The following is a 144,179-nucleotide window of genomic DNA, read 5'->3' as shown; positions in this document are numbered from 1 at the left end:
GATAAATGCAGTTTTTAAACATCATTTGGAAAGATATAACAAACAAGACAGCTTTATATGGTTTGTTGTTGGCCTGCCAGTTCCAGAGAGCTAATCCATTTAACTGACATTTAATAGTGGACACTGGTATAAAAAAGACAGACTTTGGAAAAATTAATGGGATGGGGAAGCTGCAGCTCTCAAAACTCCTATGGCTATGCTGTCTGGGAGCTGTGAGAGTAATGATCTTCCCACCCACACGCCAATATTTTCCAAGGTCTGCTAAAACAGTGTTACATCTTTCTTCTCTTCAATCCTTAGTACTCTGACTATAAAAGTAGTTATTTTATTGAAACTGATATTACTTCCTTGGAAGATAACCTTGTGCTCTAACACTTAAATCCTGAAGATGTCAATGGATCTTATTTAGAAGTAAACAGCAATTAAAGTCAGGGGTCATTTTATCAGTTGTTATTCTATCTGTTCTGCATATACAGATTTAGAGGTATATTCCATTAAAATCTAAGGGCTTTACCTCAGTGGACATTTATTTATAACACTGGGACAGGGGACACAGTATGATTTAGAGAGAACAAGAGAGAGGGATTTATCTCTCTGTGGAAGAAAATTCATATATGAAGGAAAAAGTGATGCAATTTCATATTTTTATAGCTCTATATAGGAGTGGAACTAGAGAAATTGTGTTCTGGAAATTGTGCATTCACACTCTTCCTTCTCTTTTCCATTCAGCTGACAAATACATGTGTTTGTAGAAATATGATCTTCCCTGCAATTTGTGATTTTTGAAAATCCAATGACCCAACAGTCCAGATATTTCCAGTTTGATTTACTATTTACAATAAAACTGGAGTCAGAACAAAATAAGTATTTTTTTCACAGAATAGCAAAGAAATAAAGATCCATATGTAATGTTTTTGCTTACTGCTGTTATACAGTACTAATGTATCCCTTATGTGCCATGAATTCCAAAATATTGTATGTAACTGTTTTGAAATTATCTTTTCCATATGATGTAATAAGAGATATGATACAGTGGTACAATAATTTTAAGCAAAATTTAGACTAAAAAGGGAAAATGTTGAGCAGATGATTAATGCATAATATTTTGGTTCATCCTGTACTGTATATACACAGCTGACAGCAAGTCTTATTGAAATGAGAGGGACTTACTTCTGAGTAAGCATGCATGCATGAGACTGTAGTATAAATTAGGTTTCTCAGTTGAAATATGCAGCTGTATTGATCCTATAAAGCACTGCAACCACGTCTCTGCAGCTCTCATTTATTTCAATAGTGCTTCAGTTTTATTCTTTGGGAACACATTTATTTCAGCTTGTACTATATGTATAGGCACTTGACCTCAGAAGTTAGTGTGTAGACATAACACCATGTCAAAGCATGTCACAAAGCATGTCACACGTGCTTAGCAAAACGATGGTGCTTATATAGAAATTATCCAGATATATACCTATGAAGATTTTAAAGTTTTTTTTCTGCTATAGCAGCCGTCTCTATTATAAGACAACCACTTGTCATGTGAAAACTGACTTACTGCTTATCTGTTCAATAACAAAAGCTGTTGTGGCAAAAGCAATAGTATCAAATTCTGATATATACATAGATATCAGTTCTTGCATCATGGCCACATACGAATAACTTTTTTCAAGACCGAGGGCTTTGGATCAGAGTTAAGAACTACAATTTTTTAAATCTGCATTGCTTCTTAGCCCAGGAATAGATATTTGAGAACAGAGCATTCTGCTGGTTGCCGTTGAAAGCTAGACTTTCAAAGTGACTTCTATCTTCTCATCGCAAAGGGTTAAGACAATGCCAGCTGCTGGCAAAGTGCCTGTATTGGAAAAGAAGACTATTGTATATGAGTATTTCCCCCTGTGAGTCAATGTTGCCTCTTCTGTTGCCACTGTGAGAATGTGCATTGCTAACCCACACGGCAAGAATTTAAGCAATGTTTACAATCCACAGTGAACACTGAAAAAGGAGAAAGATAAGAGTAAGCTTTGTATGCTTGTTCTTGGCTGGCCGATTATGCTTGTGGGATAGAGGGAATGGAGAACATAAATGTGAAGGAGAAGTAAGGAAGTTAGTATAAAAATAGTATAGACAGAAATTGCTACCTGGGTGGGTGAGCACATTTTCTATATTAAACTAGTGATATGAAAGCTGGTTGCTTCCCACTGTTATGGACAACAACCCCTGTAACCCCTGACAATAGTCACTGCTGGCTGGGGTTTATTGGAATTGTAGTCCAAAATACATGGGGGCATCAGGTTGCCTACCCCTGTGTTACACTCTGGGGAACTAGTGGCCATTCAGCTGTTATTGAATTCCAACTTCCATAAACTCAAGGCAGTTATCAAGAAGTATGAGAGTTGTAATCTTACAGTCTGTGGGCTCCACAAGCTTCCAGTCCCACTCAAAAAAATGCAGATAGTAGGGAGTAGGATTTGCAGGAGTGGTCATCTAAGAACATGTGGATGGCCACAGGTCTCCATCTTCTGCTCTACAGGATGCAGAATAAGGGCAGGTTAATAAGGCAATGCTGGCAATGATATATTTGCATTGTGGATCTGAGCTAGGAGATAATATATACCCAAATGATCTGCTTGCCAGTATTGGGTCTTGTTATAGTGTTTGTTTATTTATTTGCCACTTTTCTCCTCAAGAGGACCGAAGGCAGCTTCGTGTTAACATAGCAGAGGTGGGGATAGGCATCTGGGTCTATCATAGGTCCTTGCATATGCATCTCTGATAAATGATTTGTTGTTTCTTATGAAGCTCATAGGGACTATAAACAAGCACAGGCCCACCACTCAACACCTGTGGGAGGGAAGTGCGCTTGTCTGAGATAAGCCATAGTTCACTGATGATATGTTTGAATGGCTTTTAAGCTGAGCAGTATAGGTTATGAAAGCAGGGTTCTGGCATTTTCCTTTCTAGGTTTTTTCTATAGTAAATTAGTTTTTGAACTATGCTAGCCTACCTGTTTTTTCACTTCAATGGATGGATATTTTAGTTTGGCAAATTGCTGTTGTGAATCTGAAAAGTGTTGGTTATATTTTAGGGGTTGCCTGTAGCTGATAGATATGGTCTGTGATGTATATACATTTTTTCCATGATAGTATTTGTATATTCATTTCAAAAGATGCTGATAGATTTCACATTGCAGATTATTCACACGGAACGCAGAATGGTCCTTGTTTATGTTTTTTTATCCTGTGTACATTGAATTAATTTTTGTAGTCTAATTCTGTTGAAATTGCTATAACTTTCTGTTTATAAAAGAAAAGTATAAAAATGTAAACTATTTCAAAGCAAGTTTAGATTTAGCAATTTTTAATTTTTAAGTCACAATATTTTCAATATTCTTACTTCATAACCATCCTGAGTTTAAGTCTTCTAACTGAATACTATATGCACAATATGGTAAAAAAAAATCCTGCCTTAACTGCTCCACTGCTCTCTGGAACCTAGGACAGCTGCTAGTAGTTATTGCAAGCAATGTGAGCCCAAAGTACCAGAGACCTAACTCAGTGTAAGGCAACTTTCTGCATTCCAAAGCACATGGCATTGATAAGTTGGTTGTTAGTTGAAATCCATCTGCAGACTTTTCTGTGGTGTGAAGAAGTGGTGCCAATATTGCGGCTGGTGATGCCACTCTATATAGTGTATCATTCACTTCATCTATAACTTCTGAGATAGTCGTGTTCTGATGTAGTCATGAATTTTTCAATAGCAATGAGCTAAACTCTTGGAAAAACATGCAAGACTTTGATGGATGAGGCTTTTAGGAGTCTGGCTAACAATCTTTGCAACACTGCAGTCTATTTTGATCTGAAATGGATTGGCCGATCGTAAAAAAAAAGATGTTAAATGGACTGTGCATAGTACACTAAATGGACTTGAGGCATCCACTCAGCATTATTAAGATCTTTGTGTTTTAATTATCATCTGTGCTGTTCATCTTTAGGCTCTGAAAAAATGTGTAATTCTTTCTTTGAATGTAAACAGGCATTATATGGAGTGGTTGCTTTCAGCAGGGTTTTCCAGATGTTGTTGGACTACAACTCTTGTGAGCCTCAGCCAATTTAACTAATTATGAAGGATAATGAAAATCTCAGTCCGGCAATACATTCCTCATCTCTGCTTTACAGCAGGTACTGATTATCTACAGGATAGAGGCGTGATGTCATGTTTGTGACGTGTAAGGGGCAGAATGAATCCAAGCAACTTCCACTGATTTGAATGGGACTTCCTTTTAAATTAGTATGCTTTAAAATGTAGGCCAAGAAATAGTTGCATTTGATACCCTAGATATCATTTTAATTTCCCGTTCTCATGCATATATATCCATATGGGCCCTCAGATAACAAGTCCTTAATGGGGGCCCCACCTTCCTCTTCACTACTGCTTGTTTGCTCACTTTATTGGTACTGTTTCCTCACAAACGGGATGACACTGTCACAGTCCTAGTTCTTGTTCCTCTTATTTCTTACTTAGAGCTGGAAAGTAACTGCATAGCCCCGGCATGGGGACTGATTGTTACATAACAGCACTGATGTTACCTGTCTGTCATGGGTTTGGAGGGAAAGTTCCATCCTATGGGGAGTGGAAGGCGGGACATCAGGAGGAGGGGCTGTACTGTATAAATATGTGATGCCTGTGTGGTGAGAGTTAGATGCTGAGACAGACTGTGAGACACTGGGTTGGGACGAAGCAGCAGCTGGGGAAGAAGAAGCTGTTGTGGGAGTCTGGGTGTCTGACAGGGTACTACTGTGTGTCAGAGTACCAGCCTGAAAGGTTCAGGGGTCTGTGGGTTAGCCAGAACTGATGGGTTCAGGGTCTGTGCTTTAAGTTAAAGGTTCTAGGTGAACCAAACTGTATGCTTGTGTGTGTGAGAATAAGCCACGTTACTTTATTTTATTCACCTGATTGTTTTATTTACCCTGTTTGTATTTAAAATAAACCTTATTCTTTTACTGTTTAAAAATCCATCCCTGGTCTGTGTGACTTTTTATAGGGAATGGTTGGTGGCAGCTTAGTGTAACTGTGTGGCAGATCCCAGTAGGTCTGGGTTTGTCACATTGATTGGTGTCCAGCGTGTGGGATACGACTGGTCCAGTTGTCCAGCGGTCCAGCAAAGCCTTGGCAAGTGTGCCCAGAGCAAGGGGGGTCTAGTCAGGGACAGTCTGAGGCGCGTAGGTAATCTTCTAGGTGTACCTCACGGGGAGGTGCACTAGTAGAAGAACGTGCCAACTGGGGAGACTTAGATTTAGGTGCTCTGAGGCAGCCTAGTTTTGGCGGGAAAAGCTGAGGCAAATCTGCGTAGCAACAGTGAGCTAGCTTGCCAGCTGAGAGGCCCAGCAGAGGGGGGTAGGCTCTGACTCGATACTGTTGCAACTTTAGTGCTGAAGAACAGCAGCAATCTCTAGGGAGAGCTGGTTCTGAGGTAAAAGGAAAAAAAAGTGGTCGTTTTATTTTGAGGCTTGACTTTTTAAAGCAGCCTGTTCTGAGGGGGGGTATGCCCTTGACTCGAAGCCAAGTAGCAGACATGAGTGAGGTGAAAGACCCCCAGATTGACCAAGGTTCTGAGGATGAATTTGGCTCAGTGCAAGGTGACAGCACAGGAGAGCAGGACCCAGAACTCAGAAAAATACTCCTAGCCCAACAGCATGAACTGAGGGTGAGGGAAATGGAGGAAAGATTAGAGAGAGAAAGAAGAGAGGAAAGGGAGAAACAAAGGCAATTTGAATTAGAGAGAGAGAGAGAGAGAATGGAGAGGGAAGAAAGAATGGAGAGAGAGAAAATTGCTCTGGAAAAAGAAAGGATGGCGTATGAGTTAAGAAAACTGGAAATGATGAACCAGAACAATAATAATAATAGGGATTCTGAGGGAGGCCAACTGTCTAAGGCTGACCTGAAGAAATTCCCTGTGTACCACAAGGGAGATTGTCCTGAGGTGTTCTTTTCCTTAGTGGAAAGAGCGTTTGTGGACTTCTCAGTGAGGGAAACTGAGAAGATGACCATCATGCGTTCTTTAATCAGTGGTAGCCTGGCTGAGGTTTATGCCGAGATGCCTGAGGAACGGATGAAAGATTTTGCAGAGTTTAAAAAACTGGTGTTCGCAAGACATGGGATAAATGCAGAGCAGCTGAGACAAAGGTTCAGGTCCCTCACCAAGAAGCCAGAACAGACTTTTACCCAAGTGGGGGCCCAATTGGTGAGGCTGCTTGAGAAATGGCTGTCGCAGGAGGGAACAGAGACCTATGAACAGCTTAAAGACTTGATAGCCCTGGAACAGTTCTATTCAGTCCTACATGGGGAATTGAAATTCCAGGTGAGGGAAAGGAAACCGAAATCTGTGGCAGCAGCCGCAGAGATCGCGGATTTTATCTCCCAAATAAGAAAGCCCTTGGGTGAGGGGAAATCTGTAGGTAAACCCAAAGAAACCTACAGCAAGTACTCTCAGGGACCAGGGAAAAGCCAGCAAGGGGGAGGGGCCCATGGTGAAGGGAAGCCCTCAGACATGAAACCAAGACCTCAGACTTTGGAGGGAAAGCCAAAACAAGATGAGAGAGAATCAAAATACGCCAGAAAATGTTATTTCTGTCAGGGAAAGGGTCATCTAATCTCAGAGTGTGAGAAATTGAAGCAGCTAAAAGGAATGGTGCCTCAGAATGCTAGTGGGACCAAGCCAAAAGCTGTGTTCTGTGTCCAGAAGGAGCAAAGCTCATTGTCACAGAGGGAGCCTGTTGCCATGACTACTCAGTCTGGAACAGCTACCTCTGCTGATCAGGCTGAGGAAAATGGTCCTCTTATGGAGGTGAAGCGCTGCTTGCTGATAAAAACAGATTCTCAGTTGTTTGAGACAGCAGGGGTGGACGTAGGAATACTTGACCGTCAGTATAGGGGACTGCGGGACACTTGTTCCCAGGTAACCCTGTGCCATCCAGATATCATCCCTAGGGAGTTTATAATCCCAAATGAGAGCATGAAGGTAGCAGGTATTGAGGGGCAGGTAATCTCTCTGCCAGTAGCAGAGGTACCTGTCAACTTTCAAGACTGGAGGGGAGTTTGGCGGCTAGCGATTTCATCGACTCTGCCAGCAGCCGTGCTCGTGGGAAATGACCTGGCTGAACATGTGAAACGGGTGCTAGTGATTACACGCTCACAAGCCACCACAGGGACAGTTCAGGGGGGTAATGATGAGCCAGAGACGGAAGCAGGTGGGGGAAGTTCAGAAGCTGTGGTGGAAACCTTAACCACAGACAGCAGATTTGGACAGGAGCAAAAGGCAGACGCCACTCTCCAAAAGTGTTTTGAACAGGTGACTGACGCCCAGCTAACACCTGAGACCCCAGTGAGATTTCTGGAGAAAAAGGGGATTTTATATAGAGAAACCCTGAGGAATATCTCAAAAGGGGGAGATGGGATCAGAAGTCAACTGGTGGTACCTGAAAAGTATCGCCCCATGATCTTACAAAGGGGTCACTCTGACATGTTTGCTGCACACTTAGGGGTGAAAGGGCCCCTTGATTTGATCAAACAAAATTGGGAGCAGATCACCCAGGATGACCCACAAGACGTTGTGACATACATAGACACCTTGATGAATGACCTAAGGAGAAATCTAGAGCTGGCAGCAGAAAACCTGCAAGCTCAGAAGGTCAGACAGAAAACATGGTATGACCACAAAGCTAGAGAGAGGCACTTTGACCCAGGGGAGGAAGTGCTTTGGCTTAGGCCCTGCAGAGAGAATAAGCTGCAGCTCAAATGGGCAGGACCATATAGGGTCATTTCCAAGATGTCAGATCTGAACTACCTTATAGAGCAGGAGGAGAACCAAGCAAGGAGGGTGGTTCATGTGAATGCCCTAAAACCCTACTACAGAGGGGAACAGAGGGTTTTATTCGCGATAAAAGCAGCTGAGAGTGAGGAAGCGGAATTACCCTTCTGGGAGGGTAGAGGGGAAGTAAAATACAACCCAGAGGAGGTAAAGATCAGTCCTGCACTCACCCAAGACCAGCAGCAAGAACTAAAAATGCTGCTTAGTAAATATCAACAGGTGTTTTCCAACAAGCCGGGGATAGTGAAGGGAGTGATGCATCAGATCCACACAGGGGATGCACCCCCGCAGGCAGTATCCCCATACCGAGTAACGGGACCCTATAGGGACAAGGTGCGGAAGGAGCTGGACGAAATGCTGAGGGAGAACATAATCGTCCCCTCTTCTAGTCCTTGGTCCTCTCCGATAGTCCTTGTGGACAAGCCTGATGGGAGCATTAGGTTTTGTGTCGATTACAGGAAATTAAACCGTGTAACCACTCCTGATGCCTACCCAATGCCCAGGCTAGACAACCTGATTGAAACCATAGGGGGTTGTCGGTTCATCTCATCATTGGACCTGGTAAAGGGATATTGGCAATTAAGAATTGATCCCAGGGATCAAGAAAAAACTGCCTTTTGCAGCCCTTTTGGTCTCTATGAGTTTCGAGTCCTGAGCTTTGGTCTCAGAAATGCACCAGCCACATTCCAAAGGCTGATGGACCAGACCTTGGCAGGGCTCAATGACTTTACAGTGGCCTACATTGACGACATAGGGATCTTCAGTAATACCTGGGAAGATCACCTGATACACCTGGAGTTAGTGCTGCAGAGGTTAAGTGCAGCAGGGCTAACAGTAAAGGCCAGCAAGTGTCAGCTGGGTAGCCCAGAAATAAAATACTTGGGTCACATGGTAGGGGGAGGAATGATAAAACCCCTGGAGGCCAAAATAGAAGCTGTTCGTGATTGGCCTAGACCCAACACCAAGAAAAAAGTCAAATCATTTCTTGGGTTGGTGGGCTACTACAGAAGGTTCATCCCGAGGTTTAGCGAGATTGCGGCTCCGCTGACCGATCTGACGAGGAAGAAGGCTGATGACCGCATCCCGTGGACCAGCGACTGTGAGGCGGCGTTCCAGAGGTTGAAGGAGGCGTTAATCAACTATCCAGTCCTGCGTGCTCCAGACTTCGACCGGGAGTTCATCATCTACACCGATGCGTCTAACAGCGGGGTAGGAGCAGTGCTGTGCCAGGAGGATGAGAATGGTGACCAGCATCCAGTGTCCTACCTGAGTAGGAAACTTCAAAAAGGTGAGAGACATTTGGCAACCGTGGAGAAGGAGTGTTTGGCCATAGTCTACGCGATCCAGAAGGCCAAGCCTTACATCTGGGGAAGACATTTTGTTCTGTGTACTGACCATTCACCATTGCAATGGTTAAAGACAATGAAAACCCACAATAGCAAACTTATGAGGTGGGCTTTGAACTTACAGGACTATGACTTTGAAGTGAAGGTGGTCAGAGGGTCAGTGAACTGTGTTGCTGACGCCTTATCAAGAAGACCTGAAGACTGAAGACGGCGAAAGAACATGGACTATATGTATATAATAAAAACAAAAAGTTAAAATGTACCTGGTTTTAAATTGGTTTGTATTAATAAAGGTAAATTGATGTAATGTATATGGTAAATGTTTAAATGCCTATTTGAAATGTTTAACTTAGAATGTAAGTAAGTATAATATGGTAGGTATAATTGGTGTTGTGTGTTTTATACAGGTTGTTTTTTTGGGAAAAAGCACCTTAGCTTTCCCCCTACAAAACAACTTTTAAAGAGGGGAGGTGTTACATAACAGCACTGATGTTACCTGTCTGTCATGGGTTTGGAGGGAAAGTTCCATCCTATGGGGAGTGGAAGGCGGGACATCAGGAGGAGGGGCTGTACTGTATAAATATGTGATGCCTGTGTGGTGAGAGTTAGATGCTGAGACAGACTGTGAGACACTGGGTTGGGACGAAGCAGCAGCTGGGGAAGAAGAAGCTGTTGTGGGAGTCTGGGTGTCTGACAGGGTACTACTGTGTGTCAGAGTACCAGCCTGAAAGGTTCAGGGGTCTGTGGGTTAGCCAGAACTGATGGGTTCAGGGTCTGTGCTTTAAGTTAAAGGTTCTAGGTGAACCAAACTGTATGCTTGTGTGTGTGAGAATAAGCCACGTTACTTTATTTTATTCACCTGATTGTTTTATTTACCCTGTTTGTATTTAAAATAAACCTTATTCTTTTACTGTTTAAAAATCCATCCCTGGTCTGTGTGACTTTTTATAGGGAATGGTTGGTGGCAGCTTAGTGTAACTGTGTGGCAGATCCCAGTAGGTCTGGGTTTGTCACACTGATGTTCAAACTACACAAGAAGTTTAGCATGTTGTCAGAAGTGGTGCTTCCTCTATTATAACAACATATTTTCATTACCTCTATATCTAGCATTTAGCATGAATTGTTTTTGATCTGTTGGTGGAAGGTAAGCACAGGCTTAATCTGTAAGTCTGCTTCATTGAGCCATGTATCTCTGAAGAAACTCCACTGTGGGAGATAAGATGGGTTAATTGGAGCACATAAGCATTCCCCTTAAACCTGAGCTTCATAGCCAGAAAGATTTAGTTCTGTTAATGGGTCTCTGACTAGGCGTTAGGACTTTCATCCTTCTGAAACGGTTTAGATTCACACAGATTCCCTAATGTTTTAAAAGTATAAATGAGGGGGAGTCTGCTTACATCAAGTCCACCTTTCTTTGCCCCACTGCCATTGTCCTCTAATTCTACCAGCGTCTGGTGGAACTGCTTCTCACCCACCCATTTGGTCAGCATGGCAAAAGGTTTTCCACATGTACTGATGTATGCATGTACAGCTCCTATGCCCCAAGGGAGTCTATAGACCACAGTCTTTTCATATGCAGAGGAACACAACACATGTACATCAGTATGTGTGCAAAGCCTTTTTCCATTCCAAACAAGTGCACAGATAGAGGAAGGGGGAGAACATTTTCACTGTGACCACTGGCAGTAGACTGTGTGCAGGCATGGGATGAGATGGAGAAAGCTACTTCCTGAAGCTCCCCATCCACATTCTTCCAAAGACTAGTTGATTTTATGTGACCCACCTAATGTATCATTATTACAAGGATTAGGATTATTACAGGAGCCTTGTGGCGCAGTGATTGAACTGCAATGCTGCAGCCAAGACTTTGTTCACAATTTGAGTTCAATCCCAGGCAGCTGTTTCAAGGTTGACTCAGCTTTCCATCCTTCCAAGCTCAGTTAATTGAATACCTCACTTACTGGGGGTGGGTGACTATGTGTAGCCTGCATAATTAATTGTAAACTATCCAGAGAGCGCTATGGGGCCATATATAAGCAGCATACTTTGCTTTTAGTATCAATAGAACTGCTTTTCCCAGAAGAAATGGAAAGAAAGCTTCTGTGAGTAGTTTGCTTTCAAGCCTTAGAGAATACAGTTTACTTTAGTGTGAGGGCTTATTTTTTATTTTAGTTGCCTGCTCAAATATTTAAACCTTGGTTTCCTTTGGACAACTGAAGTATTCCAGTAAGAGTACTAAATATTACTTTCTAGACTACAGCCCTGCGTATCCCCCAGATAACATGGGTAGTAAGGATTTTTGGTAGTTTTTCCAAGCAATAGGTAACAATAGATGGGTTATAAAATACAAATGGGTAAGTCAGTTGAGAGTAACTATACAGGTTCAAACTGCTACTATTCAGGGCAAAACACAGGAGGGCTGGAACTAGGAAAAATTAGCCCCCACTCTTGTATAGTGTTTGAGGGAAGAGAGACCACTCCATGCACATAACTCCACCAATCTTGACTGTCCAGGTAGCTGCTTTTCCTCTTTGTACCTAAGTACAAAATGTGAAATTACAAGCAGACCTCCAACCATTGCCCTGTGGGAGATGTCTTCTGGAAGTGAAGTGCCCAGTAAGGCCGTTTAAGTCTTGCTCTTTGTTTTGTTTGTTTGCCCTAGTTTGTGTGAAAAATAAGAAGACAGTTGTTGTAGGTTTTTCAGGCTGTTTTACCATGTTCTGGAGGCTTTTCTTCCTAACGTTTCGCCAGTCTCTGTGGCCGGCATCTTCAGAGGACAGGAGTCAGAACTCTGTCTGTGTTCTGGTGTAGTGTGTGGGATAGCGAAACATTAGAAAGAAAAACCTCCAGAACATGGCCAAACAGCCCGAAAAACCTGCAACAACTATCAGATCCCAGCCATGAAAGCCTTCAAGAAAATAAGAAGATAGCTTATACCATTAGTTTATCAATGAACATCCTTCTCCTTCCTGTGTTTAATTCATGGGGATTCTTGCAGTTGGCAGTAGACAAGAGTTTTGCTGATGCCAGTACGGCCACACAGGAGCGAGGCTGCCCAGCTGAGATCTTCTGAATGAGTTGCCTGTACCTCTGTTTTGATCTGGCCAATAGCTAGGGAAAGGAGGGAACAGCCGTTCATGTCCCACTTGCCCATTCACAAGCTCAGTATGAGGCAACAGAGGCTGGACTTGCCAAATACTGTAGCATTTGAAAGAGCTGCCTTGGCATAATGGATGACGCATTAAAAGGGATAAAAGGGTTGGACCCATTAGAAGTGTCCTTTTTCCTTTGTCAAATGATGGAAGGATGTGTGCATGGCAGTATTCACAGAAAGCTTTCCAACAATCCCTTCAGATACGGATCTGACAGACAGGACCTGGCTGGTCAATTCAGGACTCAATGTTGCAAAGAACCACCATCCTTGTAGTCAGTCTACACTTGAGCTTTCACTATAAATGGACTCCTGGTGAGGCTTGTTTATCTTGTGCAGTTCTCTTGAACAAGTCTAGCCACAGGCTCCAAATAGTGAAAGACTTCAGAATAGAACCCCTCTGCTTCCCATTAATTGAAGGGAGCAGCAGTTGTTTCTGCTGACTCTAAGTTATGAATTTAACTAAGTATTTGTTAAGCAGAGACCTGGGAGTTATCTATGAGATGCAAATTAAGTCTGATGTATTCCATATTGTTCATTATGTATACAGTACTGAGAACAGAATGACACCTTGGCAATAATATACCATTAAAACTGGTTTCTAAGCCTCATGATTATTATGGAGAACAAATGTTGAAGATGTGAAATAAAAAAGGCCTAGGGGGTGTTCTTAGCAATATTTTTGCAGAGATCTTCTCCAGAATGTTTACTTCCTGATTGGTATATACACTGGTTGGCAGTACATAGAAAGTACAATCATTGAGGGGAAAGTATTTGAAGTGGAGTTCGGGTGGGGAACAGAATATTGAGGTATAAATAGTATCTGGAGGACAAACGGCTTCTGAGTGCACAGTCTTCCACACTGAGGAGGCAGATACTAAAGTACCAGGATGAAACATTGCTGTATAATTCCCCTAACATTTACACTAATACTTTCCTACCATCTTTTCTTCCACCCCATAAACTAATTTTTTAAAAATGTTTCAACCTTTAAAAAAACATTTTGTGGAAAATGAAGCATAGAGATTGCAACCAAAATAAATAATGCATATTTAATAGCCACATGCTTTTAAACTGGTTTGAGTTCTTTTGGTTATGAGACTTGGCAAGAGGCAGTTTGGCTCTGCCTGCTTTCCCTAGAAATTCAAAGAGCATGAAATCTAGAAATGACAAGTAGCAGTTGGGGACTGAAAGGGTAATATTCTGTGAGCTGTTAATGTCTCCTCAAAGCTCAGGGCCTGTGTGAAGCAATCCACATACCAGTACAACACCCTTTATCAAAGGGTAGCAGCTAGATCCCATAGCTATTTATATCCTGCAATGCTTGCCAGTATGGACACACTTTAATAGCACCTCTGCAGTTTTAAATGCCACCTGGAATGATGACCTTCCTTATCTGTCTAGTCCACACCATTTAAAGAAAACTAAACAAACAAAATGTACCTAAATCGATGAAGCAGTTTAAAAAAGAAAGAATAAAGCCGGTTTTAGAACTGAATAGTGTAATTGTTAGTAAATAATGCTTAGATACTGGAATAGGAATTTTCAGGATCAGAGCGACAGTCAAGATGCTTGGGAACTCATTCAAGTGACTGCATAGCTAATATTCTCTAGGGAATACAGTACTGGGTTGCTTTGTCCGGGGAAACTTTTGGTTCCAAGCAATTTGAAACCTACACTGTCACAGATTTAGGACCAAATTCTTCATTGCCCTGAGGGAGTGCTACATCTACATCCGCAGCTCCTCTAGGCATGCTGCCTTTAAACCATGTTGCCAGCTGGCACACAGGTATCCCAAGAGTAAACTGCTTCACCTGCTGACTCTCATCCTGATCTAGTGGACAGCGGGTGGTATTGGAGGAGAAGTGCAAACAGTTCAGGTGGCACAACTCTGCTTTCAGAGAGTTGCTTCCTTCCCTTAAAAAAAAAAAAAAACCCTGTGACAGAAGAAGCTGCATTTGCCAAGTCTTTCCTGAGAAGATTATCTTAACAGTAAGAGTACAGAAGTGCCCTTCGGGCAGGAACTGCCAATTCTGAGGTTCATGTTTATTTACTGTAATAGAATAAAACATTATGCCTATTAAAAAAACAATCAGCTGTCTTAAGATTCAGCTTTTTCACCCCAGGGAAGTTTGATCAGCAGGCACCATCTTGTGAGGCATTTTAGTTAGTCCCAGTAAAGGTATTTAACCAATTTATGTACCTCTTACCATATCTAAAAGGATAGCTCAGTAATTGCCCAACTGTGGATTTTTATTTCCCTAACCTGGGATGCCTCATGTCTCAGAAGTCTTCTTGCTGTGAAGTGTGTCCAGTAAGATGCTTGTTTTACTTGTATCCTTCTTATTTCTTGAATACTAGTTTAGGGGGCAACCAACATGAATTTGACACAACTCCAGGAGACAGTGGAAGATAGGAGGGCCTGGCGTGCTCTGGTCCATGGGGTCACAAAGAGTCGGACACAACTAAACAACTAAACACACAGTTTAGGGGGTGCAGATGAAGCAGCTTGGAACATACTGTCCCCCTTAATGGAAGGGAATGATTTTTGTAGGTCTGCAAAGACAGGAATGGCACCCAAGCTCCAGTTTAGAAAAACATACTTTCCTATGAATATTTGATTTTCTTCATCAACTTTTCATCATGTTCATTTCCAGGGAGCTGTAGTATCTGGTAAAGATAGAGAGTTGGATTCAGACTTAGTCATACTTGAGGTAGACCTATTGAAATCAATGGAAATTAAGTTGGGACCTTGATTTCAATAGGTCTGCTGTAAGCATGACTGAGAGGGCAACTACACTAACAATGCAGGAAATGCTCCAGGATTGGGAAGGTCAGGTTCACATTCTTTTTCATTGACTACATGACATGCAAGTCAATGTGAATCAGCTTGGAGTTTTCTCCCCCAATCCCTATTTTTTCCCTCCACCTCTAGGGCTTCTTTTTTTTCCCCCTCCACCTCTAGGGTTTCTATTTTTTTTTTTTGACAGTAAGTGCATGCATTTGCTTTGTTTTGGAAGATACGGTGGCTTGAGCCAATGTGCAGGAGTTTGTAGCCATTGTGTCTGAAGCCATTCCATCCTGCTACAGCAGCAGTGTGAGAGGCAGGGCAGCAGGAAACTGGTGGCTGTTTGAATCCTTTCCTCCCCAAACCTGGTGACTAGTTTTGCTTGTTTGCTTCTTCCATTTTTTAATTTTTATTTTAAAGTGAGCAAAGGAAAAAAGTGGTGAGGAGTCATCAGAGAGAAAGAAAGGAAGTTATCAATTGGCCTTGTTTCCAACATGTTAAGGCAACCATGTCTTCTGCAAATCTAGATGGCCAGAGTAGAGGTACCTTAACAAGCTACAAACAAGGCTGAGTGCCAAAAAATTTCTGCACTCGCTACTGACTCCTGTATGGTTGGCTGAAGTTAATTAACCTGAGAAAACTCTACTTTACAGCAGATCCATTCACATTTTTCTCCTTGTGTAGTCACACCCTGAATATGGATCCAACTCAAGAATTTGGAGTCTGAATGAAACCTGTTACAATGAACTAACTTTCATGTAAACACTAGGGGGAAAGTTATATATCCTCATTAAATGTAACACAGCTAAATATTTTCTAGGTTACCTAACCAAACTTCTGCAAAACCACACTGTCTATGCCTGCGATGGTGATCGTTTGAATCTGCAGTGTCCTCGGCATTCAACAATAAGTGTCCAATCTGCATATTATGGGCAAGCTTACCAGTTGTGTAGTGCACAGCAGCCTGAAGCCATGATGAGAGAGCCCCTAAAGTGTGTGACATCTACTACTTTTCAGGTATTGCCTATTGCAGTATTGGGGGAAACAATAGCTTCAAAATGATTATAGATAATAATTATTCAGCTGTAACTTTTATTTATTGGAATGCAAAATAAGGATGAAGTTGACTAACTATTTTAGGTTGCTAGTATCTATAATATAGACAGCCTCAATGTGGGTGGGAGGCTATTTAGTTGGCTTGTAGATGAGTAGCTTTTAATATTTCTCAAGGACTTGTAACTGTATAAATCAGTCAAGACTCCAACTCACTATTATCTAACCATTGGCCATGATAGGCAGTCCTGATCCTAGTTACAGTTCAGAACAGGAAGGGCATCAGACTGAAAGACAAAGACTGACCAGACAGATTCATCTAGTTCTGCATCTCTAAGTGATTTGGGGTCATAGTGCAGGGACAGTTGACATTTTTGAATGGAACACTCCTCTGCAACTGAAAAGGTATGTTTCATTGTAGTTTCATAACTTTTGAACAAAACACATTTCCCCCTATTTCCTTTCTTTTCTTTTCTTCTGGCCAACATGTTGGGACTAATGTGGCTGCTTCTTTGGGAAGAACTTTTAAATAAGCCTCTGGCTTTTTAAATAAGACTCTTTATTATTTTGTCTGTAATTGGATACAAAAGTACAAATGTTCCCAAACGAAATTCAATGATAGTGTGGCTAGTCTGCATTTGAATCTGTGGTGCCAGCTTTGCAAACAAACTAATCAAGCTTGGCAAGGTAGGGGGGGAGGGAGGGGCTGGCCACAGACTCAGTAGCTTCATGAGCTATCAGAGTTCTATCCCTGCCAAGGAGAAGGGGGTCAAAGGAATCCCAAACAATGAGAATGCCCATTAAGATTCATGCCTGACCGTCAAACCTTAATTTGCGCCAAATCTAATAGTTTTGATGTAATTGTTTTGGCACTGAGTTTAGACAGAGTTTCCTGAAAGACTTAAATCCAGATTCTGAAAAGTGTTGGTTCCAACTTCCAAGCAGCAGCAGCAGCAGCAGAACTGATTTTGATAAAGATTGCGAAAGGTTAGCAATACAGTGTGTTCCGAAAGCCTAACCAACTATTATGCAGAGTATTCTGCTCAGTGCTAGATGAAAGGTACAAAGAGTCTGGTGGTGAATGGCATTTTCAGACTCCTGGCCCATCCTAGAGTCCTATGCTAGATTCACTATTCCACCTATGTTCCCACAGTTTCCTAAATCGCTTAGCATTGTATCCTGTAATCAAATTACTGAAAACAAAAGATAACATATAAGGTTTAAACTGAAGCCTATTAAAATCACATTGTCTTTAGAAAGCTCAATGGTTTAAGATCAACGGCCTTAGAAATCCTTCACTGGCATTCAATATACAAAATGAACAAAGAGCATGTTCTTCATTGAGGTAAAAGGGAATTCTCCTGCTCTATATTTAGTTTAGGGAGATTTTGATGGTTGCCAAAGCAGGGAAGATGTGGGAAGTAGGATTAAACTTTGGAAACATTGGTGATTTACCCAACTTGCATTCTCTATCCTGAGATTTAATGTAACCCTGGGCCTCATCTAGCCAATTTTTTGGACTTACCTTACACCTGACAAAGTGTTCTGGATAACTGGAAAGCTTGCACACTTTTACAGGTGGGCATAATAAAGGCATTGCCCACCTGTGATTTTTGGATGTTCTGACCTCCCAGTAGAGCACTCTAGGAGATAAGTTTTTTAAAAAAACCCAACATCTGAGCAAGGCTATGGAATAATTAAATTACAGTCCGGTGATTTATTTATTTTCAAAACATTTTTTTAACATGAAGCTGCTGGATCTAGTGTGAGGTACAGAATTATTCCAGATGATTTGTTGTTGTTGTTTTATTTACTTCTATTTTATATGATATGATTCTTAATTTTTTTAAATGAATGCATTAGGCATACAGTATATTTAAGGTGCCAGAAAAGTGGTATATTCTTATAATTCCCCTAGTTGACTAATTTACAACCAGAGGGTTTCTTCATTGTGAAGTGGCATACAACAGACATCTAGTGCAGCTCTCTCTCTCTATAGCTGTACTATACATCTGTATAGTATATACTTTTATGTTCCTTGGAAGTAAAGTTCACTCTATTCAGTGAGGCATACACCTAGGTAAGTGTGTACATGATGTCTGCCTTAGGACAGATCTGATGAATCTTGTTTATAGGTCATCTCAGAGAAGAAAGATTAAATTAAATGAAACAAACAAAATTCACTAACTTTTGTATTCATAAATATCACAGAATCAAACATCAGCTTTCCAAGTGATGTAACTTTTTGTTTCACAGGTAACAAAACATTCAGAAAATGAGTTGTGTATCTGAAGCATTGCAGAATTCAAACTACACAGTATGCATAGAACATGTCTCATGAGTGGTGGAATACATCTGTTTGTTGCAACACATATTCTGTATCTTGCATTTAGTGTGCTGTATTTTCTGATAAGTCACAGTCACTGAAAAGATTAAACATACACTTAATTTGGAAGTCTGATTGCCAACATTTGTATATCTGAGGGAATTTTCTTGTAGGAGGAAAAATGAGCTAACTGCAGGGCAAATGGGCTAACTTCTGGAAATTAGTGTTTCATTATCCTAATTTCCCATGAAATTTTGGTGCTTGTAGAACAATCTAGGAATGCATTCTTTGAGGCAGATAGAGGGGCAATAGAATTCACCCTGGCAATGTTAGAGAAGAAAGAACTGAAAGTAGTTGTTGTTATTCAAGCCAGAAGCAGACATTAGCGATAATTTATGAGTGGAAGAGGGAAATTTTTAACTAATGTGAGCATTTGTGTATTGCAGGACAAGGTTTTCTTACCTCTAGGACTCTGCAAATTAGCTTGGTTGCTTTGGTGTGCTTTTCAGGAGTTCAGTGCTAGATTCCATTGAAGTCTGGTTTTACATAGAGGCCCATTGTGGGATCATCTTTTTTGAGTGGGAAATCCTCTCCACCCCCACTCCCCAGCTGCCAGGGGTGGTTTAAATTGTTTGCAGTCAGTTTGACATTGCTTTTGTCCACTTACTGCCTGTGGGCTCTCTGATCCAAAGCAAAAGGGCACTCACAAGCATGTCAGTTTTCCTGGTCTCCCAAGGAATTGTTTACAGTACAAGGTTTCACTTCAGCCCTGGAACAGGCTTTTGCTAGAACACTTAGGAGATCAGTTTTTAAAAAAGAAAGAGAAGTGGAAATTGCCAATCGGCACTTGTTACCATCTTGTTAAGGCAGCTTATGCTCTTGGAACTCCGTGTAAACTGAACTCTCTGCCTGTGCCCCTGCTGCCTCTGCAAATCTGAATGTCTACAGTGAATTTACCCATGGAAATCAAATTTCCACAGGTGCGAGTCACACCAGATCAACCTATATTTTTCCTGATGCATAGTCACACCTTCAGTCTCGCATTTGCAACTAATATGCATTCTAAGTGTGGGCTATCTTTAACCTGATCTCTGTTTTGGGCCCAAGACAACTATTTTTGTAGGCAGAAGTGCTATGCTAGCCTTCCTCAAGGGTGTGATCTTCTATATATTGTCAGAGAGCAGTTCCCATAAACTCGTTTCAGCCTAGCTAACAGTGAAGGATCCATGGGAGTTGCAGTCCAACATCCCTGGAAGATCAGGTGTTCCCGTCTAGTCTAACTGCTGGGCTGAGCTGGGCTGGAGACTTCTGGTAGTTGCAGTTTAACATACAGTGGACCCTTGACTTACAGACAGCTTGACTTACAGACTTTTTGAGTTACAGACTTCTCTGGCCGCAAAATTTAGGTTTGACTTGCAGACTGAGATTTGACTTACAGACCAGAAAAAACCCAAAATGGAACAAAAACGGCCTGTTACGGGATTAATCGGTTTTCAGTGCACTGTAGGTCAATGGAGACTTGACTTACAGACTTTTTGACTTGAGAACCACCTTCCAATACGGATTAAGTTCTCAAGTCAAGACCCCACTGTATCTGGAGTGTGCCAGTTTGGAGAAGGCTGCGACATGCCTTTAATAGTGCTGGCTGGATAGCTCAATGGGTTAGGTATGGTACGGAGTTTGATTCCCCACTGTAAGTCTTAGAAAAGGAGCCTTGGCTAAACTGCAGAGTTCCACGAGGCCCCTCAGAAGAAGGGAATGGTAGACCATTTCTGAGTACCCTCTACCTAGAAAACCCTGGAAAGGAATGAACTTGATGCCATATAATTACTATTATTAATGTTATGAACAATTTGGAGAACTGTCATCTCAATGGAGCAAAAACATTTCACTGCTTTTTTTCAGTCTAGTATGGAGGGGATAACTGTTTTTTAACTGTTAGAAGCTCTTCATCATTATCAGAAAAAAAGGTTAAATGCTGTGTCCTGGTAGTTTAATATAATATTCTATTATTTTTATGTGCAACAGTGTTTTTTAAAATACTGGTTTCATAAGTGTGGCTTGTATGTACTGCTCTGCAGCCAAAATGTGACCTTTGGGCCATGTGAAAGTACAGCTGTCCTCATAGAAATGAGACTATCACATCTGTTCCAAGTGTCCTTACTAGCTCAACATCAGGACTGAATCTGGCATGCTCAATCTTGAGGAATTTAGCAAGGCCTGTGCAGAAAAAAAATATTTGATGCCACTGTATGTTTCAATTGACAAACCTGTTTGTCATTTATATTGCTGTTTGTCTGGATTTATATATAAACCCAGATGAACAGCAATATGGCATTTTGCAGATCTTTCACACAGCTCAACTGAAATTTGTATACTTGGCTTCATCAGCTTAAACATTTCTAATGTTCTCAAATGTGAGACACATACAGTATACAGTATATACTAAGCTGCTGGCTGGCTGGGGAACTCTGATGATCTCATTCTATCCACTTGCTCTGGAATAGATTAATAGCCCAAAACATATTGTTACTTTAAAGGGGAAAAAATTATACAGGTGTCTTTTCCTGAAGGGGCAAGGAGAAAACCTTACATCTGTGTGTTTGGAATATAGTAGTGGTCAAATCTTGTTCTATCCTTTCCCCCCTAATTTCTGCTCAGGAGGTTCAGCTCATTATTTCTAATGTGTCTTCAATGGGGATCCAGCTGTCTACCTTTCTATTACCCTGCTACCTCTATTGACCAAAATAAGTCAATTAGTCACTATCACTGCTGGTATTGCTATAAAGTATTTTGTGGTTTCATACCAGAGACTCCTTGTAAGAAAGAGGAGTTGGTTATCATCCGCCCCTGCCCCACTTTCATTCTGTTAATATATATTGCTGCTTTTTGTGCAAATTAAGCCAGAAAATACCAGGACAAGCTGTGAGCACCCTTCTGTAATGTTCTGCAGTGAAAGCAAGCAACGGAGAGTTGGTCTACATTGCCCAGCATTTCGAAATTTCTGCTTGGGATGTTACTCCTGTAGTAAAAAGAAAAGAACAACCTAGATGGATGATGGTAGAATTACTTAAAATTGTAAAGGATAAAGATTGCAAAGCAAAAGGTGACAGAAATAGGGTCAGAACCCTGAATGCAGTTTTTCAGCAGCTGTCACACTGAGGCAAAACAACAACAACCCTACAACAACCAGTGCAAAGAAATACAGAGCAACAACAAAAGGGTAAGAACAAGATATCTCTTCCAGAAGACTGAAGAACTCAAAGGGAAATTTAGGCCAAGATTAGGAATACCGAATGACTAGCAGGGAAGCATACTCTCTGATCTGGAGAATACAAAAAGATGGAAACAGTATATTGAAGGCCTAAACAGAATAGATAAAAGGCTGACAGACTCCTTTAAAGAGGAATCCTATGATGAAGAACCTGCAGTTCTAGAAAGTGAAAGCTGCTCTCAAAGCACTTGGAAAATATAAATCACTAGGGATAGATGAAATACCAATAGAACTATTTCAAGTTAAAGAGACTCAATCTGGAAATGTTCCTTATACATTTCAGTCTCCAAAGAAGGAGATGGCAAGAAGTGCAGTAACTACAGGGCCATTAATTTCCAATGCAAGCAAAGTGATGTTCAAGGTGTCACAACAAAGGCCTTTACCTTATAAGGAGCAAGAAATGCCTGATTTTCAAGGTGGATTCCAAAAAGGAAGAAGCACTAAAGATCATATCACGAATATCTGCTGACTACTGGAGCATACCACAGAATTTCAAAGGAAGATCAATCTACTGTATGCTTTATAGACTACAACAAAGCTTTGCTATGTGGATCATGAGGAACTATAGGTTGTTCCGAAAGAAACAGATGTGCCTCAGCACTTGATTGTCTTGATGTGTAACTTGTATTGAGGACAAGAAGATACCATGAGGACAGAATATGGAGATACAGAATGGTTTTCTATAGGCAGACAAGGGTCCATTTTATCCCTTAATTTGTTCAATCTGTATTTACAGAAAGCCAAACTAGATTCATATGGAGGACTGAAAATGGTAGAAGAAACATTGACAATTTAAGATTTGCAGATGAAACCATCTATTCTGGTTCCTTGGTCAAGCCCCCTTTCTTAAGGTCCCTCACCACACTGCTCTCACTCATCCAGGGGTCAGAGTGCCATGGAGAGTAAAAATGATGGAAAATGTGAAAGACTGATTAGAACCATCTCATTCCCTAACCACCTGCTTAGTATCCCAAACTTCAAAGTGCTCCAGGGAGTTTGACACAAAAATGAAATTCCCCGTCTAGGAACAGGGAACCGAGAATGAGGGTACTGACCTGGCAAGGTAGTTGCCACCACTTCCACAAACTAAATGCTGAAAAGAAAATCCCAGTGGCTGGACAAAGCTATAGATGGTTTGTCTCAGTCAAAATGAACAAACTTGCTTGACATTTTTTGTAGTTTATTTGGAAAAAAACAAAAAAATTCAAAAGCCCAGAAACTCAATTTCATATTTTGTACACCTTAAATTCTTGATCATTTCACACCATCCTACTGGCAGATAGCACCAATGACTTGAAACAACTTTTATTGAAAGTGAAAGAAGAAAGTCCCAAAGCAGAACTGCAGTTGAGCATTAAGAAGACAAACCTCGTGGCTACAGAAGAACTACACAGCTTTAATGCTGACAATGAAGAAACTGAAATTGGGAAAGATTTCAGTCGTCTATCCAAATGGAGACGGCAGCCAAGAAATCAGAAGAAAACTGAGACTCTGAAGGGAAGCAATGAGGAAATTAGAAAAGATTGTCAAATGTAAGGAGGTGTCACTGGAGACAAAGACAAAGACCACCCACACTCTTGTATTTCTGATCACCATGTATGGGTATGAAAGCTGGACAATAAAGAGAGCTGACAGGGGAAAAAAGAGATTTATTTGAAGTGTGGTGATGGAAGAGAACTTTGTGGATACCCTGGACTGCCAGAAAGACAAACAAGTGGGTTCGAGTCCAAATCAAGCATAAACTACAGTTGTAATCAAAATTACTCAACTCCCATTGCAAATCAGGTTTATTGTCAAAATTTACAGACTTTCAGCTGTTTGCAGTTAACAAATCAAACAAAAGCAATTGATTGTTGTTGTGGGTTTTTCAGGCTCTTTGGCCGTGTTCTGAAGGTTGTTCTTCCTAACGTTTCGCCAGTCTCCTCTTCAGAGGAAAGGAGCAGCAATTGAAATAGCTCAACATAACAAATGCTTCAAGTGGTTTCCCCAAATTCAACTGAAAATGCAACTTTTAAGGAATTCTGCTGTCTCGAAATTATTCAACCCCTTCACAGCAAGCATCTTTAGTACTTGGTAGAGCCCCCTTTTACTGTTATGACCTGCTGCAAATGAAATGCACGGCCAGATACCAGCTTTTGGCAGCATTTCTGAGGAATCCTAGCCCATTCCTCATGACCAATGGCCTCCAGTTCAGTAATATTCTTGGGTTTGCATGCTGCAACCATCTTCTTCAAATCCCACCAGAGATTTTCTGTGGGGTTCAAGTCTGGTGTCTTTGATGGCCACTGTAGAATCTTCCAGGACTTCTGCAACCAGAAGGTGGAATTTGAGGAATTCCTGGGATCATTGACCTGTTGGAAGGTCCAATGACACCCAAGCTTCAGCTTCATCACAGATGGCATTACATTTTCTCCTAGAATTTTCTGATACTTCAGTTAATCCATCTTGCCTTCCACACGCTGCATGTCTCCAGTGCCAGAGGATGCAAAGCAGCCCCAGTTTATCACCGAACCACCCCCAAGCTTAGCTGTAGGCAGAGTGTTCTTTTCAGTATATATTTCATTCCTCTTTCTCCAGACATACCGCTGATCCATCGGGCCAAAAAGGTCCAGTTTTATTTCACCACTCCACAAAACTGAATCCCAAAACTTCTGTGGCTTATTTACATGATTTTGAGCATATTGGAGCTGACTTTTCTTGTGCTTTTGGATCACTAGTGGTGTATGTCTTGGAGTTGTGGCATGTAAACATTTTGTGTTTAGTATGTTTCTTACTGTGCAAACTGAAATCTCACTGCCTGTTGCGACGAAGTCCATTAAGGTTGGCTCTGTAAATGCCAACATTTACAACTAATGGCGACACTAACCCTGGAATTTTTCAATACATTTGCTTTTGTATCTTATTCCAAAACCATTAAAAAAGACTTTCATATCGTATGAATAAAAGTTACATTTTCTATTGAACTTGGAGAAACCACCTGAAGCATTTGTTGTATTGAGCTATTTCAATTGCTTCTGTTTGATTTGTTCATTTCAAAGAGCAGAAAGTCTATAAATTTTCACAATAAGCCTGATTTACAATGGGAGTTGAATAGTTTTCATTGTAACTGTATTTCTGGAGGCAAAAAGTATGAATCCGAGGCTGTCCTACTTTGGACACATCATGAGAAGGCAAGATTCTCTGGAAAAGACAATAATGCTGGGAAAGTTTGAAGGCAGCAGGAAAAGAGGAAGACCAAACATGAGATGGAGTGACTCTCTAAAGGAGCCATAGGCTTGAGTTTACAAGAGCTGAGCAGGGCTGTTGAGGACAGTACATTTTGGAGATCTTTCATTTATGGGGTCACCGTAAGGCAGCTTGATGAATTCTATTCATATTAACTGTAGCAGCAGCTCTGCAATATACGTATAATACTTGAATTCTAAGTAACTACTCAAATTCATTTGCTCTTTCATAAATACAGCAGGAATGTTATGCTTTATATAAATGTCAGTAATAAATATCTTTCAGCAACAGTTATATTTAAGGTAATTGGGTTTTAATTCACTTGAAGGTTGGGCAGGATTACAGTTGATTATCTAAGTAACAGCCACTATCACAGTTATGATAGTGGCTTTTACTTTTGCATTTACGCCCATCTACTAGTTCCAAACATATGTCTTAGGGCTGTTCCACTTATCGGCAAATTCTAGAATGTTAGCCTGGTATTCCAATATTTTTTCAATGTATTTTCTCCCTTAAAATCCATGAAACATCCTCAGTAGATTTGAATCTGAGATTTTCGTGTTTAAACCTGCATAGTAAAAAGAAGGCAGTGTTTTTACTATGCACAAACAGAGTTTGCCTTTGAAATTCACTGTATTAGTACTTTGAAAGGCAATTTTACCGATCATTCTGGTAACCAGAAGATGAGAGCAATCATGCATAGATCTTAAAATGTCAGGGTTTGACTTGTATGGTTTCATAATCTGTTTTTTAAGACTATGCTTTTTTGCTTGTTTTAGAAAGTACTGGATGAATGCCAGGATCTGAGAGCCTGCCAACTCCTTGTCAATAGTTGGGTTTTTGGACCTGACCTATGCCCAGGAATCACTAAATACCTTCTAGTCTCCTTTAAATGCAAACCTAGTAAGTAATCTGTGGAACGGGCAAGTGTCATTTTTGCATGGATTTCACTTTTTCTTTCGATTGTAGGGTCAGACAGGGAAGCTGTTGCACACATCTATGCAAACTACCATCTCTTCACATTCTCACTTACAGCAAAGCTTCAGGCTTTTCTCAGGCACATTATTCTCCAATCTTCATACAAGGGAAAGTGGGTCATAACTGACAATATGCATGAGGGGGTCTTATGAACCAAAACAACTGCCCACAGCTACATTTCAAATGGGACATTGTATCCTTAGAGATGTTATTAGAAATGATTGTAAGTCACCCCTTCCATACAAACACATATTTTTAAAAGAATACAACCCCAATTCTAGGAAAAAGAGAGTAAAGAATACATACTACAGTGTAGTACAAAGAAATGTGAATCCACCCTAAGACCTAAAATCAAGAAATTTATATATATATAACCGATTGGACTGCAAGGTTTCCCTGCAGACTGAAACCAATGATCCTGGCATCTGTTACTTGACAAACTCCACGCAGCTGAGTACTCGTGGTGCAGTGGTTAAAACGCTGTACTGCAGCTAAAACTGTGCTCACGACCTGGGGTTCAAATCCCAGGTAGCCGGCTCAAGGTTGACTCAGCCTTCCATCCTTCCGAGGTCGGTAAAATGAGTACCCAGCTTGCTGGGGGGGCAATGTGTAGCCTGTATAATTAAATTGTAAACCGCCCGGAGAGTGCTTGTAGCGCTATGGGGCGGTATATAAGTCCAATAAATAAATAAATAAATAAATACTCATGCCAGTGTAAGGGCAGACAGGTGCGAAACAAAGCCTCACATGCAATCAAAGCCTCACATGCAATGATTTTAAAAGTCCATGTAGCCCTCTCAACTGACACACAATACAGATTAAAAACATTAAAAGTTGTCCCAAGAGAATGCACACATCAACTGAAAAACCATGTGACTACCACATGACTTTAAACCAACTTCAAAAACTCTGATTCATCAACCAATTTATTTCAAAAGCAGAACTGTGCCCTTAGCTGCAGAGTATAGCTCTGCCTATAATTTCCACCCCAAGAACAGTCATTTTGCTGGCCGAGGCAGAAAAGCAAATTATGCTGCTCCTAGGCCAATCAAGATTCATCATGCCTGTAACCAAACTATTATTTTGGTTCACAGGTCAAAAAAAACATTCCCCACAAGCACCTCTCAGCATATCTGGCAATAAAATAAAGACTTGAATGACTATTTTCTGTTCTGTCATCACATCCAAAATCTGTTGCTTGTGGCAGCCACATCATTTTGCCGTAAGGGTAGGCCTGACCTTGTTCATAACATTACTTCTTTTAATCCCTTTATGGATGAGAGGTGAAGGAGGAATTTATTCACTTTCCTAAACTACATCGAATATCATGTAACATATGTGTCCATTATTTTCTTTTTTTTCATGTGTGGACCATGCTAAGAATGAGGTGGCTGGGTCACAACAAATACCATCTATGTTGTGGCAACATCTGGAAGTTGACTGAAAGGGGAGTTTGAAGAGTGGACCATTCCCCTGTTCAGCACAACCATGACATGCTCAGTTTTTTCTGTAATATTAATAGTTCGTCTCCTTAAAGAGGATATTTTGAAGGTGAAAAAAGGGATGCAGGGGGATAGCCCTCCCTCCCATTCTACTGAGAAAAGTTACTTTGTCAGTGGAAAAACTGCACTGAATTTCACCCCGAGTAGTCATTGTTCTCAACTTGTCTTACATTTTATTATCCTTATCCTTTTATAGCGACTTTTAATACTAGAACATGCATTAACTTGTTTGCCCACTGGACAGCGTGTGGAGGCTTTGGCACCAATAATAGGCGGTCTTTAAGAAACATGCCAAGGTCTTTTGAATGATGTTGTTTCCTAGAGCTGATAAAAATATGCGTCAGACTATTCTCAAGGAAAACAGAGCCTAGATTGTTATATTTCAATTAAAGATTTTTTTTGTCCATGGAGCATTGTTCCTAAGCACAGTAACTGAAGTTTCATTTTGATTTCAGTAGGATAGGCTTTCAGATGGGTGTGTTTCTTATTGCAGCCTTAATCAAAACAAGCTGTTCTGTCACCAAAACTACCAAAGAGCCTTGTGGCACTTTAAAGATTAATACATTTATTATGGCAAATATTTCTGTGGACTAAAGTCCCTCTCACCATATTGAAGACTTGAGAGAAACAAGACATTTATAATCATAATCTTAGAACTGCAGAGCCAGAAGGGACCCTATAGATCATCAAGTCTAGCCTCTGTCAGGGAGAAATAGTGGAGAATAGACGAGGGTATTCATATATGAATGTGAATATCCCTGCACAGATGGTGTTAATGAGAGTCTAGCCTCATGGGGTTGGACGGTCCACTCAACGGTCCACCACGGATGCAGATGGTGCAATTCGACGAATGGCTCTGCAGCGCGCAATCTGCTCGCCACTCTGACTTTGTAATGAGGCTTGTCCTCCCACCTCCTGCCAGGAGTGGCGAGCAGATTGCATGCTGCAGGCCATTCATGGAATCACACCATCTGCGGTGGATTGGTAAGTGGACCCTCGTTAACACCACCTGTGCAGGGATATTCATATACTAATACCCCCATCTCTAGTGGGGAATCAGACTCCCAACCAGAGATCTAAACCACTGGCTGAGCTATCCAGCCTTTCATGGCATAATGTATTAGGATTGGATAGAGGCTACCTAGTGGGTTTGGGGCTGGGTGGGATGTGTGTGTGTGTGTTTGTGTGTGTTTGTGTGTATGTGTAATTATTAGATTATTTTACAAAGTGTGCCTCTAAGAAATAAACATAATAAAATTATTTAGAGAGACTCGCATGATCAATTGTTTCTTTCCCCGAGTGTGTTTTCCATCTTTCCTTACAAATAGGAAATTTACCAGTACAGTAACAGGTATTATTTAGTTTTAACAGCAACATTGCTAACACTTATTAACCAAACAATATGCCATGAAACAATAGGTAAAAGCACATAATCCACAGCAATTACAAAAACAGGAGCATTATAGTAATTTTTTAAAAAAACCTCTCAGATGATTATCCAGAAGCATTTTACATCTTTCTTTTTTTTAAATGGGGTTTTCTACTTAATAAACAGGCTGTCCTGTGTTCGAAGGTGTTTTGCAGCAACCACATCACAACTGGAAAGTCCCTCTCTTGCGACTAAAGTCTCCTCACTTTTCATTGGATTCTTTAGGACCTTTGTAAAGAGAGTTCAGCAGTAGAGTGGAATGTTTGTACTACATTTTCAGTATTGGAGTTTTGTGCTAATGAGCCAGAGATTGAAACTGAGTAGAAAGTCTGAATGATGAGGTGAAGATCATGAATACTGTATAAAAGTTGTAATTCCAAAATCAGGACTTGGAACTGGACTGCAAAAAAATCAGTGAGGCTTACATTGGAGAGAGCAAATTAATAGCTGCAGAGAATTCATTTTATTCTTACCCACAGCACCTGGAGTAAGGTGTAATGATATCAGCAAGCCTGCCATAGTCTCTCGAGCCTGAAGGATGCCTACTTCCTCACAGTAGTCATATGCCTAGGGAATAGCTGTCTGCCTGTTCTGCTTGAACCCTTCTTGAAAAACTAGTATTTTGAGGTCAAACTAGATAAAGCTAAGGATATGTTTAGAAGCACTGTTCCCATGAAGAGGTCTCTTTGTCATAGCAGTTGTTTTTCCCTCACCTCCATTCTTTGAATTCCTACATGCTTTTCTTGTTATTCCTCATTGGAAAAGCTTAATTTGCAGGCCTCTGCAGTGATATCCCTGAAGAAATTGCACTGTGGGCTCAAAAACTGGCTAATTCCTCAGAATATGCATTTGCTTTAACATGTAAATTGATCCCTCATTTTACCTTTTATTAAATATGTGACCAGTCCGTTATGAGCTATCCCACACGTATTTGTAACAACACAGCATGTGCTATTCCTTTCCTTTGTTGTCGTACAAACATCTATTTCCCATTCATAAACATAGTTTTCTTTTTCTTCCTTTTCTAGCTGAATATAAAACCCGATCAGTGTGTGAAAATGAAGAACTGAAACTCCACTGTAAAGAATCTAAACTCCTTAACATCTATTCTGCCTCATATGGGAGGTCAGCTCATGAGAAGGACATCTGTTCTACAGAAATGGGGCGTCTTCCCCAGTTTGGTAGGTTGGCAAAATGCTTAATCAGATTAATCAGATCCCATAATCAAGACTTGCCCAGAAAAATAAAACATTTATTTGCTATATAATCAGCTACATTCCAAAGAAGCATCTGTGTGGACTCAATCTCCATCAACATAGGAGTTGCTGGTGTGTTTGCTTCCTGGCTACTACAGAAACATGGGAGTAGGGGAACCATGTATGGGATTTCATGAAAAGAATCATGATAGTGCTCTCCCTTACAGAATCTGGCCTTCATGTTGGGTTGATACTTTCCATGTGATCCTATCAGTCTGCTCTATGTATTTCCTCTGTTGCTAAATAACATGAGAAAAGGGCACAGGAAAGTAGTTAACAGGCTACTGCTTGTGCGTATGAATTAGGCATTACTTTACAATCTTACTGTAGATATACCCTGCTTATCATAATGAATGTATCTTACCCTCCTGGGTGAGCCCTCCAGGCATTAAAGCTTTACCAGTGAAGCAAGTCTTCGGATTCTGTCTTCTGTAGAAGCTGTTGTGCCGGCCACAAGGCAGAGATGCTTTCCTGCTGCAGCTCTAGTGCTTTGGGTTGTCTTCTCTTCATAGTGTTTTGGTTGGTATTAATGAAAATGTTTTCCAACTGTGGAGTTTAGCTCCCCTCCCTCAATCTGCAGGAAATTTGTTTAGATCTTCTCATTACTATTTTTCAAAGGCAAGCCAAAGTCTTCATTTTCTAAGAATGCTTTCAGATTGAAACTCCCTTTTGGAGGTGTGAGGGGGAAAAAACAGAAAAAACAATTTTATAGATTTCTCCCCACCCCCAGCACTGATTTCAGAAGCCAGAAGTGTTTTTCACTGCAGTTTTCTGCACTCATAAAAAATGCACCGAGGAGTCTCAAGATCAATATTCCATTAATTGCCAGCAGGAACAATGTGCAGGCCACTCTGCATACCCAAATTACTTTGTATAGGTCTTTTTAAAATCCCAAGCATACCATATCTTAAATCCCCAAGCAAAGTATCAGGAGTATTGTGAACTCTACCGTTTATTTTAAAATACACCAGAATCTAGATATGGAGAATAAACAATTGTAATGTCATGTCAACTAAAGTACTAAACTCTTTGTTTAGTGATGCCAAGCCATCAACTTGGAATACTATTGTAAAGAATTACAGAATCCAGCTCTTAGTTAAACATTAACTCCACAGTTAAACAGGATTCAGGGTTTCAGCCAGATCCGTCTTCCTTACCCCTTAGTTCTAAGACTGCAGCTTGGATGAATTTCCTCACTGACATTCAAAGATTCTGGCATATGCGATTCTTGTTCAAAAACATCTATGGCCTCATCCAGATGGAGCGTTTGTGATACTTTCTGTGCACTGATAATACTGGTATTTTTGCTGCCATCCAGATTATGTGGTACCATCAGTGGCAAAGTGTGACAAACTTCCGCACTTTTTGTTTCGAAACAGCCCCCCCACATCCAGGAGGTGTGTGTCGTTCCCCCCCCGCCACTTCCACTTTATAGAGGTAGGTCATGGAGTTCAGGTGGCAAGACCTTCTCCAGTCAGAAGCTTATAAGTAAACAAACTTATAGAAATCCAGTAGAACATCATTTCTGGAATATCCTCCAGATTATAGAAAATGTATATATATTTAAAATAGCTGATTTCTAAGGTAGATTAGCAGCCGACATCCCCTGTCATCAATACTTTTCAATTTACCACTAACCTACTAAAATAAAAGTGAGAAAAAGTTCCATCAGACAAGATGGCTTAAAAAACCTTCTTCGAGGACTTTTTCAAACTGTTTTTGAAGGGTTTTGATCCATTTCTTGAAGAAATGCTGGTTTCTTAGAGACAAGAGAGTGTGAATAGTAATCCCAGTAAATTCTGAGCTTAAAGCAGCATCAGCCGGAATAAAGCAAGGGTGAATATCCTGTCTAGTTGAGCTCCAGGCTTTAAGAACAGCCAAATCCCAGCAGGAATGATTGGTGGCACAGGCGTATTTCCCAAAAGCTAATTAGTCAAGACAATAGAGATCCTGGATAAGATTTCTTCTTTATGTTTCAGTTAAAAGCACATGGAAATTGTTTGTATTCAGTGAAAAAGCCAGATGTTAGATTAAAAGGTCCATCTAGTCCAGCGTTCTGTTCATATAACATACAATGTAGAATCTATGGTGGTAGCAGTACTAAGACAACTGCTACTAACAATAACAATGCTAATTGATTTCTGAATGGAAAAAATGGGGTAAAAAGTGTACTGTATGTGGAATTGACTGGGAATTTAATCTTGAAGGTTTGGAGTGATAATCCCACAAAAAGGAGGGGAATTATTCTCTAACATCTGGGCCAGTTGGTCAAAACTGTCTACTCTCTAAATGATTAAACGTTTTTCAATGTAACTATGATGTTGAGATTCCCAGTGTGGTGTAGTGGATAGAGTGATTAGGACTCTGGAGAACAGGATTCAAACTGACTGGGGGATTGGAACTGGTAAAACCACTCCTTATATATCTCGCTTACCTTGAAAGCCCTAATATGGTAGTAGGGTTGCTATAAGTTGGTTCTGAGTTGATAGCACAGAACACACACACACACACACACACACAGAGAGAGAGAGAGAGAGAGAGAGAGAGAGAGAGAGAGAGAGGATGTTAACATTTTCTAGTACCGTATTCCAGGAGTATAAATCAGCCATAGAATGGCTTCAGTTATGTTGATTCCAAGGATTGCAATGTACGAATCAATGTGTTTCAAATTTCTATGCATTAGGGCTGACTTGCCTTAGATATTTTGGCAGCAAAGATTGAAACATAGCTACCTGTCTGATTATTAGCATCTCTTGATCCTTGCATAGATGTATTTGTGTTACTTTTCCATATTTCTTTTTTAAATTCACTCCAGAGTCTCAATAAGATGTGAGTAAAGAAATGACAGCCATCAGAATTTGTCTATCAGCTTCACTATTCTTGCTTGCCATAGACTTATTCTAAAGCTTATACACTACGTGGACAAGAAAACACAGCCAAACCTGCCTGTCAGGGGTTCTCTTTTTTTTTGCTGCCCCAGCTCAACATTGCCCTAAGTAGATCTCAAGATATGCCCACTGGCTGGGCTCGTGCAGATGTTCAGTGCATTATTTTCTTTCTGTGAAGATAAAACTTATTTAGCCAACAGAAGGATTGTAAGGCTAGAGTGGTATACTTTGATGAATCAGACAAGTTCACACAAGTGCATATTAATGTATCCAAATTAAAAGGGTGCAAAAATAATAAAGGAAATCCATGTTATTACAGAACAGAGTAATTAAAATTAAGTCTTCGTTACCTGGGACTTAATGATCCACACAAATTACCTCTTGTCTGCTCCGAACTGTGTATAGCTTGCCAAAGGTTCTTAACTTGACTGCCAAGCTACTGAGCTCCTTTCTGCTGTGTTCTTTGCCCCATTTTTCTTCAACTAATCATTTTCTTTTCAGTTTTTCCAAATAACATACAAAGAGGCACAAGATTTAAAAGTGAATATTTTAGCTAATGGCCAGTAATGTACCAAGCTAAATGTACCTTAGAAAGGCTGGTAGAAGTTTTAGGTTAACAAACATTTCCAAAACTATAAATTAATGTAGCTAACATGAACATACTTGGAAAACAGCCCAAAAAACCTATAACAACCATCATACTTGGAAAAGTTTGGGTAACAGACAATAATCCATGGAAAAATTTGCATTCAAGTTAAACTAAAATTAAAAAGAATCCATGCATGTTGAAGGAAGTTATGCATTTAACTTTGCATTAGTTTTAGCCCTCAGATACTAAGAGGTGCTTTTATTCAAACTAGATCAAGGTTTATCATTTGTATCAATTTCACACACTTTAAAAATATGAGTTATATTGGTGACAGTTCAGTTCTGTCAAAGGTGGTGCAAAATATTCCACCACCCAAGATGGAAGGAGACACACTGCCCCTTTCCTCTCTGTCACCTGAGAAAAGGGAACTACCTTCTTAATATAAGGGCTGGCCCTTAATTCTGTTCACATTGTTGTGACTCATACACATTGTGTATAGTAAGTTGCAGTTAGAGTAGGCCTATTTGAATAATGAGAACATATAGAGGAGTCGACTCACCAAGTCCTCAATGATTCAATAGCGTACAATTTCTGGTTCAATACACTCTGGTACAATTTACTATGCTAACCAACAGTATTCCGGCTGTTGTGTATACTTCTTGTTCTGAAGTGCCTGGACACTGTTATAAATTGCTTCTTGAAGTCTTGGTACAGCTTGAGAATATGTCCATCCTGGGAAGTTGGTGCAGATATCATGCAGTCTCTCTTGTCTACTTTGACAGAAATCCCTAACTAGAACATTGTTTTATAGAGAATTCCTCTTATAGTTGTTTGAGTGGAGAACAGCTGTTACAGACTATGAACTATATCTATCTAATATCCCAGTGTTCAGCACTGAAATGTGAAAGAAACCAGAAATAATTTCTACCAAGATGTAAAACATTGGAATATCATGGTTGTTGTGGATTTTTCGGGCTATTTGGCGGTGTTCTGAAGGTTGCTCTTCCTGATGTTTCGCCAGTCTCTGTGGCCGGCATCTTCAGAGGACTGGAATACATTGGCATATCAAGCAAATATGGTCTTATTTGTCCAGACCATATCAGACAAAGTGAGCACAACAACTTATTTCCTTGCAATTACTTTTCTTCCAGGAATTTCAAGGTTAAGTACACGGTATTCTTCGGCTTTGAGGATTTTATGCCTACAAATAAGCCTATGAGGTCAGTTAGCCTGAGATAATGAGCCATTAAACTTTTGTGGCTGATTAAGGATTTCCATCTCCCAAGTTCTTGTCTGAAGGTCTAGCCACTAGAGTAGGGGATGCCAACATTTTGGGCATGGGGGCCAAATTTTCCCCCAGGACCAATGGTAGGGCGTACCAAGCTTTGAAATGTTAATAAATAAATAAATAAACAAACCCAGAAATGCTCAGCTATCCACTTCTGGATTTGATTTTGGAGCTTGGTGCAGGTTGTGGAGAATCTCCCCACTTCTATTTTGTTTGAAAACCTCTCCTCAAAGACCCCTGGAACAAAAGAAAAGCTAGTTTTGTCAGTTGGTTTCCAAATAATTTTTGACTCTGCAATTTTATGGGCCTTTGACGGCTTCTAAATGTCCTGGAGGGCCAAATGGAATCTCTGGACTACACTTTGCGCCCCTCTGCCTTAACATTAGTTCTCAGTAACTGGAATGGACTCCAGGATGGGCTGAATCTCAGGGCCAGAAAATAGATGCACACCAGAGTGTAAGGCGAACCAGGTACAGGAGCTCTGGAGCCAGAGTACAAAACAGTCCAAGTAAAGCCAGCCCCAGAGTCATGCAACTAAACAGGGTGAGCACAAAATCATAGCCAGGCAGATGAAAATTTCTATACAGCAAAAAGTCAGCTGCAAAGATAGATTCAAGGCAATCAAGAACCAAACTAGATATTGTCTCCCATCAAAACTGAGGTTTATATAGCTGGGCTGCATGACCCCATTCCCACCCTGGGCACAGATGCAATTATCTAACTAGCTATTAGGACAGCTCAGCTGCCAGATCTGGCTTGCTGGTCTTTCTGGGAGGAAGAGCTTTTCTACTGGAGACCCCCTGTCCTTGAGGAAGCCCATTCTCCTGAGAAGACTTTTGCTCCACCTGAGCACTTTGTCTCATCAGGGGGTTTGGGCATCTGGCTCCTTGAAGGTCCACTATCATCTGGCAATTTGGCCTTCTGGATCCCAGCAGGCCTGGAGTCTGCTATATCTGGCAATTTTTCACACATGTTCAGTTTGAGAGGTTCTGACTCATCTCTGCTGAACAATGCATCTGGTAAAAGGCATGACACACACACAAACATGAGAAGAAAGGAGAAGGCAAAGCAATAAATATACTGAGAAGAATCAGTGCTTACAGAATTGTACTCCAGTTATGTCTTCTTGGTATCTGACTTCTTTCTCAAAAGCACCACAACTTTAATTTTTTTTTCCTAGATAATGTCTAGCACCAAAGCTTGAGGATCAGAACATATGAGGCAGCAGTTTTGCAATTAGGATTGGAGTCACCTTAAGAAAAGTAACAAATATTTGATTATCCTTCAGTGAATATTTGCAGCTCAACAAGTTGCAAATTAGCGGCTTTTATTTGGTAGCTGGTTATCAGGAGTTAAACAGTGGTGCATATATGTACTTAGAAGAGTGACTAACAAACAGATATATTTAAGCAAAATGTTTCAGCTTTCACCTTTTTCAATTGCTCTGGTAAAAGTATGTGTATACATACATACATACTGTACATAGATACATACATACATACATACATACATACATACAGACAGACAGACAGACAGACAGACAGACAGACAGACACATACTGCTAACTGCATGACACAAAGGAAACACATGAGTATTCAGTTGCTTTTAACTTTGTCACAATTGGCTCTGCCTGTTTCATAGATGGAGTCTTTTGTACGCTTCAGAAGCAACAGGGAAGTCAACGAGGGTTTGAAAATGGGAGAGGCGTTCAGAAGGAAAATGCTTGCTGGTCTCATTAAGCTCTACACAATTTATAGCTGGAGCTACTCTGAATAATTTGCATGTCAAAACATGTCTAAAATAAGACTAATTAGTACGTTAAAAGATCTTTCCTCTAGAAACAACAGGTTCTGATCTGTTAAATAGCAGCTCATGTCAGAGTGGATATTTTACAGCTATGTTTTGGAAATGCTTTGATGGCCTCCTCTTTTCAGTTCCAGTTGGATGCATGTCCAGTACGTTAAAACCACCAACCCTAGTGGCTGGTAGCCATTAATAACAGAAGAGAGGCAAGGGATTAAAAGAGCTTAAAGAGTGAACCATGTTCTCACTCTTAAAGTGATTAGAGAAGTCAGGATGTTTCTATCTTTATATTGCCTTTTAGCAATTTGCTGAAAATTTTGATCCATTTGACCTTTACATAGCTACCTCCTTAAAATGTGTACTGTATTTTTGTTGTATACATTATGGAGCTTAATCCCATTCAGCTAATGTTGGTTAACACTTTCCTTAACAAATTTTCTCGGTCATGTCTAGGGATGTAGTCAAACAGGATATAGCCCAGCCATCCCAGGCAGAAAAATTCAGTACAAATGCAAGGTGCATGAGAAGGAGATAAATGGCTTGACTACATCTCTTGGGCTGCCCTTGTGTTGTTTTAGCCCTTCCATATCCCTCTAACTGTCAGAGTTGCATTACTGTGGTATGCTGACAGCTAGCTGTGTTTGAGGCCTTATCCTTCTGTTGGAATATTCATTTTATGGCTACAAGAAAGAAGGAATGAATGAATTAATTTGATTAAATGTACAGAACATCCTCCAATGATACTCCCATTTTTCTGTTTGGTCTGAATTGTGCTTTTGGGAAGCGAGTGTGCTGCAAGATCAAAACTGGCATCTGAGGATGAAGGCAAATGCTTCCTTTATCAACTATAGTAAATTTCTGAATCCTATTGAATAAATGCTGGAACTGACCGTTGTACAAAAACAAAGATAAGAATGATTGGCATCTTGTGAAATTTCATGTCTCTCAAACACATTAGGTTGGATAATGGGTTGTCACAACAGCCCTGACAGCCCCAATGCCAAATTACCTAAATTATCCTACCCTCAACTGCACTGGGCTTCAGCCCGCACTGTTTCTGCAATAGGGAGGCCTTGTCGCACCAATACTTGTATGCACACCTGTCACCAGTAGTTCGTATGCAAGTGAACACATTTTTCAATTTTTCCCTCCCTTTCAGATTGCTTTTCCTATTCAGCTTTAGAAGTACTATCAAAGAAGTGTTACAGGAAACAAAGATGTAAAATTATTGCTAACAGTCATAACTTCGGAAGACCATGCCTGCCTGGTGTGAAAAAATATCTCAATGTCAGCTACGCATGTGGTAAGGAAAATCCTGAAAATGTTGAAGATCACACATTGTGCCCAGGGTTTATAAGGTCAGTTTCAGGGTTTGGGAAAGTAACTTTTTTGAATTACAGTCCCAAGAATCTGAGAGCTGCCATTCAGAAAAAAAATATTAGCCATTTTGTTAAATCAGTATGTGTACATATGTAATATCTGTATCTCATGAACTTCATCTTATATCCATGATATATATCCTTTCCATAGTTTAAACACCTGGTTTTGGTACAGTTACAAGTTTAGCTTAGTTACTGTCAGTGAAATCTCATCTAAAATACACACATTTATAATACTCCATTGCATTACGATGAGAAGTGGTAATTGTGGGAGATCCTTCCACATGAAAGTTGACTTTTATCTCAGGTAGGGAATTACACTAGAAAAGCTTGCATTAGGTAAGCCTGCCTGTATGGATCTGCGATTTCTATTTTTTGTTTGTTTGTTTGTTTGATGGAGAGTAATACGCCATTGTGAGAGGAGTATTACCCCTCTCACGATGGTTTGCAATATGTAAAAAATAACCTATAGCAACATACTATAAACCATAAAATTATGACTAGAATGTCTTAACATATCATTTTAGAAATCAGGTTAAAATACTGACAATATAAAATAATATGTGTGAATGGTGTATGTTGTTAAACTCATTGCTTGAAAACCATTTTAATATTAAACATAAATATAAAAACAATTTTGAGGGAAAATGCATTTTCCATGCTTACTGACATTACATCACTATAGAATCCATAAGTGGTTGTCTAAGGAAGCAATATCAATCAAAAAGCATGGGGCCACAACTGAAAAAGCCATCTCACTTTACTGAAGAGGGGTGCTTTTTCCCTTTCCCTTTAAAAATCCAAAAGTGAAAGAGATTTAGAAAAAATGGCCTATAATATGTTCCACCCAATGCAGAAAATTAGTCTCCCAGCCTTGAAGGCAGATACCAACAGCTCCAGAAAGGACTCATCAAAGGATGCAGCTGGTACAGAATTTTTGATGTGATTGATATGAAGGTTTCAAAACATATCCCAAAGCAAACAGACTTCATTGCAATTATCTAGCCTGGGTATAATCAGGACTTGGATGAATGCAGCAATATCTGCTTTCTGAACACAGGGTCAAAGTTGGCAGATCAGCGTTAGCTGACAGAAGACATTCCTAGCCACCAATGCCAACTGTCCCTCTATTAACAGTGCTGGGCCTAAGCTGCAAACATGGTCTTTCAGGGGGAGTCCAACCCCATCTACAGTCAGTTGCCTATCTTCATTGAGTTCAACCAATAATTCCTTTCTTTTTTGGGGGGGGATATTCTTTTGATAACTGTATGTGTCTTCTGATAAGAAGACTGCATATAATCTTTTGTACGCAATATAACTGTGTACAAAAAGGGGAAACAATTTAACATAGGAAACAGTGCAGTTTTAAAGGAAGAGAGCCTAGTGTGCAAAAAATGGAAAGTGGTCTGTCAGTGATATCCCCAGGTGGACATAGTGCCTATTATTTTTCATCGCCGTAAGAAGAATGTGAACAATTTCCAAATGAATTGGCAGACTTTGCAAGAAGAAGAATGTTCATTTTCTACCAAGGCTGATCACCATTCTACTAGAGTCACGATTATTTCTATATGTATGTATTTGTGTAGAGCAGGGTAGGGGAAATTTACTGTACAACTATTAAGCATCTATCTGCATGATGTGGTGGATGAGAACAGAAGACTACATACAATTACAGTAGGTATGAGTTCATTTAAATAAATTCTTCCTTTATGCCCACAGTTTCTATGGTTTTAAAAACTAGAATATGTTCAGGGTTATTTCTCCGTAACCTACCAACTTGGTAAGCTGCTGTATGTGTGTTGGGAGCCATTAGTGACATCCACAACATGGAGCGATGAGTTCCCACATGGAATGAATTCCCACATGGCACATGGACTGTGCATATCAGCCATTTAAACATAAGGCAGAATGAAACCTGTTATGAAATGGGGCTTCTTTTTTTACATATTGTGACATCCTATACATTATCTACTCCAAGGTAAAGTTTAGTGGGACTTCCTCTCATATAAATTAATATAATAGCTTTCCCAAATTGGTACCCAACAGATTAATACCACAGTCATATCTGATGATTGCCATGCTCAAGAAGAGACTGAGTTGACTAGTAGGTGAGTGGCAGGTACATGACACCTGGGAGGACCTGAGGACTGGGGTGTGCTTGGTGCCCACCAGTATTTTGTACCCCACTCTCTGGTTGTAATAAAATCTAGTTCTGGCAGTTTGAACAGTCTGATATTCATGGAAGCGCTTGCTGATGATGGCCCAACCAACAGTGCCAGCCAAAGTGAGAGTATTGGCACTCACAAGTATCAGTCTGGTCTGTGTCCCCCCCCCCCCCCGTTACTGCTATTTCCAAAGCATTCAAGAAGAGAATTGTCCATGTATCTGGATAATCATGTGCAGTTTGCTCTTGATTAATAAGCCACTTCACAAGATTGGCAAATTCAAACCAGTAGGCTTGCTTTGTGTTGGTTTCAAACTAGAGCAATTCTACCTGCACCAAAAAATAAAAATAAAATAAAAGCCACAGCCAGAAGATCAGAAATGGGGTGGCCTGGATCGCTCCAACAAAGATGTTCTCTAGTTGCCATCTTTAAGAGTGAACCAACCCATTCCTGCAATGGCCAAGCAACATATGAAACACAGAGACATATATACAATGGGAGAGAGAGAGAGAGAGGCAGGCATGTTGAATTCAGTCCAAACCACCATGGACAACAGACTAAATACCTGTGTAGTCAACCTCTAACTTCTTTAATTAACCCAATGATTTTATAACTCATTTGTTATACTCAATAAATAATGATCCAGTTGGTATAAAAAGCTTAAAAATCAGCATACAACATTCTCTGTTCTTTTAATTTGCAGTTCCCAAATTCTTGCTGGCAGCAGTTGATCCAGTGGTTACTAACCTAAATCCTTCTTGGACACCAAAAGGAGGTAAATATGGGCATTTGAATGGGTATTACCAACATGGGTCTTTAACGAAGAACCTTTAATGTACTGATGAAATAGAACAAGCTAAGAATACAGAAGTGAGATGTTGGTGAAATTTGATTATTTCCTAGATGTTTGGTCTAAAGAGGCGGCAGAACTAGGTGGCAGAAGTATGAAGTAGCAAAGTGAACAGTTCCACTTCAGATTGCTGATGGGGATGCTGGTTATTGAATTAGGTTTTTGGTTTATGAATCAATATAACAAGAGCCATATTTAAAAGATTGCGTGAGGTTCACAATCATGGTTTTGTCGTTTCCTTGATTTTAAAGTTTATTTTTCATTAACAGAGTGGATGCCAATTTTGGAAGTACAACCATGTAGAATTAAAATCTCATGTCTCCTCTCAACTCTATTCCTAACAGGCCCCTGAAGAAAGAACCCTCTTGTCCCTACCCACTCTGTGCTGGAGTAGCTTTCTACTAACCCCATCACCTATATGAGGACTATTCAAAAAATTATTCCCCCTCCACTCCTTAAATCATATGGTTCAGCCTTAATCATTACAGGACTCAGCCATTTCATTTTCCATCTGTAGCCCATACCCTCTTTGTAGACTAAGAGCATGCTTACTGTACGTATTGCAGATGGACAGAATTTGAGGTTTAAACCATGGGCAAAGCATGTGATGGAGAAGCTCAGGGGATAATTTTTTGTACCCAGAAACTGCAGTGGGCTATCCCAGCCCCAGGAAATTACCTCCTAACAAACAAACAAACAAACAAACAAACAAACAAACAAACAAACAAACAAACAAACAAACAAACAAACAAACAAACAATAAATAAATAAATAAATAAATAAATAAATAAATAAATAAATAAATAAATAAATAAATAAATGTGTCTAGAAATGCATCCTGGTTTTTTTGTGGGGACTTGGGGGTGCATGGGTCTTAGTGGATCCCTGAAGTTCCCCAGTACAAAAAATTGCCACTCCTGGAGGCACCCCCGAAAGCAATATATGTATTTATTTATTTTCAAACAGGGAGCTGTGCGCCCCCCGCAAGCTGCATGATGTATCCCTGATCTTCTATCCATGGGACACCGGAAGGGTAGATGATAGAATTTGCAAACTGTCTTTCACACTAACTTGGCATGCAGGCTCAAGACCCAATTCCATATTTCGAATTTAGACAGCAGGCTCCATCTCAGTAGAATTGCAAGCATTGTGTTCGAGTAACTCGCATTCCCTCTCTAAAATTTAAAAACAGTCACAAGATAAAATATATGCAAAATCTCTTTTATTTGTGGTGAGGCCTCTGAACTTAATGATCCCCTAGTAATGGCTTTAAGCTTAAGTAGACTTGTAACACTGTTTTTATACCTTGTGAACTGTGTCCTGTTGGATTTGAAATAACAACAACAAGCACAAGGATTTTAAAATAAATCAGGATAAAGGGATTAAAAATCTGTACTGTTATAACATATACATACTGCTTCCCAAAGTGTAGATACATTTTATACAGATTTCTTTAATTTCCTTAACCTAATCTGTCAAACTTGTTTCTCATTTTCTTTTTGCAGATATAAATATTGACCCAAAAGAATCAAGATTTCCAGAAATAGAAGGAGGAATTATAGTTAGCAGTATTTTGGCTGCCTTGGCTTATATCAGAGGTAGAATAACAACTGCATTTTACATTCTGACCTCTTAGGCTGCTACTGCTGGGAATTATATTTTTGTGAACCAATTTGGAAGATGAAGGGTGCATAGTCTGTTGAGCTATACCGTTGTGTCCACATACAGCAGCATTTCAAGAATTCTATTTCTGACAGGATATATCATCAGGAGTACCTTGAGAAACATCTTTTGATGCCTCGTGAGGAGTTGCCCCAGTACACACTTAAAGAGGATTTTTCAGGGGGAAGTCATAGAGAGAACCATTCCCAAGCTCAATGATTAGAGCCTAGTACAACGTTGCAACACAAGTCTTCTTTCTTACACAAAACCCCATTAAATCCATATAATCTCAGGATTTGTATTTATAGTTAGACATCATGTCTGTATGTTGGTTGGTAGTTCTTGAGAGAGCATTGATTTAGCAGAGCACAAGTTTATCTGTTGCTCAAATTACAAGTACTAGTTTAAGTTCTCAAGCACACTCTTTCATTGTAGAGAAAGGCTTGGGCCAGTAATTCACTTCTCATAATACAGTATGTCTTCATCAACATCATTGTCTTAGAACTGCAGAGCTGGAAGGGACCCTATGGATCATTGAGTCTTGTTCTTTTCTATGACTGCTTCTTTGGTTAGCTCTAACAAATTGCACATGGTTTGGATGGTATGTACATTGATACAGCAAAATATTTCCATAAATTCCTCAAGCATGATCTACAATTTAGCCTCAGTTTTAAGCATCATCATGCAGTTTCCACTATAATGTGGCTGTATCTCTGTGGACTTCAGTAAAGCATACAGCTCTCTACCACATAGACCTATAATGTTTGACACTAGCAGAGTATGAACACAAAATAAGAAAAGTTGATTTTGTGAGTGTTTGGTGGATGTTTAGAACTCCTAGAATGTAAGTCACTTCTTTAAGAATCTGTGGCCAAAATCCTGTTCTGTAAATAAAACCTGATTAAGGGTGATGATGTTACTGGCAGGGGGAATTTTGGGTAATTAACATGTTCTTCTATTTCATGGCTTGCACAGCTTGCATGTAATCAGTCTCACTATGTGTGAGACATTGGAACCTTGGGACAAAAAGACTTTCTTCTGCTATCCTGGGGCTCCCAGGGTTATGTGCAACAAAACTCAATATATATAAGTTGAATGAGCCATGGGACAAAAATAGAAACTCTTTAGTTATCTGAACTCTCCTCTTGCCAGGGACGTCATCACCCCAATGCAGGTGCAATTTACAGAATAGGATTTTGGTCTATATGCACCAGCCAGCCAAAAACAACAACAACAACAACAACAACAACAACAACAACAACAACAACAACAACAACAACAACAACAACAACAACAACAACAACAACAACAACAACAAACACCCAACCCTTTCCAGGAAGAACATAGGAACACATTCATTCACCAATGTAACACCTTGTTTAGAAGAAGAACTCGTAGGTAGGCATAAAACAGCAGCTTGAACTTTTGAATTAGCTCTTGTATTAATGAAACCATAAGGGATGGTGATGCATAACTGTATGTAGTTTATGTATTATATTAGCTTTTAAAAATATTTTTAATAGGCTATGACCATCTCATAAGGTTCCCTGCAGCCTGCGTTTTATGAAGTGCAACACTCAGAATCATTTTACCTGGTAAACTGCTGCCATTGTGCTTTTTAAAACTCTTGCTTGGATTAAGGCTCAAGGCTAAAAAGCTACCTTGGTATCGCCCTACACTTCAGGATTTTAAAACACAGTAAAAAGGGCAGCAGTTGAGAATTAATTATCATGGATGGACTTTTTTGGGAGTGAACAATCTGAAGCAAGAATATTGCAGTTTGCTAGGCTTTCCAGTTGCAAAGCTTCCCTTCTTCTTTTCCTCTAGAGCAGTCAGCTTTCAGGAGATGTACAGAAGTGCTGCCCAGCCCACGCCAGGAAAAAACACACTTTAAGAAGCAGTCTTCGCCTGCAAGCCTTGTGACACCTTTAACTAGACAGTTCTGTTGTTACTCTGGGTCATTATAATTAGCCACTCAGAGACAAGTTAGCAGGGCCTAATTTGCTGTGTAGGCTTGATCTCAAACAAAACAAATAAAAAAAAATCCATAAAAACAGAACAGCAACATAGGGCTTTTCAAAAATAAGTCAAATTAATGTCACTACCCCCTTCCTTTGCAATGTACCTCTCTTTTATAAGCTGCTAGTCTGGGATTCTGTTTCTAATTTCAGATCACCCTGAAAGAGCTGCTCTCTTGTTTGTGTCTAGTGTTTGTGTTGGCCTGGTGCTCACACTCTGTGCTCTGGTGATACGTGTTTCATGCTCTCATGACTTGGAAAACCTACAGAGAATAAAAAAGCACTTGGTGCCAGAAGACAAGACCAATGAAAGCAGTGAAGAGGAGGAGGAGGAGGAGGAAGAAGAGACTAGGGACTCTTCCGATTCGGACTTTCCTGATGAACTAGCAGGGTTCTCCAGGACTACCAATTCAGCTTATTATTCAGTTGACTCAGCTGAACTTGCTGAAAGGATAGAGCGGCGAGAACAGATCATTCAGGAAATCTGGATGAACAGTGGTTTGGATGCGTCTCCTACTAGAAGCCTCAGCCCATTTTATATCAATGAACAGGAATGTGTTTGTCTTGGTTAGTGTAAGTTATTTTTGCAAAAATGAAAAAAGTACCTTCTGTGAAGGAATGATTGCAAATCTGTGTAATAATCATTTTTAAAGCTATATTATTAATAATTATAAAAAGATATTTTAAAATATTTGATAGTGTGGCATATTTTGATTTGTGGCCTCTGAGTTATTATTCCATATGAACCCCATGTAACTATTTAAAAATGAATGCTCTATTAGAAACCAAATGCCATTGCACTAAGGAAGGTATGATTTCAGAAGGCATTACAGATAAAAGCAAAACCACTGCAAAAGTACTTGGGACAGTTTGCTGACTTTTCAAAGTAATTTATAGACAAATTCCATTTGCTTCAGGCCAACCGATTCTAACCTTCAGTAAGAAATGTCTTGAGGTAGAATGTCTACCACATTCTGTTGTAATCTGCCTGGAACCCAAAGAACAAAAGGAGGAAACATGTCATTTCCTTCATGTGATACTTAGAAGTAATTGAACTTTTCCCTCTATGGAACCCACACATTTCATGTTGTAGCAGGAGATATAGTAGGGGTGGAGTAGTTTAGGAAACAATTGGCAATTAAAAGCTAAGGTAAAAAAAAAATGGAGCTTGGGAAAAATGAAAAAAGGGTCACTTTCCAATACTAATTAGTGAGCTCATACTGAACTGGAAAACCTTCAGTTTGATTCATTTCCTACTAAGGCAGGAAGCTGCCAAGGCTTGCCGAGAGATCTTTTAAAAACGGTACAAAGGAAACAAAGATAACTGGAAGGGACTAAAGAGCAGTCTAGTTCATCTTTCTACCTCAAGATCAGAAAACATATTAATATACCCTCAGCAGATTAATTTAGCAACCCAGACTGCAGCATGCCAACAATACAGAAAAGTATTGACAGATCAAGAGCTGGAGGACCACTAAGCAAATTGGTGAGAAAGCAACAGTTCAGATACATCATAGGCTGATACTACATGGAAAAGGCAGATTGCCCCACCCTTGCCCATCAGGCCAACATGCACAAGGTCACCTGTGGCAGGCCATGTGGCCATGTCATTCGTTTGGTGGAATACAAAGGTACATACTCACTCTTCTACCATGCAAAATATCTCTGCAATAGCCCTAAATTTCATTAGGTAAATCTCACCTGTTAATGTAAAACTCTGTACGGCTACCTACGTGTACACATAGGCTCTCCAGAAAGCTTTCAAAACCAAGAATAAAATATAATGACTCAAATACAATGAAATAGCACTAAACAGCCCCAAAACACTTTACCTTCTAGGAGTGGAAAAATTAAACCACTTTACAGCCATAATGTAAAAAACAAAGAGGCCTTTAATAGATCACCACTTGCCATAGGAAAGGCTATAAAGATGGTGCGTGGCAGGCATTTTTTAGGGAGGCTGGAGTGTCACCACTAAATAGTCTCCATAGTAGTCACTCACCTTCCCAAGGTATGGGTTTACAGAGCATGTTCTTGTAAAGGACATTGCATGTAAAATACTCTTAAGAGCATTAAATGTGAACAGCAGCACTTCAAAACTGGGTCTCAAAATTTATCTGTGGAAGGAGCGGTGGGAGGCAGCAGTCAAAATGTCCAGTCCCAGCCCAGTCTTGTGGCTCTACTGTGAAATTTTAAGTGACTGCAGTTTCGGCACTAGTTTGGTTGACTTGCAGAAAACAAATTTTCTATACAGTATTTATAGCCCTATTCTGAATTCAGCTGATTACCCTTTTAATCTTTATTGGAACACTTGGACCAGGTATCAGTGGGGTGGAAATGTTCACATTTGCCAATATCATCTGGAGAGAGAGAGAGAGAGAGAGAGAGAGAGAGAGAGAGAGAGAGAGAGAAGACACACTCAAAAATACAAGCAAATGCTGTGATGTGTATCTTCACACTCTGCAGCAGAAAGGTTCCAAAGATAAGAGCAAATGAGAGATTTAGCAGTTTGTTTTGTGCTCTCAGATGGCACAGACAGCATTGCTTAAGAAATACTGTATTCTAAAACAGAAGTTTCTTAAGTTAACTTGGCTACCTAAAGGCATCTAACAGTTGGAATTATGTTTTTAAGATACCTGAATTACATATGTACAGTAGTTGAAAACACATTCTGTTACAACCAATAACTTACAGCATTGAATGTTTAATATAAGCATTTTGGGAGTGTTTTTGGCTATTGTTTTTAATTCTATTGTTTGTGCCTTGGAAGGGAAAAGCCACCTAGGAATCAGATATTTACCATCAGGATTGCCCAGTCTGTGGTTGAAAAAGAAGTTGAAAATTAATCCTTTATGAAATCCCGTCCTTTTATCCAGACTCATTCAGCTGTTGCATGCATGGCATTTGTCTGAGGCCCAAAACATGTCGCTGCACCTTTCTTTGGGATGTTATTGTGATCAACCAGCCAGAGCATCGGTGCTGAAAAGATGTGGGGAGGATGACAATGGGAATGGGTGGAGTCTGACATTAAAACTGCTCTGAGTTTCTTCCCCACTCAAGTGAGGACCTGAAGCAGTTAGAAAAAAAATAAGAAATGGGTCTGTCAGGGAAGGCTGGAAATGGTAAATCCTTGGAAGCCATTCAGTCAGCTTGACTTAAGCCCCACAACATGCCCAGGTGCCATGTAATATAATCCATTCCATTGTAACATGGCTGAACATCAGACTTTGGTGCTTTCATTCGAAGTCTCACAATGAAAATCATGTGAGAGCTGAAAGGACTTACTCCAAACCCTGTTAACACTGAAAGGAGGGAATGGCATTGGTGCTATGTATGTGTCCTTTAAAGATTAGATTCCTTTTATCATCCCGGACTGTTTTTTATTGTTCACTTTATTATATAAATATGGAGAGAGAGTGGTATGTTTTTGTTTAACCAAAATATACATGAGCTATAGGAAAAATAGGATTCATGATGGAATCAAATGGAGTCAATAGGGATTTCTTGAAAAGAAAAATGGGACAAATCTATGGTAGTTAAGTCTTATCAATGGCTACTGGTCATTAACTCCCATATCAAGGTTAGTGGAAAATGCAAGCCAAGGGCACAGTGGCATTCAAGTCCAGTTTGTGGCTTTTGGTTGGAGTCTGCAAAGTCATTGCTGGAACAGAATTATGAAGTACAAAATGTTTGATCTTAACTAGCACTCTTGTGTTCTTGTATATCAATTGTCTTTCAATTATTAACTGAGATAGACTAGTGCCATACACACCCAATGGTTGTGGAGAAGGTGGTGATATTTGATTATGTAGATGTAGCCAAAGAGGAAATGCATAACACCAAAATCCCCCATCACCTTGCCACATAAAGTTGATGTGTCAGTCCTGGGAGGAGAACTCTTTGAATGTTTCCTTCCTGTGGCCCCACCTACATAGCAGGTTCTGGCATGGTCAAGTCTCAGCAAATATGGTGCAGTGTTTTGCTTGCCTTTTGGGTAGTAACTGGGAAGAAAGTAGTGTCATTAATAGCTCCATTGTTTTGAGTGCATCAGAACCTATGTTAACAAATTCTGAAGCATCCGCCAACGTAGATTCCTATAAGAAAACACTGAATTGCTCATAAGTTATACAAGGGAAATATTTTTCAAAGTTAATTATACTTTGTTTTATTACTTTTGCTTCCTTTAATTATGTCTTTTTGCACAAACAAAATCTTAGGATAAGAAAATAACTGAAATGTGGCTTTATTTTCCTTCTGAAGGAAGTGCCAAGTTTCCTAGCTTTTCAATAAACTTCCTCATTCCAAGGCCCCAAGATCTTGCTGCAGTACAGCATGTACTTCTTGGTGTGCAGTGAAAAGCAATTCATACCCTTGAAGCTGTCAGGCAAGAGTTTAATAACAAAGAATGGTTAGTACAGATGGGTGTTTGTGCACATTTGCCTCCATTGTGCCTTTTTAGAGTGCTTTTGTTGACAGCAGAGACAGCCAGAAGATCCACCAAGATCCACTAGTAGATCTCTGGATGATTATAAACTCTGTAATTATTTAGCAATAGTAATAACAGAATGTCCTCCCTCTTTTTAACATTATTCTGCTAAAATTAGGAAGTCTGACTATATGTAGGATTTTTTCATGAAAGAATGGAAGGATGGTGATCTTAGTTCTGCTTCTGAAAACAATCTTGGAAAGAGTTCACATTCTATCAATAATTAGACCAAGACAATAACCTGGCAACTCAGGAGTGTCATCCCTCCTATAGTTGTAATTTTCTATTTAGAATATTTATATCTTGCTTTAAATCATAAGATCTCAGATAAAAAGGTATGTTCGACTCTAGGGGGCGGTGCTCATCCCCGTTTCCAAGCCATAGAGCCAGCGTTTGTCCGAAGACAATCTTCCGTGGTCACATGGCCAGTGCGACTTAGACACGGAACACTGTTACCTTCCCACCATGGTGGTCCCTATTTATCTACTCGCATTTGCATGCTTTCGAACCACTAGGTTGGCGGGAGCTAGGACAAGCGACGGGCGCTCACTCCATCACGTGGATTCGATCTTACACCTGCAGATCTATAGACCTTAACCCGCAGCGCCACCATGGTGTATGTTAAAGTAGAATTGAATGTAACAGAGAGTTAATAGAGTTTTAAAGTTAAAGTAGGATTGACTTAGATGCAAATGATTAGCAACCTGTGATTTACCTATGGAGTAATAATCCTATATGAACTTCCCTGATCAAATAAATAACTTAAGTTTTAAAAGCACACGTGTCTCCTTGACTGAATGGTATTGAGACAGCAATACCTGGTGGCAGCGAAGAAAAAAGAAGAGTGAGAACCTCGTGAAGGCCTGGGAGAATAGGGGCTTCAGAGAGGATCGCCACATCAGAATCATAATGAAGCAGCAATACCTGGTGGCAGCGAAGAAAGAAGAAGAGCGAGAACCTCTCATTGGTAGTGAGAGACAGTGTGAAACTTAAAAGTAAACTTACAGTGAGTTAGAGGCCTGTAAGAACACTGAATGTAACAGAGAGTCGATAGAATTTTAAAGCTGAAGTAGGATTGACTTAGATGCAAGTGATTAGCGACCTGTGATTTACCTATGGAGTAATAATCCTAGATGTTAGCTTCCCTGATCTAATAAAGGAGTTAAGTTTCAAAAGTACACAAGTCTCTTTGAGTGAATGGTATTGAGACAGCACTACCTGGTGGCAGCGAAGAAAGAAGAAGAGCAAGAACCTAGTGGAGACCTGAGCGGACAGGGGCTTCAGAGGGGATCGCCACATAAGTGAATGAAACTTTATTATTATCACAGATATATCAAATCTGTGAGTGAGAGACAGTGTGAAGCTTAAAAGTGAACTTAGAGTGAGTTAGAGGTCTGTAAGAACGCTGAATGAAACAGAGAGTTAATAGAGTTTTAAAGTTAAAGTAGAATTGATCTAAATATAAGTGATTAGCATCCTGTGATTTACCTATTGAATAGTAATCATATGTTAACTTCCCTGATCTAATAAATTGAGTTAAGTTTTAAAAGTACATGTCTCCAGGATTAAATGGTATTAAAGCAGTAATCCTGGTGGCAGTGAAGAAAGAAGAAGAGCGAGAACCTCGTGAAGGCCTGGGGGAATAGGGGCTTCAGAGGGGATCGCTACATAAGTGTCTATGATGATGATGATGATGATGATGATGATGATGATGATGATGATGATGATGATTATAACAATAACAATAACAATAACAATAACAACAACAACAACAACAACAACAATAATAATTTATTTTATTTTATTTTATTTTATTTTATTTTATTTCTTCGCTGCCACCAGGTATTGCTGCTTCAATACCATTTAATCAAGGAGACAAGTGTGCTTTTAAAACTTAACTCATTTATTAGATCAGGGAAGTTAACATCTGATTATTATTCGATAAGTAAATCACAGGTTGCTAATCACTTATATTTGTATCAGTTCTACTTTGACTTTAAATCTCTAATAACTCTCTGTACCTTACAGAACTCTTACTCTAAATTCACTTTTAAGTTTCACACTGTCTCTCACTCACAGAATCTCCCTTCATAGGCTCTACACATCAGCCTTTATATCCAGCCCCTCCCCCCTTGGCTCCACCTTCCATCCCCTCATTGGCTCCTACTACACTGTTCAGCTGTGACAGACAGGTGAGGACGGGGTTGTTCGCTACATACCTCCCCCCTTAAAAAGTTGTTTCATGGGGTAAAAGCTATAGTGCTTTACCCTCATGAACAACGAGGAGTTTTACAGTAGTAAACCATCCACTACACAACATTGCAATCAAAACTTACCACTTTTGGACATAAGCAATAATCAAACAACTCATATGCGTGCTATTCATTAACTTTGCAATCCAGTTACTAGTTCAATTACATTCTTCACCACGCATATGTCTGTGAGTGAGAGACAGTGTGAAACTTAAAAGTGAACTTAGAGTGAGTTAGAGTTCTGTAAGAACGCTGAATGGTACAGAGAGTTATTAGAGATTTAAAGTCAAAGTAGAACTGATACAGATACAAGTGATTAGCAATTGAATATTAATCAGATGTTAACTTCCCTGATCAAATAAATGACTTAAGTTTTGAAAGCACACATGTCTCCTTGATTAAGTGGTATTAAAGCAGTAATACCTGGTGGCAGCGAAGAAGGAAGAAGAGCGAGAACCTCGTGAAGGCCTGGGGAATAGGGGCTTCGGAGGGGATCACCACATAAGTCCCTTTAAGATCTCAGGTATGACACTCTAAAACATGTATATCTTGACCCAGACACTGACTTGGAGATAAGGAGCTGAAGCTGTACTCTTCTTAATTTACATGACTGCCTGCAATCAAATGGAGCTTGCATTCTGGCCCACTTGCAGTGCAGTCCAGTGTGAGCTATTTTTCAGCAATCACAAGGCAGACAGAAGATTGCAAACCATCCCAAGCTTCCTCCATGTCTAAGCCAGACCAAGCTGGGGCAGAACTATTTGTGTAGGAAAAGAAGGGTCACTTTAAGGGAGATTGCTCTGAGTGAAGCACCTTTTTACAGCATGATCGGACAGAATCTTTCTTGCCACCTGACTACACTCTTGAGTATTCTAGGATGTGCCTTTTTCACTTCTACTATGCAGATTGATTCACGGATGTTTTGCACAAACAAGGAATTGTTCATTTTTTACTACATGCTGTATTGTGTAAATAAATAAAGGCAGAACATATTATGTACAAATAAATCCATGTGTAACATCTGTTTCTGAGGTTGACAATGAATATATCATCACCTTTCCTATCCCCTCTATATAATGATGAATTCAGTGACATGGGTATAATCTAAATAGTAGCAGAAAGGTTTGATCACAGTCCAGGATTTATTGCAAAAAACAATATTTCAATTAATTAAATGGGAGACTAGATTAACTGATTTCCATCTATCATTTTGGACCTTAAGCCTTGCATTAAAGCTTAATCACTTTGTAGGCAATTATCTATATAATTAGGCAGCTATCAAAATAATGTTGGGAAAACAGAGACACATGAAATTTTCTTAAGCTTTTATCTATTTGATACCTTGCATGAGTTCAAACAATCCACCTCTAAATTATCTGCGTCCTTTTATGCCACCCACCTCTGTGTTCAGAACTTATTTGAACTGACAGATCCCACTCCTGTTTTGTAAGTGGAATCGTAATTGAATCACCCAAGGTGCTATCATTCTCCCCAGTTACTAAACACGCTGCCTGTACGAGTACTATGGCTGATCAGGAGGAGAGATAAGACTGTGAAAATAATTAAATTCATCTCTGGAAATCCAGGCTGTTGCCAAGATATCCTCAAGCAGATCTGGTGTCAAACCATTAATTAGCTGTGAAGACAAAAGATCAGAGACACACCAAACCTTATTCTGTTTAATAAACAGAATATATAGAACAAAAGGGAAACCATTCCCAAACCTCCAATAAAACATAACAAAACCCAGGAACGAATACGTTGGTGACTTAAACACAATGCACAGAATTCAGCTTCGCCCTCACCCCCAGCAGTTTTTAATCTGTTAGGATCATGAGGCCACAAGGTTATAGTGACCGTAGATGACAGAACTGACAAAATTTTCCTCTTGCAGTCCAAAGAGCTCATAGATCCCTAGGTTCCTTTGGATGCTTGTCTCTTTATCAGCTTCCCTAGTTTTCACCCCAACACCCTCTTTAACATGCATGCAATGCATCTTTCCTTATGAAGGTCTTCTTGTTCTATCAGTGCAGTATGACCCCCCATATCCACAGAGAGTAGTGAACGCCATATATTAAAAGGAGGTAGGACAAAAGCCACAAGGCCCGTCCTCTTGTATGTTCTGTATAGGGCTGCAGTAAATCATGGATAAGCAAAACAATAGATACTGATCTCGCAGCTACAGGAGTCCTATTAAAAGTTGGGATGCCAGGTTCAAATGGAGGTGGGAATCATCTACATTTTACATGGTAGCACTTCTCTCAGCAAAACATTCCATGTTTCTTGCCTTCACATTTTTATACAACGTAGCCTAGATGTTTCCATGCTCAGTCCATGTGAAATATGATCCTTCCTCTTCCATGACCCCAACTTGGCCATTCCCTTTAGAACATAAAAGGCCTCTTGCTCTTTCCAAGAGGAATGACTTTGCCCCTGTTATGAGACACTTTTCTTTCACTGTGTGGTGCTGCAGGGGGGTTTCTTCACTAGCAACAGAGCAGTGCTATACCTGTCCACTTAGAAACAAATATTTTTGAACTCAGTAAGAACTTCTAGGCAAAGCTTTGAAGTAGCTAATGTGATTAACAGCAACCAGTTAATAGGGAGGTGGTGGTGGTGAGAATGTAAGTAGCTACATTTCAAAAGTAATGTGAAGAGCAATAAGAAATTTGCGTTTAAGTGTACAAATAATAAAATTCCTATTAATTTCAATGATTACCTTAAAGGGGAATTCCATTGTGTTTTTGACACATTTTGATTGGACTTTTTTTTATCAATCCTAAAAGGCAAGGGAAAGGACAGGTTGCTTACTTGTAACTTTAGTTCTTTGAGCAGTTATTGTGAATTCACACATGTGGGTTCTTTCTGCATCTGCACAAAAGTCCTATGGAACATTCCAGAGCTCCAAAGTCCATTAGATCAACTTCCTGATTGCCACATCCACCTTGCAGGAATCCTCCACTGACCAAGAATAAGAAAGTGGTATGACAGACTGAGGGGAGGATGGATGGGTTGAGTGACTTCACAGATCACCAATTGGAGACCTGCATTTACAGGCAATCAACCTGTCCCTTCATGGTCCCTGTGAATCACACCTGAAGTTAGCTGGCAAGCTCACTTACTGGCTGGTGGGATGTTATGACAGTACAGAAGGCTTACACTTTGATACTCAGAGGAATATTGTCATGACTGGAAATTATTATCTGGTATCATTCCGGAATTAACCTTTCAGGATAAATGCTAGCTGTGACAAATGCAGACTTCCGATTTTTCCCTAGAGAAAAACTGATAGTCTATAGAGTTCTCTTGGGTTATTAGTGACATGTTTAGGTGTCAGAATCTCTGACTTGAGAGGGATCTTTTGTCTTCAGACCAATGGGTATGAATTTGTTGTTCCTCATTCTCTGGACCATCCTGAGTCATTGGTTTCTACCTGGGTTTAGAACGGGACTACAAGTAAATGGTACTAGGTAAAATCCATGGAAGTTCTGAGTAAGAATGAAAATGCATTACCATCTATGTTAACACAATATGTTGTTGTTTAGACATTAAGTCGTGTCCGATTCTTCATGACCCCATGGAGCAAAGCATGCCAGGCCCTCCTGTCTTCCACTGCCTCCTGGAGTTGGGTTAAATTCATGTTGGTAGCTTCGATGACACTGTCCAACCATCTCATCTTCTGCCGTCCCCTTCTCCTCTTCCCTTCACACTTTCCCAACATCAGCGTCTTTTCCAGGGAGTCTTCTCATGAGATGGCCAAAGTATTGGAGCCTCAGCTTCAGGATCTGTCCTTCCAGTGAGCACTCAGGGTTGATTTCCTTCAGAAATGATCAATTTGATGCCTTGCAGTCCAGGGGATTCAAGAGTCTCCTCCAGCACCACAATTCAAAAGCATCAATTCTTTGGCGGTCAGCCTTTTGGCTAAGATCAAGTGTAGTAACACAATATGGGCTAGCTTAAATAACAGTTTGTTAATGATGTATATTTTCCTGTTGGAGAAGGTGAGCACCTGGCCTCTGAGAAAGAAAATAATAATAAAACTTCTGTCAAAACGTCAATTGTTCTAAATGACATGTCTATCTGGGAGCAGGACGTGCTGCAGTAGGTAATTGTGTCAGAAACACTATTACCACACCCAGAGCTTGGTGGGTTAATGTAGGAATGAATCCTTCATTGAGTGTGATAAAGGATTAGAAATGATGTTTAAAGATTCTTCCCAATGAAAGTCAGAATATTCGAAAAGGCTCTTGTCAGTTGGGCAATAGCTTGGAGATTATTTATTAAAAGTAATGAATTTCAGTTACTTTTCAAGCCCTCTCTATTGGTTCCTATTATAGTTACAACTTTTAAAACAGAAAGAAAAAGTAACTATATTGGTCCATGGCAACATGGTAACAGAGTTACCGTTTGTTTCTGTTTTAAAAGTTGTAACTATTAACAGGAACTAACAGCTGGGGGGGGGGGCTCAGAGAAACTGGAATCTCGTCACAGGTTTTCAAGAAAAGAGTTAGGATAAAAACAGTGACAACTAATCAAAAGCAGATATAGTAGCTGCAACACTTGTTTCTGATAGCAGACCAAATGAAGAAAAGCACATCACCAAAGCTATTTTTCTCTGTACTTCACTGTTCCCTTTTTGGGACACTTTGGAACCATTACAGTTAATTTCAAACCAACATTACATTTTTTTCTATTTATTCCTCTAAATCAACAGAGCAAGTCAAAAGTTATAATTTAAAATAAAAATGTTTATAATATAGTTTAAAAAAAATATTTACAGGCATTTTAAGATTGATCAAAACCTTCTGGGAAGTATCTTACTGAAGATACCAATCTTGACAGTTTCCATTTTTGCCATTTACAACAGCAGAAACAAATCACTTCATTACCACGAGACCAGATTCCCTTGAGGAATTTCATGTAGACAATACAGGCATTTCCTGATGTAGCCTTTTTGAGATATGATGTCATTTAAAACAACAAATTCCCTCTAAATTTAGGGAACTCAAAGTACTTTCTAAAATATCAACTAACATTCTGTTTTTCTTAAGTCTACAAGAAAGAAGCTATTTATTATGGACTTCAGATGCCATTCCTTACTTCCTCAAAACAATACTGCAAGGTAGGTTAGATGCAGCCATTTGGAGAACAAGTCTGTGGCACAAATTGCCAAACAATAAGAGCTGCCTTGCTTCCCTTTCCCTGCAAGACTGACCAAAATCCTGTTGTTTAGCATAGCAAATGGTACTAGAGAAGGCCATTGAATGAATGGGGATTTAGTAAATTAATTCCTCTATAACAGTGGTCCCCAACCTTTTTCGGTCCCTGGACTGGATGGGGAAGGCGGGGCACCTCCCGCGCTCGTGCGCATGAGCGAACAAGGGCTCTCTCTCTCTTTCTCTTTGAAAAACATGTATAGATGGATCTACCATGAGACAGAAAGATGCATAATCATTGTTTGCTCAATCACTGCAAGTAGCTACAGTTGAACAATAGTATTTAATGCATTCTCCAGTAATTTCTGAATCTCCCAATTACAATCAGGTCTATCCACTGAAGAAGGGTTGCCTTTCAAAATAGGTTACATTGCTTTGAATAGTTTGCTTACAGTTGAAAAAGGGCACGAGAACGACAATTTGGTAGTGAGAATAATCAATTTAACAGCTTAATAGAAGCTAGTCAGATAGTTTAAGCGACAGACATTTGATCTGGTAGTCTATTAAAGGAGATCTGCAAAATATATCACAAACCTTTTTTTATTTAAAAAAATGTTCACATCAGGATGAGATATTTTGAAATCAAACATGAAAATAGAGATATACATACAACTAGACTTCAGTATTTCACACAAATGATAATGGCCAGTAATGTGTTCAATCAGTATGTGTTGCAAAAAGAAAAAGAAATCCATCTTAAATAATTTCATCTTGGTCCCCATTTAATATCTTTTACACCATGGAAGTGTCTTTTCAAGGCATGACTGTCAGCCCATTCAGAATCTAAAAATGAATCATCATCATTTTCTTCTAATTTCTGGAAGAAAATAGCAAAAGACAGCGTTAAGAATGGCAGAAATACTCATCTATGCTATTTTTCACAACAGAAATAATTATAGCAAGATTTTATACCTTGAGTTCCTCTTGTCTCTTGTGATAAAAAAGAATCATTTGTTTATGCTCTTCACTATTTATGATAGGTTCACGAGCTGGGGCTCCCTGTCCTTTCTGGGAAAACAGAAATAATTAACACACTTTATTATGTCATTATCCTAACAATGGAATAACATTATAAGAAGCAGGGCATCAAAATTCCCAGCATTCTGTCATGCTCTGATCCAAGGGTGCACAACCCTTATAGCCCCAAGGGTTGCATCTGACATGAACTGGGGACTGCAAATGCATGCATATGAACTGTGGCTGAAATCCTGTTGCTCAGCTCTGCACGCACAATACAAAGCTGTGGCAGAGTTGGAGAGAGGTGGGGCAGGGGAGAAGTGCTATTAAGAAAGCTCTCCCACATTGCAACAGATGAAATGCGGCTCACACAATTTATTGTGCAATCTTATTGCATAATGCTGGTTGCCTTGGTGTAATGCCTGCATGCTTCTGCTGGTGTAATTTTTTTGTTATGCCAGAATGTACTGGATTTCAGCCAGTGTGTGGGAGAAGAACAAACCTTAACCTTGCCCCATCCCAAAAATTCTGCTTAAGGTAGTTCAGATGGAACATGCTTTGAAGATGAAAGGGGTGATGGTAATGGTGAAGATAATCTCTAACTTCCTAGGTGTGCCATGGAAAAATGTTATTGCTGCTTCTACACCACCTGCCACTCAGGTGGGGGAGGGGAGCACATTCCAGGCTTTCAGGGGTACTTTTAGCTTCCGAGTTGTTCAAAGGTGAATTTTTAAAAAAAACATCTGTTAAACAGACTGGACCAATCTTCCTTTGAAATGAGTGGCACAGAGAACTGTATCTTGGAAGGGACAGTTCATACACTAATATGTGAATGATCAAAGTTAATGGGAAAGGATCTCATAGGTCAGTGGTTCTTAACCTTTGTTACTCGGATGCTTTTGAACTGTAACTCCCAGAAACCCCAGTCAGGACAGCTGGTGGTGAAGTCTTCTGGGAGTTGCAGTCCAAAACTCCTGAGTAACCCAAGGTTACGAACCAGTGTCATAGGTGAGTGTAACCTGTCTCTGTCTGATGAAAATCTTTGTGCCTGTGTAATACACAAGCCCTGCCTCTCCATAAAACAGTACTCCACATGCTAAAAGACTAGGAGTTGTACTTACTTTTTGTATCTTGACAATAATTTTGGTTTTCTCATTTTTTCCCACATAATCAGAAAGCTGGTTTGTTCTTTTCAACTCCTTTGCTGCCCACCACAGCTGTGCCTCTGGTTCCTCAATAACCTCAAGTGCACCCTATGAGAGATGAAGCCAATGTAGAGGGTTTCCAACAAGTACACCAGTCAGAGCTTTAATAAAGTTTCCTTTCAAGGAGTAACAAACAATTATCTGATAGGACTACGTACATATTTCTGACTGCCAAATACTTCAATACATTCTAACAGAATGGCAGGAGAAACCCTGCTGTGCAGGAAGCTTGTTTGCTTCCTTTCAGCAGCAAAAGAGATGCACAATCCATATTCAGTGCCCTGCTGTACACACACTTCAGAAAGAGCCTGTGCATGTTCGAGTGTGTGGGAAGACAGTAGCCTCAGTTTTTTCTCTTTCAGAAGTATAGTGTGAGCTAAAACATTTAGCTTCAGTCATAACTTTACTATTGCTTGTGATATTAAACTTTCTTTATGAGATATGATGTAAGATGACAATTACAATACACTAAGAGTACTTGACTTCCACCAGGCTGGGAAGTTAATTCCAGTGAACTCACCAATGAAGTTATTCTGTATAAAGCAGCAGCAATTTATTCAATTCACACTTCAGCATTTTTCTTTTATCTTTTTTTGAAAACTGATCTTAAAAAATAAATATACTGATGTGACCTTATGAGCCCTGCTAGCCCTAGCTTGTTCAGCAGGGCATCCTTCCTCCCTCTCTGATCCACAGAAGACAAGAGAGTTCAAATAGGGTTTATTGAAACTAGGTGAGGCGTAACAATCAACTGTCCTTCAACAAACATACGAGTCCTCAGAACCAGTTAGGTTCACTAGCCCAATGTCCAACTCAAAAGTCTTTAGCCTCCTGGTTCCCTTCCCCAGGAAGAATATGTTCTCCTCAGTTACCTTGGTTCTTTTCATTGGGGAGAATGACTGTCCATCCCTTCTTACTCTGACCCAGGGATTCTGTACATACCAGAATGTCTTAAGAGTGAGGGTCGGTACATCTGTAATGAGGGCACATGCTTAAGGGTTCTCTCCCTAGAGATCCTTGGATCCCCTGATTTCCTCCTTCTTGTTTCAGTGTTGGCACTATCACTGATTTGTCTCCACCAGCATCAGATCTGGGTGGTCACCGGCTCCATGGGCTGAGTCTCCATCCTCCTCCCATTTTCCAAGTGTCCAAAACTTTCTGTAGGATGGTCAGGGTGGAGGCCAAGGGTTATGGTGCTTCTCCCCCTCTCCTTTAGGGACCTGTAGGTGCCCCCAAACCCCGGTTCAAGGATCTTCCTTAAAGATGTAATCTGATTCCTCCAGGGACTCCTCCATTCAACAGGTCTGTGATAACTCTCCAACCTCCAACCATTTGGCAGCCTGCCTCCTGCTGGGTTTTCTCCCTCAAGGACTTTTCCTCTACCCTTGGCAAGGTGGTTTTAATATTCCCCCAGGTGCCAGGGGAAAAAAAAACTTCCTTCCTCTCCCCCTGGGGTCTCTGCTACAGTCTCCATGGACAGAACTTCCATTTGGGCGCACCGTCTTTCTTCTATTTGCCAGCCCTTCAGATCTTTTGGTGGGCTCTTATGCTGGCTGGGCAGGTGCTTCAGGCCCTAGGATGAAGCACAACAGCCTTCTCCTGACAAGGGTGCCCAGGCCACTGTCCTCTTCACAATCCTGTTGAGTTTCCACCATAGGAGACTGTGCTGCTTATGTAAACGCTGCTGTCCTACAAATCAAGGGAAGCGTTTCTGCAAAAAATTCACTGCTTGTGCATGGTTAATACTTGCACAAGTAACATTATAGCGATGGACAGATGCTTAAAAGCTGTGCATTGTTCTGAGACGGTGACCAACTCCCAGAATCAAGGTAGGCAGACCAGTCAGCCCTCCACTCTATGCCTGGTGTTGTTGAATGCCAGGTCTGTATCCAATAAGACCCAAGTAATTCATGACCTCATCTTGGAGCAGGATGCAGACCTGGCTTGCATAACCGAAACATGGATTGGCGGAGAGGTGGGTCCCCCCCAGCACTCATCTGTCCTCCCGGTTATGCTGTCCAACACCAGGGTAGACTGGAGGATCGGGGGGGGGGGAGTAGCCATCATCCACAAATCCAGCTTGGAGGTTGCTAGGCGCTCCTCAGTGGTAAAGCCGGGTCTTGAGGCCCTCCACGTGTCGATTGGGGCCAGGGATGATATTGGGATCTTGCTGGGCTACCGTGCTCCCCGCGACCCAGCCATTTCCCTACCGGAGCTGGTGGACTTTGTCTCCGCAGCACTGTCGGGTTCCCCGAAGCTTTTGGTTTTGGGGGATTTCAACGTGCATGCGGGGGCAGAGACTTCCGGACCAGCTCTTGAGTTCTTGGAGACCATGGCCTTCTTGAACATGTCCCAACATGTCATCGGCCCCACCCACGTGGGCGGCCACACACTTGACTTGGTTTTTTCCACTAATGGGAGCGAGAGTGGTCCGATGGTGACTGACCTTTTATATATGTTTACTTTTATTATTCTTTGTTTGTTAGCCACCTAGAGTGGTCCTGAGCTGACTAGATAGGCAGGATATAAATAAAATAAATAAATAAAATAATAATAATATGTTGAAAGTTTTCTATAACAAGGTGCCCAACAAAATATTGGCAACTATCTCAAAATGCACAAAACAGAAAAGTAAGGGGAATTCATAATTTTTAACAATGCTTATTACTTCATACATTTTTTACAAATCTGAAATCAATAGGATCCAAACTGCAGAAACAGTCAATTTCTCTGAGTAGTGTAGAGGCAAGGGAAAAGACACTCTGATGCTAGCTGACAACCAAAATAATAATGCTGTTTGGAGACGCTCTCATTTCCTCTCCAAAGAATATCAGCATAAGGAGAAATTTTTACATTTTTGAATGAAAAACGTAGATAGTTGTACACGCCACCCACAGCCTTGGTATGAAGCAGTACATACTTTACTCTAAATAAACAAACAGGTGAATAACTCTGCAAAAGTCTTGGTCTTTCATTCCAGGACTAGAAACTAGAAATAATGTAACCAAAGTAAATTATTACCTGAGTTCCTGATAGATCTTCTTTATCTTCAAATTCCATTCTAATTGGGTCATAGGGAGGAAGTCCCATGGGATAAACAATCATTACAGCTCCTCGGAGTTGGTCCAGGGCATCTTTGACCATGTTCATATTAACACACACATTGGCTTGAGCCTGTTTCTGCAATACAGATAGAAGCCACTAAAATTAGCACGACACAGGAAAAAAAATTAATTTTCTGTTTAGCACATAACTAAACTCAGCATGACATCTAAAACCAAATAAGAATGAATGCCATGTTTACCCTGTTTCCCCGAAAATAAGACCTAACCTGAAAATAAGCGCTGGTGTGATTTTTTAGGACGCTCATAATATGCCCTATCCCCAAAATAAGCCCCAGTTAAGTGAAACCCCGCCTTCCACCATCGTGCAGCAACTAGAAGATTACATGGCTGTATTTGCATAAATGTAGATTGTTGTACATAAAAAAAACACCATCCCCTGAAAGTAAGCCTAATGCGTTTTTTGGACCAAAAATTAATATAATAGCCTGTCTTATTTTTGGGGAAACACGGTAGTTTCCTCTCCCACCAACCAGCATTAGTGACTGGCATGTAAATGTTGCTTTATTACACACAGAGTACATAAAATTTGGCTGGCTAAAGCAGAAATTAAATCTCTCTTTACAAACTGTTTTTAAAAACTGAAGCACATGGATAATTCTCAGGTTTGTAGTCAGTGCAAAACGGGATGTGGGTCACTTTTTTTAGAAGGTTTTCCACAGCAATAAAACAACAAACATTCCTCCCCATTTCAACACATGCTAACAGCCCAACCTACTGAAGACAGTCTGCTGATTATTATGGGAAAAATGATAACAGTTACAGATTTACATTTTATATTTTAATACGCTTCACAGTAAAAAAAAGAAAAAAAAGAAAAAGAAATCTTGCACAAATATGAATAGGAAGCTTGGGGAAGAGAGACTCCTAGAGGACGAGACTGATATTTCACCTTCTTCTACAGCTCAGGGGCCATTTTGATTGAGAAAAATGTTGGAAGGAAAAAAGTAAGATTGAACATCCTTTCTATAAAAAGAAAGTGACAGCCCCCAAGGCTACATTTGATTGAATTCAGCAGTCTGAGATCATTTGTGTGACTTGTCATTTGGTCTTAAGAAACTGGAAACAAAAAAATTATGATTTTCCTATTATTAATTTTGCTACTCAAACAATAAGTTATTTCCAAGTTACAAGATGAGATCTAGCTAGAAATAAAACATATTCCAGAGCTATAGCATCTACAAACTGATTTTCTCTACACAGCTATTTAAGAGAAACATAAAATAAGCAGAGCAGATTGTCATAAGGAAGACCAAATAGTCTATGAATGTGCTGGATTTTAATGACACTTCTACAGAACTGCTGGTTAGCTTAGTGGTTTAGGTATCTTTGTGGAACCAAAGGTTGAGAGTTCAATTCCCCACTATGCTTCCTTGACAGGAGCTGGATTCAATGAATCATAGGGTCCCTTCCAGCTCTACAGTTCTAAGGTGGTGATGATTAACCAACAAACTAACATCAAATAAGCCAATAAGGGGATATCCTAGGATCATCAACAATGTTACACTACAATTGTTTCCCCTCTGCTGACTATTGACAAAGAAAATCTTAAAATCATGCTTTCAGACACTTCCTTTGAACAGTTTTTTTCCTATAAAATAGTGCTTACATAATAAATCAGATGCCTCACATTTCTTATCAACAATATGAACATCTTACCTTAGATATTAGTGCCTTAGCTTCTTCTACTGTTGTTGTTAAAACCTGCTTCATTTTTTCATTTGGAGCTTAAAATAAAGAATTCACATTTAGTATCACAAGACAGAATAATATGCAGGCTTATTTAAGAATACAGCGATTTTAAATTTAAAAAGGTGGCATTAGAAATGCCTCTTATCAAAAAGCCAGGGCTCAAAAATCACATTCAGTAACAGATACATGGCAGCTACATTACAGTATCTCAAAGTAGCCAGCCATTGGGATGATATGATCAACACTATAGCAGATATCACAAATCAGAAAAGACAGAGCTGTGGAGCTCTTTTACTGATGTTTCTGTTAGATATTTTTATACTAATAATTCTTTCACTTGCCACTGTAAGGCTGGAGATTGCATACACTGTTAGGCACACTTCACATTGTTATGTGACATAGTAGACTATAGCAACTAGCCCTCATGGAGAAACTGATGCACAGGTTCAATAGATTAAAAGGTTGGATAGATAGATACAGGAGGTATGGTTCCTCTTCATACAATACATGATTTTCAGTATCTCATGAGTTAGATATGCAAATAACTACTTTCTCTTTGGAAATACAGTATATGTTCTGACCCATTTTGAAAGGAGCAAATTGTTCCTTTTCACAGTGGTTACTTTTCAAAGGGAATGAACTGAGGTCGTTGCATCTCTATTTTTTTGACCAAGGTTGTTACTAGCTTACTATTTGTCTATTAGTTGTCTGATACTTGAATTTCTTGTATGACTGTATATCACTGCTATGACTACATTGTATCTTATTTTACAACTGAAGTAAACAAATCTGATACAGTAAATGCAATTGAAACACAAATTGCATGGTACACCAATGGGCATTTCAGGTAACATTTTTGTGGGGAAAAGATACTTATTCAGCTAAATTTTGAAACTAGGTACTCTTCCCCATCAAGGATGAATTTCCCTAAGTTACATTTTCAATGCACTACTTCTTCATGCAAAATTCAGTGCCATTTTGATGACTTTTGTTTTCTCAATGACACAATCTCCTGCATGCATAAAAACTTAGCAATTTCCCCTTGTTTTGCAACTGCCAACAGCTTTCCCATGATGAAAGGGATCCCAAGGGAAATTTCGGACTCTTGGGGAGGAATGTCAAATTTGTTATTTCAAACAAACAAACAAACGTGTCCTCAGTCTTACATGGCGTATGTTACACTACTGGATTTCAGGCAACATGTTGCTGGCACCAACCAAGAGGTAGTAATTTTTTAATGTATTTTACAACCATACCACATACTTCTATTGCATTGCTTACTCTACTCATATGTTACATTCCACATATTTATCAGAAGAAAATAACACAATTTATAAATAGTGCAGACAAGTCTAGAACCATGGAGAGTGTCAGTAAGACTTGGCCTATACAACTAAGCTTTCTTACAAGGAAGTTTCAGCAGAATTTGATTCTTAAAACAAAGCTTTCTTATCCCATCTCCTCACTACAACTCCCCATACCCCCTCAAACATGCTTATGATGGTTGTAGGATCTCTGGAATAACATGGAATATGGTTTGGGAGAGGAAAATTCTTAGAAGAGCATATTAAAGAACAAAAATTTATTTTCATATACACAGGGCACCTGTGAATCCAAACCATAAATTCTGCAGCTTTTGCAAAACCAGTCAGTCTAAACTGGTGCTAGCTAGTTTATCCTCATACTGCTGCTCCATTTCAGGAATCTGATTTGCTGGCTGTACATTCTTTTACAGCACAAGGCCTGTGATATAATGCTCTTCCAAAACCCACTGTGAACAACAAAATGATTATGCCTTGCACCTCACTTCTGCCTTCTATCATAGATAGACAGACAGATAGCTAGACGGACAGACAGATAAACAGACAGACAGACAGACAGATACTGTGCTTTATTACAGTCAATGACCAATGTCCAAAGTACATATACATAAAATATACAAAATTCAATAGGCATAAACATATATACATATACCTAAAATCTTGCCATTACTATAACTAAAAGCTTGCTAAAAATTTACTGAGACCTTTCCTTCATCAATTTTAATTGCAGCCATGCAAAATTTTGCTACATTAAACAATGTACTTGATTTTGGTCCTGATAGGATGCCTATGTTTTGCCCTGACAACAATAAAACGATATAATACGCTTCTGATCATCCATGGTGTAACTTTATACAAGGTTTAATAAAAACTTCCTGAATTCCAAGTTAGAAGGAGCAATAACATGAGTTATTCTTTCTGTTCCACTAGAATTACAAGGGCATTTGTGTTGAGAGTGTGGCAGTTTTTAAAACTTCCCCTCTTGTACTGCTGATGACAAAGCATTTAGTTGGGCAAAGGTAAAAGCTCTATGCCGTTTTTGTATCAAAAGTAAATAGAAATAATTAGCTGGCTTGAAAGGCAACAATGCAGAATCAATTAATATATTGTTGGAGGTTGCACCTAAACCCTGCTGCCTCTAAACCTCAACAATACCTTTTCTAAGGACTCAGCTGCAGCCTATCCCATGTGAATAAGGCATTCTTCAGAGAAGCTGTATCTTTTAAGTCTGATAGACAGAGCTTTCTTTCAGTCTGACTAATAGTTATATAATAATATTGAAGAGGTTAGGCCTCTCGGGAAAAAGATTAATTTTAGCCAAAAACTGAAAATAGCTAGCCAAACCCTAGTTTCAACTTTCAGGTATGCCATCTCCAGTCACAAAGATGCATTAGGAACCCAGTGGGACACTTGAAGAATAGCTCTCAAAATCATAGGTGGCAAATATTGTGCTGTTGATATGAGCTCATATGGGGTAAAATAAAACAAAAGACATACTCCTAGAATGTGCTCATCTAACTGCCGAACAGTTTTCGTATATAATATTGTACAATTTATGTATGGAAGCATATGGAAGCTTAAACTATGTTTATTTACCATGGCCATTTCGTCGTCCTATTTCATCTTTTTTAAAGACACTTCCACCGCTGGGAATACATCTTTCTGCCCATTCATCCTTCAGTTTCAGCTCTTCAATCTGCTCATCTGTCAAACCTTGCATGTTAGGTGGCAGGAAGATACCATGTTCTGCTAGTGTCTCTATCTCTTTAAAACAATTAGAGGAAGGAATAAGAGAATAAGTCTAATGCTTTTAAAGAGCCTATTCAGTACAGGTTTTCAGTAGTTTTTAGAGTTCTGTAAAACAGAAACATAACCCATAAGTACTATCAGAACATCAGAACAGGACATAAGCACATTTTATATCAATACACACATATAATAGCATATTATAATACCATATCTGCATCTTACATAAAATAGGCAAACATAGTTAAAATGTTTCCATTATTAAGATTGTCACAATGAAAGACTACTAAAAACATAATCTTTTAGTATACTGTACGTAATTCCTGCATGCCACCAGGCATACAAATTGTTACACTGCCATTACTAGACCAGAGTAAAAATGTAAAATTTCTGAAAATTTCCATTTCCTCCCATTTTTTTCTAGAAAAAAATGAAAATTTTCAGAAATTGTACTTATCCAGAGAGATCTTAAAGACATAAAGTCCGAGAAGTTTCTCATTAGGTTCTTCATGTTACATAACTTGAATAACATCATAGACATGTTATTTATCATTGTAAAAGAACATATACCACACTCAATATTTTTTTTCAATTTTCCCAGAAAAGCAAAAACAAAAAACAGCTTTGGAAAAAAAAAACAGAAAAATATTTCTCCTCAAATTTTCTTTATTTTTCTCCCAGGCCTCCCCTTCTCTAAACCAGAGAGGAAAAGGATTCACAGGCACAGGCTAAAACTGACAGGTAGAATCAAAACAACAAAAGTTGTCTCCAGCATTCCAAATCCTTACCAAAGATGCACGAGTGTAGTGTAGTGGCTCATGGCGGTGTGCTATTTCTTCCCTGGACCCCAACTACAAGAATACGCCAAGAATTCCTCAGGCAACTGTTTGAGGGTTCTGACCCACAGGCACACACCTATATTTCACCAAGCTGGAACAGGGCCTATCTCTACAAAAAAAGAGAGACTAGCTCAGTGCTTCCTGGGAGGCTTAAGTCTTTGTGGAAGCACTAGTTCTTTGAGGGTGCCCTCTATAAAGCTTAATGGGCAGCAAGACTACACCTCCCGCAAAAACCTAGGCCTCGAAGGAAGCACTGGGGCAGTTTCACTACAGGTGTCAGATAGCCTAGAGGACAGGCTCTGTTCCATCTGAGTGAAAGCAGGTGTCTGTAGGCAGTAACTTGCAAAATTTGACTCAGGAATTCTTGGAGAATGCTAGGAATTGGTCCACATACACCCCCAAAAATGCACAACATTGGTAGTTCATATGACTTAGCCTTAAGATGACTGAAAAGGTTATCACTTATTAGCATAAAAAGTGGTTGTTGTTTAGTCGTTGTGTCCGACTCTTCGTGACCCCATGGACCAGAGCACGCCAGGCCCTCCCACCTTCCACTGCCTCCCGGAGTTGGGTCAAATTCATGTCGGTAGCTTTGGTGACACTGTCCAACCATCTCATCCTCTGTCAACCCCTTCTCCTCTTGCCTTCACACTTTCCTAACACCAGGGGCTTTTCCAGGGAGTCTTCTTTTCTCATGAGATGACCAAAGTATTGGAGCTTCAGCTTCAGGATCTGTCCTTCCAGTGAGCACTCAGAGTCGATTTCCTTCAAAAAGAATAGGTTTGTTCTCTTTGCAGTCCAGGAGACTCTCAAAAGTCTCCTTCAGCACCACCTCTATGCCAAAGGATAATGTATTAAGGCAGAAATACTTAAATTTCTTCAAGAAGGGAATGGGGATGGAAAGGAACATTAATTTGGTAAATGGCGTGGTAGGAAAATGTCTCGACAAACATAGGTTTAAAGACAGAAGCTTCAGGGCCAATCTAACCATCACATCCAGAAGTATGTAGAGTGAAATGACTTCTCTATCTCTGAACTTTTATACTGTGCAATGTCAATGTAAAACAAGACCTACCTTATCCATGATTTTGTTACAAGATGAACAGATTGAACTGGCATGTGGGACTTAAATCTGGCTGGCTGATTAAGACCATGATACCTTAGTTCAGTTGTTTCCAGCCAGGTATATAGCCCTTCTTGAAGTTTATCTAAAAAGCTGGGAGTGGGGTTGCTGTGGTAATTTGGAGTACTTTCCCTTTTGAAGGATCCCAGTACAGACAGTGGCCAACACTGATTTTATGTGTTTGAGTCCAGTGATCTCCTAATGGTTCAACATCCAGCTAATTTACCAGATGATGCCCCGGATGAGCTCACTGAGGTGATCTTGGACCTGGTGTTGAGGATCTAAGATTTACAGTCCTTGGGGACTTCAATATCCTTGCTTTGTCTCCCTCGAGTGGTTTAGCTCAGAACTGTACATGGACAGTATGTCCCCAGGCTTTGATGGACCCCACACATGAAAAAAAATGTATATCACCAGGCCTATTTTTCTACACTGGTCAGCTTTCTAGTGGGGGACTAAAAATTCAGCCTTTCCCATGGTCTAACCACTTCCTCACTGAGACCTGAGTGGACATAATTCTTCAAACCTGTAAAGGTGGGGACATTATTAGTATAGTCCATACCCATAAGATGACGGATCCTATGGGTTTCTCTGAAGCCTTGGATGATTTTAGAGTCATGGATGGGGATGCAATGAATGCTCTTGTAAGCTACTAAAATGAGGGGCTGAAAAAGGCTGATCAAATCTCAGTGCCTCTGACCAAGAGAAAGGAAGCCAGCTCCTCGATTTAATAATCTGTCCTCTGCAAGAAGTAGAGAGTAGTTGCAGAGGTCTATCAGCTCCCTGGGAATTGTCTCGTGGAGTCCCACAGGACTCACTTATAGCTCCAGTACTCTTCAACATATACATGAGATCACTGAGACCATCAGTGACTTGGGAGTTGGCTGCCATCCATATGTTGATGACACCCAACTATATCTTACTGTACCTAAGCAACCAGAGGCAGCTTTGACAGTACTTAGTCACTGCCTGGACACTGCTGTTTAGTGTCTGAAGATCAACAAACTGAAGCTGAATACAGATAAGATAAAGGTGATGCTGGTCACTTGGCAATTGGCAAATCCAGCTGTGACTTTTTAAATGATTGTTGGAAGAAAAAAAAATCCCCTGCAAACCAGGTAAAGACTTTGGGTATCTTATTAGACCCAATACTCCTGTTAGAGAGATAGGAAGGAACCATGGCCAGGTCAGCATTTTATCATCTGTCCCTGGGAAAGAAACTTGTCTCCTTACTTGGAGAAAGCCAATGTGGCCATGTTGATCTATGCAACTGTAACTGTGAGATTAAACTAATATAATTCACTCTAGGTGGGGCTACCCTTGATGACAACTCCAGGGTTGCAAATGGTACAACATGAAGCAGCTAAAGCTAGACTATTAAGAGGTTTTTCCCATAACGATCATGCAACACCTATTTTGTGCCAGCTGTATTGGTTGCCAGTGGTTTTTAGGTTCAATTCAAAGTGTTGGTTATTACCTTTACCCTAGGCTTGGGACCCGTATACTTACTGGATACCCCCACTCATACAAGCCACCATGCACATTAAGGTCCCTTGGAACTGCCCTTCTAAAGGTGCCAACTGCCAAAGCATCCCAGATTGAGTGAATTTGAAAAAGATCCTTCCATTTTGTTACCCCATTCTCTGGAATTATCTTCCTGCAGGAATTCAGGAGGCAATGTAAGTTACAGTTGTTTCAGCAATTTCAGAGACTAGGAGTTGTTATTTCACTACTTATGTGACATACATTTTTCTATGTTAAATGTTTAGGTTACTGCTAGGTTTGATTGCATTTCATCATTTATATGGTGTATTTTATTGTTTTTGTACTGTGTGACATTCTGGATCTTTTTGGAGAGAAGACTGTCATATAAACTAAGTAATCAGTTAAATAAATACATATTGGCACCTGCACAAAGACGCTGAACTTTGAGCCTTCCATTGTAAATCTTGGTCACTTCCTGTGTTAAATCTTCAATGGAAATGTTGACCGTTGTCTCCAGCAGAAATTGGCTCTCATCACCGTGCTTCACATGGAGCAGAACCATTTCTGTGAAAACATACACACCAGGGCCAAATCATACATTAATCAGAAGCTTTAAAAAGTTAAACCTGGACACAAGATTCTCAGACCTTTTCAAAAAATGAACAATTTTTCATATAAAGAAAAAAATATGACTTGAGGGTATGATAGTATTAACAACATGTTCCCATTTTGTATTTTACAGAACTGTTGCCTATGAACTGGAGGAATTAGTTTGTGATATATGTGCTTTGTGTGTGTATATAGGGTGGGGAGGCAGCTTATTTTCTGGCCATGTTAAAATGAAACCAGGATAAAGGCCTGAATATAGATTAATTTGCAGTAGCCACTTTTCATTTTCTGTAAGTGACCTTCATTCCTCCTAGCCCCTGCTTTGATACAATGGCAGACAAGGCAGAAAATCAGCAGTTCTAGTTCCCCCATTTAGCTGCAGTTTCCCCAGCTAAAATAACCAAACCCAGGCTATTGTACCTTAAACATGCCATGAGAAGACTTACTGGAAATGACAATAGTGCTAGAAAAATTGAAGGCAGTAGGAAAAGAGAATGACCTAAGAAGTAGGCTGATTGACTCAATAAAGGAAGCCAGGGCATTTGGTTTGCAATAAGTGATCAGGGCTGTTAATGACAGGGCCTTTTGGAAATCATACATTTTTAGCGCCAACGTTGAGGGGATTTAACCACCACAACGTCACCATTAATGCATACCTGTTGTGGAGAAAAGGGCAACTACATCAGTCAGACTTCCAACACAAAAAAGGTGTCACGAGGCACCGAAACCCCGCAATAAAAGAGACCTGAGAAAAACCTGAGGGAGAGGGAAGCCCTGCGATTCAAATACGTAGGTATCAGAAACCCTCTTCAGCCTTGTGCTGAAGAAGAAGCTGATTCGCACACCCCGCAGCTCCAACGGCTCCTTTCGTATCCATGGAAACCATGGACGCGGCGAAGGCAGCGCCCGGGAAGGCCCAGCCCCGCTTTCTCAGCGCCCAGGCCTCCCCAGAGACCCTACCGGGATCCGTGCGGAGGCCCAGGCCTCTAAAAGCTCGACCCGCAGGTGGTTCTTTCGGGCGCCCCGGGAAGTCGGCCCTCCTTTCTTCCCCACTCCCAGGATCCCGCAAGTCCCCCCGATCGGCCTCTCCAGAGCGCAGTCGCGCAACGACGTCCCTCTTCCCCCGGCAGGGAGTGGGCGGGGAAAAAAGGGTCGCCGGAAGCGGAAGAGCGGAAGTCCTCGAGGGCCCCGCGCGCCGAGCGGGGGGGGCGCGCTCTTCGCTTGCCGGAGGCGAGCCGGGCTGTGATTGGGGCTGGCGACGGCTTGGCCGCGGCGAGCTTCTTCGAACAAGTGGGCGGGCCGCCCCTTCGCCCGTCACCAGACAAGGATCCCCAGGGGGGCGAGGATCTGCTCTGCCGAGATGGACGGACAGGACGGTGGCCGCGCGATGTGCCCCCGTCCGGTTTCAGTGCAGAACCGCGACACTTGTCCGCCCACCCACCCCCGCTCTAGGCGTTGGCAGAGTTGAAATCGGACGCCCGCCCTGCGCCCCAGCCTGCGCGGCGCACCGAGGGTCGTCGTTTCCCCGGTGCCCTGGAGTCGTCCAGGGGCGCTCTTCACATGCCACGCACGGGGTTGGCCGATTCTAGAGGAGGGACCGAAGGGTGTTGGAGAACAACGCGGTGACGCAGGCAGTCGGGGATCGGTCGGGATCCAGTCTGGATGTTGGGACTGCCGCGTCTCCTCGCCCTTTTGCAATGAACGATATTTTGCCTGTGCCAGGGAGACATTCCGTATTATATATTCTGCAGCGGAATCAATCAGCAAATTAAGAGAGGGGAGGGAAAATCCGAAGATGCTATTTCTGTGTTGTGTGGTGACCATGTGAAGTAATGACATTCAGAATGTCACATCGTTAAGAGCTCGGCTCGGCTCTTTCAGACGGAACAGTAGCTCGTGGTGTTCACTCTTCCAACTGCGCCCCCCCCCTTCGTTGCAACATTGTCCTTCCCAGAAAGTTCTGCTCAGCTTTTGCAAACTAACAGTGGTGGCTTTCTTCATTGAGACAATGTGTCTCATGTTAAGTCTTCCTTTCTTCTGACGCCTCTCCCTCCCTTCCCAGCTATGTTATCTTTTCTCGTCAGTTATTATAGGTGGATGGTAGGATAGCCTCGATTTACTCATTTTTGTTCTAGTGAGATTTCAGGCGAGACTTAATTGAGCCTCATTTTTTCTGCCTTTCTAGCTATGGTATCTATACGTCTCTCCCCCACATTTCAAATGAGCTGACTTTTGTCCCAGGCTTCCTTTCATATGGTATGGATGGTTCTGACCTTGGTTTCTAGTGACAGTCTTTCCTAACTCTGATCCCCCATTTTTTCTCAAAAGGCAAGATGGCATATATTTTAGAAAACATGCACATACTCCCAACGAACTTTTGATCCAATATAGTTTTTACCCCTCTGGTTGGCTAGCCAAAGGACAGGGTTTGGAAACTGAAACATAGCCTTTCTAGTCTGCATTCTGCAGAGTGGGCAGCATTAGTTTAGGTGTGAGATTAAAGAGTGTGTTCTCCATAACAGTCCTTCACAATGTTTTGGCACAGAGTGACTGCAGATTTTTTTCTGCTAGCGATGCAGGCATGATATTGAGGAACACTATCAGGCCATTTTCAGGTGTTTTGAATTGTGGATACAGAAGCACAACATCCCACATACAGAGGGGTGTTGTTTTTTTGAAGAATTTGAATGATACTCTCTGATCAGTCAGCTCCATTTTACTCATATTTGTCAACTGCACTGAACTCTCAAATGTGTCTAAAGGGCTGCAGTTAAAGAGAGACTGAACAGAATGTGAATGCCTGCTACAACAATAAATCCCCAACTCACCTCCTCTGCTTGCCTTGTGTTCCACAGATGTCTGTATAGCACTGAAAGTGCTAGAATTGTAATTCTCTGACAGCAAAATGGTTGTTTGGGGAGGGAGCCAAGACCACAATCCAATTTGAGAGGGTTCTTGGGGGCCACAGCCCATCAGTAGTTGGGACTACTGGCACAAGGCTTGGGCAGATGTGCTTCTTAACAGTGTGAACATATTCCAACGAAGCATGCAGAATAGTGCTCCATTCTGTATATGGCAAATATAGGGAAAGTCTGTTCAGCTCCCCTGAACTGAATCTGATAGTTTTTCTTAGAATGCTATATTTATAGTGTTGCACAAGGAGACAATTTTGAGAGTCTGGATAGCTGAGAATCTATAGCCACAAGAATACTGTATGCCAAAGCAATGATTAAAGAGTCATAGTCTGAAAGGTAGATATATTTTTTCTTTAATCTGACACCACATTTCACAAGATATGTACGCCATATTGTTGGCCACTGAGTTAATACTGTCATTTTGTAATGAATACAGTAAAATACTGTGTACCACAAGCAATAATTTGTTACACATTTACAAAGCAATTTGCCACAGGGAACACGCTCCATGAAAATATATAACCTTTTTTCCTCATAAGTTGCAATTTTGACTCTCTACTAGTGATTACCTTTAGCAATACACCTTATGATGGTATTCATTTTACACTTGTAGGTGCATTTCTGCAAATTCTGCAGTATTCTGCTGTCAAACCTTATAATCAAATGAAGGTACTCAGGGCCTATATTTGACTATTACAGAAAAACTGTAATAAATGAAATGAATACGTTAACAAGAAACCATATATCACTGAACTGTCATTTGCACTAACTTTCCAGAACACAATTGCTTTGCTAACATTTACCAAAGCACAATCACATAGATGTTAATAATCAGAATTTTAACTACTTAAGTTGTATACTGAAGCACAAAGTTTATTGTTCCACTACTGTTTCAAAATGTACAAGTAGTTTTAAATGCACAATATAGAAGTTACTGTATTTACTTCCCTATTTAGCGGCTGTTAATAGATGTGTACCATTTACATGGAATGATTTATTGTAATTACATGGGGATAGTATTAAAAGAATTTAGAAATGTAATTTTATTCTTCACTGCTCTGAGAAAAGCTGTGCTTCACTCAGATGCCATGGCGTAAACTTTTCTAATAGTTAATATAAGTGCAAACTGCAGTACAAACAGTCATATTTAGTGACAGCTTTCTAAAAAAAGGAGTTTTCATAAGTTTTAAAAAGCAAATAAGCAATATAAATAGTTGTGATAGTATGAAAAGACGGGGAGCTTACAGTTTGCCTAAACAAATTACTGCAAAAAACAAAAAAAACAAACATGTTTCCTTCATGACACCGAAATACATTTAAACATCATTTGTTGCAAAAACAGTGGGGGCAGACCCATTTTCAAATATACAAAGGATGGTGCAAACAAAATGAGACAAAATTATAAACCATAAACCCCATAAACATCCTGTGTGGCATTAAGAACTTGCTTCTGTCTATGAGAAGTAGAAGAGTGATACAAGTTTCAATACAGAAAAGTGTCTATTCTGCTGAAATAAAATTTGAGACACAGCACTTCTATAGTGTGAGAGCATACAAACACAATTGAAATATATGGACCACATATCTAATTATTGTTTCATATCAGATCTTCATATCAAAATGACTGCAATGTTTTAATCAGTTATGAGATCCTGCTCCAAGTTAAAAAGCAAAGATTCATATATTTTTTCTGGTAAGCTAGAACAGGAAAGTTCTTCAATGTGAGTAGTGTCCAAAGGAAAATTTTAATGAAACTAAATACTATTTATTATTAAATTTCATATATGTGCAAGGCAACAATATATTTGTGGTGGAATGTAAAATATATTACTATATGCTGTTTACTTTTAAAATTGTATTTTACTCCTGTTTGGAATTTATTGAAATTTCATAAATCTCTGATATATAATTTCTTATCTCCAACATTATCCTTAAACAGTCAGTATTTCAAATAAACTTTGGCAGTTCTTTGGTCATATTTATAAATACATCAGTTATAATATACTGGAAGGTTCTACCAGCCAAGAGAGATTTTAAAGTATCATCTAAAATATAGAAATGTGTGTTATACAGAAGCAGTGATGTTTGTAGGTTGCACTGTAAAATTGATGTGAAAATACAGGCAATTTTTACCTGGGTCCTAAAAATGACAAAGGGATTTAAATATACCTAACTTTCCCTGCATTGTGCCCCATTAGAAGTGGCATAAGATCATTTCCAGAATTACCTTTGTGCGTTACCATATATACAGACATATCTTTAACATTTTGTACATAGTGATATTTAAGGTTCAGTGCATCTGACAAAATTATTGCACACACAATTACATCAATGCCCATGGTAATGGATACCCTTAAGATATATTTTAAAAGAATTTATCTTTCAGTAAAATCTTGTGTTGATAGAACCTTAGGTGCTTGTGAAATAAAGGGGTTTGTAGCTGATTTGGTGCTAGTGGATCTGGATGGTACAGGAGGTGCAGGTGGAGCTCTTGCTGGCAGTGAATGGAAAGAGTCAGAGCTTATTTTCTGAGCACTGAACATGGTACAATCTGAACTAAAGGTATTTTGATCAGAACTCAATAGACGTGGAAAATGTGTTGCCTTCAGGGAACTAGCTAATTTGGTGGGATTGTCCAGTGACTTTACCTTCAATGCAAAATCGTCTTCTTCAAATGTTACCCATCGTTTTGGTTTTCCATTGTTAGCTACAGAAGATGTAGTCTGCAAACTAATATCTTCAAATGTATTAAGAGAAAATGTGGCCCTGCCCATTTGATGACTAGGAGGCCTGAGAGTTGGATATGTGTAATTAGCAAGTCCTTCTGTTGAGCAATATGAAGTTACTCCAGATTCTTGGGTTTCTGTTCTAAATGGATTTCCAGAAATAATAGTTTTTTCAGTGAAGGGATTTGTGCTGTTTTGTCTGATAGTAAATATATTTGAAGAACTGTACTTATGTTCTTCAGCTTTATCATATGCCGGAATTGCTGGCATGCAATTTCTATTACTCAAAGTATTAAAACTGTCTATTGCAGAAGGCAACACAGCCATTTTCTTTTGGTTTAAAGATACAACCGGTGACATTTCAACTGATGACTGGATCTTGGATGTTGAAAGCAGCTGAAAGGACAGATCTTCAAAAGGATCATTGTTTAGATTTGTTTCATTCTGAATAGCATGAACTCCATTTGCTTTAATCTGAAAAGGAAGTACAATGCTCAAATATGTCACTTGGCTGTCAAAGGGCATTTTTGTCCATAATAGAAACAGTGGATTTAACTTCTGCTATTTAACTATTTGCTTTGCATTCTTAAAAAACCCCACAACTCCTGTTTTATTTCCTTTCTAAATGAAATAATTTTCACAATCTTCATTGCTCTACTACTAGCAGGATACACATCATGGATCTATTAAACATTTTAAGTATCTCCTATTATTTGATGTAACATAACGGTTACATCTTAAAATCTAACAAATTTATTACAATATGAACTTTTGTCATGTCTGCAGTCCCACACCCAGTCATGTGTACTGCATATATAAATGATGAAGTCAGTCACAGTCCACACCAGCTTATGCTATGGTAAATGTGGATGCTTTTAAGGTGCCATAGTTACTTTGCTGGTTTTTCTTTTGAAACAGCTACATCTTTGGAAACTGATGCAGCCAGTGGTTCCCACCTTTGGGTCCCCAAATGTTCTTGGACCACAACTCCAGCACAGCTAGTGAAGGCTTCTGGGAGTTTTATTCCAGGAACATCTGGGGATCAAAGGCTGGAAACCCTGAGAAAACAAAACGGCGTATAAAAGTTTCATAGAGGTAAAAAATAACATTTTAAAAAAATTAAACACAGTCACACTTTCACATGCAGAAAGGAGTGATGTTATGGAATATTTATCACAATGGAAGTGTTAGTAACATTCTATTTTTAAAACTTTAGGTTTACCTGTTTAAGTAGGTTTATGAAAAGAGTAATGTTGCAAAAGTGCATGCTTGATTGGTTTGTAATTTTTCCCATTGAAGTCCTAGGATGATTCTAGGCAAATATTGGTGATAGGAAGTCTAGTGTGCTAGACTTCCACACTAAGTACAAATGTTAGAAAGGGTTCTTTTTGTTTGACTGAATGTGTTTCCAGAGTTGCCAAGAATGAGAACATTGATGAGGCTAGGATCCCCATCACACGATCCCTGTAGCCAGTAGAACGTGCTTACAGAGTTCTTTCCTGACCTCCTCTACATCTTTGGGATGTCTGGGGGAAGGGTTTATGTGTGTACTCATGTCCTCACCACTCTATGCTGAAATGGGATCAGACAAATGCCTGAATGCCCTCAGTGATTTTCAATGAATTACAGCTCAGCTGAACAACTGCATGACATTAACTTGAGGGACAGGCAAGTTCAGGGTCATTTTTGTCTAGTCCAGAAGGCTTTCTTAAATAGGATCCTTTGCTACTGGCCCAGCTCCCCCTCCCAGTAGTGGGAAGAAGAGTACTGGAAATGATCTTGTATTAAGGAATACAGTAAGCTTACATTCTAATCTTCAGTGAATTTCCCAGGACTCCTGAGTAAAGACTTATATGCTTTTGTAACATAATTGGTATTTAAGATCAGATAAATGTATGTCAGATATTTCAGTGCCTAATTTTACATCCAGTGATGTACATTCAAATTTTAAATGTGACCATCAATTTTGCGTAAGATAGAAACAACCTGCTTTTAAAGCTGCAGATTAATGATGCATATCTACAAAATAAATGTAAAAGAAACAGTTTAGCAAATCTGTCAACTAGCTACGTTTGTACTTAAATTTAAAATCACCAAGATGAAGAATAACATCATCACTACTTTGTAAGTATAACTGAATATTTAAGCCAATGATCTCAGAAGCAGAGGACCTTTTATTCAGTGGTTGAAGACTAATTTATATTAAAACTAATTACTTTGAATGCAGGTTTTGCTAAAATGTCAACTTTTTCTTGAACTTGGGAGAAAAGTTTCAATGCAAATGAAAACCTATTTGATGCCAAAGTTATCTCCTCTCCTCCCCCCTCCTCCATCTTGTTTCTGCCATGTAAGTTCAAGGTAGCCATGCCAAGATTATTGTCAGTTTCATGAAGAATTATGACATTTTATAGCAATAGTTCTCAAAGTGTAAACAGGCCCCATTGGTGAGGGACTAAATGAGATGTCCAACTCCTTTCTTCAAATTAACTATGCTGTGGAACCGTTTCATTCCACCCCTTCACCAGTGCAACTGTGGGAGGATAAATACCCCATTTCTTTTGCTAAGTGATAATACCAATGGCAGGAATTATAAGGCAATGTTAGGTAGACTTTTTGTTTCTCCAATTCTGACTGATGGCTCTGGTTCATAGTTTCAGAAAATGACTTACCTCTCCCCCCAAATCCATTTAGGAAGTTTTTATTTCCCTAAGGAGAGGCTTGGGTGATACTGTTTGAGAACTCTTGCTTTACTGGGCTACAGTACATCAAGTTAAATAAGTGTCTTGTGTCAATAAACAAGAAGGAAACTATGGCATGTATTTCTATTCTATGTAGGCAGGTGATTTCAATGAAAGTGCAGATGTATGAAACTGAACTGTTCATACATCGGTTCTGCTACAATGTATGGTGAACAAAGAATGGATGGAGATAGTGGTTAAGACCAATAAAGAGTCAGGTACCTTTTACCCTGATGGTTGATCCTGCTTGTGAGAAAGAGATAGACATCAAAGGGAAAGTATTAGGAAGAAAACCAAGTTTAAAAAAAAGTTCAAAACTGACTCGATACTATATTCATCTAATTATTTGAGTGCTACCTGTTACACTAATAACACATACATGCAGAAACAGATTGGCAGTCATAAAAAAGAAAACTTCATGCTGATCCTCAACCAAGAGCTGGTCATTGCTAGCAAGTTATACTCATTTATAGGTCTGGCTTTTAAAAATCTTTGTGTCTTCCTCAAAATATGGGAATACTTCTCAGTTAACATTTTCAACATGTAAAAAAAGCAATTTAACATCCATTTATCACTTCAAATTCAAAAGATAACCTGAAAACAAAACTTGCCTTACTATTGATTTCTCTCTCCATTGTTCAGTGGCAATATTGTGGTTTTCAGATTCCTACTCCCAGGGAGTAGGAATACTGGGAGTACCCAGATATTTGTTCACAGAATAATTTAATCCCTGCCATGGAATTACTACATAATACCAAAGCTCCCCAGACATTTTCTGAGATACAATCAATTTGCATTGGAAGCCAACTAAACCTGTGGAGATCACATAAAGAGGGTAATACTTGTCAGTACTATTGATATCAGTGCTATTTGTCTTATTGTGCCTAAGCAAATTCTTATATACAATTCAAAACCCAACAGAAATACATCAGCACTTCATGTGCCCCCTCCTCTTCCAGTGCAACATCCCTCACAGAACTTGGTGCTTACCCTGAGATCTCTTCAATGGCAAATAAAGACTTTTTTAAAAATCCTACTTTTTAATAATAATTATTTAAAAGATCAAAATCTTATATAGTTACATTAATTCAATATGAACAGTAACATTTTGAGGCAAATTTCCTCAAGTCCATAAATCACTTTAGACATCATCTGTTCCATACCAAGTGACCAACTCAGTGCGCAAAAGATCATGTCATGGTGATTTTTTAATGTGAGGCAATTTTCCTCTAAAAGTTACACTGTAAGCACTAAATTGATATAACTATATAAGACAATTATGGCCAACATCTGTTGAGTTCATTGCCATGATGTCATCTCCTGTTTTGCATTGTTTCATGCTATTGACATTTTACTACCTTGGACTAGATTTGTATCTTCTTTTGGTTTTAAATGTTCATTACAAATCAACTAGTTAAACTTGGTGATATATAAATATTGTAAATGAATAAAATACAAAAATAAAACAAGGTTTTGAATTATGCTTCTCTGTAATATCAAAGTCCCCATTAGTTGCAAACCAACTTATTTGGTTACAGCAAAAAACAGTATTAAGCTTTACTCAGTACTATTAAAATTGTACTTCACGGATTGCTGCCTTTATGGCGAAGGGGGTTGAATAATTCAGAGAAGCTATGGGCCATGCCGTGCAGGGACACCCAAAGCGGACAGGTCATAGTGGAGAGTTCTGACTAAATGCGATCCACCTGGAGAAGGAACTGGCAAACCACTCCAGTATCTTTGCCAAGAAAAGCCCATGAACAGAAACAAAAGGCTAAAAGATATGACACTGGAAGATGAGCCCTCAGGTTGGAAGTGTCCAACATGCTACTGAGGAAGAGTGGAGGACAAGTACAAGTAGCTCCAGAGCTAATGAAGTGGTTGGGCCAAAGCCGAAAGGACGCTCAGCTGCAAACACGACTGGAAGTAAAAGGAAAGTCCGATGCTGCAAAGAAAAATACTGCATAGGAACCTGGAATGTAAGCTCTATGAACCTTGGTAAGCTGGATGCAGTCCAATAGGAGATGGCAAAAATAAACATGGACATCCTGAGCATCAGTGAACTAAAATGGATGGGAATGGGCAAATTTAATTCAGACAATTACTGTATCTACTATTGTGGGCAAGAAGCCTGTAGAAGAAATGGAGTAGCCCCCCTAGTCAACAAAAGAGTGGGAAAAGCTGTACTGGGATATAATCTCAAAAATGAAAGAATGATTTCAATACAAATTCAAGGCAGACCTTTCAACATCACAGTAATCCAAATTTATGGACCAACCACCAATGCTGAAGAGGCTGAAATTGACCAATTCTATGAAGACTTACAAAACCTTCTAGAACTGACACCAAAGAAAGATATTCCTCTCATTATAGGGGATTGGAATGCTAAAGTAGGCAGTCAAGAGATAAAAGGAACAACAGGTAAGTTTGGCCTTGGAGTTCAAAATGAAGCAGGGCAAAGGCTAATAGAGTTTTGTCAAGAAAACAAGCTGGTCATCACAAACACTCTTTTCCAACAATGCAAGAGGCGACTAAACACATGAACATCACCAGATGGGCAATACCAAAATCAGATTGATTATATTCTCTGCAGCCAAAGATGGAGAAACTCTATAGAGTCAGCATAAACAAGATCTGGAGCTGATTGTGGCTCTGATCATCAGCTTCTTATAGCAAAATTCAAGGTTAAACTGAAGAAAGTAGGAAAAATCACTGGGCTAGTTGGGAATAATCTAAACCAAATCCCTTATGAATACACAGTGGAAGTGAAGAACAGATTTAAGGAACTAGATTTTGTGGACAGAGTGCCTGAAGAACTATGGATGGAGGCTCATAACATTTTACAGGAGGCAGCAACAAAAACCATCCCAAAGGAAAGGAAATGCAAGAAAGCAAAGTGGCTGTCCAACCAGGCCTTACAAATAGCAGAGAAGAGAAGAGAAACAAAATGCAAGGGAGATAGGGAAAGTTACAGAAAACTGAATGCAGACTTCCAAAGAATAGCAAGGAGAAACAAGAGGGCCTTCTTAAATGAACAGTGGAAAGAAATAGAGGAAAATAATAGAAAGGGAAAAACCAAAGATCTGTTCAAGAAGACTGGAGATATTAAAGGACCTTTTGTGCAAAGATGGACATGATAAAGGACAAAAATGGGAGGGTCTTCGCAGAAGACATCAAGAAAAGGTGGCAAGAATACACAGAGGAATTATACCAGAAAGATCTGTATGTCCTGGACAACCCAGATAGTGTGGTTGCTGACTGCGAGCCAGACATCCTGGAGAGTGAGGTCAAGTGGGCCTTCGAAAGCTTGTCTAACAACAAGGCCAGTGGAGGTGATGGCATTCCAGTTGAACTATTTCAAATCTTTAAAGATGATGTTGTTATGCTGCTACACTCAATATGCCAGCAAGTCTAGAAAACTCAGCAGTGGCCAGAGGATTAGAAAAGATCAGTCTACATCCCAATTCCAATGAAGGGCAGTGCCAAAGAATTCCCCAACTACCTTACAATTGCACTCATTTCACACACTAGCAAGGTTATGCTCAAAATCCTACAAGGTAGGCTTCAGCAGTATGTGGACCGAGAACTCCCAGAAGTACAAGCTAGATTTTGAAGGGGCAGAGGAACTAGAGACCAAATTGCTAACATGCGATGGATTATGGAGAAAGTCAGAGTGTTCCAGAAAAACATCTACTTCTGCTTCATGGACTACGCAAAAGCCTTTGACTGTGTGGACCACAGCAAACTATTGGACCACAGCAAATATTCTTTAAAGCAAGTCCTTAAAGAAATGGGAGTGCCTGATCACCTTATCTATCTCCTGAGAAGCCTATACGTGGGACAGGAAGCAATAGTTAGAACTGGATATGGAACAACTGATTGGTTAAAAATCGGGAAAGGAGTACGACAAGGCTGTTTATTGTCTCCCTGCTTATTTAACTTATATGCAGAATACATCATGCGAAAGGCTGGACTGGAGGAATCCCAAACCAGAATTAAGATTGCCAGAACAAAGATCAACAGCCTCTGATATGCAGATGATAGCACTGTGATGGCAGAAAGTGGCAAATAGAAGGGGAAGATATGGAGGTAGTGACAGATTTTACTTTCTTGGGCTCTGTGATCACTGCAAATGGTGACAGCAACCATGAAATTAAAAGACACCTGCTTCTTGGGAGGAAAGCGATGACAAACCTAGACAGCATCTTAAAAAGCAGAGACATCACCTTGTTGACAAAGGTTCACATAGTCAAAGCTATGGTTTTTCCAGCAGCGATGTATGGAAGTGAGAGCTGGACCATAAAGAAAGCAGACCACCAAAGAATTGATGTTTTTGAATTGTGGTGCTGGAAGAGACTCTTGAGAGTCCCCTGGACTGCAAAGAGAACAAACCTACCCATCCTGAAGGAAATCAACCCTGAATGCTCACTGGAAGGACAGATCCTGAAGCTGAGGCTCCAATACTTTGGCTATCTCATGAGAAGACTCCCTGGAAAAGACGCTGATGTTGGGAAAGTGTGAAGGCAAGAGGAGAAGGGATACGACAGAGGACGAGATGATTGGACAGTGTCATCGAAGCTACCAACATGAATTTGACCCAGCTCTGGCAGGCAGTGGAAGAAAGGAGGGCCTGGTGTGCTTTTGTCCATGAAGTCACGAAGAATCGAACATGACTTAATGACTAAACAACAACAACAATTAAAATCATATTGTTACTGGGCCTGGGTTATCATAAAATTACTTGTTAAACAGGCTGCAGCCCTTGGCACACTCCCCTATAACCCCATTGAGTACACAAGGACCTATTTCTAAGTAAACATGAATAGGTTTGTGTTGCAAGCTGAAATTTACTTATGAATAATTCCAAATAAGCTCCAATGAATTCAGTGGGGCTTAATTTAGAAATAAATATATATTATGTCAGATTCAAAATTGCACAGAGCAAGGTGTGACAGACTAACCAGTTATAAAATTACCCTTGCCCCAAACTCCAAAAAGTAGGCAAGGGAGGTACTTGTTACTATTTCTTCTACCTTACTTATTGTTTGCACTAAAAGAAAAATAGGTCGCCAATTAGGCATTTACACTACATTAAATTATAGCCTTATTTAAGAGGCATTATCTTCTTTATTTGTTATTTTAAAAGATCTCCTTTGTGTTTTCACTCCCATCCCTTCTCACAGCTCTGTAATGCAGATTTAAAAGTAAGTTAGTAATATGTGAGTAAGTCCATTAATTGAAATTGTGCACCAAAACATAATAATGAAGGGGCATTGCTTACATACTTGTTTCTCTGAAGGAACTGGTTCAGAAGGCAAACTTTGAGATGACTTGCTACGTGGGGGAGGCTGTGGTGCTGCTTCCAGATTTTGTGGAGAAGGTGTTTGAGATGGTGCCACAATAGGTTTAAGAGGTTCCTGCATTTTTAGGACAGAGGGCTGCTGAGATGTGGGATGAACAGGAGCTGCAGTCTGTGGTTTAAGTGGTTCAGGAAGCAGAGGTGATCCTAAAAATACATGTAATTTTCTATTTTATACAGCTAGATTGTCTCAGCCAGCATGAATACATTGATTTCTTGAATATACCCAGTGTCTAAATAATTGGATATTAACATGTAAGAAACATTAATAATATAAAAATATACACATGAAAAGATAAGAGTTCAGAAGGCTATATGCTTTTTTAGTAGCCGAAGATTATTAGGGGGAGGAAAAGAACACAATTCACAGATCTTATATGAAATGAGGAACACTGTTGGGTAGCCTAGTATAGGTTTAACCACTGAACTATAGTTACATTAACAGAACCTCACTACAACCAATAAAATTACCTCTTGGTGGCTCTGCCGGCTTAAGCTGGAGTTCAGGTGTGGGCCTTCCCACAGGAGGACGAACATGGCTTAATGGGGCACTAATGACTCCTGCTCGGGGAGGAATAGTCTGAAATACATTAAATGAAGAGGCATGTTTATGGCTGTACTTTAGGAGCTTTATTATCAATACAAAACATTCAGGTATGGTAACTTTGAAACAACAAACATTTATGTCCTTAAGTTATTGTGCAGTTTTCCAACTACAGTGGGGTCTCGACTTACGAACGCCTCGACATACGAACATTTCGACTTACGAACCGCTCTCATAGGAATATATGGACTCGACTTACGAACTTAGATTCGAGTTACGAACTCTTTTTTTCCTTTTTTTAAAACTAAGTCATCTTAGGTTAAAAGGAAAAAAGAAAAAAATATCCCCCTCTAGTGGCAGAAGGCGGAATAGCAGCTTCCCATTAGTTTCTATGGACGAAAAGAGCAGATACGGATTAAATGGTTTTCAATGCATTCCTATGAGAAATGCAGATTCGACTTAAGAACTTTTCGACCTGAGAACTGCCTTCCAATACGGATTAAGTTCGTAAGTCGAGACCCCACTGTATCAGCAATATCCTGAAAATCCTATATTTCTATTTAAATCATAAAAATTTGCAGATGGCAATTGTTAGAGGTTAAAGATGAATCTCAGATAGTGGTGCAGCAAGTAATTGAAATGAGAGATCTGAATAAAGTAGCAGAAATGGCTAAGACACAATTACAAAGAGTACAAAAGGGACGAAAAAGGAGATACGACTTAAAAGTGAATTCGAGACAATTCAGTATAGGACAAAAGGTCCTGCTATTACTACCAGTTGAGAATGCCAAACTTTTTGCAAGATGGAAAGAACTTCCTGATGTTCTGTGGCCAGCATCTTCAGAGGACTGGAGTAGGAACTCTGTCCATGCTCTGTCACTGTTTGATGGATAGTTGAGTATTTATAGGGACGTGGTGGCGCTGCGGGCTAAACCGCAGAAGCCTGTGCTGCAGAGTCAGAAGACCAAGCAGTCGTAAGATCGAATCCACGTGACGGAGTGAGCTCCTGTTGCTTGTCCCAGCTCCCGCCAACCTAGCGGTTCAAAAGCATGCAAATGCGAGTAGATAAATAGGGACCACCTCGGTGGGAAGGTAACAGCGTTCCGTGTCTAAGTCGCACTGGCCATGTGACCACGGAAGATTGTCTTCGGACAAATGGTGGCTCTATGGCTTGGAAACGGGGATGAGCACTGCCCCCTAGAGTTGAACATGACTGGACAAAAAAAATTGTCAAGGGGAACCTTTTACCTTTGAGTATTTATAGCTGTGGGAACAGCTTTTGTCTTTTCCAGGCGATAGGGTGATCAGCATGTTTTTTGTTGTGATAAGGAGAGGGAGATTGTCTGTTACTGTGATTGATGGGTGTCATTAGCTGGTCTTTTTTGTGCAATGATCCCTGGTCCTTGTGGCTGGGTAGAGTTCATTGACCTTTTACAGGCTGTATTTTTCAATATCGGGAGCCAGGCCGTGTTTAGTTTTAGGCCTTCTTTTTGTTGAAATTCTGTTGATTTTTATAGATTCCAATGGCTTCCCTGTGCAGTCTAACATAATGGTTGTTGGTGTTGTCCAGTACTTAAGTATTTTGAAATAGATTTTCATGTCCAGCTTGTTTTAGGGCATGTTCAGCTACTGCTGATTTTTCCGGTTGTTTTAGTCTGCAGTGTCTCTCATGTTCTTTGATTCTGGTGTGAATGCTGTGTTTTGTGCTTCCAATATATACCTGTCCACAACTGCAGGGTATCTGGTAATTTGGAACCATGGCGAAGAAGGACTGGAAGAATTTCTAAACCATCTTCACAACATCCACCCAAATAGTCAATTCACCATGGAAAAAGAAATAGAGGGCCAACTCCCATTCTTTGATGTCATGGTCATACGAAAAACTGACCTCTGATTGGGACACAAGGTCTACAGAAAACCCACCCACACAGACTGGTACCTACACAAAAACTCCAACCACCACCCATGACAGAAAAGAGGCATAATCAAAACACTGGTAGACCGTGCAAATTGGAACTGTGAAGCTCAATTTCTCAGCACCGAACTCAACCATCTGAATTGGGCCCTATAGGCGAATGGCTATTCCAAGAATGAAATCAAAAGAGCCATCAAACCAAGAAAACAACACCAAACTGAAGAGGAAAAACAGCCACCCACAAATAAAGTATTTCTGCCATACATCAAAGGGGTCACGGACTGCTTGGGGAAACTTTTGAAAAAACACAACCCACAAACAGTATTCAGACCCACCACAAAAATACAACAAATGTTACAGTCAGCAAAGGACAAAAGGAACCCCCTCACCACTGCAGGAGTATACTGCCCTCCAACTCTTTTGAATTTAAGCTCTAAGCAGCATTGATCTGGATGGTGAATTGTCTGGAATGCCAGGAGTTCCAGTCCAAGACATTTTGAGAGCACCGTACTGTGGATAACTGCTCTACAATGTGTTCGCTTTAAGGAATGCATGGCTTTTGAAAATTACAACCAGCATCTTAGATAATATTCAAGAAGAGCAGAGCCCCTGTCTTAATGCAGAATTGTATTTTAACACTATAACATTAATCATTCCAGTACTGTACATTCATTTTAGAAGGCTATATAATTGGCTACATTTCTTTCAGTAGCTGTTCTTTATATTTCTCATATACTGTAACATGCTTACTCTTCTAACTACAGTTTTAATAAAAAAAATGACCTGTACAGTTGGACGGCCATATCCTCGGGATCTGTACCTGCATTTTCAGTTATTTGCTGCCTGAAAATATTAAATAACCCCCCTGCCCAAAATGCACATTTCCAAGGTGTATAATACAAGAAGTGGCCATGAGAGAGAACCAGGTAATATACTATGTACAGAGTCTGCCATATCCATGATTTTCAGCATTAATGGGTGGTGGTGGTCTTGGAACCAATCCACCACAGACCTACTATAATTGAATAATACCCTTAAACTGTACTAATGCTTCATATGGGTCTGATGGCAATTTTTAGAATATATATTTTACTTGCATTTTAATTATTTTGCCCTTTTATTTTGCCTTTTTATTGTATTTTAAATGCTGTAAGCCGCCCAGAGAACTTCGGGTAGTGTGGGCGGCATACAAGATAAATAAATAAATAAATAAATAAATAAATAAATAAATAAATAAATAAATAAATAAATAAATAAATAAATAAATAAATAAATAAATAAGAAATCTATAAACAGTGATAAATAAATCTAAAGTCTTACTACTGCAATTTGAATTGAACAATAAAACAGATATTAGAAGCCTGATAGCAACTTTACCACAGAACCCTATCAATATTTGAAATTATTGGCTAGAGGTACCATCATTCCCAGCCATAGATCCATTTCTGGTTGGGATTATGAGTAATCTATTTGAAGGTACTAGATTGAGAATACCTGCCTAACACAAAAGATATACCAGCCTTTTTGACTGGTCTAGGTAAAAATCTATTTCAAAAGATTACACAGCTATGTTTTGTCATGCTCTTCTTTTAAAAGTCTGGAGGAAATTAACCCCAAATCTGAATACTTACCGGTCTACTAGCATTGTATCCAGATGCTCCTGTGCTTGTTAGAGGTGGAGATTGACCATGAACTGCAGAAAGAGCAATGTGTTATTGAATTAGAATACATTTAATGTTTAAGTTCTTTTCAATTCAGTAAGTATTTAACATGAGTATACAATACCTATATCTCTCCTTTGTGTCCCTGGACTTTTCCGAACTTTTGACACATGGACAACAACAAGAAATCGGTTTATATTGTCAGTGATTTAAATTTACAGATCGATACCTGATGTTCAGAATAAAATGTTCCAAATATCCTAAACCTGAAAGTTTATGTTGCTAAACTACATGCTTTGTCTTAAGCACTTACAACCTAGTGTGGTAGGCCCCAAATTGTAAAATGCTTTAAATTATGAATGGGCACTTTAAGTTTCATCTTCACAATACATATACAGTGGTGCCCCGCATAGCGAGCTTAATCCATTCCGGATTAACCCTCGCTATGCGGAATTGTCGCTAAACGGGTAGGGGAAACGTATTGAAACGCATTAAACTTAGTTTAATGCGTTCCAATACCTTGCTTACTTACCTGTTCAGCGAGGATTCCCCTTGCCGGCAGCCATTTTCGCGCCCTCGCTAAGCGAGGGCAGGGCACGAAAACGGCTGCCGGCAGCCATTTCCGGGCTTCCGGCGGCCATTTTGGAACTGCCGATCAGCTGTTCGGCGGCTCCAAAATGGCCACCGCAATACCCGATCTTCGCAATGCGGGTTTTCCCCATTGCGAAGATCGGGTATGTTTCCGTATAGCGATCCCGAAAAAGGGATCGCTATACGGAAACATCGCTATACGGTGCACTCGCTAAGCGAGGCACCACTGTAGTTTGCAAGATGGCATATAAAAATGCCTATTTACCTCAAGCAGGCTTCAGTGAAATTTAAATTTCCTTCAGTGAAATTTAAAAAGGAGATCAATATGACATTTTAGTTCCTGTTCTTAACAAAGTCAAAATAGTTTCAGTAGAAACTGATCTATAAAACATATTCACAAATCCTGTGTGAATTCACTTGCCCGATTATTGTTGTGCATGAAAAGAAATGTTAATTCTCACACAAAACATTTTTTTCAAAATTATTTCCTTTGAATGCATTTATAATTTTAAGATTATGTGCACACATTTTCATGCTAAACTCATGATATATAGGTACATTTCTTGCTTAGAGACTTTTTTAAAATGACTCTTCTTTTATTAACTTTTTAAAACCAAAATTTTGTTTGTCCCAATGGAGTATCATTTGAAAATTTTAACAAATTGAAATTAGGAAGCACCAGTCAGTCTACATTGTAATACTGGAATGCAAGGACAGATTATGTATGAATATTTGGCAGTTAAAAATCCTGTTTGACATTAGGAAAAATAGTTACCTTCTTCTCTCCTAGCTACAACAGGGCTGGGAGGAGCACCAAGACCTTATCAGGGAAAAGCAGAAAAGCAGCATATGTTGTACAGGCAATGCAGATGATAAAGGAAAGGCAGAAATAAAGAAAACTGCAAAGCTTCAGTTCTGAATAAAGTAGTCAAAGTGGTCTGTCTATTACTGCAACTTAAAAAAATAACAAGGTGAAAGTTTTTATGCGGAACGATTAGATAACTGTAGTTTTATTTTTCAGTGACGTGATTAAGTCTATTTTATAAAGAAGATAAAAACCTTAGCCTCTTACTCAAGAGTGATGCAAATTTAGGGTGCACACAGAAATGCCACTTAAAACATCAGTCACAGAAGCAACTCCTTGAATAAGACCAGTCAGTGTAAATCAGAACAAGCAACATATTTACAGGATGGATTCTATAGAAATAATTTCCTACTTTTCAAACTCCACAAGCAGCTAATATATATAGTCTTGGTGACCAATTCCACTTTTAAATCTCTTGTTTGACAAAAGCACTATGGCTTGGATCCTAATGTACTCTAAGGAGAAAAGCAGGTCTGCTCATACATTGGGGAGGGGTGTGCCTAATTCCAACTTTTGCCTGCAATATCCTAGTAGCATCTCCGATGTTGTTCCAGAAAGCACCCCCAAAATTTTTAAACAGAACATGGGATGCAGGGAGCTATGCTAGAGGAAATGATGTAAGAAAATCCTATCCCATGAGTGTAACTCAGACTAAAGAACTCAGGATTCAATCTAATTTCTGTGTGTTTGGCTGTACACATGGTACACATTACGTGCATTTGGTATCACTCGTTCATTGCTTTGGGTATTTTTCTTTAAGCAGAATAGCATATAAGTGTTCTAGAATAATACGATTTTCTTTCTTACAAATCAATATGTACATCTTTTCTAAACAAACTGTTCAGACTTTAATAGAAAGAGACACATAGTAGTCAAATGAACCAGTGCATTTCCCATTTAAACTCTATAACCACATTTATAATATTTATCATTGTAATACAGTACTTTTCAGACACTGGATGAGTGTTTGTTTTTCCACAAAGATTAACTCACACTTAATATATTGCTATAAAAACTGCCACAAATCTTTTGTTCACTATTTGAATCATATTTAAACAATTATTACCTCCACATTCTTTTCTAGCAGGTGCAGGACTCTTAGCTCCTTAAGAGTAAGATATGCAGCAGTAAAAAGAGTATCAATTGAAAGAAGAATTAGAAAACTGACTGAAATATGTAGTGAATAAATTGACTCATTATACGTATAGTCTCTGAGAACTTCCTGCATACACTTAATGTGAAACATAGTTCAACATATATGAAAATAACACAATTGGACACATCAAAGCAGCTCTGATGCAGAAGGTTTAGATGTCAAGCTATGAGAGTCAGATAGCCAAGCTTTTCCTTCTGCCAGAAATGAGAAGAAGAAAGAATGCATGAGTCCCATACCTTGTTATACTAAGTAAGTCGAGAGGAATCTATGGCCATCCAGATTTTGGTATTAAATTTTAATTCCCACATAGCCAACTAACATAGACCATGGCATGAGGGGAGTTATAGTCCAAAATCATCTGAAAAGTTTCCCTCATCCCTGAACTAAACTATAGCTCTGTATGAAGTTCACATGTAGGCAACTTCAAGATGATTTAGCACAAATGACAAACCATTAAGGTACAATTTCAGTATCTCACAGAGTTACCTGATGGTGGAGGTGGTCTCTGTGGTGGGGCAGGGCGAGCAGGAGGTGCTCCTGGGCGTGGTGGAGGTGGGCGTTTAGGTTCCAATCCTTGCGTACCCTCTCTTTGTTGATTAATTGTTTGAAAATCTATTGGTGAACCTGATAATGGTAATTTAAAACAAACATTATGCGTGTTGAAAGATGAACCCTTCTTCCCCCTACAAATTACATTATTCAAAGCAGGTAATATAAATCCAGTAAATATGGGGATGGATCTAAATTTAATCACTTTTAGTGGTTAAGATGACAACTAATTTGAAAAACCCACAAAGTGTTAAAGGGCCTTAAAAGCCAGTCAAAAACAAAAATGCCTTGAAGTAGAATATAATATCTATATGATAATATAGATTGATCTACCTAAGTGAAATCTTTTTATATTTGACGACCCTAAAGAGGAATATTTGATGGTCTTGTCCAGTTCATTAGAGCACAGAACTTGAATGGTATGCATGAGTCATCTGATACTTTCAACACTTCCTTGGAGTAAAAAAAAGTATGCCAAATAAAGCAGGTTAATCTTTAAGGTGTCACAACTCTGATCTTTTTACTGAAAAAAATACAGTTGCCCTCTGAATATTCATTATTGTTTTATCTCTCTTCCAGCATAAATAGGTTTGGACATTTTTTTAATACCAAGCTTGCCATTTTTCCCCATAACAAATTAACATGCCATCATTCTACATCCAAAATGAGGACAGTAGCAACCAAAGTCAATGTTCAACTGTGCCCAACATCTCTCATGCATTCGTATACACTCCACTTTAATCTGGACTAACAAAGACACTTTTACAGATTTGAATAGTTTTCATGATAAATTCCATTCCAACTCTCAGTTTTGTATGCAAGTAATTGAAAACACTTCATCCTCATATTTCTATAGAAACAAATTTGCTCGATAACCATTACAGCTAACAGAATTGTAAGAATATGAAAATTACACATAAAACATTGTTCCTTCTGTGAAACAAAATTATTTTTCATTTCTTTCCAAGTAGGACAGGGGAGGGAGAAGGAAAGCTGGATCTCAACTGAAAGGAGACCCAATCCCATGAAGAGACTGTGGAGGCTCTGCCCTGGGACCCCAAATGCCTCGCAACCTTAGGGCAATTAGTATTTAAATAAGCTGGTTCAGAGCACCTTCAATTTATGTTCCTGTATTCTATTCCTTGTTCTTGTAACAGCAACATATTTGCATGTTGCATCTACAGGGTAGGTAAATTGTCTCCCATGTAAATTTATCCATTGTAAATAACTGTTGTTTGTTCCATAAGCATAATTGAAATGGGCTGACTATTTTTCTATGCATCTTAAAGTAGCATCTGATATAAGTACTAGCACTGCATGTATATATGGACAGGACTGCTACTGAGATAAAATTACAGGATAAATATAATGAGGTGTGCTAAGGTAATACCTTGAGAAGATGTAGGTGGACCAGGAGTCTTGCTGGGTGCTCTGCTTGGTCTTACTGGAAGTGCTGGAGGTTGCCCATCAGACAGTGTCGGTGACTGGCAGGGGCTTGAACGAGGTGAGGAGCCAGGTGAAGTTCCAAGACTGGAACTTGCTGCTAGCTGTAGATGCTGAGGAAGAATTTCTTCTACTTCAGCACTATAATCATCAATGTCACCTTGAAATAAGGTAAAATATTCTTAACTAAGCAGAACTACAAAGCTGTCCAACTGTACTACAATTAATACAGCAAAGAGAACATAAAAACAATTAGCGACACCTGTACTACTTTCCTATGCTGTATCTTGTCATCAAACCTTTACAATAACATTGGTGTATCTTTTGGTGTACAATCATGCCAGGTGATACCTTGGGATTTAATTACAAGTGAGAGTTGCCTTCTCAGATTTTAGGCGCCTGAAAATTCTAGCTCATGTTTAAACACATTTTAAAGTTCTAAAAAAAGGACATTACGTTCCAAAAAAAGGCTAATACAGTAATTTAATACAAACAATATTGCTGAACTGATAGCAGGGAATAAGAATGCAAGTATGTACAGTGGTGCCTCAAATTACGAAATTAATCCGTATTGGAACAGTGGCCATAACTCAAAATTTTCGTAAGTCGCAGCACCGTTTCCCATTGAAATGCATGGGAACGGGATTAATCCGTTCCAGCATTTTAAAAAAATAATAAAAAAAAGCACACAGAAAGCCCCATTGGAAGGCGCTGGGGCTTTAAAAACAACAACAACCGAAAATAAACAGAGCAAGCCCCGAAGGCTGGAAAAAAAGCACAGAAACATAACCCCCCTCAGCCGAAATCCACCCTGAAGTTTCTAAAAAACAAAAAGCAGCACCTTACCAGGCAGATGGCACTCACTCCCCAGTAACAGGCCCCGGCTGCCCAGGCAGCAGGGGCCCTTACTCATGAGTAGACCCGTGCCTTCTGTGGGCCTTACTCATGAGTAGACCTGCACCAGGGATGGGCAGGGAGCGCACCGGCTTCCTGCGCCTGGCGGCGATCCGGAGCTGGCCCCACCTCTCCTTCCTCCTCCTGCCCTGCAGGAGTAAAAAAGTTCCCTGACCCCCTGCTCTAACCATTGCGACAAAAGAGCTACAAAGAAGCAGCCTTTTCGTCACCAATGTTTTGAACTTCCCACCCTTTTCCCCTGCCTTTTTCTGTTCTTAGGTCAAAGCTCCGACCACAAGTCGAAGCAAAATTTTGCGGCTGGAGCTTTTTGTAAGTCAAAGTTTTCATAAGTAGGGACATTTGTAAGTCAAGACACCACTGTATTACTACAGGGCAAGGGTCTGTTGTTCAATACATACATTGACATGAATTATGAGTTAACTAAGCTGTGGGAACCATAATGCTCGGCAGCTGGGAATTATTTGGAATGTTCTAATTTTTATTCATTTTAGACTGTATAAAAATAGATGCACGGTGATACATGTCATATTTTAATAACATTCCAGTTTTCCTATTGTTTGTTTTAATATTGTAAGCCACCTTTGGTCCTCTTTAGGAGAAAGAAGGGGAATGAATAAATGAAAAAACAAATAAACAAACAAATATTGAGTTTGGCAAACCTTCCATATCATAGTCTGCAGAAACCTCTACATCTTCACAAAGTAAAGTAGAACTTGTTGATGAAGGCAATCCAATATTAACTCTCTCCAGACTCATCTCTTCTTCCAAGCTCTTAATCCAATCTGGGCTTTTCAAATTAATATTGATAGTTTTCCCAAGAAGCTGAATTTAAATCAGAAATCTCATGTAAACTAAACACAAACTTTTCAGAGTTAATTAGTTATATAATTTCTTAAAATATATTATCAAAAATATAAAAACAATGGCAATTAAACATCTTAAAGCTAGTTTTTGAAATGTGTTATTTTACCATCATAGTATGCTATTTTATAAAGCCACATGGTCCTCTGCAAAATGCAATAACAAAAGTCAGTAATACCTTTATTATATCACTATAAGGTTATTGTGGGGGAACAGAAACATCCAACAATTATTCAGGCTAGATGTTAAGCTTCAGAGTCCAAACAATGTGTCAAAATGGAGTCCCACCAGAGATTTTTGGATTTTTCTGTGTCCCCCTCCCTTTAACTTTGCTATTGAGTGTTGGAATGCCCACCCCGATGAAGAATCCTGTAAAGCTTGAAAACTTAGCAGGTTTTATTAGTAGTCTAATAAAGGTATTACCTAACTCTGTTTTGGAGTTTTCACAATGTATCACTTTTCCCATTTAGCTCACCCCCACTAACCTATCTTAAAACACTACTTTCAAATCTAAATCTCAGCCTGAATCTTGAAGGTATTACTAATTTACAACACAGCAGGAAAACAAAGCTTTAATAGGGTAAAAAAGAAAATATTATGCCCTTTCCAACCTAGACAGCACAATAAAAGCTCTTATTTTAGGCTGTGTAGAGCTCTGAACAGGAGCACTCCTGTTAGGCCAAGAGTGCACTGTGACAGCATACTGCAGATCACCATTTGTGTAACTATATACTCTTGAATTAAGCCACAAGAAAATTGTGTATATTCGGCAGGCTTCAGCTCAGAATGAAGCCCTAAAATGCAGAAACTATGTAAGAGTGATTAATTGAAGATTTGTATTAAATCAACATAGAACATCACTCTAACAACCAAAAGATCACATTACACTTAAACTACTATTGCTTAGGAGGTTAGAAATACATTTAGGAGTATTTGATACCTCAACACCATTCAGGTTGAGCACATTCAATGCGGAGCTCCCTTCCAAAAATGTCACCCACATTTTGTCTTCCACAAATCTGTAAAATATACCAAATAGTACAGGGACAAATTACAAAACAAGAACCCTATTAGTGTTTCTGTAAGGTATGTGTAATTTGCCATGGCTAACTGATATGTCAGGCATGACTTGGTCAAGTGCTGGGTCATATGCCAGACTGTGCAACCAAAATATGCTCCATCACCTTTTCAATCAATTGCAATTAGCCTTGGCAAATTATGGAAACCTTATGTAAACACTGACAGTATTTTGGCCAGACTTGTACCTTTACCAGAGAACATCAACTTATGCCTATTTTGTTTCCCACATGTTCTCAGCATCTCTATTTTAATCTATGAAAGTCTGTCTGGAAGGGATGACTATCATGGCCTATTTAAAAGAACAAGAGGCCTTTCATGCCTTCTATTAAGAAACTTATGGATATACAAGAATAGAAGTCCCCATGCTGTCATGCTTTATTTTATCAATAAACCTCTTCCAGAAAATGTTGGAAGCATATGACATCCTGGGTATCTTATGGTGGGCCTCCACTAGTAAGACCAACATTCTTAGCCTAAACCATATAGCTCCTGTTTATTTGGTCAGTTCCTGAGCCAAATCTACCAAACTGATTGCAGCCTGCTCTCTGGAACAGTAGAGCCAGGAACACATGTGAAAAGAATATTTGTCCAAACCATTTTTATTTCAAAAAGGATTGGTTGCACTGAATGAAACTCCACAACTAATGGAGCAATTGATTAGCACCGCTGACTTTACAAATGTTTTGTGCAGTGCAGATCCCATGACTCCATGATAAAAAAAATCAAAAGTGCTCTAAGAAGTAAAATATGATTTGCCTCCTGTTTAGCCAGTATAATTGTTCTTGTTAGGATATATTCAATTAATTAATCTGTCTTTGAAATTATTTTAAACAGGTCTGAACATCAGTGCAGCTTTCTTAGCATCAGGACTTGATATGTTCAATTCCCATAATTTCAGTCAAATGTTTTAATATACACAGTATATAACAATGGTTAGTACAGAAACTGCGTTTTACCAAAATTTGCACTTTTTTGTGCAAAGGGCTGCATTTAAGTATTGCGAATAATAACATATCTTGCACAATAGTGAAGTAGATTACCAATTCATAATTAAATAATAATGTACCCGGAACTTAGATGCTTTAATTTGAGAAACAGGAAAGGATCAATTGAGAAAATAACAATGTATGGAAAGTATTTTCCTTGAATGGAAAATAGTCTAACCTTATCAGTATAACTTCACCATAATTTGCAAACTTTTGAAGAAGTTCATCAATCAAGTTGTCATCAAAATAATTTTCTTCTGAAGGAGATCCTTTGATTGAGACCATTATAGTACCATCAGGAGGCCCCTGCACTGCAATCACTTCCTTGTAAATTTTGTGTCGCTCCTCAGCATCAACTTCAAAAATATCTATATCAATCAATGCAACAACAGGCCTGAAAAAAATCATTAAAGGATACAAATCAATCAATGACTGAGAAATAAAATGGAATAGTCTTCCAAAAGATTAGAAGTTATTAGCAAGACCAAGTTCAAACCTATGATCAGATGTTTTCAGCTCTGCCCTTCCATAATACAACAGAGTTCCAGGATTCCATGTGTAAATAAGTTTACTTTCATCGTGAAAACTGGAATTTAGAAGATCCATGTCTTCCGCTAAAATTGATATAAATAGTTATAGAAATATGATGAATCTGCCTGGAGGGAAATTCTCATTCATTTCATTTTTATACTCACATATAAACATGAATAGATCTCTTTAAATAAGGTTGATGTAACTGTTGATACAAGTTGGTAGACACTGCTTCTAAGATTTTAAAGAAAGACCTCCATACAACTCTGAAGTGTGAAATGCACATGTATTCTAAGGAATCTGACAGATCAACAAGCTTTTTATCTGTTACCAAGGTCCTCATAAGAGGCAATCAGTATCAACCCAGCACTTGTTGAAGTAGGTAGTTTCAATCATCAGTCTTGCCTATGAACAAACAAGACTGCCACTACCTGAACACACTCCACATGAGTTCAGGCAAAACCCAAAGGAGGAGATAAAAATCTTGTGGCGACTTAAAGACTGTTATGCAGTATTTTAATGTGAAGCTTTCTAAATCCACAAGGGTTGTGGCAGCACCAGCAGCTTTCCTTCATGTTTGTGAAGCATTACAGACTGGATATTCAAAATGGATTTGATTCAAATTGAATTGAATCACAACTGAATTGTTAAAATGCAGATTTCTCACTAATTGTTTTTAGTCTGAATTTAAATAATTATTAGAATCAATTCATTTTTTAAAGAAATCATTGATTTTATTCACCCTGTGGGTTTTTTCAGCATGATCAAATGTTTCCTTTGGCTGTGCAACACTTTCATCATTGTTGGTTGATATCCTTCCAGCTAGAAATGACCTAGTAAGTCACACATATGTGTAATTCATAGAGCCCATGAAGGAGAACAGGCTGCTCACCTGTAACTGTAGTTCTTCAAGTAGTCCTCTATAAATTCACACAAGTTACCCTGTTCTCTTCTGTTTGCCATGCCTATACTGGTCTATTATTGAGCAATGGCTAAAGGGAAACTGAGGAGGAGTCATTAGGGATTGCCAGAACATGCACAATGGAGGGTGTGGGTGAAGAAACATTCTATGGCTACTAAGCTCTGGAACATTCAGAGGATCATTTTGTAAGAACCCAAATGTTTAAATTCACAAATGAGCTCTGGTAGAACTACATTTACAGGTCAGCAACTTGCACTTTCTCTAGCTCCTCTTTTACCTTTTCTGTGCTGTGCTATAGAAAGAAAACTGGGAAAAGCTGAGGGGATAGGCATCATAAAGTTCTTCAGTGTTAGGTCCCCTGCCTTTTTTGCACAGTGAAGGGATTAATCCATCCCTTGATGTCTCCTTCTCCGAACAGAATGTTGGCTGTACTTCAGCCTGAGAGTTAGACCTGGCTTGAGGGGCATAGCCATCGTAAGTAATCCAAACATGTTTGAAAGCTGGCGGCTTCAGTAACATTTCTGAGCCCTTGGTTGATTTGGCAATCTTGCTGAAAGATCTCCCCACAGAAGTCATGTCCCATAATAGGAAAGCAGAGAAGAAGAAAATAAAGTCTGAGAGTTTGTTTGTTTGTTTCTGGATGGAAAGATAAGTACAGGAAATGAGTAACAAGTACTGAAAAGCCAAAAGGCACATTCCAAACAGAGAGAGCAAACAAACAGGTCTGCCTTGAGCAAGGAAGAGGAACAAAAACTGGGAGGAGGTAAAGGGAATGGGTGGGAGAAATCTCCTCATTGTTGAGTCCCCTAACTTTTCTGGCTGGTGATGGTATTAACCCGTTCCCGGATGCCTCCTTCTCTGAGGACCAGAAGGGCCATGAATTTTATTAGTTGTACAGTGGTGCCTCGCTTAGCTATTGCCTCGTTTAATGATGTATTCGCTTAGCGATGAGGTTTCTGGAGCGATTTTGCGCTCCATTTAATGATGTTCCCTATGGGGAAAATTCGCATAGCGATGTTCGGGACCTTGCCTCGCTTAGCGACGACAGTTTTAGGTCCCCTGTTTCGCTTAGCGATGTTTGACATCGCAAAACCATTGAAATGCATTGAATAGGCTTCAATGCATTCCAATGGGGGATACATTGTTTCGCTTAGCGATGTTTCCTATGGGGATTTTCGCTTAAGGACGGCAATCCGTTCCCACTGGAACGGATTAACCGGTTTTCAATGCATCTCTATGGGAAAACGTGTTTCGCTTAGCGATGTTTTCCCATAGCAATGTTTTTTTGAACCAATTAACATTGTTAAGCGAGGCACCACTGTATTAGTTAAATTTTGTATTGTTATATATATTACAAAAGTCACTTACATAATATACCCCAGAACAGAAACAAGCATATTATAGTTTCTTATTAAATAAAATCATGAATCTTTAAGAACTGTATTATCCTATCAGAAGTAGTTTTACCAATTTATTTCTAGAAACTCAATTCATTATCCAACCTGATCTGTCAAAAGGCCACTTCCTTCTCCTCCACAATATGCGATCAGTCCAGGCTGGTGTACGACATTTTTCACTGGTATCATAGTCATCTGAAAATAAGTCATATTTGTACGTAGGGGCAAAAGCTATTTTTCCTTCTATAAAGCCTCTAAATATCTGTAGAAAGAAGCAAGAGCATTAGGAAAGCTACAATGTTACACTCTCTCTTAACAGAAAATACTGTACAGTAGTGGTCCCCAACCTTGGGCCTCCAGATGTTCTTGGACTACAACTCCCAGAAGCCTTTACTACCACTTCTGCTGGCTAGGATTTCTGGGAGTTAAAGTCCATGAACATCTGGAGGCCCAAGGTTGGGGACCACTGCTGTACAGCACAAAGAAAAAGCTTCAGTTTCAATTTATAGGAGAAACAGGTTGGCTTAAACTTCCAAAAATTAAAGACAAAGTATGCAGTAAATTGTTAATTGTTTGAGCCTGTGTATAGACCACCAGGTTAATTTTAAAACTACATATTTTAAAGTCAGAATAAATTTAGGTTTTAAATTTTTTTCTAATGTCGTGTTGATCTAAGTTTGTTTCTGAAACTTTAAGTACTACTAATTTGGTTAAATTTTATTAAAACTTTAATAAAAATAAGCCAGATATTAAGAGTTTGCTCTTCCTTCATTAGGTAAACAAATTGAACGTGACAGCAGTATGCTACATAGATTATTACAGAATTATCAAATAATACATAGACCTTGTTATTCCAAACCAAGAAACATATTTTCTAAAAAGAGAGAAGTACGGTACATATTGCTTAATCTTCTAACATGGTTGTTTTCAAAAATAGGAAAGTTGTTTGTTGCCTCTTTCTATTTTAAAGGTACAAGCAAATGACTAAAATATACATGCTTTCCCCATTATCTCTCGATTTGCTCTCAGCTGTGTATGCCTCCATGGACATCTATGGCCCAGCTGAACCACTTCAGCCTTACCATTTCAGTCTGAATGAATTCTGCCAACCATGCACATAGCCATCTTACATTTTGTTTGACTAGTTCACTGAAGTCCCAGGTATGATTCAGTTTCACTGGACATTCTATATTTTGCCCACAGCTAAGCAACACCAAGGGGGATGTTACATTAAAACATGTAGATTCAGAGAAGAACTAGTGCAATACATCAGGAAAAGCATATGCAAGCTGATTAGGACCAGGAACAATACTACATTTGTAGGACAATTTGCCTTCATCAGCTTCTGGGATCTCTAGTGAGATCCACTAGACAGTCTCTTGTTGCTGGTCCTCTAGTGCAGTGGTCCTCAACCTTGGGTCTCCAGATGTTCTTGGACTTCAACTCCCAGAAATCCTGGCCAGAAGAGGTGGTGGTGTAGGCTTCTGGGAGTTGTAGTCCAAGAACATCTGGAGGCCCAAGGTTGGGGACCACTGCTCTAATGCACTGGTTCTTAACCTTGGGTTACTCAGGAGTTTTGGACTGCAACTCCCAGAAGCCTTCACCACCAGCTGTCCTGACTGGGGTTCTGGGAGTTGCAGTTCAAAAGCATCCGAGTAACAAAAGTTAAGAACCACTGCTCTAGTGCAGTACTTCCCAACCTTGGGTAACCCAGGTGTTCTTGGACTCCAACTCCCAAAAATCCCAGCCAGCATCGCTGATAGTGAAGGCTCCCATGAACCCTGGCCAGCACCGCTGGTAGTGCTGTTCAGGAACATCTGGGTTACCCAAGGTTGGGAACTACTGCTCTAGTGCTATGGAATACAACTCTAAGGTGTCACAGCCTATCTTGTCAATATGTAAAAATAGAGGGGAAAAGCTTTTTTCCAGACTTGGTTGTGTCAGAGTGGCACACTGCTCTTAGCAACAACTGTGTCTCCCCTTTCTATTTAGCAAATGTTGGTCAAAACCCTTACTATGCAATATGCTATTCATTTGCATAAAAAAATTAAAAGGAAAAGTGAACTATATAGATTTTAAAAATAACTGTAAAATAAAAATGAGGACCTTACATTTGCACTTACTCTACCACTAGCACAACAAAGCCAGTAAAGAATAACACTTGCATGGTGACATTTTATACTGGATATTTCTGAAAATGCAGAATTCAGCCCTAACAGTGAGAGATTAAATAGTACCATTCTCAAGCACAAATAGACAGCAGCAAAGGAATTAATATATCTGTTTTAAAAAGTGAAATATTACCTGCCCAGCATTTTTTTGATTAATAAGCTGATCTCCTGCAATAAGAGCATCCCAGTTCTGCTGTCGAATCAGTTCTTTTACTTCCTCATTAGGAAGATCTATTCGGTAATTAAAATCCCCACACCAGAACACATAATCATGGGAAAAAAGCATTCTTCCCTGAAAAGATTAAAAAAAAAGACACTCAACAAAAATCAGGTGTGAACCAAAGAGCTACATACAGTTATCAAAAACAATACAGAATTAATGCATTTATAGTTTTGTAGAAATGAGTATATTTAACCCAAGGCAACATGTATCATTATAAGTAATTACATTTTCCCTTCCCCCAGAAATGTCAGAACATCCTGAAAAGTCCCTGCAGTTTTCCTCATAGCTGAAAGGTAGACTGAAAGAACATTGCCAATTGCAATGTTTAACAAGAGCTTGGGTGATGGGAAACATTAATAAAAATATATGAACTAACATCACACTATATGTGAACTTACTGATTCATCACATTGCAAGAATAAGTGCAATATGTCTGTCAAAATCAGAATTGTGTTTTTTTAAAAAACTTCAGAGACCAAACTCTTCCACTACGATTTTAGAAATTCAAAAATACATTTGTAAATTCGATTAAGTCACCACCCATGAAAATGACCAGTCTTAATTGTTAACATCGTAGTTATGAATGACATGAAGAGTAAACATCATTTTAACCCTATTAAATATTGGGGGTTTCTTTCTAGAAATCATTTCCTTCTTGCTTCCTGTGATCTGCAGGGTTAATTTAGTACAACTTAATTTGTAACTATTTTATGATGATGACCTGAAAATATAATAGCACAAAGTTAAATACAACTACAGAAAAGAAATAGGTGGGGATACTGTCTGGGAAAATAAGCAGAAAATAATCATTCAAAACAAGTTAATCCCTTACTTGGTATCACAGAAAACATGGTCAAATATCAATCACCATGAAAAGACCAATTTCTAGTGCTGAAACACTAGAAACTGCTGAAACACTAGTGCGGAAACACTAGAAATGGAAGGGACCTATAAGGCAATTTAGTCTAACCCCCTGCTTAATGAAACAATCCAAATTAAAGCACATCTGATATATTCAAAGCACAACAGATTTACAGTCAAATATTTCTCAGATTGTTAAAACTTATGTGTTTGTTACATCTAACACAAGACAGAAGGAAGATTCGTTTGAAGGACTCATTCAAAATGTTTCTTTTGGCTATTATGTGAGATATATTTTCAGGCACTATAAAAACTGGATTGATAGGATACTCACAAAACATTTTTTAAAGAACTATTCAATTTTAAGAAATCCACTTATTTCTTACCATTGGGAAGCTCAATTTTCGACATATTTCTATGAAATCTTCATTTCTCTCTTTAACTTGTGACTGTCCTGCAGCAAAGTGACTGCATACAAAACACAGACTGGAGGTATGAAACAACATACGAATAGCTACTGCACCTTTATTACCAGTAGCTCCTCCCATGCCAGTCTTTACAGTATCAACTGCAACATCCCTAGAAAAGCAGTTAAAACAAATTTAGCTAAGATTTAAAATCTTTGGCAACAGAGATTATACTACATTACCAACTATATTATGTATTCCCAGTGTGGTGTAGTGGCTAGAGTGATGGACTAGGACTCTAGAGAACAGGGTTCAAATTTCCACTTGACTATGGAAACTCACTGGAAGAGTAGAAATGGAAAACTACTTCTTAAATATCTACTTAGCATATTTTTCTGTGTATAAGATGCCCCCATGTATAGGATGCTCCACACTTTTCTAACCCCAAATTAAGAAATCTAAGGGGGGGGGCTTAGCAAGTGTAGGAGAAAAGGGATCAAAGCACTGCAGGATTGCTTTGATCCCTGCTTTCTCCCTTCGTGCTAAGCCCCACGAGGCTTATCAAAAGGAGTGGGAAAGGAATCAAAGCTATCCCATGACTGCATGATCGTTTTGATCCCTTTCTCCCTTATACAGCCATGGGATTGCTTTGATCCTTTTGCCCTACACTTGCTAAACCCCATGGGACTTAGTAAGCAGGGGGATAGCAAGGATCAAAGCCATCCTGCAATGCTTTGATCCCTGCTTTCCTTTTGCTAAGGCTTAGCAACTGGAGGGGAAAGCAGGGATCAAAGCCCTGCAGGATAAGGTTGATCCCTGCTTTCCCCTCCACTTGTTTTTTCTCTCCTCAGCTTACTTCCGTATATAAGACAATCCTCAATTTTTAGTCTAAAGATTTTAGACAAAAGTACAGTCTTATACATTGAAAAATACAGTACCTTAAGAGCTCTATTAGGGTCACTATAAGTCAGTTCTGACTTGATTACACAGAACATATACACTGTATTAGCTATTTGTGGAGATTACCAACTGTCAGACAAAAGAGAGGAAATTATTTCTCAGGTTTTTAAAGCTATAATGCCTGATCACTTGCAGGTATTTTTTATTTTTTCCCAGGCAATCAGTTGGCCTGGAGATGATAAATGTAATGTACTATGTAAGAATGTTTTCATCCTACCACATTGAAACTTAGTGCTATTTCACTATGGCAATCTGGCAATCAGAAAGTTCAGCTGCATGGAATATACATTCCTAGCAGTGGGACTTTCGGGATAACCTGAATAGGGGGAAAACATAAAGGGGACTTTTGCTTTCATTTTCAGATTGAAAATGAAAATCTGAAATCTGAATGCTCTGGTACCATATTTCAAAAGAAAGGATACAGAAAGTTTTCATGTTATTTTGTGTTTCCTTTTTTTGTCTTTCCTTCACTTCTAGCCTGACAAGCCACCTGCAAGTGTTTACTCAAATAGCATTGGGAGGACTGTTGTCAGCAACTGATTAGTGCAAGAGAGGGTGACAGTGAATGTTGAATGGTAGAAGGATCTGGATCAGTTGGAATTTTATGAGGAATATTCTTTTTGCTTCTGTCCTTTCTTGTGGGTAGGACCTATGGGCTGCTGAGCTCCATGGTGCCCTCCATTCTGACTGTGCTGTGTTTGTGCTTGTAGATCATATTTACATTTTCTTCTTTTTTCTAGAGGGGGGAGTCCCCCTTGCCCATTTTTTAGGATTATTTTGCTACTGTTGCCAGCAGCCAATGTGCCTCTAGAATTATTTTTGTGCTTCCACAACTCACAACTTGTAAAGGATCTCCCTCCTTCTCTCTCTTCTTTCCTTTTCAGGATTATTTCTGCTTCCTGCTAGTGGTGGATTCAAGGAAGAGAAGAGAGGACCTCAATGGTAAAGGAAGACAGAAATCTTCCCATAGTGAAGTTGTTTTGGTTGACTGGTTGAGGGGCTTGATTGTAGTTTTTTGTTTTGCCTTTATTTGCTTGCTTTTCTTTGTTTTTGTAAAGGGATTGTGTGTTTTATTAATGTTGGTATTCCGCCCCCCCGTGTGTGTGTGTCCCATCAGGCTGTTTTTTAAAAACTGATTTTTGATTAATTTACTGTGGATTGCCCTCCCCCCCTTACCCCTGCTTTTTTCAAAAAGTTTGTAAGGGTTCTTTAAGACTTTTGAATTAATTCACTGCTGCCTGCCTTGCCCCTGTTTTTGCAGTAGTTTTAGAATGAATGCCAAGTAGAACACAAATGAGGAAACCTAAAGGAAAAGAATCTGAAAAAGCAGGTCCCTTTCTCGTTTAACAAAAGAAATGAAGACCCAAAAAATAATGTGGCACTCCCCCAAAGAACCCAGAGTTAATTCTGAAAGTTTCCCCCATGCACATCCATATATGTTCCTACACTAGCTTGAAACCATATCCTTCTATCCATCTCATCAGATCTTTCACAGCACTTTAGATTCACAACAGTGAATAGTTTTTGTTATTTAGGCAGAAGATGTACTGGAGAGAAACAAATCAATTCACAAAGAAGTACTTATTTTTAAGTTTGTTCAGGTATCTGCTGTAAGATGGTATGAAATAAACTATTACAATATTAAAATAGTCGATCGACTGCATCCAGCTTGCTTCTAAGGAGAGAACTCTGGCATACAGATTTCCATAAAAACAAGACAGATATATTAAGACTATTTCAAAATGTGTGAAAACAGAGCTCAACTAAATAAATTGCATGACAGGGAGAATGTTAAGTTTAAAAGTCTCAATTTCTTAAAGTTTTTCCCCTCACAAACCAGTTTCACAGGTACAAATATGCAAAAATCTTACTTCTATAAATTGACAATTAAAGCGGAAAAGTAAGACAACAGGAAGGACATGTCTCTTTCACTAGCTGTCATATCACAAGATGCTGCCCTATGACTTCTTAGTAGTAATTCTGGCCCTAAGGCAACGTTTGATTAAAAAGCAGAACTTAAAAATGCCACTGATACACCACATAAACATTTCACTTTAAATTACCTGAGATCATTTATTCAGTATGTTAGTTAACTGACCTGATAAATGGTGCATGCTGAGGTCTGATGAATACAAACAGGCATACACCCACCAATTGTTCTGAAGCCAGCAGAACGTATTTATAATCTCTCGAGATAGTCTTCTGCAATTCAACTGCCCATAACTTTTGATTGGTTGTACTGCCAGCATGGGGGAAACAATTTAGTTTTTACAACATGTAAATGCTCATGAAATTGTATTAAAAGACAACAAAAAGAGTGACCCCCCGCCCATGTGATTAAACGGAAAATTGGGGAAAGTGTGTAACAAGAAGAATATCCAGAAATATTTTAGCCAAACAGGAAAGATCTATAGATAGAATTTAGCTGTCAACAAGAAGTATAGAAGTACTGATTCCTTTAATTCCTTACATCTATTACAATAATCATGTTTCCCAAAAAATAAAAATAAATAAATAAAATCTGCCAGAATTTCAGAGCATTTTGTTTTATTTTTACTGTCTAATCATTCTCATTAGTTTCCTCTCATCAGCAGGAGCATCTTCCAGTAAGCAGGAATTCAAAAGCAAGAAAAAGCTTAGCAGTTGTGTTTGTACACAAATTGTAATCCTGGTTCGTATGTAACAGTGAGCTTTTCCCCTTCTTGGTGAGTCCCTGGTTACTGTAGCTGCTTCCATTCTGGGTAGAAACTAACAAGTAACTGGAATACAGTGCATTGCTCTTGGATGATAAACCAGGATTTTCTGAGATTTCCGTTTATTAATCCGGGTGAATGTGGGTACTGTTGTTTTAGATGGAAAACATATCTGAACATTTTTTTATTGTTTTTAAATTTGTAAACCGCCCAGAGTAGACCTTTGGTCTAGATGGGTGGGATAGAAATCCAATAAATAAATAAATAAATAAACTTCTGGAGTCTTGTAATATAGCTGTTTTGCTGTGATAGCCTTAAAAAGGGCTGAGCCATATATTTTACTAATATAAATATATTCTGATTTAATTTAACTTCAATTTAACATAAATTTGGGTGCTAGTGCAAAGCCAGCCAAGGGTGTAATGCATAATAATACATGCAAAACAGCAATTTCAGGTCTTTTTTCCTTAACAATTTTAGCTCCCCATCCACTTATTTCACTGGGAATTGCTTGAAACACTCTTCCAATTTAAAAGCCAGTGCGGGAGATGAGCTGCTTTTTATGAGAGAAACAGATAAAAGCTGTTGCACAGAGCACAACTGCCCCAGAAGAATCCTATATGGCAAACAAATATCAGTATTTGATTATTATGTTTTAAATGATATAGTGCAGTGAATGATGAACTGCTGGATAGATAAGTGGTTTAGCTATCTGGCTCCAGAACCAGAGTTTGGGAGCTCATTTCTCCGCTGTGCTTCCTTGACAGGGGCTGGACTCGATGATCCCTTCCAGCTCTGCAGTTCTAAGATGATAATGATGATGACACAAAAATAAAAATGAAAAATTTAAAAGGTTTCCATCATTTCTTAGCATTTGATTAAAAAACTGCATACCTTACTTGATTGTACAGAGTTCTACAGCAACGGTACTTACCTTGCACTCACAATGTTTCCTGCATTTAGCTCTACCATTTCTTCAAATCCTATAGCAAAGATGTCGACAGGCTTGCTCCTCCGGTCTGGATTTAAAACAATAGGTTTAGGTAAATACTTTTGAGAAAACAAAATAAGAATAACTATAAATCCAGTCATGCTGATAATACAACAGTGGCTCTCACCTTGGAATTCACTGATGCCAGCAATCTTTGGTGCATCTAAAAGCCAGTCAGTGAGAGTCTGGTTTCTAAAGGCAATACTTCGAAACTGCTTTCCACCATTGACATTCCATGTCCCAGTACAAATGCGGATTTTTTTCGGCTTTGAGTACTTATAAAAATTCTCACACATACTCTTCAGTATCTTTGCTGATGCTACAAAAAATCAGATGCATTTGATTATAAACAAAGATGTTTCATAAACACATGTTAGCACTCACAAGACAGCAATCCAAAAACACACTCACAACTTTCAAGCCTTAAAGAGTTATTGTACAGTAACACCTTCAGAAAAACAAAAACAACAGTCAGTCAGCATTGCTCAGATTTTTTCTTAAGTAATAGTTCTCCCTATTATCTGAGACCAAGTTCTCCAAGAAATTTAGATCTGCAGAAGAATACATTTCTTAAAGTTTTCATTGCTCTGCAGGACGTTTTCTTTGTTGTCCAAATTACTTCTACAAATAGATCTCCATTTAAGTTAATGCTCAGCTGGGTTTTTTTTACAAAGTTAAATGGAATAAAAACTAAGTAAATTTTACTTTCACATAAAGATGACAATTAGTTTAATTATGTTGCTTTAATACCATGTTGCTTTAATGTCTCTCAGAACAGGGGAAATAAGCAGTTATACATGGCTATTCTTTGTCATCAGTAGGCATCTGCATTCATTTTTGTTTGGACTCTGAATCACAGAATTCTTCATTCTGGGAGTTCTGCGTGCTAAACACATATCCAAATTTTGCTGGGCTGGAAAGCTTCATGGCCCAAGATAAGCTGAGCTCAGGCCTTGAGGAAAAGGAAGCTGCTTTCAATGCTTGTTGGAAATTTCCAGCAAGGACTGGAAGCAGCTTTCTTTTCTGCCAGGAAAACTAAGCTTGAGCTTGGCCTATGTGAGCCATGAGGACTTTCTTCCAGGTGAGCATAACTGAGATGCATGTCTTGCAGGTGGAATTCCCAGAATGGAGAATTCTCAGCTTTAAGAGTTCAAATAAAAATGAATGCACATGCCTGGTCATCAGTATCCTGCTCTTCCTGGGCTGTGATGGAATCAACCTGTTTCTGAATCATTCTTTCCCACAGACCAATAATAATAGGGTAATTAAAGAAGCAGTTGGATAACTTATCATGGATAGTCCAAACAGCCTATTAAAACCATTCACTACTTAAATTAACGATTAACCAAAGAATGATTTAAATAACACATTAATCTAATTGTAGTTTAATAAAGTTAATTTTTTTCATCTGGTCTAACAGATTTTAGATCTTTTATTCACCAGGTAATTACTAAACTTGTTACAATACTTTTCTTCTCAAGGGGCTAATCATACCTTAATTTGCTTTCAAATTTTGAGACTTTCTATCAGTATACCTTGCAAAAATATAGTCTTCTAGTAAACTAGAATTGTAACAAAAAAATCTAAGATTGTAACCAAAAACATACTATCAGAGCCCTACTTCATGTATCTAAAATTGCAACCCTACAAATGTTTACTGGAAGTAAGCCCATTTGGTTTATGTCCAAATATATACATATAAAAGTGTGATGTAAATTATCAAACATAATGGGCACAATTCTGCTGTGTAGTAACAAAAAACTAGCATTTAGCAGTGAATTGTCATGTGTTAAGAAATCTTTGGAGGTATCTGTTGCATGCTGAATTATGTGGCTCCTGGGTGTAACAGATAAAGCCTACAGAGATTACTTAATTTATGCTAAGCCAATTTCTTACTAAAAGTTACACCTTTTGTTTAACTGCACAACAAAATTTCAATATGGTTGGAAATTATACATGTCTATGATCTGTTGCTCAAAAATCAGCATAATTTCCAAATACCACAATGAGAGAGTCAAGTTAAATAGAGATGGGTGGAAATCTAACAAGAAGAATTGATATAATTTAGGAAATGAAATCATCACTACATGTGATGATATCAGAAAGGTACTTGTACTAACTACTGAAATGATACTATAACATATGAACAGATCCAAACAAATGAACAGCTTCTCAGAATAATATCAGTGCCTTCTCTAAACCTGTCTGTATCCCATTTCACTCAGTCCCCAACCTGACAAGCATATGCAATATATATGCAGAACTGTGGCCTAAACATGTACTGCATGTGACTAAAGATGTAGATTACAATCCATTAAGGTTCAGAATGAAATAAGGTGCCAAGTTTTTCCCGTATAAACTGAAACAGATTAACACAGCAACTTTTTTTAAAATTATTTATTGCAGATGACCAGGGGAATGGGTATTTCTATATCTGGGTTTGCCATCAAAGTTGTGCATATTCCAGGAATAAACATTAAATTCTAACCTTGTTTATTTGGAAAAGAGTCCCACTGACTGCCACCAGGCTATTGTTTTAATAAGAAGTAAGCTCTGTTTTGGGGGTATATTGGTTGTACTCCATTATGAAAGTACAGTATGTAAGTGTGTAAAGGTTCAAAAACTGAAAAAGGAATTCTATGGTTTCTTGCCCTACTATTATCACACCTGACCTCACTTCCCATTTTGTTTTTTTAGTTCAGATAGGGGGGGAGAAACAGATGAATATTCACAATTTTTCTAATGTCATAAATTCAACTTAAAACAACTAATTGTTCTATTGTCTAATATATCTGAGCACAGCCACTGGAGTTTTTGTGCAGAACTATGGGGAACACGTGAAGCATATCCTCAAATGCATTAAATAAAGAAGCGATCTTTTTGCACTACAAAGATAGTTGTGATCATCTTGTCTAGTATGTCTTCAAGTGAAGCAATCTCTATTCTCAACTTTATCGGAAGGAGAGACTTGCAACTGGAAACCAAGTTACACTGATTGTCCAGTGTAGCCATTCTCAACCAGTGGGGGGAGCATTGCATATTGGAAGGGGGTCACAGACTGAAAACAGTTCTTCACACAGCACCTTATAAGGTTTGTTACGTGATTTATAGAATTCTGATTCAACCTATATTTCTTTCATATTGTGTTTATGGCAGTGGCCCAAAAAAAGGTTGAGAATAGCTAATCTAGTGTATCCCACTAACTGGAAACCATCTCTGATTTCCTCCACCATAATCCTTGAATCTAATGCAACAAAAGAGAGACAGAAGACATGAGATTAGCCTGAATTTGCATGCAAACATGTCTTGAATTCTCACCATCCAGTCAAGCCACTATCTGACTGACAAGAAATGCTAAATTTAATCTCTAGCATTTGCAACTAAAGCTGCAGAACAATATTGTCTGAAACACTGGGGAACCACTTTTATACTGGGCTAGATGGAGCAGTGATCTAATACAGTGCAAGGCTGCTTCAGACATGCTCATGAAACTGAAAAGGGAGCAGCCAAATACAGTAACAGAAGAATTATCTTCTTTTCCTTGCACCTTTCTCCTTTTAGCATAAAAGGCAAAGGATAGGTCACTGGAGGTATCCGCATATATGTGTATTTGCATACACATAAGTAAAGGTAAGTGGCTTGCTACTTCTAACTTTAAGTAGCTTGGTGATCTTCACTGACGGGTAATTAGGGAAGATGAAAAAATTACACATTTTATGTGTTGACCACTTTCCAGACTAACAAATGACTGGGAAACAGCTATTCTTTGGTTTGTGCACTTGTCCAAATCTGTAATGCAGTTCTTAATTAAAAAACAACTCAAGAAAACAAAAAAACAACCCTCCAGTATACTAGAAGAAAATACATACAAATTGTGTATTTCAAGAAAAATGGCATACAAAAATAAATGCAACTTTTGTGTCTTAATTTTTGTGAACCGTTGCAAAAGCAAACACATGATTGAATATTTGCACAATTACTCATGGAGAGAAGTAAGGATGATTTGCTCATCCCGATGACTAAATGAATAAAAGTGTATAACAGATTCTCCTACATGCATTCAGAATCAGAAAGTCTGTCAGAGAAATTTACATGATAAAATATTGCTCCAAATCTTATAGCTATAGATACTGTACTATACCTTTATTTAGACCACTAAAAATCCATTTGGTTGGAATATTCCACTCAGTCACCAGGACAGGACTGTCTCCTATCCAGGAGATTGAGTGGAAAATTCCAACCAAATGGCACCAGGGGTGAGGGATTTAAAAAATTTCCATCTCAAAAGTGGCTGAAGTTCTCAGCTCACCTTAAGCAACATGCCTGGCAGGTCTCTATCATGACCATTTTGGGACATTCATTCATAATTCTTCTACCCTATGCCTGAGAAAATAAACATTATTCATGAAAGCTTGTGTTGAATGTTTTGTTTTTAGTGGTCTAAATTAAAGTTATAACCTCTTCTACATTTGGATTGCGTAGAGGACCACATGGCTCTCTCTGCTGTTTTTATACTATACCTGATTGCAATGTTTGTTCTGAGACTATGGATGCAATAAGGAAGAAAAGAAAACAAATTAGTTGAACACTTATACACCACTAATTTACAGTGTAAACTTCCAAGACATTTTAAATATACAGTGGGGTCTTGACTTGAGAACTTAATCCGTATTGGAAGGCAGTTCTCAAGTCAAAAAGTTCTCAGGTCAAATCTGCATTTCCCATAGGAATGCATTGAAAACCATTTGATCCGTATTTGCTCTTTTCCGTCCATAGAAATTAATGGGAAGCTGCTATTCCTCCTTCTACCACTAGAGGAGGATATTTTGTTTCTTTTTTTCTTAGGTCAAGAAAAGTTCAGGGAAGGCAGGGAAAATACAGTCCAGGCAGTACAGTGGACCCTTGACTTACAGAATTAATCCGTATTGGAACGGTGGCTGCAGGTCAAAATGTCTGTAGGTCAAGTCTCCATTGAGCTACAGTGCATTGAAAACCGATTAATCCCGTAACAGGCCATTTTTGTTCCATTTTGGTTTTTTTCTGGTCTGTAAGTCAAATCTCAGTCTTCAAGTCAAATCTAAATTTTGCGGCCAGAGAAGTCTGTAACTCAAAAAGTCTGTAAGTCAAGCCGTCTGTAAGTCAAGGGTCCACTGTACTTTGAACAATTTGCCACGACTTCTACTCTTGTTTGAACATTGCAGAGCAATTCTCATCACATTATTTCATATATTTCCCACTCTGCAAAAATGAGACTTGCTTCTGAAACAGTGCAATGTTCCATTAACTCCCCTAATATCACCAGACACCCAATTATGTATATGTGGAAAGCCTAAAGTACAAGCGTATGAGCATGCTGAGATGTACAATAAGATAAAGAATTATGAATGAGGCAACATCTTCATGCACACGTAGCCACAAACCTTGTTTAATATGGTGCCCAAACCTAGGAAAACTTAGCAGCCTCACTTGTCTCTCCTTCACAAATATAAGCCTAGAACAAACCATGGGTTCTTTCTCTGGCTTCTTGTATGAGGGATAAGAAAGACTGCTAGGCTTGTGTGAGGGACAAGAAAGACTCCTGGGCTTGAATATAACATTAACTACGGAAGGAATGTCTTTGGCTTGTTATCTGCTCCCTCTTGCAGCAGAAACAGCTGGCCACCACTCACCATAATGCAACTCATAAAACAGTAAGTGACACCTGGAACTCTGGTTTATCATGATGTGAATAAGAGAGAATATATATGTAGTTATTGTTAACAACAGTGGTTTCCCAACCTTGGGTGACCCAGATATTCCTGGCCAGCACCGCTGGTAGAAAAGGCTTCCAGGAATTTCAGTCTAAAAACATCTGGGTTACCCAAGTTTGAGAATCACTAGTCTACAAGACGACCATCCACATCAGTACTAACAGATCTCTAAAACAAAGAATGAACAAGTTTTGAAATTAATGAAATGGAATCATTTCATATAGTACCATTTTGGCATCATATGCCTGATCTCTTTTATAAATGTATTCTGAAAATACTCATTCCTTTATAATGGATTCCTCAGATGCAGTTATTTACAACTATTAATAAAGGAAAGCTGACTATAAATTACTGTTACTTTGAAATTCGCTTGAATACCCAGAACATAATGAATTGGACAAAAAAACGCAAGTGGAAAGAAAATAGATGTTACAGAGCAAGAACTTGGAAACACATACCACGGAGACTGCCGGTGGTTAAGAGAGCCCGTGCTTTGTCTGCTAAATCACTGTTGAGTGTGTTCCCCAACAATAAAACATCAATAGCTTCCTGTTTTGAGCTATCAAAAAAGTTATTTTGAATTGTTCGGGTCACAGAACGTGCACCATCCTTCAACTTTCCAGCCTGTTAAGGAAGAATTTGTATAAATATTTTACAGAGTTGGAAAACACTGGCAGTTATAAATATTTTATTCTAAATGTCTACATTATAATCTACTAATAATGAGCTAATCTGTGATGTGTTTAATCCCTTTAGGCTTTAGAATTGTGTTTGCTGATGCTATATTTTGAATGGTGGTTTTTTTTAAATTAGCATTACAAAAGAGACCTATCCAAAGAAATCTTTTAAAGATGGCAAAGAATGGAAGGGAGCCAGAAATCATGCAGTGTAGTCCAAGAATACTTTGCCTTTACTCAAGCAAGCCGTGTAGTTAGCATCAACAAAATAAAAATATATTATAGAGAATTTTAAAGCACATGTTCAGTCCTTTTAACTGAAATGAGCTTGATGCAGACTTGCATACAAGAGTTTTTCTGTTCAGAATTAGACTAATGTATGTCTTCCTTTTCCAAACTTTAAACTGTTTTCAGCTTCTGCCTTATTTTTTATATGTTTCAGATATGTTTCAGATTATTTTTATGAATTATTTTTATATTGCATTAATTTTATTTGTAATCCACTTTGAAAAAAGTTTGGAAAAGATACTTCTTAAAATTAAAAAATATTACATTAAACTAGATCTGAATCTTTTGAGCACTGAAATAGCTATAGTTTCAAACAAGGAATATTATTATTGAATAAATATACTGTGCATTTTGATAACAATATTTTTGCAATCATCTTCTTATGGTCTTACTATATCTATATTCTGTAAAATCTTTACAACCCTCTAGGCATTTAAGTATTACATTCATATTATAGATGTGGAGCTATTTTTGACCTAAAAGAAGATGCAAAGAGCAGTTTGTGCTATGGCATGTTCAAAATAAAGAACTGTATTGGACACATCAAGCCACTTAGTGTGCTTCCATAGCTCTTTGGGTTCTGTGCAATAATAAAGAGAAAATGCCAAAAGCCACTTCAAGCTGACTCAATTAAAAAAAAAAGCTGCTCTTTGGTTTAGAAAAAGAAAAACTGTCCTTAAGGCAAACTAAGTAAATAATTCAACTGAAATCTTTACTGTTTTGTTCCTTAATAATTTGGATGGGGTAAATATTTTAAAATTTAAGGATACAGCATATTTGACAGTATTCAAGAATTACACTCACCAATTACATATCAGGCAATAAGAGGAAAGGAAAAGAAAGGTTAATTAAGATGTTAGATAGTTTGAGAAAAATTGAAATATGCAGTTATCTAATCACACATTTCAAGTCATAATTTAAAACAACAACCCAACCCTCTGATCTTAATTGACAGTTTGTGAAGAACCCGTCCCATGTAGCATCAAACAAAAACATGCAATGAGAACATCATTATTTTCTCACATTTAATACTATTCCTTGGAAAGGCCATATAAATACAAAGCTATAGCTAACAATATTATATCAAAATAGTGTACACATTTTAACTCAATTTTACACACATTCATGCTGCTCAAAATAAGGCAATGTGTACTGAACTGTGAAATTGGCTATTTGTAAATAAACAGTACCCCAAGGGTACAGTTGACAGCTATGTGACAGCAGAAGGAGAATATTTTGACTTAATTGAACAGTTTAAAATAGCAAGGCAGGACTATTAACAGCAGTGGATTGTGGGATTAGTAGCATGTATTCGCAAAATATAGCAAGAAACACATCACAAGGGGAATGGGGCAAATGACTATTTTGTTTGAGCCATTTCATTGTACACAAACCTTGGATAAACTCATTAAGCCAATTACAATGACAAAGAGAAGGCAAAAAGAAAATTTAAATTTATGTTAATTCAAGATAAGCTGGCAGAGCCACGTTCACCTCTCACTAGGCAAGAAATACAGTCAGTGATAGCAACAGCCCAGGAAATTAAGACAGTAGTCAATAACAAATCTCAACAGGACTATAGGTCAACCCTTGATAAAAACAGTATTCAATGCTTACTGTTAAAGCATTACTTACCTTTGCTTTTCCCTCCAGAGCTCCAGTTCCAGCATATATTTTGCTGACTGAATCACCATTAACAGACCACATGGACCTAAACACTTCCTGGAACCGAGTAACCAATTGAGGTTTTTCAGCCAAACCTAAAACTTCTAGTTGTTTTGTTAGCATCTGCAATCAGAGAACACAAGAACAGATTAAAGCCCAAAGTTCTATAAAACCATTCTATTTAGGAAAGAGTTCTGATAATTTTAGTTATTTCTTTTTATTATCTCCTTCCACCTAAAGAACCTACAGATTTTAATTTTAAGATAAATTTCAGTACACAGTGCCCTCAGTGGTGAAGTGACATGCCAGACAATAGGTGCAATAACCTGTCCAAGAGGATTTATAATCTAAAATTTCAACTGAAGCTTAATTCAGGCAATTGTACAATAGCATAGAATAGATGATAGGAAATAAGATACAACTCTGTGCACAGAGTGCTATCCTCTGAAGATGCTGGCCACAGAGATTGGCGAAACGTTAGGAAGAACAACCTTCCGAACACGACCAAAGAGCCCGAAAAATCCACAACAACCATTTCCAGTTCTTGTTTGGACTGTAAGTGCCAACTGAAGTTTTATTGATTTAGACATTCTAGTAAATAATATTTTGAGCTAATGTATAAACTGAAAATGAAAAGCTATGCAAGGAGTGGGGAGCACTCCAAGCATGGTTAATTTCCCATTGATCATCTGGAGGATTACCTGAAGTAAGCCAATGACCTAGATGTAGGAATATTCAGCACAGGAGCAGCTATGTCATACTGCATTACAAATTAAGTCATATGGAAAATGAGAAGAATTTTATTACTGTAGCACTGGTAAAAAAAAGTAAGAAAAAGGAAGTGCAGTTAAAGGATAAAATGATAGTTTAAGAAGTAAGTGCTTGACCTGAAATGCTTTCAGCTATGGATAAATCAAGTTAACAGACATGAAGTTGGTTTTTAGTTCAGAAAGTTGGAAAACTACTGGAAACTAATCATTTCTGTTGTAGTTGACAGATAAAGATCAAAACTGAGAACAGAATAAATGAACATAATTATTATTGAGATTACAATACGTTATTAGTAACAAAAATAAACAGAAAATACTTCCAAACGATGGAATTTTAATTTTAGGCATTTTATTCCTTACAACATGTTCTCAATAATCTAAATAGTGTTCAAAGAATACAGCCATGTAGTAGATCTCAGGAACGCAGACAAAGCTTTTAGATAAAAGTTTATCATGCAAAACTGAGGTCAAATTTGAAACACTGAACTGAGTAAACCAAAAGATTTGCTGAGCACTTGAAAACAGTGGGCCCTCCAGCAAGATGAAGAGCACTCAGAAAGATATGCAAAAGATGGAGAAAAAACAAATAAATGGAAAAGTAATTATTAACTGTATAAATTTTTCACATATTGTTTGATTGGAAAGCATATATGCTGTTCCACCATGTCAACCAAGAATCCAGTCCTATCTTTTTCTACTCAAAGGTAGTGGCAAGGAGCAAAGTCTGTGCTGCACTTCCTACACTAGTTCATAAAAATCACATACAGAAGACACTATTAATGTTGCTGTGCTTGCACTGAGATTTCCTAAACAATACTTCATAACATGTTCTTTCAAAAGGTCAGAGTAAGAAAGAAAACATTACTCAAGACATTTAGAAACAATCCCATCCATCCCAAGACATTTTGACATAGAGGAGACAGTTTTCCTTCCCTGTTGTCTCTACAAAAGCCAACTGGACTGGAAATAGTATTTGCAGATAGGACAGTATCTTCCACTGCACCTGGGAGTGGCAAGGGGACACATGAGACACAGCACAAGATGAGTGCTACGTACACATGTGTTTCTCCTATAACAGGAGGAAATGGAAGAATTAGCTAAGGGCTGAACAGTCATGCGACTCCTAGCGCCTCATTCATCTAAATCTGTAATTTGAGGCAGGTGGCTTACTTTGTTTATGTATTGTTCAACCTTTCAAGCAGCATCAACATCCACAATAAAATATTAAGGGCAATGCCACGAGATTCTTACCTCTAAGCCAACAAATGCCTGAACACTATTTGTTCTATCCAAACAATCCAAGCAGTTTGTTCTTATAGTACCACTTTGAGTTCTGTGACAAACACAACAAAAAGATGAATACTGAGTATTCTGCACACAATATAAAGAGTTTAAACATTGTTTGTAATAAGCACAAGTATTTTAAACAGATGTGTTATCATTATAAATCAACAATAAAAGACAGAGTCAATTTCCTATCTTATCATTGCCTTTCCAAAATTAAGAATAGGTCATCTCATGCCATTTTCAGGTACATTTAAAAAGAAATACACAGAGCTCAACTCTGCTGTAAATATTAAGGTGTAATGTTGGTATTTATGCAACAGAGAACATATATTTATCTGTAAAAGAATATTTGTGATGTGCTTGTCAGGAGCAGAATGCTGTATTTGCATAGGATTATTTAACCAATCAGAATGTATCTATGGTCAGTCAAGCTGCTATAAAAGGCAGTGTCAGCCAGAAGTCTGTTTAGATAGATAAAAGGGATACAATATAAGATAAAGATCTCTTAGGATATATATCTCAGACACTCAGATTGAAATATAAAGATATGAATAGTATATACTACGACTGAAGTTTAAATGTTATGAATACAAAAATATTACTAACCGAAAAGTATTTACCCCTGAATGTCTGTCATAACAAATAACTAAGTACTGTACTTATGTAATATTGTGTGTCTGTCTGTCTGTTTCTGTTTCTGTGTAAAAGTTATTTATTATTATTTATAAACCAAGTCACTAGTGTTTATTTGAATTACAACTGCTGGCACAAACACACAGTACATACATACATACATACGTACGTACGTAGGTACGTAGGTATGTATATGTGTATATGTATATGTGTGTGTGTGTGTGTGTGTGTGTATATATATATATATATATATATATATATATATATATATATATATATATATATATATATATATATATATATATACACACATATATATATATATATATATATACACACACACACACACACACACACACTCACACACTATATCAAATAGTGGTGTTATTTTATCTAAATGCTTCCGGATGCAAAATGTTCTGCTTCTTTATAGGTTGTAAGTGGAAAGTAAACAAACCTTGCTTTGAAGTTTAAATATTAAAAAATCCAACTGACAAAATATACGAGTTCCCAGCTAGAGGTGCTTCTCCCTCATCCCCAGATAATTTTGTAGGATGTCATATTTTTATAGTGGCACTCCTCTTACAGTGGCATTTTAGAAAGTCAGCAAAAGCTAGACAATAATCAGAATGTCATATTTGAAATACAAGGAGGATAAGGCCAGCAAACTTAGCAGGAAGCTACACATATATGTGTGTAGGCATCCTTCAGTCTCGAGAGACTATGGTAAAGTGCTCTGTATGGAGGTCTTGGAACAGTGTCTAGTGTGGCTGAGAAGGCCAATTCAAGAGTGACAATCTCTTCCACATTGAAGACAAATGCAATCTGTCCCCTGTCCAGCTCCCTGGTTTTGCTTGTTTCGGGACTGCCTCTTTGCCTCGGCCTGCTGTACAAGTGTCTCTTCAAATTGGGAGAGGCCATGATGCACCACCTGCCTCCAGGCTGGACGCTCAGACGTCAAGGTTTCCCATCTGTTGAGGCCCATACATATATACTTTCAGCATAAAATGTTTACATGTTAACACTTCATGCTTTACAGCAGTGGTCCTCAACCTTGGGCCTCCAGATGTTCTTGGACTTCAACTCCCAGAAATCCTGGCCAGCAGAGGTGGTGGTGAACGCTTCTGGGAGTTGTAGTCCAAGAACATCTGGAGGCCCAGGGTTGAGGACCACTGCTTTACAGGTACTCAGGCAGGAATCACACAATATTTAACCTCATGCGTTAATTAGTTATACCAATGCAGCCTTAAAAGATAAAGTATTTGGGAGTAGTTAATATTTCCCAACCTATATGCCTGAGCCTGAGCTTGTCCTGCTACCTCTAACATCCTCAATGCCATGCATCCCAGAATACACTGAATGAGTCAGGATGCTATCTCTCCTCACTTGTACTTGGTCATGAGTAAGCCAGGAAAAGAGCTTTTAGTTCCTTATTCTGGAAAAGAAACACAGTGCAAATTGAGGGTTCCCCTCTATTTATAATAGCCCTTACATCTGTAGAGGGAAAGAAACTGAAGCATAAGGAATTCTTATTTCACCACTATGGGGCCTGAATGCATGCTTCCAGTCACAGAATTGTAACACTGGAAGGTATCTTTCGGATCACCAATTTCATACCCTGGACAAAGCAGGAAATCCACAGTTACAGCATTCTGGGCAGACAGCCATCCAACCTCCATTTAAACACTTTTAATGAAAGCAAGTCCACTACTTTCCAAGGCAGTTTACTGTTGTGTTGCACAGCTCTTACTGTCAAGAAGATCCTCTTCATGCTTAGTTTTAATCTCCTTTTTGTCATTTAAATCAACTGCTTCAGGTTCTACTCTTTCAAGCAGTGAAAAACAAGCTTGCCTCATCTTCTACATGTCAGTCTTCACATCTCAGCATTCTCTTTTCCAGGCTGAACATACTCAATTCCCTCAACCATTTTTCACAGAGTTTGGCTTCCAGGCCTTTAACCACCTTAAGTCACCCTCCTCTGGTCATGCTCTAGCTTTTTAATGTCATTCTGAAACTGTGGTACCCAGCAATGCACATTATTCCAATGCACAGGTATGACCAAAACAGACCATTGTCTCTCTATGCACATAAACAGGGGGAAATAGGAAAAGTCAGCTGACTAGGACTGGCTGGTCAAACTTGAATTCTCTCTAGAATTCAGTCTAGCTAAAAGAGCTGTTACTGTCTGAAAGGAGGACAAGGAAACAGAAGACAGTTTCTCCCAATATTCAGCTAAACACTATGCTTAAAAAAGTCTCTATACTGTGTGTCAGAATGTCTCTGATCAGCCTCTCTGATGTCTGTATACTGAGTGGAGGGAGAGAGAAAGAAGCTCAGAAAAACATGCAGAGGGATGTTCCCCTACATTGGGCAGGGAAGGGAGAAAAAACACAGATATACAGCCAACTCTTTGTAGCCTTCATATTAGCAGGGCACAAGGCTGAAAGGGGGAAAGCACAAACCTGCATAAGGGTTCACAAACCCAGATACTGGTTTTAAACAGAGGAGAAGCAGAACCCAGGACTGATGTTCTCCTCCTTGCTGAAAGGCAGTGACAGCCCCATGCTCCTGGCAAAGCTGTTTTATATAGGACACTGCTCTGAATTCTGCATCTTTGCCCTGTCTAGAGCTGGAGAAATGAATAGTCTTGCAATACAGGGCTGCCTCTTGTGGTTGGAATCAGCATGTTTACTTGTCTCCACATAAACAGGGGGTACTTATTTGCAACTCTATACCAGAACACATGACTTGTCAGTATAATACTTCTAATATAAATATGGTCTGAAGTTTGGTTATTTGTGTACAAAATTATTTAAATCATAATTGGTTTATTCTTTCACGCACTTTCTGCATAAAATCAGTTAAGAAATCCAACTGACAAAACTTTGATGACGTATTGAAATATAATTATAGATTAAGACATGCATACAATTTTAAATTTTAAATTCATGCATGCAATTCAAAATTAGTTTTCATGTAAATGGAAAATTTATACCTCCCAGCACTGGGAGGTAGAGCCTGGCCGGGAGGCCATTTGAATTTCCCACCATTGGCCCGCAGGCAGGAGGCGAGCCGGAAGGCCCACCGGCACTGCATCCCTCTCCCAAACCATTGGGGCGAAAGAGCTACAAAGAAGCAACCTCTTCGCCACCACCAGTTTGAATTTCCTGCTCTTTTCTCCTGCCTTTTTGTGTTTGTAGGTCAAAGCTCTGTTCGCAAGTCAAAGCAAGATTTTGTAAACGGAGCTGTTCGTAAGTCAAAATGTTCATAGGTCAAGGTGTTCGTAAGTCAATGCACCACAGTACATTTCATATTTTCTTGCACTTCTATAATGGTTAAATCAGAAACATCTTCTTTTCTAACATAATTAATAATAGAAAACACATATCCAAACCTTTGAACTTCCTTTCCATCAAAGAAAAAAAATCCACAATCTAAGAACTTCTGTATCTGAGGTTTAAGAACGGTGTGCAGCTTTTCTGCCTTTCCACCTTTGACCATTTGATGATAATCAAAGTTCACCATTTTGATGTCATCGACATGTTCAGATGCCTTTAAATGGCTCTAGCGAAAATAGTGGAAGAAAGAGAACATAAAAAACATTAGCAACAGATACTAATTCAATGGAATAAATATTTGGTAGCACAGAAAATGTGATGCTGCCTATGTAGTCAATAAATTATGTGCCTATATTATTATTTTTGTGTTTATAAACAATAATTTTAATGTCATGTTAGTTTATAGACAAAAGGCAGAACCAAATTTATCACATCTACAGTCCTTTCCTTGATTGCTGTGGGCTTTTTTTTAAACCTGTAGTAGGAAAATTTGTGATGGACTTTTTGAAAGTCAAAGAGCACAATGTAGTTAATAACAGACTGCTACTATTGCTATAACGTACAATTTCTAAGACATGAGCTTCCTCTATCAAATCTGTGTTAATTCATTAGAACTGCATCTTTGGATGTGATATTTAGTGATTTGAAATGGACTCTGGTCCATTTTTTTATATCTTCATGAATGACTCATGGCATCTCCCAACTTCCTCAATATAGAAGGCTGATACTAGATCACCACATGTATCAGAAATTACTTTTGTTAAGGAAGAAGCATTACAATGTTATCACAAATCCTTGTGGAAACATAAGCAGCTCTCTGTATCTTTGCTAACATCCTTTTTTTGGCTAATAAGTACATATTTTGTTGATAACTCAGACCATAGCATTTCCTAATGATACAGCTAAATTTTCACTCTGTATATCCTCAGTATTGCTTTGCAGCTACTGTATGGTTCTTTCAATATTAGATCCTGGCTGAAATCCTTTTGCTTAATGTATGAATAATAATAATGTTCACTCCATTCAAAACTGGGAAATACAGTGGTGCCTCGCTTAACGATTGCCTCGTTTAGTGATGAATTCGCATAACGATGTCTTTTTTAAAAATAATATGCATCGCATAACGATGTTTCCTATGGGCGATTTTCGCTTAGCGAAGTTTGGGACCATGCTTCACATAACGAATGCGATTTTAGGTCCCCTGCTTCACTTAACGATGTTTTTTTCCAATTAAAAAAGTGTCTTAGAAGTGTCAAAAACGGTTCTAAATGCTTGGATTCGTTAGAGGACCCCTTAAGTCATGTGCAAACCTGATTTGGCTTTGATCTGACTTTTCGTTAATTTTTTGTGAATTTTTTTTTTGGCCCATAGGAACCAATGGACCTGTCAAAATCTGACAGCTCCATGCTTTCCTATGGGGGAGAAAACAATTTACAAAAAATTAACGAAAGTTCAGATCAAAGCCAAATCAGGTTTGCACACAACTTAGGGGGTCCTCTAACGAACCCAAGAATTTAGAACAGTTGCTGAGTCTTCATTAATTTTTTGTGAATTTTTTCTTCCCCCATAGGAAATAATGGAGCTGTCAGATTTTGACAGCTGTCAAAAGTTGGGGGAAAAAAATTCACCATAAATTAATGAAAAGTCAGATCAAAGCCAAATTAACTTTTGCATCCGTTTTAGAGGGTGCAGAAGCTAATCCAAGTATTTAAAACCATTTTTGACCCTTGTATGACACATTTAAAATTGCAAAAATTGACTTCGCAAAGCCATTAAAATGTATTGAGTCAGCTTCAATACATTCCAATGGAGGATACATTGTTTCGCTTAGGGATGTTTCCTATGGGTTTTTTCGCTTAACGATGGCAATCCGTTCCAATTGGAACGGATTAACCGGTTTCCAATGCATTCCTATGGGAAATGGTGTTTCGCATAGCGATGGTTTCACATAGCGATGTTTTTTTTGGAACCAATTAACATCGCTATGCGAGGCACCACTGTACAAAGTCTCCACTGCAATTCTAAGGGGCACATGTGCGTACACCAAGCCAGACTGAATATGTGCCCAAGAGAATCATGATGGGGACTCTGCTGCGTAAGAAAATATTGAAAATTATAATTATTCTTACATTAAGAAACATGAGTTCAGACAGACATACAGCAGCATATTGGTTCTTATCAATGTTGATGTTAAGATAATAGCAAATTTTATTATACAGTAAAATTCATAATATAATTACCTGGAAAGCTTTGCTAAGCATATGCTCCCCTTCTTTTGATCCAAGAAGATTCACAATTATTTGCTTGCCATACAGATTTTTGAGGGTACAAAAATGTCTGTAAGGTGGGAAAAATACTCAATCAATTTTAGGTTAGTAAACAACTAGAATCGATAAACAGTGCAGAACTTCTGCATGAAACTGGATTTTACCTGTCAAAAGCTGGTGCATTAGCTTCAAATCCTCTTGACATTCTGACACGATGAGACCCAACCTGAAACAGAATGACTAAATCAACTTTTCTGTGCATACATTGATAGCTCCACAAAACATTTCACATTTCCCTATACTGTACTCCAATTACTATCCTGTACAGAAAAGACGGAGTTTGTGTATGTGTTTCCCCACCAACAAGATCACAAGTTAGCATTGCATAAGACTGTTTTTTTTTTCTAGTTTTCCAAGTTTAGTTTAGGGATTTAATTTGTAATTATAGTAATACTTAGTTAAGACTCTAAATACAAGTAAGGATTTAAAAAAATCTGCAAAGGTAAGCAATCTAAAAGCTCTGAAGCATTATCTGGGACAAAAAGAACAAAAAAGTTAGTTGAACTCCTACTTGAACTCACAATTTTGGTTAAAAACAACAACATTATCCCAAAGAATCCTGATTTCTTCAAAATGTAACCTGGAATACGATCTCCTGAAATCACTAGGATTTAATTCCTCGCCAAGCAGACAAGAATGTGCAAGAAAGTTCAAGAGAGCAAATATAATACCCATACCTGCAAACCTGGTTGCTCCCAAAATAATGGAACAGATCCACGAATTTGTATAAAAGAAGACACACATTCATCCAGGAATATTACCTGTTAAAGAAGAAGTTATTGTATTAATTATCTTTAGAGATGCCACAAATATATCTATATTTATAATCAAAATACAAGAAGACTTTTACAATTTTTATACACCATGATATAAAACCAATGGAATACAAGTAGTTAATGTTACTAGGTAAAAACCCACAATTTTTAAAAAACTTAAGCTATCCAGGAAAAAAAGATATGAAGATTTAATAAATTTAGACCTTGTGCTACATTTCAAGACTTGTTCTCTATGCCTCACCTGCAGAACAAACTCTTATCTAAAATACTCCCTGATACTTTCACAATTTGAACTAGATAGGAATTTTTGTTGTTGTTCAAACTGTCACTAATAAGCAATATCACTTACTGCTAAAAGACCCTGTTTTTTAAATTATTGCTGCTTATGAAAATGTCTGTAAATACATGGCACTCCCATCTCTTTTCTTCCCATGTGTGGTGCCAGTCAGTAATAATGATTCCCAACCCTCCACAAAAAATCTGGTGTTGTCATTTAATGTGTGACTGGAGACTCCTTCTCCTGCATTATCCCCAACAACAATCTAAGAAGCAGGCAGTGTTGTCTTTTACACTACTGTTCAACGAGTGCCAAGCTAAAGGCTGATTTTACACTGCCCTTTTAAAAGAGGGAAGAATACTGCTGATGAAGCACACAGCCTTAGTTACTTTGATGCCACTGCATAAACCTTGTGTCTTGGCACTGTTTAGCCATACATGTGGGTATAATTTCTTCAAAAATAATGAACAGGATCTGTAAACCAAACAAGTTTTACTTACAGGAAACAGAAAGGAATAGAAGGATTCAATTAACAGGTAAAAGCAAACTGTTAGAACAATGTTCAAGCTATCAGTTTCTTTACTATATGGCCACAAGCCTTTCATTTAACTTTTATAATTTAAATACTTTCAGTCCTCTAGATAGATGCATACAGACAGATGGAACACTTATTTGAACACGTTCCAATAAGGCCACATTCTTCTTCTTCTTCATTGAACCAGACCACAGTCAGCTCTAACTAACAGCAATAACCCTAACTAACACATAGTTCTTACTGCCCCCCTACCCTTACAAACAAAATGAGATCTCTCCAGCCAGGAATCATACCAACCAATTTCTTCACAGTTCCATTCACGAGCGTTCTGTCACATCTCTCAACTGATTTAACTATCATTCCTGGCACACATTCAACTTACATCTGTCAGGCAAACTCTGTTTGTTTACAATATAAATATGCATACAAAATAAATATATTTACAGTGTAAATACAAGTATAGTATAAAACTGCCACAATATGTTATTTCATTGATAATATAGGTGGGTCAGCATCTATTTGGAACTTATATCAGCATAAGTATAGAAACTTATTGGATTTAAGCTTGCATAAGTATATCTACACAAACAGTGGTTTTGAGTTGCTATTAATTAATGAGTTGCCACTTCCACTTCTGATCACATGTCAAGTCATGTGACTGGTGTATGACTAGAAATGCGACCAGTAACTCCTTAAATTAGCAGATTTCACTGCAACATTTATGCAATTACATTAGCATAAATCTCTAAAAGAATTCTGGCGAGTATATGTATTCATAGATATATCAAAATGTAAATAATAAATTACCTATGGATATTCTGTACTATTCCTGGGCAAAGTTAAGGACGCAAATGAATGGAAATAAGCATTAATTGGGGGTAGTGTGTGATTTGTTCCTTAAAGCACAGATATCAGTTGCAAATGACTACAAACAACAGACCCTTTTTTCAACAGAAGAATGGCTGGCAAAAATTTGGCTGATAGACCTTATGAATAAACTGTTATACTCTAGAAGAAGGACTTGCTAGGTAAAAGTTTTTGCAGAATCAGTTTCCATTTTCCAGATACTGAATATCCTTTCAAAGACATAAGGTACAAAGCACTGAATATTGCATAATTTCAATATAATTTCCAATGCTAAAGAAACAGATTCTTATCTCTGTAACACTGGCTCCTAAGTATGGTATTTCTCCTCACTTCTGTAAGACAGACAAGCCCAGTTCAGTCTCATTTTCTGTACTTTCACATGTTAGAGCACTCATATTCTAGGGGAGCCTCCATGTATATTGAAGTATTTAATCAGAATCATCACTCTCCATACACAAACATGTAAGAGATCCAGAAATGAAGGAGAGAAGGGCTGGTACACTCCTTCTCCATGTGTGTTGATACAAAATGCTTTTAAATGACAGGGTAGGCCTTAAGTGAGACATGAAGACTGTACATGTAAGGTGCACACAACCAATTTTAAGTCTTCTTACTGGAAACCCTTTAGCTTGCACATGATTTAACTTTGGAAATTCCACCTTCTGCCTCCATCAGCTTATACAGACATACCCCACAATGTCCAGGAGAAATTGGTTGAATACACATCTATTTACACAGATATCCCCTTAGTATATCCTAACCATCACATTCTTTGTTTTTAGAACTTGCACAGAAGCAAATAAGAAAACATATAATACAAGGATGCTCAAATTAAAGAAGAAAGAAGTTGAATCTGATTTCTTTCTAAGCACTAAGATTTTGAAGTCCATATAATCAAGATTTTTACCCCAAATTTTAACAAAAGTCTGAATCTGATCTATTCTACAGATAGGTTTACTTGTCAGATTGTTCAACTATTTACTTGTTTATTTATTCAACTTTTATACTGCCCCTCTGGCTACAGGACCGATTGTTCAACTATTTATTTGTTTATTTATTCAACTTTTATACTGCCTCTCTGGCTACAGGACCACTCTGGGCGGTTTATAGGTTATGCATAGTGTACTAATTGGACTAGCAGAGGATGGTTGAGTATCTTAGAAGGATAAATATGTCACCAGTTGTTTTTTATCCTCCTATTTATATAAATCTGCTCAGATTAAGATACCTGAACGACAACGTACATTTATCTTACCTGTTCAGTTTCAACAAAATTAGCCACGTGACCATCATCATTTGTTCCTCGAACATTAAATCTGGTCCCAGCTCGTTCACAGCTTAGTCGTGAAATAATGCAAGCTTTTGCTTGTTTATGAGCTGCATAAATTGTTCTAATCTCTACTCCTCCACACATGAGACGCAACAACCACTCATCACAGTTCACTCCATAGTGTTTAAGATGCAAATGCAGTGATTGATTCCTATTAAAGAAGTGGTTCAGTTTAGCATTAGTTGAACAAATATAAGAGTATCACTATAAAGCACTAACCTTGGAAGACAAATAGCTCAGCAGGGTGGAAAACATGTCATACATATCTAAGTGCTGGTTTTTGACCATAATAAAATAAGTTCAATCCAGAAAATATATTTGAACTGAATACAAGATAATTGATATTGGATGCAAGATTCAGAAAACATACAACTATAAAGTCTGTTTATCCAGCATAATTATACTCCCTCTGACTAGGAAAAACAGAAGCACTGAGCTAGCAAGACACTGCATCTCTATCCCTGACCAATATTACTAAAAGTTGGAAATAGCAGTAGGGACTATCATTGCAACAGTGAGGACTAAAAATGGTTTCTAAATGTACTGAGGTTTTTATATGTTAGATTCTGTGCCCTGTGCCAAATTCTGGCCTTCCAATAAACATGCACAGAACTGATACCTTCACATAATACAGCACATTTAATATTAAACAGTATTATAGAAGTCTTGCAAAAATTTTATTAAATAAGAAAAACACAAGAGTGAAGGATGGTAAGCAAGAGAATGCTTTACTAACTTTCTACTGTATTATTTGCAACTGTTTTCACTTCCCTTGTATACATGTAGATTAATAGGACAACAGCATTTCCCCGAACAGCTAAATGTGATTTGCAAAAGGTTTCGTTCCTTCTTGTTTATTAACTGGAATGGGTTATTTCAGAATGAATACAATGAATCTATTATATCTTATCAAATGCAAATGCAAATATTTTCCTTTAGTTTTTGAACTAAATACATTTAACACAGTCTCAGTATCAGAATTTTGAATAACAGTGATACAAACAGCTTTCTTCTAAATGATACTGTATGTCCTCATGTTTAAGGACAGAACGTCTACCCACAATTCAGGACAGCAGGGCTGTTCTTACTGACTTAGTCTTTAGAATAACAGGAAGCAATCAAGTTCCTGTCTCTTCTTTTATTGGTATTTTCCTCACATTTTTACTTCATGATTTTATATGCAGAAATGTAATATCAAGAAAGTGAAATTTTAATGAGTATCTTAACACAAACAGCAGTGACCACAAACACACACACAAATATTTGACAATTCAAAAGATAGATGTATAGATGATGTGCCAGAACTGCTAAAATAAACAACTCACCAGAAGAACCTGTTATCAGTGCTTTGTTCCTGCATGCTACGGTGGGCATTTAGACTAAGATCCAAACTAACACCAGTAGAAGACCATGCAAAATAAAAGTTTCCTGAATTCAAAACTTTGCGCACTTCAGAGATCCGTTCTTCATCTGATGGGTCAACTCGCAAAGATATTAAATCAGTGGAAGTGACACGAAAAACTTCAGATTCCTGTATCTTTCCCACAGACATACATCCGGTGACAAGGACTAAATAATGTAGCAATGTATCCCCTGGAAGAAATAAACGTCACTTAACAACTGGTGTATTTCAAACTTTCACAAGACATACTTTCACTAACCAATTTGCATAACTCTAAAAACTTACTTCAGTGGATGAGACATTTTAGCTACTGAATTCTCATATTAGGCAAAACAAAAACAAAAATAGGAAAAAAATACAGAAGACAAAATTATTGTGGCACCTTAAAGACTAACCGCTATATTTTAACGTGAGCTTTCATGGACAAGTCCATTTCTTTGGCCCATAAAATTTCCATAAAAACTGAAATAGCTGCCAGAATCCCATTAATGTTCACAACAGGCTTGCGTAACTTGCTCTAGCTAACTCAAGGTGTCAAGGCATGTCTTGGTCATATGCCCAGTCACACACACAACTGCAAAACAAAGATACACCCTAATACTTTGCCAATTAGCTAGAATAAACTACACAAACATTAGGATTACGGATAGCCTTTTAAAAGAATGAATGCAGGGATGTCACTATACCTAGTTCTAGAATGAACATACTGCTTCTCATTTTTTTAATTGTTACTAATAGAATATGCATTAAGAAATAGGCTACTGTAAACCTTACAACAACATTTTAGAAACTTAGAAAAAAATATCCATCTGTCAAAGCATTCTTCCGTGCCTGATGGGATTAAAGGCAACAGAAGATAATATGTAACTTGGAACAGGCAGGAGTACACTGCCTAAGCTAAGCAGTTAATTGCACTCGCTCAAAAATATGTGTCAATGGCAACTCAACCCTAAACCCACTCCATTGTGCCATATCTAATAGACACCAATGTTTCAAAAGTTTTCCTGTAGTGCAAGGGGACAAGTGGCTGTTCAGAAAATCCCAACAAATAACAAAAGCCAGAATATCTTGCTATGCATACAGACTGAGCCATTAGTTTCCTGCCCTGTAACATGGCAGTCATATACAGATCATGCTATCAACAGAAAGAAGGCAAGAATAATACAAACGAAGAGGAAGAAGGCCCACCATACCAACTGAGATATTATACTTACCTAGATTTAATCTTAACACACCTAGAAGTCCATACGCATCCATTACTTTGGAATACATATTCTTGATTGCTTCTTTCTCTGCAGATGCTGTTTAAATAAATGTTATGAATTAAGAGCTCTGACAAAACAATTTTGCTTTTGAATAAAATTTATAATTGCTCCATTTCCTGGTTCTGAAAATTTAAGCAGCAAAACAAACAATTTGATTTATATAACTGCATAATTGTGAGACTTTTTTTTCTCTACAATACATATAGTTCTCATCTGAACCAACCATTTATTACAACCCCATATATACTTTTATATTTCACTACAAATACCAAGGTACAACAATCAGAACTCTGAAGAACTACTTTAGGCACACCCAAGAACTTGGGTGCAACAGGGAATTCAAGCAGTAAGCACTATGTCTGTATCCTAGCCCAAACTGCTTTTGAAAAGTCTCTTAGCTTGACTTTAGCTTGGCTAAACTTATACTCCGCCTAGATACATGGCCATTCTAATAATATGAAGAAGTATGTTTAGACACACAAAAACCTATAAAACTATAAGAACTAGTTACTCTTATGGGATGTGGTGGCGCTGCAGGTTAAACCACAGAAGCCTCTGTGCTGCAAGGTCGGACGACCAGCAGTCATAAGATCAAATCCACACAACGGAGTGAGCTCCCGATACTTCTCCCAGCTCCTGCCAACCTAGCAGTTCAAAAGCATGCAAATGCGAGTAGATAAATAGGTACCACCATGGTGGGAAGGTAACGGGATTCGGTGTCTAGTCGCACACACAGATACTGTCTTTGGACAAACACTGGCTCTATGGTTTGGAAACGGGGATGAACACCGCACCCTAGAGTTGGACACGACTGGACAAATTGTCAAGGGGAACCTTTACCTTTACCTTAGTTACGCCTATAGATGCCACATGACTATTTCTGGCATAATTATTACAACAGATTAACATGTCTATCTACTACATTACTGTTTTTAAAATGGTCTTGATCCCCTTTTGATAGCCAGAACTACTTTCATAGTTCTTTGTTCTCTAAACAGTTTAAAGATCCAGGGTATCTAAGTATTTCATACTAGTATTAAATATATGCGGCCAGAATCTTATTGTTTTTTTACTGCATGCAGAAGGAAAATCAAGCAGGCAAGATTGCTCACTGAGCTGCATACCTTGCTACCGAACCAGAAATCAGGAGTTCAATTTCCCACTGTGCCTCTCTGGAGAAGAGCCAGTCCCAGAGCATTCCCAGAAGAAGGAAATAATAAAGCCTTGTAAGTACCCTATAATTACAAAATGTTGGAACTGGCTTGATTGTTTTTTGTTGTTACAGAAAATTGAAAAGGGGACGTTTCTACTATGGTTTTACATATCAGGACATAATAAAAACCATCTGGTCCTTAGCAGGTCTGAAAATTAGGTAAATACAAACTCAGATGAACAATGACACATGACATATTACACTGTGTCATGATTTATTTTTTAAAAAAAACTAAAATGGAGAAGCCATTTGTGAAAAACTAAGTACATCCTTACTGCTTCCATAGGAATTAAGAGGCTAAGGAGCAGCCAGGTACTGCTCACAAAATGCCCTTGAGTAAATGATCATCTGAGGTTGTACTTACCTAATTTTCAGACCTGCTAAGGACCAGATGATTTTTATTATGTTCTGCTACGTACAACCATAGAATTCAAAGACGGTTGTATTTCTTTTTCACATGACTGTATATTGAATGCATGCCTGATAATTATGGATGGGATTTCCAGGTGTATGAGAGGGTAGCGCTATTGTGGATGGAACAGCCTAATGGAAACAGCCCTCCCATGAACTTTTGTGTGTCCCAGAAGTCCTTGGGAATTCAACAGTCCACTGAGTGAATTTCCTTGCTTTTCAAAACAGAAGTGGTTTGGCAAGAGCATGGAGGTAGGAAGGACTGCTCTGAAGACTCCTTATTTTTGGGATCTCATTTCCAGAATTCAGCCTTGGGGGGGGGCTCTCTGTGAATTCTGAGGCACAATATTTATATACAGTATTTGAAGAGCTACTTAAAAATTATCAGTTATGAAAATAAAAGTGAATGGGTTTCTATCTGTCCACTTCTGTCACAGCTCCAAGACTTGGATAGCAGATTTTTGCCACCTATACTAAGGCCATCTGAAGAATGGGTACCTTTGTGTTATTAAATTTCAAAAACACACTAAATGTAATACATTTATATTCGTCTGTATCCTCCAGGTTTATTTTCAGTCACTAGGTAGCAGATTGCTCAATTTAAGAGTGTCTGTAACCTGCAGTACCACATTTAATAATCTAGCAGATGACATCATTAAACACGACACAACTACTACTTAGAACAATATCTACTCTTAAAAGTAATCTGCAAGAAACCAGCTTGCCAAAAATCAGCAAGCAAAATGGAAAGGGAGCAAATGAGACTCCAGAGCAGAAGGCAGAAAAGTTACAATAGAAGTAGCTGAGTCCAAGCTAGAAACATCCAAGACTGAAAGCAAACAAAGCACCAAAATCAGGAGCTAGGAGCCACATCTCAGAGAGAAAGATAATTTTGCATTCTCCAACAATTATACCTTGAGTTATGGTTCTAATATATTAACTATAACTGGCTCTATGCCAGTTCCTGAAAGCCACTGCCATGCAAACAAATGGAAAGAAGCAGCTCCAAGATATGTTAAGGGGGTGGCAAGGTTTAACTGGCCCAGATCAAAAGCTATGCCTCCTACAGAAGGTAGGAGACATGCTACAAGTCACACAGTTCACAACTGGAAACAGTCTATCACCTTTACATGTTGGTTGAAACCTTTAATATATTGCCCTATAATGGCTATTCTTACTCATGCAAAGAAGGGTAGTTTTGCTACTGGTAAATAAAGGAATCCTGGATACTTTAAAAGACTAACTAATTACTGTGTGTGAAGTAATAGTAGGTGTAACTGGTCAAAACACTGGGGAAAAATTATTTGTCTTTCTGTATTTTTAAGATAGGAAAGGAAATTATACTGGCTTATTCAGAAGGACTGAGGTAAAGAGTCTATCTATTTAGGCAAAACAAAAACCCAGTCAGCTTTCTTTCTAATCTTGAAACATTTGTGTCATTGTCCATCTGTCTACTATGCACAGGATGCTATTAAGGCTGCTGCAACATCCTGTCCTGCCTCCTCCTGCTAGATCAGCTCCTTCCTTGCATGATTGCTGACAGTTACAAGAAATCATATTATCTAAGTTACTGGGGAAAAAACTGTACAGTACTTCCAGCACAGTTCACAAAGCACCATAACAATACCACAAACTGTGACCGTTCTATTGCTATTTGTATCAATAGCTTATAAGCCTAAGGCAAAGTGTCCATAAAAACACAGATCTGATGTTTACAGTTTGAACCAAAGCACAAGAAAGGAAAACATGGACAATTCAAGTTATTTTCCAGTTCATAATCTAAGAGCAGAAGAATTACTTTTGGCACTCAATCAATCTATACAAATATATATGAAATAAAATATTTTCATCTTCAATGATTAATTGTTGCATACAAAAAATGAAAACCTCTCCACTTAGCAAGTAGATGCTTTTGAGACTGCAAGAATAAGCTAAAAAAAGTATTTCCAAAAGAGCAGATATGTATTTAAATAATGATTCTGAGTGTTCGTAGGATGTAAGGAATTTCCTTTTATTTACTTAATGACAGCAACACTGGTCTTCTTGTAATCCTGCTGTGTTAAAGCAAGATCTTGCAGGCATGATAAAGCAGAATCGTTATACACAGCGAGCAAGAGAGATGGTGAGATTCCCATTCAGTAGCAGTAATCAGACTTACAGAAGATGGCGGAACAAATCTGTAATGTTATAAGCATGCCAGCTAATACAAGTCTCGTTCTAGCATTGCAATTTCCAGCCTTATTTAAAAGGATTTAACAAGTAAAGTGGTGGTTCTTGATGTTCTAGATATTGATTAATCAATAATGGACAATGAAAGACATTTCTAGCTGCTGTTTGTGCTTAGCCACTATTATAAAATGTTGAAATTATGTCTGTGATATACCTTTGAGTCCCCCATACCACCTTTACTTTGCTATTATAACAGTTTGAATAAGATAATCTTAAAAATGTATTGTGTCCATTCATTGACAGAACTGGGCCAATCAGTGAACTGATTTTTTTTTCCTCCTCCTGCAGCCAGCAGCATCACCGAAATCTGCTCTTTGGTGCAGATTTTGGGGTTCATGATGGTTGAGAGAATAGGAAAAATACATTGTGTGGCCTCCTACTACAATGCTGAAGGCTGCCCATAATTCAGTTCTTCAAGCATACATGGATTAATATACCTTTAAGAATCTGATTTATAGCAATATATCTGTATCAGACGGTTTGAGTTGGAAGAATAAAACGAGCATAGTCTCTTCAATGTAGCTATCCAATCATTACTGCTACTTTTTAAGTTCAGTAAAGCTCAAGTAATGATGGTACATTTAACTTAAAGCCCACTTTAAAGGAATGACATAAATCAGGTCAGTGTTCAGAACCATTCAGATTCTTTTAGAACAAATTTTGTATTCAGCAATTAAATAACATTAATTTGGATAGAGAGCAGTTGTAAAAAAATTAAATGTTCTACAATCTATGTTTGTATGTTTAGTAATGCCAGATCCCATTTGTCATACATTTCTTATATTTTTTATCAAGATAGCAGTCTGGCAAGTTTGTCTCCAAGAAAAAGAAAGCATCTACTGAAGTAAACTAACTTCCCAATCAGGATTTCAGTGAGTCTACTACTAATTTTGAAGCCACTGTCTTTTAAAGACAATATATGGTGCATATAAATGCACCATATATTCCTCTACTGAAAATGTTTCTTTCCTGTTCTAAACACTTCCAGTTATATTCGCAAAGGCTTTCATAGCCGGGATCTAATGGTTGTTCTGGGTTTTTCGGGCTCTTTGGCTGTGTTCTGAAGGTTGTTCTTCCTAACGTTTCGCCAGTCTCTGTGGCTGGCATCTTCAGAGAACGGTCCTCTGAAGATGTCCTCTGAAGATGCCAGCCACAGAGACTGGCAAAACGTTAGGAAGAACAACCTTCAGAACACGGCCAAAGAGCCCGAAAAACCCAGAACAAATTCCAGTTATATTCAAGAGGGGTTATGCCAGCCCTAGAGACTTTATTCTTTCACTTAGCTACATCCATAATTTAAATGTTTGACTGCAGATATTAAGTATGCATTAACAGACGTATTAAATACATTTTAAATCTAAGTTCATATTAAGAGCTGCCAATTCTTAGCAATGTGGTAAATGTTAAGGTTCATGATACATCCATAACACACTGACATTTTGTACCAGATAAGCCAGGCAAGGCTGCCATCCCATACCCTGCTTTCCTTTAAATGCGAAGGGGGAAAGCTTATCTTCTTTTCATGATATAAAGTCTAGTAGAAAACCCCTATCTCAGTAGAATTACTAAGGAGAGATTTGTTAAAGCTGCTTGCTCATAAATACCATATATAGAATATCAGAATTAATTCTTTTTTGGAAGCCTCTTGTCCTTCACTAAAATTGCTCGTAGACATGTCACTAATTCAAGAGGAAAATTTAAAAAATATCCTAAGCTACACCTATTGAGAATTCACAAAAAGCCAGAACTAAAGGCTGCACATTTTTCAATGTACTGAGTATCTTTTTCCCCCTAGCTCCTAAACTTTAAGTAAAGAACAAACAAACATACTAACCTCCTCCTCTGACAAACATATTAGCCAGAAGGGTTTTGATGAATGAGCATAGAATAACAATCTACCTTAAATTTGTTTTATCAGCTTTGGAGAATACTGTAGTTTGATATATTGAAGATGGGGAACAAGGGAAGACACAATTTTATATCATCTAACTAACCAACTTGAAGGGAGTGACTAAGGAGATTAAACATACTCTTCAAAAGTAGGTAAGACTATCCAATTTATCTTCTAATGACTTTAATTTTAGATAGTGCATTACACAGGATCTCCAGCTTTGCTAATACGAGGATTACTGTCTTCCTCTACCCTGCTCTTCCTGCAAGAGACCTGCACACTCCAATTATCATTAGAGGTAGATTCAAATAACTGCTTTTTAATATTTTTTTCCAAAAAGGGAAGACCTAAATGTTTTGCTATACTCTCTGGCAAAATCTCAGATTTTGTTTACATCAAGGATAGTTTAATGACATGATGTCTGAGCAACACCTCCCCATTTTAAGATTGCTACAAAATGCAGATTGAAGCTTTGTTATAGTAAAATATATTCCTTTTTTTCTTCCCCATGAACACTGCTGGATAGAGCAGTGGTTTAGAGATTTGGATGTGGAGTCAGAGGTTGGAACTTCGATTCCCCACTGTGTTTCCTTGAGACGGTTGGACTCAATGATCCATAGGTTCCCTTCCAGGTCTGCAGATCTAAGATTATTGTTGTTAACTCTCTTCTAGCTTTTTGCTTAACAATTGGTTGCTCTTAACAGAGTATTACTATGATTATGGTCATTAGCAAAGCATCACTACCACTTAAAATTTTTGATGTTTCCATTATTTGTTGGTCAGGTCACAATATAGTCACACCTCAGTGACTTAAATCCTGTTGCTTATTGTAGTGAGTTGCATTATAATAGTCCCATTGAATCACTGGGAATTTGGAGGGGCTTTTCACTGGGAATGTTGTGAGTTGACTCCTCAGTCAATTCTGTTAATTCAAATGGGCCTACTCTAACTACAATTTACTTTAGTTTTGCAAGTCACAACTAGAGGAGGCCCATTTCCTCTACTGCAACTTACTATGCCAAGCAACTGGATTTCAAATACTATAGTGTTTCAACATTTTCAGCTATAGCTTATGAGTGTCAAGCACATCACTGTTATGCTTCATTTATGTTCTGTTTCCACTTTTCTACTAATCAAGCAATCTTGCACTATGGATTTTGATTGTGACAACAATGTAACAAAGTCATATTATCAAGGCACCAGCTTTAGTGGCCAACATGTATCATTTTTGCACTTCAACAATAATAAAAACAAAATTTGGCAAAACTAAATTGCCCTTTGCTTTTTTTAAAAAAAGGACATTTCGATTATAGAAAATTAATACAAATCAGTTCAATTATGCAGACATATGTAGACAACACTTCGCTTTAGTGTTGCAAGTCAAAACTAGAGGAGGCCTATTTGAATCAGTGGGACTTTTCTGTAAGTTCACACCAAAATATGCTTAAACATTTCCACAAGATTCACCAATATATGTTTAAAGAAGCCAAACAAGGGTTTAGTGTGATGTCTCAAACTGCAAACCACTGCTCATGCCAATCAAGATGGGAGTGAGACATAAAATGTCAAGTCATAATTAAGGCTGTTGATCAGTGACTGTATCTAGAACATGTTATTCTAAGCACATGGACAAAGCAACCTCCTGTCCTCTGAAGATGCCGGCCACAGAGACTGGCGAAACGTAAGGAAGAAAAACCTTAAGTACATGGCCAAGCAGCCCGGAAAACCCACAACAACCATTCTAAATTAGTTTGCTTTTGTGTTTGAAAAACCATACCAAAGTTACTGCAAGTCACTGTCTGAAAGATGACTTATTTCAGACATCACTCTAATTTATGCTTTTAAGCGTGACCCTGAAAAATGTGGCAATGTAAAACACTTTGTAAGGTAAAAGACTAGAAAATACCCAGCAACGACTGTATCTGCAAAACAGATACAGTAAACTCCAGTTCTTAATCTCTTTCCATGTTTCTCTACTATGATTTGTACTAAGTAAGCCATCAGAATTCGTACACTTACAGAGAACAGCCACAGCTCCAGATTCAAACATGAGACATTCTTCCTTGTTTCTGGCTTCTACTATCACACTGAATGGTGGTGGGTCCAATTTATGATAGATTCGATAACCTTTACTGAATGCCATTTTTCCTTTGTCAGTGGTAGAACTGTGAAACAAAATGTTTTTAAAAATTAATAATTGATTAATAGGTGCTTCTTATCATTCAGAAACATTCACTCCAAACCAGTGTAGAACTAACTGCTCAACTTAATATTCAAGTGACAGAGCTGCAATATTTTGCATTTGTGTCCACAGCTGGTATCTGTTTTTTTCTATAAGCTTGTCAATCAACAGTCAGTGCATAAATGTGAAGAAATTGCTTCATAATCAGTTGAAAGAATCTAATTCAGAATAGTAGTAACAGATATTCAGTTATATGGAAAATACGAATAGTCACAGGTAAAATGAGATAAAGGCTGCAAGTAAGTATCAAGTTATTTAATGCAACTGGCTTTAAGCACTCATGTCCTAGTTACTGCCACTTCAGATTATGTGTTCTATGTAGGTTGCCTTCTAGGATAATTCAAGATGTTTAGCTGGTCCAGAATACCAGGAAGTTAACTGGAATAGGTAGATCTGACCCTGTATAAATCACATTGGTAACCAACCGTCTCTGAGCTCAATTCAAAATTCCTTGAGCATTTATTATTTATGAATTACTTTTACATCCTGCCTTTCCTCCAAGGAGTTCAAGGTGGAATACATGTCTTTCCTCCCCATTTAATCATTACAAGAATCCTATGCACTATGTCAGGTTAGGAAAAACAAGACTCAGTAAAATCACCCAGTGAATTTCATGGCTCAGCGTGGATCTCCCAATTCTCAGTCTGACTCTAACCATGACACCATGTTGGTTCAGACCCTAAACCTTCCGACTCTGTGACAAAATATTCACTGACTGAAATTCTGTTGCTTTAACTTTTGTCACATAGGGCTGATGATATCAGCCAATAGAATTTTTCAGTAATTAAATTTTTTTGAAAAAGGTCCTGAGGCTGCCTTGGGATCAGCTTTATTCTAAATTGCACAACAGGATTTCAGCCAATAATTAATTCATATTTTGCCTTTCTTGCAACTTGAGGAAGATATCTACCATATAGATGTTAAATTTGTGAGGGGGTCTACCAAACTCCCACTGCACTCAGTTTCTGAAATTTGGTAAGTAGGCATCAAGACGAAGGCTATTTTCTGTGCTAGTGCTAAGAAAACCAAACCTTATACCAAAAGCCCTATTTGTCCTCATCACTATTTATTTTTAAATGATCAGCTGAAACATACCTTTTAACAGACTTTCAGGTGCTAACTTTTTAATTTATTTATCTGCTATTTTTATATTTCCTTACCATTTAAGTTCAGTTATTATGACACTGTTTCAATTTTCTATCACATTTGCTGCTGTGACTTTTTTTTCTGTAGAGGCAAATATAGAAAATAAATCAAAACATTGCTTCAGGAGAACAGTAACAATCTCATAAAATAAAACTATCACAATATATTAAAATATCTTTATATTAATCAGATTAACAGGTGCCTCCATTCAGAAGCAGCAGCAGCACCTAGAATACATCCCGAGGAATTTAAATAAGAAAATATACACCATTTCATGGAGTAAATGTACTCCATTTTTAAGAAAATGTACTCCATTTTTCTACTGCCCATTACTACTACACATCAAGCTTTCTATAGGACATTAAGGAATCAGCTCCATGCAGAAGAGGTACTAACATCTGAACAGTTTTATTATGTCTGACAAACATCATGGGCAAGTTTACTATATAAAATGTGTTTGCTCCTGAATAGATTTACTAACAGCACAGTATTTATTCCAATTTGCCACTGGCATATTCTTCATCAAGCACACTAACTCGGAAGAGTTATACTGTAGCATGTTACTTCAGCAAACAAGCTGGTACAATATGTCTATCTTCAAACACATTTGCTTTCAGAAAAGCACTTCCAGCTACCTTTTCTCAAACCAAGACATTTATCACCAAATTCTCCAACACTGTTTCTTCATCCATGTGAAATGTAAATGGACAGCACATCTCCCAGAATAAATCCTTCAAAAATGAACCACAAAAAGAAATGTATCTAAACTGAAAGAAAACCAAAAGCTAGTTTTGCTTAATAACCATTCATGATAAAGCAGGGTATGGGCTGTATAAAGGTCATTGCTACAAGTATCTGTGAAGAATCTTTACAGATATGTCCTTGCTACAAGTACCAACAGGTCCAAGCTAAGTCATTTTGCTGCCTAAAGCAAAAGAGTGGATGGCATCCTTACATCTCAACTGTAGAAACCAACTGAAGTAGCAGCTGATTTTCACTTCAACACCGCAGTGGGACAGTAGTTTCTTCTATTTCAACCGAGGGCAAGATATTATTTTAAGAGTGGAAAGTTGTCAAGGAGCACACAGGCAATCTTTCCAGCAAGGGGAAAAAGACATGGGGCTCTTAGTAGTACCTCCTCCAAACCATGCAGCATCTGCTATTTACCAACCCCAAGCAAATAGAGTACCCCAACATATCTCCTTTTATGAATTATTTCCACATACAACTTGTCTCTAGCACCACATACTGATATTTTTAATAGTGTACAAAAATCCATTTGTTAAATAAGCAAGGCACAGGGAAGTGAGACATAACACATTATTAACCAATGTCTCTGCTTTCAATAACCATTTAGGTATTCCCTTGCCGTACATAACACGACGACCCCCGCACCACCAAGTATGGAAATCGATTTCTTAATGAAACACAAGGGACAGCAATCTGATTAGTAATGGCAGAAGTAACGGAGGCCCAGCAGGGAATGGTAGAATGATCCCAAGCAACAGTTTTCGCAATGAAAACAGTAACTGGGGAATAGTATATTAAAATGAAGGATACTGAGGGCCACTCTTTCCCAAAGGCTGCCTGCACTGACCATTTTCTCCTCATTCCCCTGCCCTCGCGTTCCTTTTTGAAAAGTGACCCCCCCGTTCTCCCAAGTGCCATCCAAGGGGGGCTCAGCCACTTTCTGGAGCAACGCCTGCGACCCCCCCCCCCCCCAGTCCCCGCCTTCGCTCCAACGGAGAAGCGGAAAAAAAAGGTATTTTGCTCCACCTTTGGCGAGAAGTCGGGGCGGGGTGGCGTGGGGGAGAACAGCAACGGGAAAGGCTCGCCTTTTGCCCGCTTTATATGGGGCTCCAGGAAACAAGAGCACCAGGCTTTCTTCGATGCACGGTTAGCCGGACAAAAAGGGGGTGGGTGCCAGCCTTGCCAAGGCTCCGGGAACCGGCGAAGGACAGGGGACGATCCGGTTCGAATCCCCGGCGCCCTCTCCGAGACTGACGGAGACAAAACTGGCGGCGAGCCGTCTGGGTGTCGCCGCGGCTCACGAATCCTCCATCTTGTACTGAGGGAACGGCTTCCCTTCTCTCTTCAACCGCTCCGCCAGCCCGGGGAAGGGTGGTTTCGCCTCCTGACGACGGCAGGGCTTAGGAGGAAGGGCAGGCTTGCTATGACCAAAAAAGAAAACACCAACCCCAAAACCGGACTCGGAGAAGGAGGTGGGAGGGAGAGCCGCGGAGAGGAACCCGGAGGCTCTCCCTTGACGTCTTTCTCCAGCCCGTCTCTCGGTTCGGCTTCGCTTACCGGCTCCTCCGCCACCTCCAGGGGCGCTTCTTGGTGCCGCTGCCTGAGGCGGTTGCCTCACTTCCTCTCTGGCAGGCCCACCGCTTCCGCATTGTGCCACCGCCCCCACCGGAAGTAGTGGGAGGGAGGAGGGTCGGGCCCCACCACCACCTTACTAAGTAAGGGGAACGTTACCTTTTCTTTTCGGTCGTTGAGGGAGGGGTAGCATAGGCCTTGGTGTCTGGAGAGGAAACCCAATGGGGATATGTAGGCCTTTAGTCGAGGCGAGAATAGCCCTCCCCCGGCGTGGTGGTCACCGCATGGATCGCGTCTCAACGTTGGCCGTTCTCTTGACAAACAAACACACACACACACACACACACACACACACACACCCGAGCAGCCCTCCCTCATATACTTTTGGTGGGATGGGGGGAGGAATGGCCGGCTGAAGAGCCCTGCTCTGGCCTTGGGTCCTGTGGTTGTTGACAGCAAGGCAAGATCGGGGGTTTTTGAAGCTGGCCACCGGACCTAAGAATATGCAGCAGGAGAACAGTTTGGGCGCTTGGCCACTGAAAGATCAGCAGTTGGGGGGGGGGGACAGGAAAAATTTGGACAGGTTACGTGCGTCTTGTTTATAAAGAACTGAAGAAAAGGCTGTGTCATGTGGCATAACTTACGTAAGAATTGGGAAGTGCTGGGTTAACAGACTGTATTTAAATTGATGAAATCCTATTAAAGCAACTTCTTTTTAGCTGGGAAATGACTCTTCACTAAAGCCTGAAGATTTGTGTTTGGCTTTGCGGGTGGGCAGGCTCTGACAGGGCATTTGTGAAACTGTGAAATCATCATAATCTTAAAACCTGCAGAGCTGGAAGAGGCCCAAGTTGAGGCCCTGTCAAGGTGGCACAGTGGGGAATCGAACTTCCAACCTCTTTCCTGTTAATGTATTTCACAGGATAACATTATTCCCCATGGAGGGAACTGCTGGAGATCAAACTGGGGTATTATGGATTCTCACAACAGTATCTAATGTCTATGAGTTACGACCAAGCCAAAAGTCTGATTAAGCAACGGATCTTAGACATAGAAAGGCAGCATGATTTGAATAAGAGTTAAAGTGCACATAAGGGATATCATTGGCATCAATAGAAACACATCAATGCCTTATGTAAGCGAACTTGAAAATTCTGAAAATAGAAGGTCGTTTATGCTAATCCGTATG

General features: G+C 38.9%; 3 protein-coding genes across 42 annotated transcripts in view; 1 reads left to right on the top strand and 2 right to left on the bottom strand.

The window, feature by feature from the left end:
- EVA1C (eva-1 homolog C) overlaps positions 1-45,997 on the top strand; it is a 57,977-nt gene extending 11,980 nt beyond the window's left edge. Inside the window, exons 2-8 of the mRNA XM_072994081.2 lie at positions 15,970-16,166; positions 25,807-25,930; positions 29,965-30,117; positions 37,921-38,064; positions 41,009-41,080; positions 42,661-42,753; positions 44,989-45,997. Of these exons, the coding sequence (XP_072850182.2) occupies positions 15,970-16,166; positions 25,807-25,930; positions 29,965-30,117; positions 37,921-38,064; positions 41,009-41,080; positions 42,661-42,753; positions 44,989-45,407 (1,202 nt within the window). The 3' untranslated portion in view covers positions 45,408-45,997. The remainder of the gene's footprint in view (positions 1-15,969; positions 16,167-25,806; positions 25,931-29,964; positions 30,118-37,920; positions 38,065-41,008; positions 41,081-42,660; positions 42,754-44,988) is intronic.
- Positions 45,998-56,300: 10,303 nt separating this feature from the next.
- CFAP298 (cilia and flagella associated protein 298) lies at positions 56,301-72,022 on the bottom strand. 2 transcript variants are annotated; one of them, XM_020796261.3, is made up of 8 exons: positions 71,850-72,022; positions 70,704-70,844; positions 66,684-66,851; positions 63,733-63,800; positions 61,973-62,131; positions 58,868-58,999; positions 57,702-57,797; positions 56,301-57,606 (listed from the first exon to the last, which is right to left on the bottom strand). In XM_020796261.3, exons 2-8 carry the CDS (start codon positions 70,840-70,842, stop codon positions 57,496-57,498), a joined length of 873 nt encoding a protein of 290 aa, XP_020651920.3. In that variant the 5' UTR covers positions 70,843-70,844; positions 71,850-72,022; the 3' UTR covers positions 56,301-57,495. The 2 variants fall into 2 exon arrangements, with proteins under 2 accessions (XP_020651920.3, XP_020651921.3); XM_020796262.3 differs by having other exon boundaries at positions 71,546-71,857.
- A 2,118-nt stretch (positions 72,023-74,140) lies between these two features.
- On the bottom strand, positions 74,141-143,525 carry SYNJ1 (synaptojanin 1). Of its 39 annotated transcripts, none has more exons than XM_078388918.1 (33): positions 143,150-143,525; positions 140,683-140,749; positions 139,300-139,445; positions 131,486-131,572; positions 130,195-130,462; positions 128,795-129,020; positions 125,762-125,845; positions 125,189-125,250; positions 124,998-125,094; positions 122,814-122,983; positions 118,751-118,832; positions 116,700-116,852; positions 114,558-114,714; positions 112,870-112,893; positions 108,477-108,668; positions 108,293-108,377; positions 106,764-106,904; positions 103,685-103,877; positions 102,348-102,506; positions 100,149-100,305; positions 97,690-97,807; positions 97,372-97,587; positions 96,068-96,146; positions 94,926-95,088; positions 93,299-93,511; positions 91,846-91,983; positions 91,270-91,308; positions 90,114-90,158; positions 88,872-88,907; positions 88,718-88,779; positions 85,099-85,207; positions 84,554-84,774; positions 74,141-77,004 (listed from the first exon to the last, which is right to left on the bottom strand). In XM_078388918.1, exons 3-33 carry the CDS (start codon positions 139,421-139,423, stop codon positions 76,180-76,182), a joined length of 4,725 nt encoding a protein of 1,574 aa, XP_078245044.1. In that variant the 5' UTR covers positions 139,424-139,445; positions 140,683-140,749; positions 143,150-143,525; the 3' UTR covers positions 74,141-76,179. The 39 variants fall into 39 exon arrangements, with proteins under 39 accessions (XP_078245044.1, XP_020651908.3, XP_020651904.3 ...); XM_020796249.3 differs by having other exon boundaries at positions 114,558-114,723; positions 143,150-143,520; XM_020796245.3 differs by lacking the exon at positions 143,150-143,525 and adding an exon at positions 142,976-143,079 and having other exon boundaries at positions 114,558-114,723.
- Between the last annotated feature and the right edge of the window lie 654 nt (positions 143,526-144,179).

Source organism: Pogona vitticeps, chromosome 3, assembly GCF_051106095.1.
Source record: "Pogona vitticeps strain Pit_001003342236 chromosome 3, PviZW2.1, whole genome shotgun sequence".
Lineage (NCBI taxonomy): Eukaryota > Metazoa > Chordata > Lepidosauria > Squamata > Agamidae > Pogona > Pogona vitticeps.
Note: the sequence above shows the minus strand (reverse complement) of the source record. Positions and strands in the feature narration are given on the sequence as shown.

Bases quoted from the DNA above. Each gene is read 5' to 3' on its own strand.
- SYNJ1 (XM_020796238.3), bottom strand. From the start codon at position 143,067: ATGCGGAAGCGGTGGGCCTGCCAGAGAGGAAGTGAGGCAACCGCCTCA. The intron at 102,507-103,684 runs GTAAGAAATAAG...TAATCTTTTCAG, and splicing joins GAAAATTGAGCTTCCCAATG to GGAAGAATGCTTTTTTCCCA. The intron at 100,306-102,347 runs GTAATATTTCAC...TTCTTTCTACAG, and splicing joins ATCAAAAAAATGCTGGGCAG to ATATTTAGAGGCTTTATAGA.
- CFAP298 (XM_020796261.3), bottom strand. From the start codon at position 70,842: ATGGTTCTGCTCCATGTGAAGCACGGTGATGAGAGCCAATTTCTGCTG. The intron at 62,132-63,732 runs GTAAGATGTTCA...TCTGTATTGCAG, and splicing joins CTAAGGCACTAATATCTAAG to AAACAGGCTCAAGCCAATGT. The intron at 57,607-57,701 runs GTATAAAATCTT...ATTTTCTTCCAG, and splicing joins AGAGACAAGAGGAACTCAAG to AAATTAGAAGAAAATGATGA.